The sequence below is a fragment of the Varroa jacobsoni genome, unplaced genomic scaffold (assembly GCF_002532875.2).
Source record: "Varroa jacobsoni isolate VJ856 unplaced genomic scaffold, vjacob_1.0 scaffold_338, whole genome shotgun sequence".
In the NCBI taxonomy this organism is placed as follows: domain Eukaryota; kingdom Metazoa; phylum Arthropoda; class Arachnida; order Mesostigmata; family Varroidae; genus Varroa; species Varroa jacobsoni.
In genome coordinates, this window is record NW_019213240.1 from 256,255 (window position 1) to 400,433 (window position 144,179).

The 144,179-nt window shown below is 42.5% G+C and overlaps 2 protein-coding genes and 1 long non-coding RNA gene across 10 annotated transcripts in view; 1 reads left to right on the plus strand and 2 right to left on the minus strand.

The window, feature by feature from the left end:
• Positions 1-24,633: 24,633 nt before the first annotated feature.
• LOC111259475 (uncharacterized) lies at positions 24,634-97,659 on the minus strand. 6 transcript variants are annotated; one of them, XM_086967924.1, is made up of 13 exons: positions 97,036-97,659; positions 96,425-96,931; positions 84,476-84,837; positions 40,545-40,787; positions 38,001-38,139; positions 33,740-33,875; positions 30,096-30,219; positions 29,535-29,659; positions 29,068-29,362; positions 28,534-28,646; positions 27,780-27,945; positions 27,156-27,341; positions 24,634-26,646 (listed from the first exon to the last, which is right to left on the minus strand). In XM_086967924.1, exons 3-13 carry the CDS (start codon positions 84,585-84,587, stop codon positions 26,477-26,479), a joined length of 1,809 nt encoding a protein of 602 aa, XP_086824050.1. In that variant the 5' UTR covers positions 84,588-84,837; positions 96,425-96,931; positions 97,036-97,659; the 3' UTR covers positions 24,634-26,476. The 6 variants fall into 6 exon arrangements, with proteins under 6 accessions (XP_086824050.1, XP_086824049.1, XP_022687260.1 ...); XM_086967923.1 differs by having other exon boundaries at positions 97,032-97,659; XM_022831525.2 differs by having other exon boundaries at positions 96,425-97,659.
• Positions 48,076-53,267, plus strand: LOC147753629 (uncharacterized). 2 transcript variants are annotated; one of them, XR_015310619.1, is made up of 2 exons: positions 48,076-48,398; positions 51,713-53,267. It is a non-coding gene; the product is annotated as an uncharacterized LOC147753629 (long non-coding RNA). The 2 variants fall into 2 exon arrangements; XR_015310618.1 differs by lacking the exon at positions 48,076-48,398 and adding an exon at positions 51,023-51,396.
• An 11,134-nt stretch (positions 97,660-108,793) lies between the features above and the next one.
• The window catches only part of rhea (Talin_middle and talin-RS domain-containing protein rhea), a 49,837-nt gene continuing 14,451 nt past the window's right edge, over positions 108,794-144,179 (minus strand). For both annotated transcript variants that reach the window (XM_086967925.1, XM_022831523.2), the window contains exons 2-24: positions 143,682-143,766; positions 143,129-143,296; positions 138,119-138,248; positions 135,273-135,436; positions 133,557-133,691; positions 133,185-133,376; positions 125,304-125,507; positions 124,608-125,027; positions 124,059-124,342; positions 123,450-123,873; positions 122,678-123,274; positions 120,389-122,295; positions 119,753-120,086; positions 119,062-119,484; positions 118,558-118,872; positions 117,388-117,888; positions 116,432-116,557; positions 115,552-115,857; positions 115,031-115,375; positions 112,717-113,008; positions 112,316-112,493; positions 111,883-112,115; positions 108,794-111,632 (exon numbers count right to left, since the gene is read on the minus strand). In XM_086967925.1, the coding sequence (XP_086824051.1) occupies positions 111,559-111,632; positions 111,883-112,115; positions 112,316-112,493; positions 112,717-113,008; positions 115,031-115,375; positions 115,552-115,857; positions 116,432-116,557; positions 117,388-117,888; positions 118,558-118,872; positions 119,062-119,484; positions 119,753-120,086; positions 120,389-122,295; positions 122,678-123,274; positions 123,450-123,873; positions 124,059-124,342; positions 124,608-125,027; positions 125,304-125,507; positions 133,185-133,376; positions 133,557-133,691; positions 135,273-135,436; positions 138,119-138,248; positions 143,129-143,296; positions 143,682-143,759 (7,830 nt within the window). In that variant the 5' untranslated portion in view covers positions 143,760-143,766 and the 3' untranslated portion in view covers positions 108,794-111,558. The remainder of the gene's footprint in view (positions 111,633-111,882; positions 112,116-112,315; positions 112,494-112,716; positions 113,009-115,030; positions 115,376-115,551; positions 115,858-116,431; positions 116,558-117,387; positions 117,889-118,557; positions 118,873-119,061; positions 119,485-119,752; positions 120,087-120,388; positions 122,296-122,677; positions 123,275-123,449; positions 123,874-124,058; positions 124,343-124,607; positions 125,028-125,303; positions 125,508-133,184; positions 133,377-133,556; positions 133,692-135,272; positions 135,437-138,118; positions 138,249-143,128; positions 143,297-143,681; positions 143,767-144,179) is intronic.

Consider the following 144,179-nt stretch of genomic DNA (forward strand, 5'->3'; position numbering starts at 1 on the left):
AATGAGCTGGAAACTTCGAATCCTCCGAGCAAAGGTTTTATACAGCCAAGGTCCGATGCACAAGTTAAGATCTGCTCACATTGTCTTGAAAGCTTTTACATGTTCCAGTAATAAATGAAGCTAGACCCACTTAGTAAAATCGCTTCATCGTATTGTTTCTCATTATTTTTATCCGTTTCGCGGGATTAGAATTGATAGCATTTCGCTTATTGTTTGCTCCTGGCCGTCTTAAAGCACCTTACTGAAATACTGAAAAAAAATACTCGTATGAATGATCGACCTTGATTATAAGTTATCCACCACGTCAGGCTACGGCGTTTCTGTGATTTTTACGACCTCAACGCACTGCTTCAAGGTCGCTTGACCGTGCCTCTTTTGCTGAGCTTTTGACCGAATAGGTAGATTCAGGCGATGTCGGCTGCCAGACGATGAACCCAGTCAGGCAGTTGGCGTTCGCAGGAGCACATGTAGCGATTCGGTGATGACCTTCAACTCTGAAGCGTTTCGAGAGCTTGCCACCCTTGCTTTTATAATTGGCAGTCTTTTGATACTATCTAGGCCAATGACATATTCTGTTGGCGTCCATTTTAAAGTGGCTGGAAACAATAGCGAGCTTTATACTTCGCCTTGAACAAAAATGCCCAGTTGGATGTGTGACTGTAGTTAAGGTCTGTATATGATTCGCAAATCTAGATTCCATCACATCTCCTATCTGTTCCAAGTGCATCTTTCGTCCTCCACTAAACCCACATCTAATTCGGGTCTATTAATATCAGATGTCTGCGGTTCAGCGCATCAGCACCGTGGCCATGTTGCTGGTGGCCTGACGTGGCTTATTTGCCTCTTATATGGCCTGTGTGTGCTTAAAGCTATCATCGTATTTATTCCTCCATTTGTTTTTCTGTCTTAGCATCCGTCTGGTGGCCACACCGTGTGTATTATTATTTTCACTGTTAGCATCATGTACACAACGTATATGTGCAATGGTTTACGGGTTAGGCTGTGTGATAATAGTTCTATGTTACTAAGGTATCCTCTCCTTATCCTTCCAGTTTCACCTGTGCAGAGTTGAATCTTAAGGCAAACTCTTCCGTTAATTGTCCTGCTCATCTTTTAACTTCAAGAACCGCTCGTGTGCCTGAATCACCTGATAGTGGACTGATGGCAGCAACATTTGAGCTTTAGCAGTCTGGAAAAACCAAAGTCTATCCTTATTCTAGGAAGACATCTGCGATCTCCTTCACCGCTTACAGACCACAAAAAATCTTTGCATGTCTGTGCTTCGGAAGCATCTTCTAGAGCAGGACTAAACTAAGCATGAATTAACTTACAGGTCACTGGCAAAAACGCTACTTTATCCAACTTTTTTGGTGTCTCAGATATCTGGGTATCTCTGTCCTGGCTCTGTGTGCTATCGATCTGCATGCTTGTTCCGCTGTGGTTGTCGTAATTTACAATAATAGCATCTTTTGTTTTGAAATAAAATTAAGTTTCTCCCGAATCGATTTTATGCGGGTGCGTAAAAACAATAGGTGTTAATAATTAGAGACAGGCTGGGTTAAAGGCTAACGATCACAATAGAAACTGAGAAAAAAACAAAGCTAATTACTGATAGAGTCATGGCTGCTGGCGACCACGGCCAGCGGTAAAAACCTACAGCGTATGTACGTTAACTACAGTAGACGGAACAATAAGAACACGGATACGATGTCTCCTTCCTAGGGGGTACAGTGAACAACTTTAAACGAGCTCTGAGGAGCAGAAGCTTCGTGAGTGACCTGTCATGTGCAGAATTTATAAATTTGCCATAGATCAGTATTCAATAATGTGTAAACATCTAGTAGTTAGAGGTAACAAACCTGTTACCGGTGCCGCTCTGGTTCTGATTGGGGTAACAACGCGAATTTGACGTAAGACCCCAGCGGTCGTCTGCTACGGTAACGGACCGGGCGACAGGTTAGGAAATTCAATTTGCGTGTGGCCTGCTTTAAGATAATTATCGATTTGGCAGGACCGATAATCCCAGTAGCCTGACAGATTTTTATTTTTATTAAGCAATTACACCTTGTATGACTGAAAAAAGCAGTATAATTCGCTATAATACGACGAACCCCTTACACGATCTTGTGAAGTGAGTCAATATCGAATATCGAACAAAGAAGAAGCTGAACGTCCAAATAAGCAAACGTCAGCCTTATTCCGATTGTGCTTTAGAGCAACAAACGTACCGCACCCATGTCTCTCGATATCTTTAGGCGCTAGTTATACAGATACATACAACAAGATGTCCGTCTACCTTATGTTCAGTCGTTCATTTCTATAACAATTCACAGTGTGGTATTTAGTCTCGTTCGTGATCTCCTAGCTTATCCGAAGCCTTCAGCTGGAGCGGGGCTCCCCGGGGTACACTTCGAAACCGCACAACGGACCGCGGAACTTCCCAGGATCATCAACAGAAATAGCTCAGCAGCTAGAGGCCGCGCTGTTTTAAAATCTGATTCTTTCTAAATAACCGATTAAGTCTCTGGTCGGGCAAAACATTATAAACGCATCACACAAGACACCGAGAAGCTGGGAAATTTCCATGGCGGATTCTTCAATTTATGTAAAGCTAACAGGAAGCCGATCTAATGCAAATTAATCTCTCACAAGGTCTAGTAGAGGCTTCACATTTTGCGCATATAGATTTTTATAGCTAAAGCTATGGTAGACCGTATGGGAACGTACCTGAAGTAATTAATTTAATTAGTGAGCTGTGTGATCTTAATATATTACGTGATAATAGCCAAATCGAGAGAAGTATAAACACACCTCAGACGAAGATTCAATGACCGTTCCAAAGTTCTTTTACTTGATATAAGTAGATAACAATATAGAGTTATTTCATTAACCAGCTGCAATTCATTTTTACGGAGTTTTGACATTAAACTAAGTGTATTGAGTCATGACAGAGAAAAAGGTTGGCATTACTGCTACGTAACGACGTGTTTCTAATGCTTTGCGTCTCATGGAATGAGCGAAAATAGGACGTGACAAGACAAAACCATGTCACCTTTCAAAGAATATACATATTAGCTGACATCAACGCGTATGATAAGTAAAAAGTACAATTAAGTTTGCCGACGTAATCATCCACTATGCGAGCAAATAGGTAAGCACCCACATAAGCTTGCGTCATTTAAGCGTGCTCTTCGACTGTGTCTCTGTGTTTAGCGATATGTACATTCCCTGCTATGAAGCACCGCGCGTGCTCACATGGCCAAGCACACGACTCATCGGAACAGAGTTAGTGTCTACATAGCGACAGTGTTGCTGCGGCGCTTTCCCTCGGCCCGCCTATCTTTCTCGCCTCCGCAATTCTTAACCGCTCAGAAGCTGCCAGTGTTCCCCGCGCTCCTTCCGCCCAGTCTTAGTCAAGTTCGAAGGGATCCGACGTCGCTCGGGCCATGCTGGCGATAGATAGCGAGCCAGCAGCGGTTAGCGTCGGTCTGTTCGGTCGCAAGTTCTCCTTTCTTGTCTCGCTGATTTTCGCTGTCACTCTCTCCTTATGACTCCTTGTCGGTAGCAACGAACGTGCGCCGTTTGGCCAGGCGAGCGGAACGCCGGAGCACTGCGCAGAAGTTAGGACACTTGATCGCTGCTGCTCCAATCGGCTCAGCTCGTGCGTAGGCGCTGGCAAGTCAAGGCGATCTGGTGACGACGGGCGGATTGGAGCTGCTGCTGTGACGCGGCTCGTATTGTCTCCTCCCGAGTTATTTTTGAGTGTCTGCGGGCGACAGCCACGCCGTTGGCAGTAGCAGCTGGCGACGACGATGACTACTACTCTGCTAGTATTCCGCCATGCCTGCCACCCTGGATGTTATTGGGTGCTTGAGTTTCCCACACAACTACATGATCGGGGGTCTTGCAGCCGGTTGCAAACTGGGAACCACCAATCACTACGAGCGGTGTAGCCAAGCAAGTAAGGCACACAAAATTCTGCGGCACAGGCTCACCGCGACCACTGCTGCCGTCATTACCAATCCACAAAGAGTGTATACGAGTGAGAATGAGGGCTGTGGAACATGTTATAGCTGTAGGCAGCCGAGCGCTCTATGCAAAAGCGGCCGGAAAAATAGAATCAAGATTAAAAAAATCAAGTGCAGTATTGCTAGCAGTACGGGTTCGTTGTCTTCGCTACTACCACTACGACAACTAGTTCTACTTTTAGCCAAGTATAAACAGATACTGACGAAGAGGTATATAGCCAACGACGCATAATCATCCATATGCACAGACGATGCGGAGAGCTTGATGGCGAACGGTCCAGCTCAAAAAAACTGCCGAATCTCCATGCACGCCACGGGTAGGGTAGAGAACAATTGGTTACCGAACGAGTCCAGGCAAGCACATGTTCAATTCTTACGACGGTACCGCGCGAACTAAAATCAGGCGACGCAAATCCATTGCATAATCGTTGTCCGACGACCAGCCATGAGTCAGTTGCGATCTGCGGCTGGTCGCCAGCCTGGCGAAGGATGACAACGATTACGGCAACAGCGCTGCTTTTACACATCTATCAATGTTCCTTAAAGGAGTGGTGACGTATTGAAGAATAAGAGGAATTGATTGCGAAAAGGATACAATCGAACGTGCAGCTAAAGGCTGAGCGCACGGACGTCCACTTACGAAAATACATTTAGCGACAACAAGGATCAGCCAATTTGCCAACGTTTTCATTACGACAAATGATAATAGCGAAAAAATGATCTATGAAAAGACAGGAATCGACTTAAGGAGGCCGATCCAGAAGCAGCTGAAGCGAAGTGGAAAAGAACATGCTGGGCTGAGGAAAAGAGGAGGTATCAGAAGGAAAAGTGGAAAAAAGCTTTTTGAAAGAATGGTTGATCTATATGTGCAATTGGAAATGGACTGGATGAAAATGTCTAATAACAAATTAAATCGAAAAGCATTACTTGAATCTTGCGGATGAGGTAAAGGGTCCGTATCGAGATTAAAATCAGCAGGGGTGCTAGAGGGCAACATACAGGTGGACATTTTCCTACCGCTGAACAGGGCGTAATGCACCGTGAAGTGGCCAAACGGTATGATTCTCTTTGTCACACAAGAGACGACCAAATCAATAGTTGAAGTACAGAGAACGTTTGAAATTCTAGTACTGCTCGTCGATCAGTACTCAGAAGCACACGTTCTGCTTAGGTATTCACACGCCACACGTAGTGCCGCTTAGGAGCATAATGATACCCTCTATAGGAAAAGTTAAGAGTCTGTAACTGACTTGCCGAAGTAGCGATCAACGGGCGCTCTCTGTAGGGGTGGCAAAACTTGCGAGATAATCACTGCTAGCCAATTTGCGTAAAGCCGCTACACCAGGACAAAATAAATTAGGGCGATGGGCGGTCGGGAAGGGGTATCATCGAATGTTGACCCAACCCTTTTTCCTGCTTACCTTTCCACTCTTTGTTCACTATATCCAAACCCAATATTGTCTAGTGAACCGCAGCGTCGATGCATTGTTGCGCTAAAGTGGACTTTCTGCTGTCAAGCGTAAGTGTGCCATCGTTCATCATAATACTCTACCTGTCCATTTAACTGGCTTGATAGATCCGCAGCCGCGAAAACATATGAATGTGTATATCTCACATTAAATATTTGTGTGTATACATATTTGTGTATCCGTGTTTATAGCCCCATTGGCCGTGTGTACTTGAGTACTTACCGCGTGCTTGTACACGATTATAATGAGATACGATGGTGAGTATTTAAGTGATATGTTGACGGGAGGTTAGGTAGCGAAGTTAGGTATCCGGCGGAAAGTTTGTTGGGGTGACACGATTCGGGCTAATAAGCTGTGGCTGTGGTTCTGTGTGTGTGCGTGTACTAGCCACCAATTGTGTCGGTTGTGCGCAAGCAAGGGAACGAACGAACGTACGCGTGCATGCGTACAGATCTATCGCCCTACCTGCCTGCGGTCTCTATGATTGTATGGCGCATGTAGCACATAATATGAGTGTCGCCAAATCGAGTCCAGACAAGTATCTGTGAATTAGTGTTTTCTCTCTAGCTTTCTTTGAGTCACAAACATTGCAAGCAGAAGTGTGCGAGTGGTTGTGGGACCCGGAGTGGTTCTAGCGAGCCGGCGTCGAGCGTCGCACAGAGGTGAAAGGGCCGATTAGGCAGCGACAGAATATTGGTGGCGGAAGCGTAGGTTTGGGAAAGAGGAGCCTAGGAGAAGAGGATCGGCAAGGCACAAGCAGGCCAGAGTACGAAGCAAATTGCGCGCAAAAGGGGGAAGGGAATAAGGCTAGTTTTAGCCTTGTTCTGTTCTCCCCTAGGGGCAGAGAACGGGACTATGGTAGAAACGGTGCACGGCAAACAGCTGGGCAGACAAGGTGCTTGGTACTGGGTTCGCGAATGCGTCTAGCCACAATAACGACAGGGACAGCAGGAACAAGCAATTGTGTTCTGAGCCATATGATGCCATGGTGGCGCGCGGTGACGGGAACAACATGTCGTCGAAGAGATTTCAGGCAGCTCGGGAGAAGCTGAGAAGTTGGAGGGGATGTTAACGAGACTAAGAGCGAATGGAGCCTGAGACAGGAGCGGCGGCAATCAGGCGCGCAGAAATCTCCTGGTCGTCGGTGGTTTTGGCAAAATGTGAACCGCGTCAAATTGAATTCAGCTCGATGGGGAGAACGAGCCATCCAGTGAGTTTCCGTTAAAGATTAATTTGCGAAATCTGAGACTAAAGAGACGAAGGATAAGGAAGGCGCAAGCAAAATGCTTGAACTGAATGAAGGTTATTGTCCTTTACAGCAGACTTTCAAAAACGGACCCAGGCAGAATACTCTAGGATATTAATGTATTATATGTTTAAACTGATTTATCTGAAATTCGCAAAGATTTACGCAGGAACTATAAATAGTCGTTCGCAATTCGAACTAGGCAGCCCGCATGATAAATTAAGCATGATAAAAAAAGTAACTACGCCCCGCTTACGGATAGCAAATCCGTTAAATCGACTAGCCTTAACGCTTCTCTCATTTGCGCACGTTATGTACTAAAATTAATTTTAGTTTCATACAAAGTGCGAAATTTATGCAAATTCAATACGTTTCATGATTCCCTATGCAATAGTGCAACGTTTGCAGAACAGGATATCCCTTTTAATTTAAACTTAACTAAATGAACTGTAGAACACAATGTGTACGTAAAACTGCCACTGTCCACTGAAGCACAGGACGAGAACGCATCGAACAGCTACTGCTCTATGAATATATCGGACTGCAATGCCAGCAGTTGCTATGGAAAAACTGTAATCTTCTGATGAAGTTGTGTGCTTGACGTTTAGATGTGTAAACTTTTATTCTGACAGTTTATGTTCTATTGTATGTAGTTCTTACGAGGTCAACACGACCAGTTCTTTGATATATCTGCTACAGAGCATTGGTTTTGGTCACTCAATCGATCAGAAACCCTGTAAGTGCTACGTGCCGTTTCGGATTCGACGTATCAACTATTCTTCTAACCATCCGAGGCATGTTAAATGCCCAAATTGTCATTCTGTTAGACCTTGGGGACATCTTGCACGCCAGTCCTATCCCGGTGCTCATGTTAGCTTTAAAACTCGACAAATTTGTAGGAGACCTAACTCTCCAAGGTGGGTTTAGACAAGAGATTGACTTACTCATACGGTATGCCAGGTTATTGTTAAACAGCCAGTAGAAACCTGATGTTAATTTGTGCGTGTCCAAAGTAGCTCACAGGCATATACCTCTGAATATAAATCGGCGATTCTATTGCTGATATATTTTTTCTGTCGGTGTCTGTTAGGAACGATAAAAAATAAGCAAAATGATGAATTGATTTTGGAAGCCGCAAAAAAACCTGATTTTGCTTTTTACAAGGTGCCCTGAATTTGTTTGTTTCGATAATCGCCATGGACGATGTGGCCTAATGAGATCTACGTTTTAAATGAAAATAACTGTTTACAGAACAGGATGTTGTTTTACTTGCTACGTTTGAATTTTACGATTTGTTTGTATCTTCGAGAGCCCTATAGAAACAAAGTACCTAGCAAACACATTTACTCATACTAGCCGGTGACTTCGACCGCGATCTTTCGACTCTCGTATAATCGCTTTAAAGCTGATCGTGCTTTAGAATCAGCGTTCCAGACGAAGGGGCTGCAGCCGCGGTTATCTTATTTTGAGCTAACTGTTTTAGATGGACTCGTCCGTCGACCAAACCGCGCAGGCCATGCCTCCAACGCGACAGATACGCAATCATATGCGGGTGTTGTGTCCTTAAACGTTTTCTCCGCCTCTTTCGGCGAACAGATTGGGCGAAATGAAGACTGGAACAAAATCAGAGAAAAAGACTCAGCGCTAGAAGGGGGCCGACGGAGGCGGCCACTATACAAATCGTCGGTAGGCAACAAGTCTACCTACTACTACTGCTGCGAGGACATTTATTTTCTGTAGACCTGAGCTCTCTAAAGGTACACTTCTCGATTTGCACTATACATCCATAAATATACGTATGTAGTAATTAACATGAAAATATTCCCTCAACATCTTCTTTTAGCTTGCACGCAATAAGCTCACTGTGACCACTCTCCTCAGCTACTACAGCTATCGCGTGTCGCAACTGTACCTCACTTGTGCCGCTAGTCGGAAAAGTTTTGCGGGCATTGGACAATCTGCTTAGCACTGACTGTTTCTAGCGCCGACCGTTTGTTGCGGGTTCCCTAGGAGGTGCCTTTTGGAAGTCTGCTCGTGCGAAACCTGGACCAGAACCCATTCGAAACGATAGAGAAAACGCAAGTCAGCCAGGCCCAGGTCAGCTTAGCTCGGTTTCTCTCGATAAAGGAACAGGACCAAATCGAGGGGTATAGGGTGACACTGCCGCATCCAGTGAGTCAAAACGAGTCTACGAAGGAGCCTTGACAACGGCAGCACAGACTGAATGTCTGTGTAAACTCAGGCCACTGTGCGATGCAGGACTGACTAGCTAGTCGGCAGGGTGAATTAGTAATTATACGTGTTGTTACAATTTATGCGCCGTCTAGGCTGTGAACACGCCGAAGTGGCCAGTACGAAGTGAGTGTGAAAGCAGAAAACCAGCGGGGTGAGTGCTTTCTTTAGGGAAGTGCCTATCCGAAGCGATTAGCACGGAAAAAACACGGAGTGCGAACCTACGCCCAGCAGAAGCAGATTTTAATATGCCCTTCTATATGTTTTCAAGATGTCGATCTGTCTGCGATTCCACCGGACGTATGGCAGCAGCAACGACATATGGGGCAAGTAAGGGATATATTTGTAAATTATTACAAATTCTCTAATTAAGCATCCCATCGTAGTGTAGCGTAAACGCTGTTTAGTGCGGTTGCGTTCGTGACGTCATACTGTGACGCACTTCTAAGAAGAACTTAGAACGTCGTTAAATCGCTTTCTGAACTACATCTACCGCAATTGATCACGATTTATGCATTTTCTTCTGTGCTATCGCGATCATCATGGACAACCTATTTTATGGTATGTTATCATTATGAAAGAACTATGTATCACGTCGACACTAATCAACTTAAATAGGGCCGGAAGTGTAATCATTGTATCTGAAGTACGTGCTTCCGTATCCTTTTAAGCGTGGGTGTAACAGGTAGAAATATACATAGAGTGTGATCAGCCACGTACATTCAACTGAGACATGCCAGTACGTAGCTGTATGTAGCAGGTAATTCTATTAAAAACCACCCTTGAAGGAGTGGTCCAAGAATTAGCAAAGTGATAGAAGAATGCTAGGGCGCACGAAGTAAGGCGAAGCGATGCAGCCAGATCCCGAGGGGCGTTTCCCAACTCTAGGAGTGCTGAAAACCTTCTGTGCCACTTTGGCCATCTGATCGGCTAACCAGCTATTTCCAAGCGTTCTCGTCAATTTGACTTGGTAAAGCGTTTAAGTTTCTAATTTAATCATCGTTTCAACTGGAATAGTAGGCCAGCCAGAGCATCTCGAGCTCTGTACTTAACAATTTCGATTGTGGAACTAACTAGCGCAAGTTCCACAATACTTAACTTTTTTAACTGAAACCCACCAAACATGTAATTGTATGCTAAGGCTCAGGTGAATACGGCTCGTTGTCTATAACGTGTGCTGATAATAAAATCGCGCTCTTCGTCTGGCTTCTTTCGTCGATACTTCGATATCGCCGATCATCGCACAAACACTCGAAAAGAGTCTCGAGCAATGGTCATAGATTTCAACAGAACTATTATTTACTACATATTTATGTGAGTATTCCTATGGAAGGAAGATTTAAGGAAAAAATTAAAAATTAGTAGGAAAGATGTGCCGAAGTATTCATATGGCATACTCATATGACGATTTGTACCGTAGTAAATAGTGCGTTCTCTAAAGGGCTGCAACCCGCACAGCGTCCCTATGTACATCGGACATCTATTAAAACCGCGTTTATCCAGCTTTTTTGACCAGCTAATTGTTTCCGGTGGCTAGGTAGATGAGTCCGAGAAAGATAGAGACGGCACAACGCAGAGAGATGTCACTACATTCTTTCGATAAACTCTGGCAGAGTTCAATCACTGCGCTCTAACCAGAGTAGTTTAAAATGAGCGCCTTTTCCAGGATCTGGAAGAAAAAGAAGTTGTTAAGAGCCTATACGCTAAGTGTGATACCTACCTGAAATAAACAATAGACATTTAGAAGACGCACTTGAAGGCCTTGCAACTACACTCACTCTATAGACAGGCGAAGCCAATACGACCCCGTCCTATGTCACGAAAAAAACACGAAACCGATTTTCATCTGCTAATGAACACTCAGTGTTCCTTCTCAGCACGGAAAAAAACACGGAGGAAACCTTCTCAGCACAATACTTTATGGATTAGCATATAAAAAAATCTGATAACTTTTAATTTGGCTTGCATTGCTTGAAATATATGTTCAACATTTATGCCATCTAATGCCAGGAGACGAAGCTTCATTAGCTATAATAAGTTTCATGTTAATCATCAAGATATCCCAACTTGGACGACAATAATTCCGCTGTATGGATAAGAAACTGCGTACTTTTTACATAGACGTATCATATCATTGCTTATTGATTGAGCCTGTCATCGCCCTAGCCAGTTTTACGTAGTTGGAATACCTTTTGAAGGCTTCGTGTCAGGTACAGTGAGAAAGTTTATTCAAGTTCCATATTCCCAGCACTAAACTGGCGGCCCAGATACGAATAGCTTCCGCTTTCCTTCTCGCCCTCGTTCATTTTCTCTCTGATCTTGGGTAGCTCTGAGCCACCGGAGCACGCACGACTTCACGCGAGCTCACGCCATCGTATTACTACTGCCGGACTGAGCATGGCTGGAGGATCGGCTTGCGATAGCCCACGGCAGATTCTTCGCATTCCCTGTAGACGGGAGCAGCAGGTGCCGCGATCAAGCCTTTCGCTGGCTGGCTGGCTGATTGTCGGGCGGGCGACAAGAGTATCGTGTCTGTCTGCGGAGCAGACAGACACGATTCTTGGCGCTACAGCAGTTCGAAGGCATCGGGAAACGAAGGGACGAACTAGTGTAGGGAGAATGTAGGTTCACCGTACTAGCTACATAGCAGCAGCTAGACTCAGAAGCGCCCCGCTCGAAGCTCTCCCGACTATACGTACCTGCACTTGACGCAACGGACTACCCTCGTAGAAGGCCGACTCCCCTCTTTGAGCTGCAGCCGCACTCTACACGAAGCGTTCACATTACTGCCTATGGAGATATGAAGACACCTTTGAAGTCATCTCGCGACTATGGGTATGGATACGCAAATCGCTTTGTTCGGTGTGAACTGTGGTTGGTCTGGTATGATGCGCATGGCCGAGGACCGTGCTGTGTGTATGAAGTGCAGATGGATTAGGGAGCAGGCATACATTAACGTGTTGATCTAGGTTTGAATTAGGACGTAACAGGTTGCCAATAATATCGGTCGAAGGTAATTGGACCCGATTCAGTCGAAGCGGCTAGTGGAAATTATATGACTGTGAATGCTCTGTGAAGACATATGATGATATTGAAACATGTGATCATAACTGGGCTAACAACTGATTGCTTAATATCTGAGTTGTAGATGAGAATGATTAGAGGTATGCCTTTGAAGGGGCTGTGGTCCACTGCATTGCAATGACTTGGGCTAATCGGGTCTACTTAGAAAGCGATTCAGCCCATAGATTCCCGAAGACACCGTACAATTGTGTAAGTAGCACAATTAAAGATTATGCTATTAGTATATATATATATATACATATATATACTAATTTTTTAGGATTCGCGCAATAAAAAGGTCAAAATTATTTCGTATACGAGAACAGACCAATTGACATTGACTTTAAACACAATTGTTCTTGCCTATAATCGCTTAACCTAATTCCGCTCGATAATGGCATGCTTTAAAAGGATAACAGTGACTGAATGGCGACATTTATCAGCCAGATGATAGAGAAATTTTTGAAACCCATTACGCCCGATGGCGGTAGGCGATCATGTAACGTATCAAACCCAAATAACGAAAATTTGCGTTGGCAAGCGGGTAGACTATAACACTGTAAAAGTGGACCATCGCTAAGGTTCATATATATGATCAAATGGACTCTCGCGCCTTTAACACGGGGCTGGCTCGGTTTAGTCACTCTTTTTTGCCGAAATATTCTGGCAACAATAGCTCTGCATGACTAAATTGCACATACATTTTTCTGTAAACTTAAACTGTAGAAAAATCGCTGGCAGTAGAAAAACAATAACGAGGCTAAATGATGTCTTCAGGCCCAGAATGACTTCCTATTTTACGAAAAGGTCTTACGAATCGAGGTGGTTTCGCAAGACCTATTGATCAAGAGTTTGGCGACATCTAGCGTTATTGCAATAGATGCGGGTGGTATCCGCAAGGAAAACGTCGATTTTACATGAATGCAAATAACAGTACCTCTTGGGAACAGATGTGTCCGTAATGGAAATGGCTGTTACTATAATGGGTTAAGGAGTTGTGCAGAAGCGGACTTTTAACGGGCACAGCCGTCGGTTGCACCTCGAGAACATCCGACACAGCAAGTACGTTCTACGATAGAGTATGTAGCAAATGTCTCAGTTTCTCTATGTTAAGCAACTTCGTCGGCAAACGATGTGGCGGACTTTATCCCAGCTATTTCTATAGTCAACTCATTGAGCGGTCCGTTAGTGAGTCAATACGTTAAACAATAGTGGGCATTCAGCACTTTTTGTCATCTGGAGGTATCTCCGTTGTATAATAGAAAGCACGAATCGCAGGTCTATGACCTGCATCGCTATTGCCTGGGCGACAACAATGTCTGCGAACGGTTCCGCACTTTTGGAGGCCCGAAAAACCGTTCCCATTAGAATCGTCAATGCTTTCTTTGATATGAGAGCTGTGCCTTCTGCAAGGGATTTGAACATCTCAATGAAATTCCAATGTGCGCCCTTTGCCGCGGTCCCGTAATTGCCCCCAATTCATAGCAAGACTGAGGTCAACTGTCATCAGTCTAGTAGAATAATTCGACTTAGCCTTCACACTCATGTTGGAACAGTGAGCAAGCCGACCGATACGCTTGACTTACTTAATATGATTTTTAAATCGGCAAGTACAGCATCTACATGTGATTGCTCAGTGGGAAAACACATTTCATCTTTTTCGATCAGAGAAATATTTTTCACTCTAACAAAGATTCGCTGGAGATAGATGGTTGACTGGTAGAGTTTTCCATATCCGTACACAATTGCACCATACGCTTCTGTTTAGCTTAAGTGAGCCTAGTGCGCGAAAAGTGACTCTTATGGCCGCAAAAAGCGATCAGAGCCTCATCGCGGTCTAAGAGCTAGCTGACGACACCTGTAATTCGGTGTAATTTCAATCTAAGTCCGCGCAGTTTTCTCGCAACATAATATTATCTCTCTCATGTTCAGTCTGTCGCGTTCTCCAGAGCGCAGAATGTATGGTTGGCTCCAGGTGGCTGAAAGTCCGCGAAGCGGACCAACCTCGCTATAATATTTCTATATCCAAATGGCAGTTTCATCAGCGGCTCTTTTTAAAACCACCTGCGGTGGAGGAAGCGAGAGAGAGTGCTTTGAGCTGACTGCGTCCAGGGTATGCAGTGCTGCCCGTCGGAATGTCAGCCTCGACACATAAAATATGTCTCCACATTAAGTTGGCTTAAGATTCGGCTTTAATATACAACCCGGATTAGCACGGAGGAAGATACCCCCTACCGAGGACCGCTACAGTAGAAGGAAGTAGAAACTAGCTCTCGTCGGGATTACCCCATTGCCGCAACGGGCGGTAGCGGGGCTGACGGCCGCTGCTCCACAACGGCACAGCTACGACCAGTGATCTGCTGGCGCTAAGAGTCTCTTCCCTTGCCGACTAACTACAGATACTACATACTCGTATAGGCTGAGCATTAATCATCATCCACTTTTCCACGATTTATTCCAAAGATCCCTCCGGAGCTGCCCGTATCCATTTAGTCAACCCTCCTTGCTAATGTCCCGTCAACTGGGAAAGGCCATCTTAGCTTAAGGCACAGCAAGGTAATCGAGGTTAGAGGTTCAAGAAAGAGGTTTGGGTTAGCGACCTAATGGACTTTCACCCCAGCGACGGCAGCGCTGAGCGAGCTTCGGTTCGCTCAGCCAAGCGTCTGACAGTCATCGCGCTTTCTTGCGATTGCAGGAATCTGGCAGGCATCTATGCGGTGTCTATATGACGCTAACTGCATTCATGGCTGTCGTCGATGTTGTCGAGATTGCTAACATCTACTCAGCAACTTTGTAAGGGTAACAGGCAGGGATCGCATAGAGGATTGAATAGTATCTATTAACTGTATCTACAGATACTCAGAAAATAAAAACTGTCTGAAAAGATCAAATAGTGCACGGACGTCACCAGTATCAGCGATGGTGGTGGTAAAACTTAAATGTTTGGCTATTTTTATGAAGCGCGCTAAAGACTCTAGAGGCAGTAATTGAAGGTAAAGATAAGTAAGAAAGAGAGAACGTATCAGGGAGATTAATGAGTACTAAGGTTGACCGCAACAATCAATGCAGATTTGGATGAAAGATTAATTGAGCGTAACAAACGATACACCCATGCCTGTGTGAAGAGTATAAAAAACGTGCAAATACCCCATACGCCCCTTAATACTAAATGATGGGTTTATTTACTATATATATTTATTGTAACCCAAAAGGCTTCTAATCTCGATAGTTCTACCCATGGGTTCGATACCAGCCAGCTCATGTTGTAGAAATTATACTTCCGAAAGTTATGTATTTCTTTCACAATTAGTCTCTTAGAGGACAGACTGAGATCATGTCAATATTTCCTCTGAGAGTACAAGGTTGCTGGTTACCTGCTCTGGTTTTCTGCTCTGACTAGACGTTGTTCAGGGCGTACGGTTCCTAATAGCCTATTTGCGCAGTCAAGAGAATTCCATTTCCGCCTGTAAAACGTGTCTACTAGCTAGAAGATTTTTATCTATCGTATGCTTGCTGGTGTTTTAATATTTTCACAGTGATCGGTCGTCTTCGAAAATGTAAAATGCACTTTTTACTTCGTTTCCACCTTCGGAGCGTATGTTCAAGATTTGAAAAGGGAGTGAATGGGTTTAAGGCGGCTTAAATTTAGTTAAATTTTTTAGTTAAATATCTATTGGTGTATATAGCCGCACTTGTTTGGCATTGGGTCTTATTGAAGTTCGTTTATTCCGCCGAAAACTTATAGTGAAGTACCTTAACACATAACTTTGTTCTATTCGAAAGTCAATGCACCTACAGCCTAGCTATTCTAAAACTAGGTCATAGTTTATTCTAGTGTTACGTTCCATAGTGTTTTTATGTTGGTTTGCTGAATTTATTTACAGCTGTTAGCACCAACGAGCAGTACTATGTTGATCGAATCCGCTTCTTACAACAACAACTCAAACAAAAACATGCGTTACAGATTTTCAGTTCAGATTGATGTGCGCAACAACGTAAACGTTCCTGATATCAATTGAATGCAGCCAACGTCACACGGCGAGAGCGATATTTTAGCCCGAAAGTCTGAGTTTAGGTACAACACGAATATGGGTGGCAGCAGGTTCAGAGGCGGTGACCTCTTCTGCCAGAGGCTCAACAATACTACATAGGTCCTTCTCTTTAAACACCTATAAAGTGCTAGATCGTCGGTCGTAGGCTTCCGACGGTGACAGAATGTTGTAGGCTTTCGATGCTGAGAGATCGATTCAACGTTAGGGCGAAAGCCAACTTCAATGCGTCCCTAGAGCCCACCGGCCAATGCTTTGGCCGTACGACCGTTTGGTCGGTGAAAGCATCTGACGCCAGGCACAACTACACTCCCGTTAAAGTATCAGTGCACCGCTACCATCGTCTTCGAAGCGTGGCGCACGCTAACCCAGAGGCAACTATGCTCTGGGTAACGTGCAGTGGTCGATGCGTCCAAATGAATGCATTGACCGACTGCGGGCAATCGGGCGAGCGAACCAACGTTGACGCTGTGAGGTGGGCGAACAGAACAGATGTTGAAGCAGGTCGGTCGGTCGGTCGACCGTTGTTGCTACAACAGTTCTATAATATGATGTGGCCAAGCCAGCCAATAGTGCGGGCGGTCGAGGGTGGTTCCCCACGATAGTGGTGACGAACGACGACCCGAGGGACGATATTTTTTAAAATGAGCATTACACAGACACGGGGGCATAATATTGACAGGAAGCTAAATTCGTTTCACAGAAGTCGCACGTCTGCCGACGAAATCCATGGAACAAATAACAAAATAGAGGGCTCAAAATAGCATCCCCGCTATACGAGATCTATGAGGGTGGACCGGAAGGAAAGGTTAAAAAGATGAGGTATTGTTTAGTCGTTTATTTCAAGCAGCATTTGAAACACGCCGCAAACATGCAGATGGAAAGCACCCAAACGGGCTAAGAAGCGCGCACCTCTACCAACAAAAGAGTATTTAGCCAAACCGATACTGGGTGATCCTAGCTATTGCTGAAGTGCTCCAGGTTCAAGCTTGGGTGTTTATGTCGATAACGAGTGAATGTCCCCCGTAGCAATCTAAGCAGGTGTTTCGATTTATGGGTCATTTAGATTTTTAGGAATAAGGAGTTACAACGCCTATGCCCGGATAAAGGACACATTGCAAGTTGCGCGATGAGGACTGATTTTGTATGAATTAGAGTTTGCAGTAGTGGATGTCCAGATGGGTCAAACCCGGTTGTGCGATGGGCAGGTGTCAATAATTGAGTTATCTTGCGTAAACAGAGGAAGTTCCTTAAAGGCTACTATTTAAAGGCTCAACTCAGTCTCGACAAAAGATCGATTCGACCATCGTTTGCTTATGTGTCCAGATTATATGGACACACTCCATCAAAAGCGCAACGATCATTAACGAAATAGAAGCAACACTTCCCATATGCCGGTTTCAGCCGTGCTCGGTTGAAATGAAAGACACCTAGAGAAGTCCTTTATAATTCATCGTAAACTTTCGATGGAATGAAGTTCGATGGCAATATGGCAATGTTTAAAATTGCAAGCGAACAAATAGTGGTAGATTTGGTGTTACCTCCCAGCGTTTAACTCAGGTACAACATCAAATGGTAGCTTCAAAATCCGGGGTAGTTAGTTTTGTGCTAGGACCAGCAGTTTGAGGCGATGCCTAACTACAGCAGTAACAAACGCAAAAACTCCGAACATCGAAAAAGAGAAAAGGTTAAATTTACCATTTGAAAAGTCTATTATTCGTTGTGCTCTAATGCTATTGCAGTTGCTTGCTTTTAGTAAGTTAAAAATATGCCGTTCGGCACACTTGTGTAGGTATAATTTTGTAGCTTGCGGATTTCTAAGAACTTTGCGCATAAAGCTTCAACACGATCTTTCGTTACCAGTTAAACAAAGTTATGAAGTTGATTGCAGCTGGCGGCTTTCATTGAAAAAACCTTTGTTGCCTCGGTTTGTCCGAAACCCTGGTTGAGATGGCAGGGTATTAAAAAAAAAACTCACGACAAATCAGTATATTATACGGCGATATTAAGCCTTTCAGTTTAAAGTGAAAATGCTTCTGTTGTGCTTCCTTTTAACATCAATTAACGATTCTCTAAGTTTACTTGATTGCAAGTTAGGCTCTTTTCAAATATGATTTTTGTAATCATGGAAACGCTTTCTCCATAACGCGCGTGAGCGGGTCCCCGTTGTCATGTCGAGGTTTGCTGGACTTTCGTTCAATATAACCCCGTACATAGTAAGCTACTGGTGTAAATCATTCATGAACATGCTTGTTTTCTCAGGCAGTCTACCCTGCGCTAATCGGCGCTAGTCCAGCCGAAATGGCTTTTACTCACAAGGGGGTACACCTTTTAGATCGGATGCAAGCCAATTAATTCTGCGTTTCGTTTCTGTATGGAAGATAAAAAAAAAACAACTCTTGCCAGATACAAATGCAAAACGATCTGCTGTTTCATTCCTGAAGAAAAAACAACCGAATAGCAAATGACACCGGTCAGATTTCATAAATAGTTTTATAAGCGTCAGAGAACATCTGTCTGATTTTTATAGCATACGGTGTGTGTCTGAGATCTTCATGGCAAACACTTTTTCACATCAAGTTTCTTCAACGACTTCGCTCAACTTTCGAACTGGCACTGGTTTTTTTTTGTGCCGTAAGTTTTTCGTTATGTTGTGTTAAAGTGAGATGTTTTTTTCTGCGGCCATATGCGCACCTGTGAAGTCGTAGACTGATGATTTGAGTTAACTAATAAGCTTCTAGTTTTGGTAGAGATTCGTTCATCGGCGTTGAGTTCACGCGTAAAGATTAAAGCTTCGGGAAACAAGCGCATTTTCACCGTCTGATCTATCTCGTCCTTGACCAAAGTTAAAAATCTGCCGCTGTATGGGACCTGAACTCCATACCTGAGAGGACTGCTTAAGGACCGTTTTTAAAATTCAATAAAGGCATTTTATAATGCCTGGAGAATGCGTTTCATAGCGATTCATTATCTGAGATCGATAAGGGCCGCATGAGAGCACTTTTTTAGGAAGATGGCAACAAAAAAACCCAGAAAACAAAAGAAGACTATTAATCGATATCTTCTAGTTTAGGAGGTATACTCACAAATTAAGGGCCAGGAAACAGCATGTGATAGGTTTTAAGACAGAATTGTCACCAGAAACGAAAGGTGGCGTCACCGATATGAAATAGAAGAAGTAATGCGTAGTTCTAAGAGATACGTCTAAATCTCAAAAAGACCATAGTTTGCGCTCGGTAGGGACCTAGGAATGTTTTAGGAAGAACCTAAAACATAGGAACGTCTTTGAAGAAACAGGATGCTTAATAAGGGTCGGTGTGTAGGCCAGTTATGTCGACTGGACGAGGCTGTCCAACAGAAACGGCCAAGCAGACGACGTAGACTCTTCACAATAGTGCAAGATAACATGTGGTTAAAGTTACCTCGGAAGGGTTCGAGTGGTATATATACTTGCACTCACGTCTAATTTGTGTTTGAGGGTTATCACCGTTTCGGATCACTGGAAAATGTTATTGCTATCTATATGACGGTGACAAGAGCCTTAAAGGCCGGCTAGACAAGTTTTTCAATTCCAGATTTGAAAATTTCCGAAAAAGGGAAACAATGAATAATAGGTTGTTATAGTTCAAGTGAAACACTGCTCTATTTGTTCGACTTTAACCTATCCCCTAACGTAATATAGGTTGCATAGAATAAAACAAATAACGTAAACCCAAAATGTTCGTGTGCAGCTAGCAGCAGAAATTCTAGCGTCTTTCATAAATAAACGGCACGACGAAAACTCTAAGCAACCGTTATTAATCAGTTTTAGAGGGTAGATTATTATACCATATATATCTATTGATTGAAAAGTTCATCACTTACAAGATGATAGTTGCGTGAGTATGAAAAAAACTTGGCTTCGTCGCACTTCGCTATTATTAAGAGTATAAGATCAACGTAGTCCTGAGGAACTGGAAGACGGCATGGCGCATCCATTTGTAGAACTTTTCATTGCTTTAATAACCGAACGCTTATCAAGTTATTCGATGAGCAAACTTTGGCACTGCGAGATTGTGTACGCAATGCGACAGTAATACTCTGTAGTGCCGCTCCAATATATCAATCTAAACTCGATCAGATTGCTCCGATGATTCGGTGATGGAGCTAGTTAAAATCGAAAGTTCGTCGACAGTAACTTCATTGCTATCGAGTTCCTTACTTGAAGCGCTAGCTGACAACCGCTGTACCAATCTCGTGTTGCCTGAGCGGAAAAAGTCAATTAGCTGATTTAGCATATCTTATTAAGGAGGAGAATCGATTAGGCCAGCATCAACCGGTCTCAGGTGAACGATATTTCTACAAAAGTCATGGTGCTACCCAAATTAATAAAAGGAGCTGTAAAAGCAGCGTGTCAGATGGAGACGCCGCTCACAAAGCTGGGACTAGTTTAAAGCTATGCAAGATTAAACACCAGATTAGGAATTCACCATACGTTAGTTATCCAAAAGAAACGACCCGAGGCTTGTACGATACCCTTGCCACAATAATAAATACCCGCATATACGGTAAAAATCGCCTACACCGCCATATTCTTTCATTTATTCTACCAGTCTTCGCACATAATTTTACCTGCATGATCAAGAAGTAGGTATTAGTAGACTTTGCATTAGGCCATAAATTATATTATAACCTCTCTAGTCGTTTGTCCGACTTAAACTGCAGCCTGCAAAAATAAGGATTAAAAATTGCAGGAGTCACCTATTGTATCGGCTAGCTTGATTCAAGCCGCCAAACAAATTTTTTCGTGTAAACGGTGCTCTTGGATACCTAGCTTAACGTAATGTATTAGCACTTAAACTTATCGAAGTAGCGTTTTACCGTGACTATACTACGTCTATAAGCTACCCTCTACAGGAAGTGCGCCCGTAGTTTACCTAATCCTAAAACCAAAATGTTTCGTTTGTTAAGGTGCCTGAATAAACCCGTAAACCTCTCAACGTGTTTCGGGGGGGAGGGGGAGGGGGTGCAACTTCACAGCGTCAAAGGCATGTGCCGATAAATATCATGCTATTATGAAGTACAATAGAGAAAGGAGCCATAGGTCGAATTGGGGGCATCGCAACTGCGTGTCTTCCGTCACAATGATACAGAGAACGCAATGGACAGATTCGCGTCAGTTATGTCTGTGTTACTGCTTAAAACATAGGTGTTTAAATATTTTGAGATAAAAAATCAGAGAGAATTATTCTACGTGTTTGCGTTGTATATCTATGCGGCATAGGCTCGTCTTTGTATGGGAGAAATTAACGGCATATTTTTCCTAGAACCATGTCGTTTAACATACAATATAACTTTTTTTATATTTATATATATATATATACACACGCTCTTTGTATAAACTGCGAGAAGCTGTGTTATGTAGTCCTTTATAAGTTGTTTGGGACCAGGCCTACGTCCTTTAGGATGATTTTATTTGAATTAGGCGTTCTTGTTTCTACGCGCTGAGACAAGTTCGCACTACAAATATAAGCCAACTGATCTTTTTCGTTTTAGATGAACTTAATTTGTTTAAACAACTTAGTGCAAAAACCGTTTCTACTTCAAAGGACAGTTCTCAGTAACCTTATATCGTTGCCCACTCAATCTAAAGCTTCTGCTTGTAAAAAGCAAATCCAATGAAGGGCATTTTCTTGTTTATGAATTATAACTGACTTGTGGTGGTTCTGTGACAGTCTGTGTTTTCTATGCGAAACAAGCTCGTCATTTATCTACAATTCTAGAAGTTCTACAAAATGGATAGAGTGGAACAGCATTTCTTTCAAACAGAACGTGAATGTTTAATAGTCACGAACACTGCGTTCGAGGCTGGTCTTATGTGTAACGATGATAATGATAGACAAAAAGATTGCCTAAGAGAACCATCGTTATGGGATCTCTGACTACTTAGATAGCAAAGCTTAGCGAGAAATAAATCCACTTCTTGTTATACAAATCAAGTCCTGTCAAGTGTTATTCTATCGTCATTTTGTGTGATTTTCCAAATAATAGTTTTAGCTCTCCCAACGATCCTGGTTCCTAATACTTTTAGTGCACCCTCAGGACCTTAATGACTTGTGCTCAGTCTTCAAGAAAAGTCCGTCCTCCACCTAAACAAGAATAAGCGAAGTCAGCGCTTTTTCCGGTGTTGATTCCTGGAAGGAGGCTGGAATTAAAGCCGAGAAGAACCTGCAGATTTGCCTCTCGTAGCCCTCCTTATAAAAGTATGTGTTAAGGTGTGTTTTTGGAGTTAACGACTCACGCTACTGGAAACTTAGCAGGTACTGTCAGTGGAAAATCTCTGAATGTTTCCGTACACCCTGTAACCTTGTCGCTCACAACGTAAAAATACTGCCTTGGTAAGGCTCGCGGCAGGCCTGCGATAAGCATTCTGTACATATAATGCGGATACAAAAGGTTTCCTCAGGTGCGGGCTACTTCGGTGTTGGAACAGCCACGCATTTCATGCTATTGAATGTTAGTGGCATAGGAGATACAGCTTGTCATACAAATTTTTATTCGGAAGATTAAGTATAAGTTGAAGATAGAATTGAAGAGCGCCTAAAAGAGTACAGCGGAGGAGCAATCTATGGATCTGAATTCGATAGTTTCTCCGACGAAATTTCTAGTACAAAGCATATTTGAAAGGTTTGCTTCGAAAAGATGCCATCTCTAAAAAATTCTCTTTCCATTAAAAAACGACTCGCTTAGAAATAGGTACAGTTTTTATATCCACTTGTGTTTACCTGTGTTGGCAGACTCATTTAATACAAAACGCGCTAAGTATCTTACGTTAATGGGGAATCTTTATGGTTAAGGAAGTGTCGGTACTACGTTTAATGAATTCCGTTACACAAGCAACTAATAGGTATACACATGAGCCACAAGCAGTCTGGTGGATAGGTAAACCTAGGATTTTTTTTTGTTCTTTTCTGCGTGGTATACTAATTATAATTATTCCTATGCCTTTATTCGTGCATTACATTCTTGTAGGAAAAGTATATAAATATGGTAACCATTGTAAAATAGATCATCGTACGTTGTGCGGAATGTAAGTTGAAGCTGTTAGGGATTGGTAATTCAAATGAGAGCGTACCTATTTGTGAATAGGAAGCGTATATTTACTGTCTTTCAGTCCGCGTATGTTCTAGCATTTTATAGGTTTTATTATTTCAATCAATTTAATACGATAATAACAAAATTTTTTAAATAGAACGACGAAAATAGGTCTGTAGTTTTTTTTCTATGAAGTTTAATACAACATCAGTATAACGATAAGGGCCCCATATAACAGGAAACACAAAATGTTAAACGAGAGAGAGACCGATTGGTGCTCTAAAAAAATACGAATCATTCTAAGGGTGTCTAGTAAATAGTACAGGAACAGCAGATAAAAGGCGTTGACCGGTCAAGCGCCGACGTCATGAATCACTATCACTAATGACTTATATTCAGATTGCTTGTTACATATAAAATAATAACATAGATACTAGACAGCCTATTAAATAGCAAGCACAGGATGTTACAGTTGTAAAACAGCGTATTTAGCATGCCATAAAAACTATTCTATATAGGTATTCAATGAAAACTCCTTCTTCTGAAAAACACCATACTAAATTATGGATGTATGAGACCATCTGAGAAAGGGTGCTAGCTCGGTAACAGCAGGGACACCTTGCCTTACCAACAAATAGCAATTTTTTGCTGAACAAGTTGATCAGTCGCTCTCTTATTCATTGTAAAGTTCTCCCATATTGGCGTCAGCCCATATGACGTACAACGTGCTTCCTTAGGATCGATAGAAATGAGAACTCACGTGCTTCCTCAGCTTCGGTTATAATTTTCACTACGGCATCACCCTTCGTCGCATTAGATTATCATCTCTCTGAGCTTAAAAATCTATAGACGTAGCGGACCTTCCCACTGAATTTCATCGTTCCAAGCCTTAGCACGGTCGCAAGTTCATCATCCAAAATAACGTAGTTTACTTTATTCCTAACAAACTTCTATGTGTCAAGTTACCGAAAGCTATAGTACAGTTAATGTAACTTACATTTCTCTCAATATACTCGAGTTGAATTGGAATGTAATTCTGGTAATTTCAGAATACCATTCAAGTTATAAACTTATTATTTGCGAGGCCACGTTTTGCCTTCCTTAACTTAACCATTTAATCCATATGCCTGCCATGTGTAACTCATATAAATAAGTTGCGCACATTTAAATCACAAAAAACCGAACTTAAATAGATAACTAAGACGCTAACACAAGTGTTCCAGGATAGAGTCCTGGCTTGTATTCGGTATAAAGACGAAGTGTAACCCTGTTAGAGCTCGAAACAAAAATAATTCTGTAAAAAAACAGTTCTATAGTGGGCAGTCCCAACATGACCAAAAATTAGGTTCCTGGGTAACACATCTGATTATGGTATAGCATTCAGATATAGCGATCAGAAAGACTATGCGACTAATCAATGTTCATATCACAGTTATAGAAAGTGATACTTATTTCAAACAAGACCGTAATGATTATGGAGCAATTAACTTGACTTTATTAACATGTGTATCTAACATTAACATACTTATGTGACAGGACAGAATTGTATTCCCGTATTTAAGCGTCGGGGTCCCCCTTCAGAACACAATTCTTTTGTGTCTCTGCTTTTTTTTTTACTAGGCAGTCGATAATAATATTGCGTAAGAATACATACTTCAGTCTTACGTAAAAGAAAAGAAAAGAAAACACTCCCTCGTCTGCAAAAGGCATTAGTCAAATTCGCTGTTACAAACTCCTGAATGCGTGTTTGTATATACCTCGATAAACATATGGCTGTGTTTTTTCGAAAATCGTTTGGTTAGCCAGAGTGCGTTTGATGCCCTTAGCTCCGTAACGATAACAGTGACACAGACAACGGTGTTTATCCATTGGCACTGCTTATTTAGCATATGCTACATTATTCTAATAGAGTTACATTCTGCTTCAAAATAGAATATTCTGAACATATCGTTACAACGTTGCGGCCAGCCCGTGCGCTATAGGTGACTGTTAGCGTCTTGCAGGCTTATCAGGCCCGTACTTATACTCTGATTGCACAGTAACGCAACGCTATTTCTATTGAGGCAACTGTCTGAAGTATGACCTTGAGGTATAGTCATGTATCGGCATAATAACTTGATCACGTAAGTTAGTGTTCGTGCTTGTAGATTACATGCCGCTATTTACAATACTGGACGCTGACAAGGGATCTATTTGAACGGGGATGCGCACTTCGTCATTCGAACGTTTGCATTTCTATATACTCCTTTAATTATGTACAAGAGGTTACAATTGGCGTACGTTTTTTCCAATAGCTGCAACCTTCTCCTCTTTTAGTATTAATCGTCCTACGTAGATACATTAAGCCCTTTTAGGTAATTTTAGCTCATGAAGGAAAAAGCCCGCACCTGCCTTTATTATATTCACCAGCTCGGCGGCTATCATCTTGAGAAATATTCTAAAATGTTCAACCTGAACCATGGATGGATGGATGGGTGTGTTTGTGCGACCAATTCTGCTTTACGTTTGCCCTGGCAGCATCATAAAAGGCCCATGGCTTCTACCAGTACTACACTTGGCACACGCTCGTCCCTGTAAACCTGACCCTAGAAGCGTCCCATAGTGTGATATCATGATTCGCGCCCTTTCAAACGATGTCCTTTCCTATCCGACGATAAATTTCACTAGCTCGGCAGTAGGTAAGTTTGTCGATTTATTCATTCTGCGTATTTGCACGAACTTAACAATTGCATTGTGTACAGTAAATCCGGTACGATTTGTCCTACACAGAGCGGTTTCCTTCATCTTCGGTCATCAGAGGAAGCGGAGAGTAATCGGGGGAAGGCTAAAAACTTTCTTTTTAAAATAATCAAGGCTTCCTCGTATTTCTCAAAAAGACTCACGTATTCCTCAAAAAGACATCCTCAAGAACTATCGTGTTACGTATAATCTGAAATGTCCACTGACTGTCACTTCGATTACGAGATTGCAGAACGGTATCCATATTAGCTGATAAGGTCGTTATTTCTACGTCCATAAATGACGAGATACGATCGGCTTGAAACTGTGAACATCACACTGCCAGGAATTTGTTTTCCTCCATAACGAAGGAGCGGTAATTGCCTTCCTTGGTGTTTATTTACGATTTCTCTTTTCTTAATCGCAGTCTCGTTGCTGTAACAGACGAGCAGTGTCAAGAATTGAGTCCAGCGGAGGGGGCGGTGGTGGAACGGGACTCGAGGGCGTCGCGAAGGGCGTAAGGCCGCCCATTGAAGCGATACCAGCGCCCACGCGATCTGCCTCGTCATCCCAGGGGTCCACCCCCTCCGGACAAAATCAGGCAAGCGTATGATCTGGAATTGCTGTGTACCGGACGGATGGCGGGTCACGAAGAGGAAGCAGAGCTTCTTTTGGAAACGGCGCGCAGTGACGTACGCACCATAGCGCCGATACGAGGCATAATGCTACCGCTGAAGTAGCGCAGAAAACAACTGAATCGAATACACCTATACGACAAACAGATACACGCATCATACAAGAAAAACAGATGAAGAAATCATGTTGGGAAAAATCATGTTGGGAAAAATCATTTTGCCACTGTCGATGTTCATATGGTCGAAACAAGGATTCTTGGCGTCTCACTGGGGAAGCAAAAAGAATTAGGTCCAATGATGTAGGTCAAAGCATATATAGCAGCTACTTTTGCCGTATCATTAAGCAGGCTCGCCGATATATTTGAGAATCTTCGTATCAATTCCTATATCAATGATACGGTTTCTTCAAGTGCATTTCGATGCAGTGCACCAATAGGTAGTAACTGTTAATTAATCCAATCTGCCACTTGAGGGGCGCACACGTTTAGTATGAACCATATCGTCTATACATACTGTTATATAAAATCTAATCCATCATTTCTGAAGCAAATGACAATAAATAGGGTTTCCATCTGGAATAACAACAGAAACGGATATGTGTATTAAGGCCGGTAGCTTGATGACAATAAGAGCGCACCTACCTGATTCCGAATCGTGCCACGGCGAACCAAGCTCAAGATCGAGCTCGTCCCCATCAACCTCCTCGTCAGCAAGATCCTCAGTGGTGACAGCTATCACTGAATTTTCGGTGTCCACAGCAGCTGCTTCGTCCGACCACAAAGCCACTGATCCTGCTGACGAGCTCGTACTGAACGGTGTAGTATGATCTATTTACGAAACCGCACGAGACACGTAATATATTGAAAAAAGACAGCTTTCATAAGAGATTAGTGTGCATATCCGGTTTTATTATCCGGCCACCCATTTGTGGCGGATTACTTCGATAATATGGGGCTTCAGCTAACAGCCGCAGAACCCTCTAAATACGTTCCGGCTTCGACCCATTGTCGTGAGTGGAATTTGTTTTAACATTATTCCGACTCAAAACAAGGACATTGGTCTATATTATATTCTAGGCTTATTGTGCTTTAGTCTGTTTCATTTGCTTAAAAAATATCAGGCTGATTTTGACATTACTTTTCTCCCATTGGTCGCTTGTCGTTGTTCTCCCTTGTTTTCTGTCTGTCTTGAAAAATAATTGCAGGAATGTATCGTAAAAGTTATAAAGGGTACACAAATTTTCCTGAATGTTTTACTAATTCTACCTGTGATTGTTCGCGGTGGGGTAACATTGCTCGGGTGCGTGGGCGGAGGCCGCATCGTAGATAAAAGTTGAACCCGTGGTGGTCGTTTCGAAGGACGCGTTTTTGCACCTTTTGCCACACCCTTATTATTACCGGGCCGGCGAACTGGGTTTGTTAAACCAGCCACCTGCAGACAGACAGACGAATTCGCTGAATTAACTTTAACCACCTTAACTTAAAACCATCGTTAGGTATGATCCTAAAGTGTGGATGGCCTGGTTTCAAATCAGTTGAAGTAAGTCTATACAAGTAATAACAGTGGATGATGAATTATAAAATAGTACACAAGCATGTTTGTTTTTTAGTTCTATAATAAGCTATTATCTTGTGTACCATATATGAATACAGTACTGTATTCGATTTCGATCTATGTAAATATGCGGCCCTTTATAGGCTACCCAGATCAAGTGGCCGGTAAAGGCAGCATTTATAATACTAGATATCTAGTTCATGATTTTTCGTAGCATGGGAACAATGTTTACCGTTATGGCCTTTAGAAACCAGGTTAAAGACGTCGCAAACAACAGGGTCCATTGTTTACGAAAATATATAGATATTTTTGAATTTCGCTTGATACTGGACAAGCACTCAAGGAATGGACTAATGCCGTAAGATAAATAATTCAGTAATAGTCGCCCATTACGAACATTAATGTTGTCGATAAAACGTTTGACGATTACATTTGAGCAGGTTTTTTTTAATTGCAGGTTCTTACTTGTAAACACACAGGCCGTACAAGGCTGAAGGGCTCTCGGCACTCGCCCAGATTGAATAGACCGCATGTTCTGGAGCCGTCTGTCCAGCCCATAAGTGGAGCACCACTTTCTCCTAACGTATCGAAGAAACGAGAAAGGTCGAAATTATTGCTACCATATTACTTCCACTAAGAACTTATTAGTCGCTGTGGGTACAGAAAAATATTAATCGATAAGATTAATATGCTTTGCATAAACCCACACAACCTAACTTTGCCATTGTCTCATTTTGCTATATATGACCTAACTATGAATCAATAGTTGAACTTTATTTTTTTTTTTACAATATAGTAAAGGTATATAGTTTTCTGTAAAAAAAAAAAACAAAAAAAACACAAATTAGGCCTAACGTATATACTTCTGACATTGAAAAGACGGGACAATAGCAAGGTTGGGTCGTATTGGTTAATGCAAACTTTGGTCTAACCTATAGATAAACCTGACCATAAACATATAGAAAGTTGTCTATCCAGAGCTTTCCATAATGAACTCGCCTGTATTTGGTTTTTGCGAGGAGTTGACGCGCCGATGTAACATGCTGGCTGAGTATTGGTTGTTTTCGTAAGTGTTACTACCCTTTAAATTAGAAATGTAATTATGATGAATATTGTTATTACTATTATCATGAGCGTCGAGTGATCGTTTCCGCCAAATGCGGCTCTCGAGTTCGAACTGCCACAGTTCAGAGCCCTGTTGGGGCCTTGGAGTAGTTGTATTAATATGAATATGGTCGCGCATCGTTCCAGGCCATAACCAGAGAGACTGCGTTCCGTCGCTCCACGTCAGCGCCTATAATTGATTCATGCAAGGAACGAAAGGCCACGCAATAAAACCACTGTCTGGGTAATTCTCAATGTACCTGTTGATACCACGAAGCGAAGCGCGATCTGTTCTCTCTACTTGACCTGACAATTGTTTTGAATCTGATTTTATTCAAAAATAGAAATTCTAGTTAGCAAACCTCATCGCTGGGGCTGGGTTTCGTAGTTTGCGTTGTATGGCTCCATTGATCGACGATGCTCCAACTGAGCTCAGACTGCTCCGTTGAACTTTGCATAAGAAGCGAGCAGTTGCACACTGAAGATGCTGAACCGAAACGCAAGATAAATGTAAGCTTGAGACAAGGACTGTTCGTGACGACAAAGCAGGACAATTAGAAAATCTAAATTTCTTTTCAGGACAATTATCACAAAGTGTGTACACAACGAAAAGGGCTGGCATTAGGATAACAGTGGATTATAGCACCGTCATCTGACTATGTTCAGTTTGAAAGGTATCTTGTATGAGCTCGATTTTCATATATCTTTAAGTTGGTTAACTTGTGTTTTTCAGTTTATACTGTTATTTGTATAATTTGATTACGGAAGATGAAACCGTGAATGCGTGTAGGACTCTTCTCAATCATCTACATCAGTAAGATAGTTATTGATATGCATATCGTGTAGACTTTCTGTCGCCTGATAATTTATATCTTGTCCAATTCATACATCAAAAAATTTTGAACAACAGAGCAAGTTGTTACCATTTCTAGGTCGTTCAATGAGTGCGTACAGCCGTGACCCATTGGACAAGAACCAAGAGTACAGTCGTGTCTCTGGACTGATCGAGTAGTTCAACGGCAGTGAGTTCGTGGTGGAGACGATCACCTAGAGACCACAAACATCAAAAATACGCCAATGATTGCGGCAAAACATACATGTACCAGAGAAAATAGCGTAGCTATTCCTTACTCCTTCGCCCATCGCCAGTTAGCGTTGTTATAAAGTGTTGATAAGAGCATTAGATCCACGTACCATACAGTATTTGGCTCGAACATTCATTATACGAGCTTATACAGGACCGCCATAACGCAAGCTGTTTGATGAACGCAATAGCTGCTACCAAAAAAAAAACGACATTTTATGGAGACCAGACAAAACGTATGCACAAACTGAAGGGAGAGAACTTCCTGAGGTACTAAAGGCGTCGTTAGATTAACATCTGTCTCGGCGGCTCCGCCATAGACAAACGCATAAGTGTTTGCCTAGCAACTTAGAAGGTAACCGCTATCTTGCCAGGGGTGAGCTCAGTTGTGCTTTCGGCTCATCGCAGAGAGGTCGTCTAAGCGCGTCCATTGCAGATGTAGTTGCTAAGGATCACGGGAGCATAGCAAAGAACCCGAACGACAATGCAAAACCCTTACAAATAATTTAAAGTTGTCTATGTAGGCTGCCATGTCTAGCAGTTCGTGGCAAGGTAAGGAAGCAGTTCGCGATGTTCCTTTGCCTTATTTGCGTACAGATGGACACACTTTTATTTCAAACGAACCTTAGCTTATTATTGAAGAGGACAAAAAATATGAAAAGGCTAAAAAGGACGCATTGCAATTATAGACAATCGCGTGACCTCTTCAGTACAAATTGACTCATAGCGAAAGTGCTCGTAAATTTGTGTGCTATATGTAACAGCTTTGACAATGTCTGGATTTTACGTAGCTAAAAGCAAATAGTAACGGTATATTATATGGTCATGCGAAAAAATATTTTTTATAAAAATAATTTGTCATGTCGTCGGGCATATCGGAAAAAAGACAGTTGGATATAATGATTGGGTCTAGCTGACCCGCCCAATTAAGCGCACGTCTATGCTCAGTCACGATACGAAGTTATAAACAAATATTTGACTAGAAATGATTTGATACGATGACTGCCTATGTAACTAGCGCTTGAGTAGAAACTACCGACATTATGTTGCATGCTTTTGGTAGATGTGTTGAATACTCTATAGAAAAAAAAAAAAAAAAAACCCTGTTTCCCATTGTTGAGAAACAATAGCATGCGTTACATATAAGTCATTGATCTTCTTTTCAGCTTCTTTACGCTTCTGTTTTGGCAAACGGTTTCAGTGGACACACAGCCGATGTCCACTGGCGTACGTTGCGTACGTGCATATCTGTATGCTTACAGGTACAGAGTTTCATTAGAATAGGCCTAATTTCGCTGCTTTCAAATAGTTTCATTATTAAGGTTTAGAGGTTTTTGTGAAATCACCTTAATCTCACGTCAATACGCAAATACTCCATATCTGACAAGGATTGCTAACAGTAACCTGGCTTTGCATGCTTCCGCCATATTACACCACCAAAATTACGATACGTTGTTAGTGGGTTTCAGGTGTAGCACAGAACGGTCAGGATGCTGTGAGGTTATGAAATTTCATCATGGTTTAGGCCTAATCATTAGGTGTCGAAGAGAACTAATTTGAAATGGTCGATGTAGAGGAAATTACCAACGCTGTACAACACGAATTATCTCATAGCCCATTTTTTATTATTAAGAGTGCTTTTTAATAATCCGCAAACGCTATATAATTGTTACTTCATCTGACGCTTATCCGTACGCTTGACTTCCTTCCACATAGCCGGGCTATATAAATGTGCACTGTGATAACGATACGTCGATCGACAGCGGCTGAGAACACGGATGGCTCCGGTGGAGTAGATCTGTCGATAGGCGAGCCATCAAAGGATTTAAAATTTCAGCATCGTTGAAACATGTTTTTATGGTTCTTTTCAAGAAGAAACTACCTATAGTAGTATAATCCCTTATAGCTATTGCAAACCCTGCCTTTTTAGCCACTACGGCCAGTTCCAATTCATAGTGAGTTCCGGTGAAGCATCGACTAGTACAGTTCGTTAATGAAGCTCTAAGGCAATACTTATTGGAACCTTAACGGTATCTTTGTTCTATGAAAACCTTAGCCTTTTGCCTGATTCAGAGTTTTTGTCACGTGCTCGCTTAGCAGATGTCTGTATAGGAGGATATCAGCCAACAGGTTTCAGCTTAATCCTAACGAACAACCAGCGGTAGCGTATGCTACTATTGTTCCATTAATTTTCCGAGAGGACAATGGGAAAAATGATCAACATAAATTTTTATCCATTGAGCGGTGATGAGGCAAAGGTCCCTCAGCTCATGAAGGCTAAGATACAAGAGACGCTTCCATGATTCATTAGATGGTTGATTAATTGAATGGCATCAAACTCGTTGGAGGAAATCAAACTGTTACGTATCCCTCAGCTTGCAAAAACACTTATTACAGTATGTAACTAGTAGGAAAACTACTTCTATGCTTTTAAACAGCTTGTTCGCAGATAGATGCAAACACATGTGTATATCTGTTCAAACTATAAATACTTCCTATTACATATTTTGTGATGTTTTTGGTTGGCGAGTTTGACGAGAGCAGATTATATTATGAGGGAAACGACATGGCTGGGAAGACCGTTTCTGTGGTAAACGATGCCAACATTTTTTCATCAACTCTACGTAAACTGAAGAACGAAACGACGTTTCGGGCAGTAATCTCGAAACCGTTGAGCACTTGTGAAGCGTTTAGAGGCAAAGGTCGCTTACTTTTTTAAGCTCTACGCAATGGGCACAAGCTTAAATATCCGAAGGTAATTATTTTTACTTATAGTTAGTACTCACATGGAATATGAAAGTTGATAATAATTTTAGCTAAAGACTGCGTGGTGGTAGTAGATGGAAACAATTTCAACAGTATAACAGAGTAAGTATCGTAAAAGGGTGATTTATACATATTGGGCGATATAACTCTAACAGTAATAGGATGCGTTAATTTGAATTGGATAATGAGAGAACCGAGGCTTTTTTTTTTTTTTTTTTTTATCGATATTTATTAGAATTAAAGCATTTAAATGCTTAACAGTCAGCGTTTGTAGAAGAGTCGCCAGACTTCATTTCCAGCTGAACAAGTTCGCCTTTAAACTCGTTCCCGCTTGAAGCCACTGGGGCAGAATCATGTTAGATTTCATCCAGTGCCTTTTTTTACAAAATTTATGGATAAAGATTTGAGCCTTGATAATCATAGTCGACCGACGTATAGGGGTGCTTCTTTACTAGACAGACCGATCGATTGGCGACAACTAACAATTAGATCGGTGTTTTGAATCGGGTGTCGTCTTTGTTCCGAAAAGAGGTGACTAATGGCGTAAAACCATAGAACGAATTTGGAGAAGACTCGCTTCCTGTGTGCCCTGTAATATATTGTTAGTATTAATGGTAATTCAGAGTAAAAACTAGATTAAATTAACATGCCCATTTAATTTGAAAAAATTACTCATGAATTTTTGTTCCATTAAAAAGTTTAATGAAGTTTACTAACCTTCAACGAGCGGGTATCATGTCGTAAAAGATGTCTTTTGATTGCCGAATACACGTGCACGGCCCCTTTGTAACACCAGACGAGTTTAGCATCTTCAGGTCGAGACTCCGCTTCCGTTCCACTCAGGTTCCACCATCTATAGAAGATAGACCATATACGGACATAATAATTATAGAAGTATTAAAGCATGCCCCCCAGATTATAGCGTACTTATCCCAATTCTCACTCCATCAACGTTTGCAGCTTACTCTCTATGTATCTATCTCGTAAAAGCTCTAGGGGGGAGGGATTTGCTCTGAACGGTCGCTAGTCGGAGCAATTATCCAGTATCGGAACCAGGAAGAAAGGTCACAAGGGAGCTGAGGCTTCGACCTTCCTGATACGGATATGTTTCAAGTAAGCCTAATGTAACTGGACAATTACTCAACGTGGACCTTAAGCGAATCATATTGCTCGCATATCTCTTTATGCAGCTAGGTACCCCAGACCCACCGCTTCGTCTGCATCTTTGTAAACTTGTTGGGTACCTAACGTGTTAACTAATTCCTGCGTCATTACTCTCGATAGTTACGCGATTTTCTCTACGCATTTTTAGGTAAATTTTAAGGAGTTTCATCACACATATAGTGAGCCCAAGCAGCATACTTTAACAACGAGTTCTGCCGAACGAATAGGCAAAACAGGTATGAAAACTGCCAAATCAGCGTTAGGAGACACCAATATCGCTTGGTCACTAACCAAGCTGACTCAATTACGCAGTATCTCACAACGTTGAGCTCGGTAAACTGTCGAAGACTTTTCTATCGTGTACACTTCTCTTTCAGGTCTCATTCTCTCCAACTACGAAGACCAGTAATTTCTTCACCTAGCATCATATTTTTGCCCATGTGGGAAATTCATTTAAGTTCACAGTCAAAATTCGACGATACACATAAACCATTTGGCACGAAACAACGACAATTAGGGAAGTGTCAATAACGCGATTTAGACTTGTGGACTTGCCCATTAGGTCAACTGTGTATTGTCTCATTTTGTCATTATCATCTTCTTGTAGGCGATAGTATAAAAAGTCAAAATGACCCATTTTCGAGAAAGTCATATTTGCTTTTTTTTTTTTTCGAGATTCTTTTCTACATCATAAACCTTACTCAGACTATGGTCACGAGCATTTTTTTGTGAACGCCTTTAGGAAGCGCTGTTTATGCAAAGATTGATCCGGTTTAGTGTGCAGTCTGCTTCCGTGGGTAATCTACGTTTTCGACTACTAACACTCTGGGGGAAACAATTCTACCAGACACAAATATCACAGTCCACACAATCATAGTAACTTAAATAGTATACGAACACCCTCTGCAATTCTAAACTATACAATAGAATGTCAGTGTACGTTTTCTTCGTGCCTATTTGCACGATACATGGACTCTACTAGTAGTAACAGGTACATTAGATTGTGTCATGCATCCACTGCTGCATAGTATCCCAGCCATCGATTTCTACTTCTGTGCCGGTCTTTGCTAACTCCGAGGAGCAGCGCGACTAGCCTACTTTTATCCATCACATTCGACGAACTAGTACCGGTAGAACCCAGAGACCCGTGCCGTGCGAGTGATCTAAAGTGAGTCGGCCTAGGGACGTTGCGCGAACGGAGTTGAGGCTTGTGGGTAAGTCTGGAGCTTTTGCCCCTAGCTATCTGGTTTGCAATTGAAATACCTAGGCTGTCCTAAGCTCTTCTGAGCTACGTCAACTTTTACCGTGGGGCTATCAAAATCGAGACTGGCAGAGTTCAAACCGACACATGCATGAATAATGCTTTCCATTGTGCTCTGATAATCTTTGCCATCTCGATTAACTTCTTTCCAAATCCCATCTCCAATCTTTTCTCAGTCACACGTAAGATGATTCTCTAATATAACGGTAGCGAGAAGCAACGAATCTGATTTCTGGGCTGCTCGAGACTCCAAGCAAATGAAGCTAGGGTCAAAATCAACGGCGCTAATAGGCGTGACTGAGGCAGACGAAGTTTGCCATTAGGCTGAACTAACTTTCAGAGATCTTGCAAAATGCTTGCGATTCGAAACGTGATGTTTTAAGGCCAGAAGCTGATCGTTGTCCCATAGGGATAATACTTACCAGATAAATCTTGCGCGAGATATAAGGTTCTTTCCACCATTCGTAATATTAGCACGTATTTTTTCTATACACGGATAGTTTTCCTCGATGTATGCCGAACTAACTTTCAATAAGTAGATAACCTGGATATGAACAACTCACATGTAATTATTTAGGTCAATATACATATTGAGCTAAATAATTGCTATAAAATTTTAGATAACGAAGATAGTAATTTTACGCGGATCAGCTCATGCGATTTATCCGAAATTATTCCTACATAATTACTTCCGTAGATAGAAACTCTGCTGTCCTTAAACTTTTCGCCACACTCCTAGCATAAAGTTGCTAGCATTTTTTTTTTTATAATACCGTACTACTTCTACTGCTAGTGTGTATAGCAGTGGTAGTAATCAAAGTAATCAGTGACTTCGTCAAGGGGTGTAATTTGGCTGTTTCTGATCCATGGCACTGAGTTGTTACGCACCACCCTGTTACGAGAAGCCGGCCTTACCGCCGCGGATGGGTTTGGGCGTGCCAGGTGTCATTTCCCTCATTGCCATTGAATCGCGTAGCAAGACGGCCACATCAACGACCGCCGCGCTGCCTTAGCCTGTGCCAGCCAACGTGGTTACAATTATCGCTGGCGAAATTATGGATCCAACTCAGAAAAGCACTAGCTACCCGTCCTGTGCTTGAGAAGGAAGTGGATAAAGTACCCAACGAGTGGAGTGGTTTTCTCTCAACCTCACGACATAAAGTCCCAGTCGAGCGAGGAAATACGGAAACACGATGAAGAAAGAAGGAGGGGTCTCGAGAACCAGAATTGTTGTTGTCGCCGTCAGCATTGTTTTTGACAGCTCTCGTTTCGAGAAAGAAAGGGGTATCATTAGCGGTTGGGGTACTTCCTAGCTTTCCCAGCTATTTTCCTTCAAGAGAAAGGGAACCTTTGAAGGCCTAACTATTAATGTATATAATATATGTGCGGTCACATGATATTGATCTAACCAACTGCTGGCGCATCCATCCACTGTCGCCATACTAGCTATTCCTTGCTGTTCCGACCTTCTCGTTTGGTAGTATGCCCTACAGTGAAGCGTTTTCGCAGTACGGGCAAACGGGATACCAAAGCAAACTATTATATTCTATCGCACATCATTTGCCTCCTCACTCGGCTTTCCAAGCAGTAGCCACTTTTCCATCATGAACTTTGCAAGCACTACACACTCGAAAGAATGCCCTTGTCCTTCAGCCTCCCCCATATCGCTCCCTGCGTTTGCCCTCGAACCATAAAGATGGCCCACTTGCCACCCCAGCGCCGCGCAATTTGGCCCGTCCACCAAATTCCCGTATTCCTTGCTTCGTTCGCCCTCAGCTAGCAGCCTTGTTTCCCAGCTGCCTTCTCGGCCAATCGGATCTAACGTCTTCTTGAATATGCCCGTGGGACAGATTCTGCGTCCGCGTCTTTGAACCGGGCGAGCTGTCCGAAAGCCTTGGCCCGAACGAAGGAACAAACGAAGGCAAGTGCGAAGTGGAGGAAAAGTTTGGTTTAAGCAGAAGAAAACGGCGACGCAGCTGCAAACTTTCGGTAGAAAGTCCAAACGCCTGCAGGAGTCGCACAGGCAGCGGTGAAAGTCGCCTTTCAGCTAAAACGGTAAGGGACTTTACTTAAGGACAAGGGAGACAACACCTTTACAAGAAAGGCGGTGAGATGCGAAAATGAGCCTTAGCTATGATGCCGTTAACCCTGCTGATAATATTTTACCGACGATGAAAAATCGACAGGGAGGAAACGGTAATTAAAACAAAAGTGCATTTGTGACGATTTCAAAAGTACGGTCTGGGAGTGCTGCTCGCTTAAAACAAATCAAAGGTCTAAAATGCAGACAGCAAACATAATGTAATATGTAGCTGCTTTTCCATCCCATCGGGGGGTCGGGTTTTCAGACTCTGCCACCCACACCTTTGATAAAAATGTCTTCCTCTCAAGAGATTGTTCGGTGCCGAGTTTCCGAAAAGGTAGTTGGCCTATTGTTTAAAAGTTCCCCTTACACTGGGACATATATTAATTCTGCTTTTTACAAACAGGGGCTACCTTTTGGTGGGCCGCAAACTAAGTGGCGTTTACTTAACGTTTTCAAATTAAACCTACTTTGCTGAGGCGCGATGGTAGACCAGAACGGACGAAGCATTGGCTACTGCAATGACTTGATCTGTAGGAAGTTCGCAGCGGACCTTCCATCCATCAACAAACGATGATACTAACGTTGAGCGGAGTTCAGTCCAGCCACCTAAGCAGAATTAGAAGAACCAAACAGAACAAATGCTTAGAATTAGGGTCAGGACATTTTCGCGTCAGTGATAAAACCAGGCTATCAGGTATTTCAAACTATATATATATATATATATATACTTCAGTTATCCTTGTTTTCAGGCGACAGATATATAGGTAAAGTTGCAGTATTCTGATTGCCAAATTCGAGGCTGTCAACCTGTCTGAAAAGCAAAGGGCCCTAGGGGAATATACGTTTTGTTGCCTGTTAAATGATTTCGTGTGAGAGGAAATAGGATATGTTTGCGCTCGTATGTCGATATAGCGGAGCTTTCGTGTAGGTAAGGTTGAGAGGAGCTAGAACGTAGCAGCATGACCGTTATAAAATAAATTCTTCCATTGCAATACATTTCGACAATGAATCTATTTGAATGATAATCTATCTGGTTGGCGTAAAATGGAAGATCTGACAATTTTAACCTTCGCACGTTCTAGCTACGATTGTAAGCATCACACAACAACAACACTGAACAATCGGCGGGTTGATAATAAGAATGTCATATGCGTCGCTTTAACTGCCCCTATCGGAACTTTTTTGCATTACTCCAGTGTTTTATTTTCAATTATCTTAAACTGCGTCTCTCCGCTCTTAAACGCGAACCAGCCCCGTATTCACAATCCCTACTTATATTTCCTACAGGTATAGCAAAAATAACAAGTACGACAGTGATAAACGTAATTCAGCGCGGAGTTATTCTCTTAAATGTACGGTCCTTATATTTGGATGGAGGGTACATAGCAAAAAGATCAGAATTGCTACCTAATTTCGGCTTAACCCATAATAGCCTCAATAGATGCCAATACATCTGCATCGAAATTATGCCCCAGTACAGAAAGGCCGCTCGAAGTACGAGAAGCGATCATTGCATATTTCGATCGTGGTGCACGTGGGGGTCAGACCCCAGAGGGCACCGACACCGACATCCGGTTTCTTGACGGGCAGTGGAAAGTAGGAAAGAATATAATCAGCGGAATCATAAGTGTCTAGACCTTAATTAAAATTGCATAAAGCAAATGCCGTCTTCAGTCGTGCCGTATTTCTCTGCCAACACGCTAGCTCCTCCTAGGAATTTGGATGTTAAGTGGCTATTCATTTTCCAGGTATTAGCAGGATGGTAAAAGGGGCGAAATCAACGAATATTCATTGTGGCTACAATTGATTTAATATATATTCTTTTCGGAGCAGGTGTCACAACCGAAGGCAGTAGTATTTGCTCGGCTTAGATCGCCTCAGATCTCAGATCTGAGGCAAAGTTACTCTATGCTACGAACTTCGTCGACAGTTCGAAAAAGTTATGAATGAATCCAATGAAAATGCAAATAACTGCAACACACGAAAAATGTAAAGCGTTTCCTTCAATCTAAAAAATGTCGCGTACATTACACGAATAGCATACTAACTTTGCCATTGCACGCGACGGCTGATGTCGGATAAATCAATTTTTCGCATCGACATCTTCCGCTTTGTACGTGCAGCCTGAGTCACTGTCGTCCCTGAAACTTACGACGCCCGCACAAAATGCTGTCTCCGGAACGAGCGAACTACGAAAATTCGACGACACACATAGCTCCCCCTCTTCCTCCCCGAGGCTGCTTCCTGTACTCAGCAATGTTGGATAGAACATAGTCACTTATCGCCAACGCTCGATAGTGAGCTACAATGAATAGGATAAAGGAACGTCCGGTCGATAGAGAAAAAGTTGGTTTACAAAGACCACTGTCAAAAAGGTCTCTCATAAGATGACTAATTTCAAGGGAGGCTGCGGGGCTGATTATAGAGGCGTTCGGCATACTTACCGTTAAATGCAAAACTACCTATACACTTACGACAACATTGATTATATTGAGCGTGCCGAATACGATTGCCTATTCGTACGGGATGAAAATTCTAAACTTCAAATGTTAAAAAACCTTAATGGTAAACAGAATATAGTTCAACGGGCGACCAACTTCAGCAAAAACTTAGGTTAGAATTAAGTTATCAGCGTTCAATAAAATAGGTTTTTCTCACTTAGTGATTGACGCGTGAACGAAAATATAACAAATTTATTGCAAATAAAAAAGATCGCGTGCTTCAAATAAGCATGTAATTTTTCGGCTTTCCTTGTTTTACCTATTGGTCTTTTTTTGATTTATCAGAAACCAAATATCATTAGTATAGATCATGAAATTATAATTTTTTATTCTTTCTATCGTATGTGGCTAAATGTTTTAAGCTAGAGAAGTCATTCCATCGACTGTAGACTCAAAAAAAACGTCGACAAAAAAATAGCTGCTGCTGCTCTTTACGGCGCAAGCGGATAATAACCCTACATGTCTATGCTAGGTAAAAAAGGATGAGCTAGTCAGTTACTATACCATTACCTGAGTCAGCTTGGTGTACCCAGACAGAGCTGTTGCTAAGCGCGTAATACGTCCGTGAGGTTTCGGCACGGTAACCGCTCCAAGGCAACAGGCGACAAGGTAAGGCCACGTCTTTGCCGGGTCGAACATGAGAAGCCCCCTGCCTATTCGAAACTTGCCCTGCTCCACCTTGTCGACTATGATGGCCTGTAGTCGTAGGTAACGTTACAGCTACCGCCTTGGTGATGCCTGTTGAGCTTGTCACTGGAAAGGGAGCGAAGTGCTGTTGTAGTATAGGGTTGGAGCTAGAAGCAACTCTGCATGGCGAATTGCACAAGGATTTTTATTATCATTTTTGTGCAACTGAACCTATTTTCAGTAGTCCATTGGATATTTGAAGGATTAAATAGGACCATCTATATATAGTCTATACTGATTATCTTCTGTTCAAAAAATTGCCGTCGACACAGGTAATGTTAGTCGTAAAATAGTAAATAATAATAATAATAATAAAAAAATAAATCTATCGAAAAACTATATTAATGATAATATGCCCTAACAATAAAAATTTTTTTTTCTCTTATGCTGGCGACCTTCTTTGTCACCACTAATCGATTAACAATAAGTGCTTGAAATTTATAGGCATTAGTCTTCTTAGTATGTCAATGGCAGTTACATCACTCCGCGTATTATAGAGCATGATACTATAGAAATCGAGCGATGACTTGCGGAAACTTGTCAAACTTTCGAAGGTCTAACAATATCCAGATTATTAACTGCTTGCTTCCAAATGAATTAGATTATTGATAAATTGATTTACACTAGAAGACGTAGCATAGCGTTTCTAGTTATTTTCTTTTTTTATTAGGTTCGTTTTGTCGCCTTCGGGCCGTAATCTGAGGAACTGAGCTTTTGCACCTTAAGCGCTCCGCGCGACCACCATCCTTAAATTGATTCCACGATCCTTAGCCTAAACCAGTATGATAACAGTGGAAGACAACACGCAAGCATGATCGCTATCGAGGCAAAACAACGAGCTCGATCTATATCTACCAAAATATCATAGTCTGCATCCGTACTACTGGCTTGGTTTTTATCTGTTGTTGCGAGTTGACACAAACGCGTTGCAGGTTCGCCTTCCTCTCCCCAAAACGCTAAAAAAAACTGGCTGGGTAGCTGGCTGGCTGGCTGGCCAGTCAGTTATTTTATATCGCCCGTCTTTGTGTTATTAAATCAACCAGTCTACAGCTTGTTTGTTTTTTTTTTTTTAGTAACCTATTATATTCAACGAATATGTATGTATCTGTGCATTTCAAGAAGGACATGCTTTCTCTAGGTTTACATCGAGTAAACAAAACTGCTTTCAAGATTGATTTTTCCCTAACTTTTCTATAATTAGATATGAAATTTTATTAGTTAGCAGAATATATATATATAGTATTGTCAATGAGGGAATACGCTCCTTTACTAGGTATCAGTCTAGCTCATCATTGAGTCTTATGCTTTAGGCTTCAAATGATTATGTGTTTCAAATCTCACAATAGCTAAACGGTCATTTGCTTGACATTTACGAGAGTCTCATTTTACCTGGCAAGATTAGGTTGTTATTTAACTTTTCCATACTCTTCCATTCCATCGTAGATTACCGTGCCGAGCTCAGTGGTAGCTTCATTCAGTTTCCAACCGGTCACTGACGTTTAACCATGAAAACTAGATATAGCAGACATAACCAGTCACGGCTGCGTGTGCTGTCGCTGCTGATCATTACAATCATGCATTTAACACTGATAAGCGTGCTAAGAAACCAATCATCATCATCATCTGAACTGCCTGCTGCCATATCCCGCGTTGTTCATCTAGGGACATGTGTGAGCGGCCGACGGGAACGCATTCACACCGATAAGGGACTCTACTCTGTGAGCTCAGGATTTTGTTGGGTTCTTGCGGGAGTGACGATATGGTGACAGCGGCTAGAAGCAAAATATTTAGCACGAGGAGAAACTACTCATACGAGAGAGAGAGAGAGAGAGAGAGAGAGAGAGAGAGGCATTGGGATCGAACGACCCAGCGCCTCCGCTGTGCATATACATGTAATGGAGGATATTGTGCGATGACCATTGCCTGAGCTTTCTCACTGCCGTGCGTAGCATGGAGCCTAACAGCGGCACCAGCTGCTGCCCCATTTAATACCTTAGTCTGCTGGACGTTAGCGTTGTCCCATTAAGCCTTTAATCTACACCTTTTGCCTTCTCTATAAAATATCCGTGATTTGTCAGCAGCGTCAACTAGCCAATGATGTTGCCTAGGCTAGCAGCACTGCCCGCCGGCAAACTGCACCAGTTGGGCACGATAACTCTAGCATTGCCGCTGCCCTTGAATGACTGCTGAAACCCTGTGCTCCGAAAGAGGACTCAGGGGATCGCAAACACATACGCCCTTAAGAGGTAAAGCAAGTAGAAACGAATTTCCTTAAGTTAAGGGATCGCAGAGACAATAAACATTGCGCCTAGCACATAATATGGGGCGAAGAAGTCGGTTGTGTTGAAGCAGTGTGCGGAGATGCTTAAAATGCTTAATATTGGAGCTTATATATGCGGGATAATCGGCTGTGGTTGAGAAGACAACTAACCTCAGTGGGTCTTGTTAGGCTCAGAAGGAGAATTTGAAGGGACAGCGAAAGGAAAAATAAGGTTTAGCACTTAAACAATGCTACAATGTATAGCAATAAATCTGATCATTAAACGAGTAATGTAAATGTTTGCTCGAACTCAAATTAGCATATTGCTACATAAGCGGGCTGGCCCAGGTTGTTCTGACAATATATAGGGCTTGTCTCTGAAGACTTTTTACTTTTTTCGTTTTTCTTTTCCTACCTGCTAATCGGACAACATGAGAACTGCTACTGGCAGTAAAAACGATGTAGAGATTTCGAATAGTGATCTACACACGTCTGTACGACCGATACACACTGGCTTTTCTGCATGGTCATCATTAAAAAGGCAACCGTGTCATATGTACGTCGTACGACAGAGACGTCTTGTTTGTCTGGTATCGGTTGCCAAACAGTTCCGTTTGTCTCAGACTTGCACAGTCACGTTACTAGCGTCTAATTCTGAACTCTTTCTATTGATAGGTTGTCCAACACGTCACGGTGGAATACGCAGCGCTTGAGAGTCAAGTTAGCAAATTTCAGCGTCTGTCATTGCATCGTACGTGTGGATGCGTCTGCCCGCCCAGCTCGTCTCTTTCCTTCTATACAGCTGCGTGCCATTGCGTGCCAATGTGTTAGTTGGACACTTGTCCGTCCTGTGGGAAGGATCACAAATCATTTTATGCCTTCTGGACGAACCCTCCCGGGCCACTCTGGCACAACCTGGCAGCTAAAGCGGAATATGCGCTCACTTGCAGCAGGAACAGAGCTCTGCCACCAAGCGCCGCGGAAACATTTCTAAGTACCTAGATTTGATTTATCTTTTTGTATCTTTACCGAAAAAATCTATAACGACCCGCTATAAATGTAACGTTATAAATGTTTTAGTTCATTTATATATTCATTGCACTGACAGCGGTCTTACCGGACTGAATCCGAGTTGCTTGCATACACAACAACTCTCGGCGGCGGTTTGGCGTCATTGCGCACCATATTGGCCACAGACCATAGTTCACTATAGTGCGGTCATGTAGATACCGAACAAACTGAACAACTACCTGACTATCTCCGACTCGGATCCGTGTTATTGTCAGACCACGCTGAAAAACCATTGATTATGGACGGAGGAACCCCATGTGTTGAACGCCAATCCAGTCACCAGATGATTCCGGGCAAACAGAACCTTGTCCTGATATGGTTTTATTATTTTCAGCCTTTACGAAGATTTTTCTGAAGCAAATAATTAGCGGTGCGTTTATTTGAAGTTGGATCCTCTTGGAAATGGGATTCTGAGATTACTGCTACGAAGTTCTGCCACAAAACGCCTATTCTACCTTATTGAAATCAGCATTTGATACGATTAACTCTCGGTGACTCTTATTGGCTTTCCAATAGAGCCACAAAGCGTACAGCTTCTCCAATGCGTCTGATCTTAGTAACGTTGGAAGGACTAGAATCATTACGTTTGATTCACGGGCAACTGCTTAAGTTGTGAATGTTTATGTCAGTGTAAAATTGTCGCCTCTACGATTGGTAACGACTATTCGCACATCAAAAACACTTATGCAGAAACCAACGATGCCCACACGCATTAGGAACCCGGCCTGATTTTTATACTTTGTGCATGCGTTTACAAATTACGTTACATGATTTACAGAACGGCTTAACACGTATATTAGGGAAAGTGGCCGGCCGAGGTGGCCGAGTAGAGCTCTCAGTACGCAAAGCTGTGTTAGTCGCCCACATTTTGCATGTGTAAACGCAACTTTTTTAATCGTACCGTGTGTAAGTTTACATATTTTTATATGGCCAGATTTGTAAGGTAGGAACAAGTTCCTGAGAAAAATTTAAATCGGAAAAGAAGCACTGCCTAGCTAAAAATAGACGGCCATATAAAGTGATATATATGCGTTCACGAAACTAATCCGACTACTGGTACGATTGCAATGTACTACAAATGACAGTTGCCCACCATGCTTGGATTACCGGCAAACCTTATTAGTTGAGCTTGGCGCCCTTGCCTCAAACGCTTTATATGTGTACGATATGATTATGGTTGTATTTGGCCAATCTAAGCTATATATTGAACGCAGAACGCACTCTGCCGTTCTTTATATCCGTTAGTATCATGGCCACGATTAGTCTTGATTTCAGATGTTTACGTATAAGCGCTCTGCAGAACTTGACCCACTGTAGAATCCTGGCGCGGGCAGACTGCAGGCGAAAAAAGGGTCATAGTATTCGGCGGGACGCTATCGTTTGTTTGCTAAAGGAGCCGTAAGGCGGCTCGCGCCTGGTTGTCTGGTTTCCGATTCGATTCATTGAAAGCTTTGCTTCAACTGGCGTTCTCCTATAGTGGCAGCTTTTTCTTGCCAAAATCTCCTTCTCTGGCAGAATTCAGAGATCCAACGTTTCGTGTCTACTCGTGGTGGTAGGTCCCCTCGCCTTTCATGGCAGGGTCCCTTATCCCCCGACACCTGCCCAATCTCATCCGCCACCTATTCTGTCTTATCTAACCTTCACCCTCGAAGGGCGCTCTTTGGCCTAGTCATCGTTAGGGATCTAGCTTACTTGAATCTTCTCGGGAAAATTTAATTAGTACGCATGAATCCATTAGGCTGTGTCTTCGTAACGATACTACAGTATAATGGGAGAAGAAACCTGTTATGAGGATACTAGCTAACAATTTCTAGACAAACAATGCGTTACGCCTTGGTTATGGGGAATTCGAGGATTGGGTTGCAGTCATATCTAATAATTACCCGAATTTCCATATCGAGTTATTATTCTATTTTTGTTTCAGTAATTAACTTTTTGATTCGACCTGGGTAGCAGAAACGCGACGTGAGATGTATTCTCGAAGGACGCAATAGACACCTTAGTTAGGGCCGATTTTACCTGTGGCATGTGAGCGAATCATTTAAACAAGTTGGCAAATTTACCCCGAGATGTAGCGCTATATCGTTGACCAGTGCTGAAGTCCACTTTTAAACATCCGCCATGTTTGACTTGAAGTTGTCGTGACTTGTGACCCTTGTGCCGAGTAAATGATATAAGCCACATGTCTGACGTCGTGCTAGAGGGGATGACTGTTGTGAATATGGATTAAACGTTGCCATAATTGTTCAGTATGCTGCTACTAATTAAATAACTCATATCGGGTGGTCCTGAGAAAAATTTCCTTTTCTACTCTGGTTGTTTTTTTATTTAGGGTGGCAATGTATGCTTTTCCGCGGAACTGTTTATACCAAATTTTCCGATTAATTTCCTATAGCATAACATGCTTCGACATACAACTTGAACACTATGCAAAACCCGCCTGTTAGTGCTTATACGTTTTGTGTTTCCCGGCATCATACTAGGAGAAGTCCGATGCTCAACTTCTGTTATTTTTTACCGGATTTTTTTTATATAGTGAGGTATTTGCAAAAACAAGCTATGCTTGATTAGTCTTGTTCTCAGTAAATTGTTCCCATTGCAAGCGTATGATGCGTTGTCACAAAGTGTATAAAAAAAAAACTGTAATCTATGGACTCGAGTTGCTTCTTTAAAGCCATTTTAGCAAGAGTAAATATCAGGGTTTTTCAACGACCCGAATCACGTTGCGGCATACCTTTGAAATTTTCTGAATTTCTTCTTCTTTTTTATTCTAAGAGCCTTAAAAAAATGTCAAGAGTCCACGCGGAAGGACATTCAAACGTTTTTGAGTCGTGCTTACGATCATTCGCTTGGTTCATTCCGAAAGTACAATGTACTCACTGTATGTATAGTAGAGCTGTTTCATCTGGCAAATGCTAGAAAATATGGCTCGATGAGCAATAATTATTAGCATTGTTATTATTCCCTTTTTTGATTCGTCTGATACTGCTGATGATATTTTACGGAACAACCTCGAACGGCTTTCAGTCAAGGCGATATATGAGCAGAGCTACACAGAACTCAGGCTTTCAGCTTACCTCCTCGAAAGAAGGTTCGGGAGTAAATTCTGTCTCAGCTTTTCCACATAATGTTGAGTTTTCTAGTTCGCCTTCAGTAGATCATGTGGGTTTTACTCCGCCACCTGCCCGTTCGATGCCACCTGCCCATCTAACATCCTTTATGAAACAGCTGCTTTCCTGGACCCAATTTACTTGGCTACCAAAGCACCTTTTCTGTCGTAGTAGTGCTGAATTTGTCTTTTTCAGCTTGCAAAGTGCAACACCACAGAACTTCCGTTCGATGGCTAGCGTGTACAGAGGAATGTATGCTTTTTAATTTTAATCTCTTGCCCAATCGGCGATCGCCTATCGCACAGGAAGGATCTAATGAAGACTCAGACACTCTTCAGATATTGACAATTATTTTAGATATATATGAAGTACGAATTAAAGTTAAATGTGTATCTGTTTTTCGCTTCGGATCGCTCAGATCTCACAGCGAATTATCTAAAAATGAATAAAGTTATAAATTATCTGAAATAACAATATTTAGATGGCCATTTTTTATAAAAGTATGGTATGAACTACTTGACTGACGGGCGCTACATGGAGTTAACTGGACTAACTTACGCGCTTAGGGAAACATCCCTTAACGTTTCAACGCCAGTTTCAAACCGGCAACGTACGATCAATAGTACTGTTCTCTTTAGTAGTTTGTTTCGTTTAAATGTTGTCGAACAAAAGATAAGTGGCTCAAAATTCGATTACTTGGTAGCTAGAAGCACATGATCCGAGTGACGATCTAATCGAGGGAAAAGGGGTCAATTTGATTCTGCTCATCATTGAATCTGTATCAGGTAATAGAAATACCTGAAATTCCGCTTAATTTCTCCTTCAGACCATATTGGGCAATGAATTCTCGCCTCACCGCGAACTCTTCTCGTTCCCCCGATAAATACAATACAAATGACTATAAGACAACGAAGGTAATGAGAATACTGAGGTATCTGAAATTTCTGGCGATTTTTTTACTTGCGTTTAGCAATGACAGATGATGTTGGCTAAGGATTGTTCCTTCCTACTAATCGAAAGTTCCCTTTGATTGTTGAAAGATTTGTGTATGCCCCAGCGGGAGAAAACATTGACCCTGACTGAAGTTTCAAACGTATAATATTCAGCACCGTCATGCTAAGCTCGAGCAACGGAAGCGTCTTACTGAGACCCCAGTTAATCCGACCCCTAAACTTTACTATTACCCTGTGGCGCTATCGCGTAATCTCGTTATCTATTTCACCGTTTTAATACGAGGTAAGATTTAATTTTTGCCAAACTCTATCCAAGCTATCACTTAGAAAAGAAAGCAACGTTTCGATATAAATCTTTGAAACATTTTGATGTTCGCCCAAAGAGGTCGAACTTCAACCAGTCACCTACCTTCTATGACAAGAAAGCTATGGCCAAGCAAATACTTAACCGATCGCTAAAATTAATGTATAGCTTACTTCAGGTTAAGATTCTACTTTCACCTTCGTTCGTCTGCCATATTCGAGCGTTTGAATGGAGCAGAAGACGAACGAGCTGAAGGAATCCTTCGTGCTTCAAACTTTTCCTGTTTAGCTAAGGCTTAACGTATAAAAACCAAGTGCACAAATAACCAGCTGCGGTCGTCACAGTCAATAGCATCCCATATGTAGACGGGGTTGTATGTACAAGATGCCATTGTTAAGGAAAACCGCTGCTGTAATTATTTGCTGGTATATTTGCCGATAACTTTTCGATCTCATGGATCAAATGGGAGACAACTGCTAGTTTTGCAACGATCGTTTATTAGAGATCCTTATGTCGTTGGCCCGCATATCCCCATCAGGTACGACTATAATGGGCCACCCATGATTCTATACAGAGAAGCCAATTAAAGCTGCCAGGGACCGCTGTTGTAACCCGAGTTGAAGACTTCCAAAATTCCTTCAATGGTATTGTAACAAACATCGATATACAAATGAGCAGCAGACAATATAGTTGAAGGTAATTGAGTTTGCTGGAAAGCTGAAGCAAGTAAGCCAAATATTTTCAAACACAGAAGCACTGATATTGTTTCGTGCGAATACCGGATTATTTACGGGCACTGTTTTCTGCTTTTTTTCTGATAGGACGATAATCGGTTATGGGGCTGCCTGCAACGGGGCCTATTTAAATGGGTGTTCTGGTAGGACGGCACTTCGTGTTGGGCTGAGTGTACCCAGTTTGTGTCACTCAAGGAAAGAGAAACACTTTCTGTGAATACGTACCTGTCTTCTGGAACACTAACGATATGTTTAACGATTCGTCGTACAAACAGTTTGCCGACTCGATCATGCTTTAGATTGTGACCTTCCTAGTAGCAAAGCTCTGTTGAGCTTTAGACGTCGCAAAGGCTGCATGGGTTGAGGAGAAGGTGTAGCTGGTTTGATCAGTATGGGGAAGTCGTAACGATGTAAACATCGTCCATTTGTCCAGAGCTCACTTGGACACATTTAAACGTACGTGAGTCTTGTGATTGTACATAATTAGCAGACGTGACTTCTTAAGGGAACAGTGAAGTGCTTACGACAGTCTTCAAACCTATTCCTACCGATATGCCCAGACCGGTCTGCCAAAGCTCGGTTATATACACGCATTAGCATAGTTTTCTTGAAATACTGCGCATCAATTGTGGATATACTGATACATTTCGAGATGGTATACGTTTCCTGGCGATATTTTTTCATCTTCGACAATTCTATTCTTTGACTCTGCCGCCAAATAAGTTTGCCCAACGAAAAAGAAGCAAGCACGCCTGTAGAGGCTTAAAGGGCATGAAGTTTGAGCTCTTCGCGAATTGAGAATGTTTAGGTACAATCTGACTCGGATGTAGTATCAACGTCTGAGTCAAATCGCCGATAGTACTGTCGTTCGGCCCTGCTTTATGAGAATACAGATGTTACAGCTGTTATCAAGAGAAACTTAATAAGGGTGGCCTATAAACATTTAGTGTGACAAGCTACACCTAGATGCCATTTAATTTTATTGATATCTTTGTATAGTGAACAGTAGACGGCGTTTTATATAAATAATAGTGTATAATATAGCTAGAATTAGTGGCTTTTAGATGAACGAAACCATGATAGAACATTGAGGTGATTATTCTGCTTCTTCATTGTGTAGCAATGCGAAAAAGATACTTCTGCTATCCGAATAGCCCTACCTTCCAAGATTTGGATCAACGTTTTCTGGTTGAACGTAATGATTTGATTTAGAATTAGGATCTAAACATTCTAAATACAAAATGTATAATCGTGTTTTACGTTATACACACGCTGGATGTTACGCTGGAAGCTATTCAGGCGTACTCACTCCAGCAGTTACTCGATACCCTCACATTCTACCTAAATTCACGACAAGGAAGAGATATTGTGTCACAACTACCCAGAAAGAGCTAAGCGGAATCACGGAAATGACTCATAGGTGATATGCTACAAGCGAAAGTCTCTGTGCCCCGCGTTCAGTCTAATGAGGCTCACTATTCTACTTCCATTTGAACTAAAAATGGCGGCGTCCGTTACCGTTGCTGGCGTTATTCGTTTTGCGTTTTTTCCATGGTTCACACACAATACAGACGTACGTACGTTCCTTTTTCATCGTCTGCCTTATCGCCGCTGTTTTTCCTCCTGCCATTAAATAAGAGCAAAGCCCTTGAGCGACGTTTACTGAGCTACTGCTTTAAGCGTATACTGTGCTTCTTTAGGTATGCTTCTCTCTCTTTAGGTATGCCTTGTTCGTTGGGTCGGGGAGCTAGGATTTGCTACGTAGGCCGTCAGCTGTAGTACTACTGGCGCTGCTTCTTCTAGCGACCAAGTGGGACCAAGCGGTCGCCAAGTCTGGAGTCTGCTGTAGTTGCCCGTTGTCATCTTCGTTGTTCTGCTCTCAATGAATGGCACTCCGAGAGTTGGACTACAGCGAACTCAGTTTGGCTGATATAACAGCGACAGGGATACCGAAGAGAGGCTTTCTCCTGCTTTGTTATACACGACGTTTATTCTGTCGATCGGTCGGTGGCCGGGTCCAAGGGTCCTCCAGGCTTTCAGCCAAATCAACTGCCCGCTGTTCGTTCAAGGCCAGTCTTGCACCAGTGGAACGTTGTCTGCCAACAATGCACTAACTCTGCCAGCCACGCGAAGGGATTCAGGACTATTTGCTCGGAATCCCAGCATAAGTACTGCCATCTCCTCATTTCCGTAGCTGAATCTCAACTGAGTCTCTAACCATGCTTCACCGTGGCTCTGTGGAGGTACAACAATGAATAGCTGCAGGCCGACTATGTCATATATTTTACACTTGGCATGACTGTATCTTCTTGTTCGTAAATGTGGAAGTGCATGTGTGTATAATTCGAGAAGTGCGTACTCTGTGCTTTATGCGTTCATGCCTCTGTACTTGCATGACTGTGTATGTATGTGTGTGGATATGTGTTTCCCCGTATCTATTTTTTTTTGTATCATCTTTTCTCGTATTTGAGAAGGAGAAATAGCGCCACAAAGTTAAAGAAAAATGCTATAAAATGTCTCTCGCTCTCTGTTGATTTGTTTTTTTCGTGGGGTGTATAGTATACGTTGGAGAGTACTGGACGCTGAGAGTGTGCACGGCAGCCGCCCGCTGTAGTAGATATGAAAACGGAAAAAGGACGAGGCCAACCTTTGCAGGGCCGTTCTTTCTTCAAGACTGCCTCGTGCACTCGTAGAGCGCCTTGACCCGTGGCCTGCATTGGCGTCTATACTGGACCTCTACTCATATCGTATGTTGGGTAGCTGCAAGGAAAAAACACGCTGACCCACTTTCACCTACTTTGCTGCATTAGAAAACGCAGTGCTGGCAGAGAGCGTACGTTTCACCTTATGCCTGTCTATATGTTGCGTTCTCCGAAGCCGACACGGCCCCAAAAAGCACTAAAAGACTCGACAGGCCAGCAGCATCTTCAGCGCGCGCGGCATCTCCCTTGTGACCCTTAGTGGCATTCGGCGGAGTTTCCCGTACTTCCCTTAGGCCGCTGGGAGGTTAGCCTCAACGTGGCTAAGAAGATAGAAGGGCAGGATCTCCCACAACGCCCTTTTCTCCCTCTCTATATTTCGCGCCTCAGCACTACCATACATTGGTAATGCAAGGGAAGGCATCGGTGGTCGGAACGACTAACCGGCCTTTTTCGCAGGCCCAAAACAACGGAGAAACGATCACAATCATCGCTTTAGTTGGCTACTTTCCATTTCGGTACCTCATCTCCCATAGTTATACTCAGAGAAGTCATACCCCGTTCTAAAGGGCAAAACGGAAAGCAGTTGACTCTTAGAATCAATGATAATGTTTGGATAGTAAGAACAGTTGTGTTCAATAAAAACTCTTAGATAAGATTTTTTTCAACGCCTTCGGCTATTCCTACTGTGTAAACAAATATCAGATTTGAATCACTCTTTCGATGTAGGATCAAGAGCTTTCTTCCACTAGAATGCGTGACCATGGTAGGTCATACAGAGCCTACCCAGGGTTCCTCCAACGGATTTATAAAACGGCGTAATGACCATATGCCACGGTAGGCAATTGCCAACGATGAAACTTAACGATCGCCGCACGTACACTAGATATACTGATTACTTAATTGTAATTATTTTTCTACCGTTACTTGGCAGAACATTACTAAAAAAATGAATATGGAAGTTATTAAGCGGTGCTTCCAGACCTTCGGCGCACGCGTCGTTAGTATCCCTTTTCGGCACAACCCTGAAATAATCGGTTTGTTTATTTGAACTATGTACTCTTTTGATGTAGGCGGATGACTCTTACAAAGAAGGGTTAGGTTGACCGTATACACTTATAATGCATCGATTTGGATTGTAAAGCACACATAAAAAATGAATGTACCTAGAACTAAGCACCTCGTTATTATGAGCACGTACGAAGCACTACTACGAAATTGAGCCAAGAAATTGGAGTAGTTTTTAGTTACTACTCTATATGATTTCAGTATGCCTTGGTTATGTAGGTAGGTTTGTATTAATCCAAGAGCACGAATAGGCTACCTCATTATGAAAAATTGTTTTCGCTCTATTATTGCTTCAAATTAATTAAATTTAAATAAAGTACGCTTAGTCGGATTAACAGTAGCAGCTTTATGTACTAGATGTTCCTTTAATTAGTTAAGACTGCCTTTAGAGGCTACGATGGTCGCCTGAAATGTCAAGCGAAGTTCAAATTCCTTGCCTTGCAACTTGCTAAAGGAGGCGATAGCCACAAATCATACGTGAGCTCTGACAAGTACCACAATTCCTATAAAAAAAAGCTAGTTTTACGAACACATTCCTCCGTTAGCTTTACTTGAGTTCCAAACTGTATGCTCCAGAATACAAAGCAAGGCTGTATCAATCTATTCATACAAGGGAGGATTGTCGGATCACAGGGTGACTACAACTATAAAGCTTTCCATCTAAGGGCGTGCACGATAAAGAAAGCCTAACGTAAAAACGACATCATCAGGCGTCATCTTTGGTGACTAAGCTGTATCACCGCCTCAGGCATCATTTTCATTATGAAGGAGAAGCGACATTGCGCTCTTGACCAGAAGACATCATAGTCGAGCCACAATTTTGCTGATACACGTTAGGCCAACATTTGGTCTTATTTTAGTTGTAACTAAAGCTGTAATGACAAGACCTCTCTACCTGTTGTTTTTGGGTGATCTGTTCACATTGTAAACTCACCTCAAAGCTGTCATCCTTTCTTTGGCTGGACTTTCGAAAATGCACCTTAAATGCTTTCGGCTCTTAAATTGTTTTATTTTCGTCTGCCGCATGTCCGATCTAGAGTCTAGAATCTCTCTGGACCCTACCAGAATCGGACGAAGGAAACAGCGCTGCTCTGGTTTTTGGCGTATGCCTCGTTAGTTGAATGTGCCAGAACGAGGGGGCAATTCCGGCAATTGGTTGCCTCACGGAGCCAAGTCCGCCCCTGTCAGGGCAAGCCCGCTTAGTTTCGTTAGTCAACCAGCCACTCCTGCTGTTCCATATGTTAGCTCGTTAACGTAATGAAACACATGCGCAAGGACAGCCGAGACAACCAAGACGGGTCCGTACCCTTCGCGTTACAGTAAGCCACGGAGCTTGTGTGATACCCACTTGCGTGGATGGACGTAGAGTACGATGTCGTAGAGACACAAAAACATTGGCACGGCATGAAACGATGGCTGCGTTTTACGAAAGGTAAACTAACATAGGGGGGACTGAGGGCCGGAGGGCCGGAGAAGGGCTGAGGTTTGGACTAGTCTAATGGTTGTGGTAGAAGGAAAAGCTAAAAAATTGCCAGGAAGATTTGAGAAAACTGCGCAGAATCAAGCTACATGAATGTATTTACAAATATATAAAGATATTCACTTGTAGCAGCTTATAATAAATAAGCTGCCATACAAGTGCATAACAAATATTTCGATATGGGGAATGCTACATGCTATCGCAATTCATTATGATACGTTGTAGTTTTAACGAGATGACCCAGATGTTTGTTTTTGTATCAGAAAGGTGGTGGGTCAAGTGATTTGAACACAAATTAAAAAAAAAACAAGGCCTAATTTTCTTGCATGAATTGTGTGTCCGATATGTGTCAGATAAGGCTTTATTTTGAAGCACGTTAAAACAAAATATAGTAATAATAGTAATATAATAGTAATATTAGGGCATATGGAATCAGTCAAGCTAAGCCAAATAGGGAAAAGGGGTGACGATGTTACTAGTCGCTGCAAATAAATATATCAACACTTCAATTTTAGAAGAATTATTCATTTCATTTAGTAAGTGGTAAGAGTAGGTATCTTTCTAGCTGAAGAGCTGCAGAAGTCGATTTTTGGTTGTAGAATTTTGGCTGGTTTTTCGCTCTAGCGGCCTTTACATCAGTAGAGGACGCTAGAGCGAAAAACCTGCGCCGATCAACGGATCTGGGTGATCACGGGATATTTCCCTTGGGATACTTAGAACCGAGTTAGATCTTCTCTGACAGCGGTCTGAAATACGAGAATGCTCTGTTTACCGTCATCCCAGCCCTACTCCAGTGGAGCAGACGCAGTTTTCCCTCCGGCAACGGCCCACAACTTACTGGCTAATCCCGTTGGAACGCTAGATTTGCAAACCTAGTATCTGGCGTCGCTAAGGCCAGGTACATTTAACCGATGTCCTACTGCATCGCATCAACACTAGTCTTGTTATTGCATATATATAAAAGAGCTTTCACATGTTTTTGCATGGAATTTGAAGCCCAAATCTAACTGATAGTAGTGACGTACTACCGTCGTTCAAGCCTCGTAACGGTTTACATGGGCATACTTCCGTTCTGTTAAAATCCAGTAATAATACGGTTAATGTAAGAATGTATCGGCCGACAAAATACATGTAATTACCGATGCTTTCGTCTGGTTCGTCAGAAGCTCTTCGTTGAAACATTGTCCACAGTTCTCAGTAACCCAAATAATAAGTAGTTGGCGTGCAAACACAGATGATCAAGATCAATTTTTTAACTGGGCCCAAAATTGCTAAGCGGCGCAGACATCGATAGGCAATGAGGATTTACTTCTTCAGCATCGGCAGCTTTCCATCTCGCCGGCGTCTGGTTAGGAAAAACAGCATTCTACATACTGAGCATAAGATTTGGGCCTGTCAAAACACTTTCAGTCCTCGAAACTTGCAGTTCTCTCAGCCAAAAGTCACCCACTGCCGCCCGTTTTTTTCTTCATAGTTTGTTGCCTGTCGTTTTCTTGTCAGGCGCTTACCCGACGGCGTACACCACGCTCTACTCCCCAGATACTACTACGATTACGCCAAAACGGCAGCCGCAGTACTTCGTATCTACAATGCTGTCTCTTATACGCTATGCTCTTTTTGTCCGTCGATAATTGTCAATAACAGAGACCAACAGTCTTTGAACATTCGACTTACGTTACGAAACCCCTTCATAGTAACCGGTACCCAGAGCTGTTATGAGTCGTGGTCTTAAGCGGACCACTGAAGGGTACCGATTCAAGTTTGGTCGCAGCAGGAGGCAATGCGATACGAAGAAAAAGTCGGTTACCACTGATTCGAGCGATCGCTTGGCTGCTGGAGTTAGGTAGCTGCGTACAGCTGCTGGGAAAAAGATGTCCGGTGAGGGGGGTAAGGTGGTTGCTTAGAGATATGGAGTGAGAACGTATAGTCGAGAGAGGTGAACTTGGCCGTCCTACCGCAACCTGGCGGAAGACTCTGCGAGAGACGCCGCTAGTCTTAAAGCTACGATAAAGGGTCAAAGCTGTGGGAGCTTGATGTCAAAGCGATATTTGTTAGGTTTTTTTCTATTTTGACTTTTTTTTTTGCAGACAGTCGATATTTTTTTCTCTTTTCTGTTCCTGCTGTCGTCGTTGCTGTTTCCCTTCAAGCTTTCCTCTCTGCATGTGCACCTTCATTTGTTCGGTCGTCGTTCCCGCGCCCCTACCTGCTTACCGCCACTTCTAAAACAGAGCAATGGTAGCACTGATCGTAGTGGTGACGACGTGAAATGGGGAAAGCAATTTGACAATGTCGGTAGCATCAATGGCGGTAGCAAAGGAAATAAGTTTTCGCACGACGAGTGAACTTTCCCTATCCTTCTCGTTTTTTTTGCGGTAGCTGGGGATACTGCCACGCGCCAGGTTGCTGACGTCTGCGCCGTTGCGTTGTTTAAGACTGTCATAAGTTGCCAATTGTGGTAAAAGGCCAAACAGCAGCAAACAAACCTAGTAGAAGCAGTGCCTCCTATAGGAATAGCAGCATGGAATAAAACGACAGCAAATGCCCTCTGGGTGAGTCTGAACCAAACCGGACCATCGTTTCGCTTTTGGGTTCTGGTAGCGGTGTCCATGGTCATAGCAGGAAAAAGAAAAAGAAACTTCGTTTTCCAGCCTGTCCTGCCAACTTGTGTTTCTTCTGCAGACTGTCTTGACTACCACTCTCTCTCCATCAATTCATTCCATCAACTCCATCCGTTCATCCGTCTATTATGGAAGCTTTGCCATGACAGGAGGACTACGGCAGCGTAAGTCTTCTACTTTTCCGCTTCGCCCCTTTTCCTCCTGGATAAGGACTGGCCTCGTCGAAATGAGGTAGACAAAAAGACTATCGTTCATTATTCCCACCCGCCCCTTTTCCATGTCCTTTACCTCTCCCCAATCCTCGTCCGTTTTCTACTCCGTCCGAAAAAAGCAAGTCCGGGTTCGAGAAAACTGTTGACGCCCTGCAAATTCAGCGCACTCCCGACCCGTCATACCGAAGACAGGAAATGCCATTCGAGAACGCTCTGCTATCGACAGGAGTCAAGGGTAAGGGTCTATCCGAGGGAGACCACGACGGGAATTGAGTGGTCCGAGGAAAAGGACAACAAGCCATAAGCTGATCTAGCGTTCTGATTGCGGCTGATCTGTCTTCTGTTTTGGCCAGCGTCGGCTTGATTCTACGTCGGTGTGAGTGCTGACTAATATGGACCACGTGAGGTGTCGAAGCGAAGTGATGCGAATTGTATTTCGGCGAAGTGCCAAATCGGTATCATCAATTGCTAGCTATTGCTCAGCATACAAACAAACAGACACCCACATAAAAATATAGCTAGACACAGCTCACACGAGATACGAGTAGCCACTCAGAGCAGACTGGTCTATTCTACACCGCTGGCAGGCGATTGGTAACGTCTTTCACGGACGGAAACAGCCCCTTTGATAGTCGTCTGCTATAATTGCTGCTGATAGCTGATAACACAGCATGGGGGCTAATCCAGCAGCAGAGAAACAGAAAACAGAACAAATATGAGAGCGCTGGAAACAACTAAACTGAATGGCAACAGCGAATTTTCGGTTAAGTATATTTATGTATTTCTTTCAATATACGAGTAACTATAGATAATTCGCATATGGTACCATTATATGAGTCACAAAACAACACAATGCTATAAGGTCCATGATTCCATTAAACATAATGTATTTCTGGTACGGTGGGAATTCGAACTGAGCTATAGAAACTGCGAAAATCTTCGCGCTAGTGGCTAAGATCGCCTGAAAGTTTCTGTTCATCACTCTGGGGCGCTTGGCCGCGTTGATATTTACTAATATCAACTACGAAAACGAAAGCGGTCAGCTGAATCTTGATGTCGTTTTGTTACTTAAAATCCTACCTATTACTTGATTAAAAGGGAAATTTTTTGTGAGTTGTCCGCGGTAAACGTTTAGACGAAACATATTCACGTAATTCCCTAACTTGGTTACGTAAACGGTTACCTTTAAAAAAGCGAAAATTACTATTGCAAGCCACAACTAGCCAGAAGGCGAGAAGTTCGCTTATATAATGTACTTACCGATGTACATTAGCATTACGGAACCGATTTTTCAAAACTTCTCCTACTTAGCGCAAGACTTCTTCTGCAGGGTTATTCAATTTATTTTTCCGTAAATACGGCTCAGACAAGCAAACGTATGCGTAAAAATAAACTAGGAAAAAGCTTCGTGCTAATAGCAGGTGCTGACAGAACTAACGAAGACTTCGAAGATTAAAATGTCATTTACTGGTAAAGTATTTTAGAAGGTATTTGACGGAGATTCTATTTGTTACCTCCTAAAAAAATAGATCCTATACAATAGTGTCAATGAGGTATTGTGACAAGTTAGATGATCGGCTTGCGTCGCCTCGAGGCATGAGGCCTTTAACCTTACAAGACATTGTTGTGGTTGATGTTTCCATACTTACAAACAAACAAACTGTAGTCAGAGAAAGAAGCTAAGAGGGATCGACTTGTCTGGTCACATTTAGCGAGTTTTATAGAGCGCGAACGCGTTTAATTTAAACCGTCAGCTTCTTATCCTTTTCAATCAGGTCATTAACAGATCACTTCGGCACGCTCAAAGAGTATATTTTTTCGTTCAATGAAGGGCTGATTTCTGCAGACATGTGAAACTGCTCGTCGTCTTACAAGGTAGCAAAACCTAAATGGCCATTCTACAGCAAATACTCAGATCAACTGTCTATTTGTCACGTAGCACCTGGATAGTCCTAACATTCTCACTTCGTTTACCTACAAGCTGAGTTTAACGGGTAATTTTTCTTAAAGGGTCTTTTTCGTGACTCAAGCCATGTGTAGTTACCAACCAGTTTTTACTGCATTAACTTCCTACAGCTCTTGTATACGCGCGCGAGAGGTATTGTCGAACAGTAGAAGCGGTAGCTCGACCCGTGTCTATCCTTAACAATTCTCCTCTATCTATCATACGTCATTCGTTCGGCAGTATCCCTTTAGTATTCTCTTTTTTCCTGTAAACGTCAGTTTTCGCTTTGTTCATGCCTCTTCTCGCCTCCCCTTACTCATCTTTTTTTTTTTACATGTCTCTCCTGAACTTATTTCTCCCCAGCTGCCTGCCTTCTCACCTATTGCCTTCGACGCTGGTTATACATTTGCCGCATTCATTCTTGTTCTTTCCCGTTTTGACCGGCAGTCCTGTCAGGTCATCGTTAGTCGGCCTCTTGAGCGTCAAAACATTCTGTCCGTTTCCTTAACTCTGTCTCTCTCTATTTTCTCTAGCGTGTGCCTCGTTTCACCAACACTTCAAATGCTGCTTTTTTTCTTTTCTTGTCTTCACCTCCCCTTCCCGCCTCTCTCTCGTTCAGACGCTCACGATCTCGCTCACTTGCTTCGTTTTTCTCATCGCCTTAACTCCGCTTTTTCTTTTAGTAGCCTTCAGGTTCCCTCACTAGAATCCTTTGTAGCGCACTTGCGTACGCGAAAAGCGCTCTTCACTGCAACCCCGTAGCCTTCGTTTTTGACTTTTTTTCGCCCGCCATTTCTTGGTTATCGGAGCGCGTACTTCCTTCTCTTCGAACTGCTCGCCGGGCACTCCAGCTTCTAGCTTCGGCGAAGTCGGAGTGAAAGAAGAAAAAATGACATAACGGACGTCTGCGGGGGAAAAGCGAGCTGGGAACTTTAAGGGGACACTTGGCGCTGTACTAACGCAGGACTGGCCCAACAAAGGGGAGCGAGAAAGAGAGAGAGAGAGAGAGAGAGAGCGAAGGAAAGCCGTGAAAAAGGACGCGAACGAGTTCTGCTCCCAGAAATGAACACCAAGCACAAATAGTAGTAAATGACAAATAACAACGACGACGATGACGACAATGGCGAACAAACGTTGGGCCGTCTGAGCAGAGCGGCCCGGTACGGCGTCGAGTCGTACGGCCGCATCCGTTCATCCTCTGCCAGCAGCTGCCATCGGCTTGAGACTCTCAGCTCTTTTGAGGCCTTCTTCTCCATTTACAGACAGGGTAGGTGTACCGATTTCTCGCTACGGCCGCCGCTGTGCGGGCCGCCAGAGAAGCAGAAACGCAGTGTGGAAACGCCTAGAATGGGCACCACAGCAAATTTCTGCTTGCACTCAACACAGAAAAGTGTGCAGATTTAGGCGTGCTTGGATGGGAGAAATCGATGGGGGGGGGGGGGGGTAGAATTATCAATTCTAATCTTTCATCGGTTTCAATAGACGATGTAGATATCGTAGTGACGAGACAGATCTAGCAGACACGTCGGGAAGAGCATAGCTGAGGCGCTTGTATAGTACTGAGAACCACAGCAGGCGGGATTCGCGAAAGATAGACGAAGCACAGTAATTACGAACGCGATCACCCACTATGGAAGGAAAAACAGCTATTGTCTTTGTATGGTGCAATGTCAATTAGTAGTCGTATGTGGTCGACGTATCTGAATGAAGCAAGTATATACGTTTTGAATAAAACCCATTTATCGGAGCAAACACTCTCGGTATTAAAAAATTATCGCTATCGTAAATTCGCCATTTGGATTTGACGTGCTACCCATATTGGGTAGCACCTCAAATTCATATATGGTGGTAAGATCTGTCTTTATGGAAACATTTATGTCTTTATGTGTTTATAGAAACAAACACGGTTTGTCAACAAATATTTGTAAGAAACAACTGTTTTTTATTTTATTTTTCATGCTTATTAAATTAAGATTAAATTATTTTAATTAACAAATAACTTAATGAAATTTTTTGTCACATTTTTTTAGGGTCGTCATTGTTCCATTAATCTTAATGAACCTAATTAGCCCTCCGAAGGCCGAAATCGTATGAATTGCAAGGCACCTCTGTCAATTATTTGCATGAACTTTAACACTAATACAAGATCTTAAATAACCAATTAATATCTCTAATTTTGGATCTTTGGACTGTGACGTGGGCATTAACTGCATGCAAATTAAATTGCTCACCATTAGTACAAAAACAGGTACTAGAACTATGGTGACGTATTCTCTCAATAGAATATTATTGGAGTTGCCCTCAGATAATCAACAAATTGGACCATATTTTTTTTACTAAATATCTTTCGAAGCCAGCCAGATCACTAGATCTTCAATAAAACCGTTGCGTAAACGCTTCTTCCTCCCTAGTAAATTCCTCCGCCGCATGCACTACGATGATGTAGATACTTCAGGTCTGTAGTGCATATTTTATTCATACTTAAAAATGTACCGTAAAAGTAAAGTTAATTGTGCACTACTGCGTTTGTAACGGAGCGCAAATCTCCCACGGGATAGATGTCGGCGCTCGACGAAAATTTAGTATCTAGTTCTACTCATAAGTTTTCCAGTTTCCCCGTCACACTAGCTACAAAAAGATCTCTTAAAAACTAGACGCATTTGGCCAAGTCATGCAGGCTGGTGTTCGGGCATTTCCTTGCTTTTTTTGTTAATAGCCCTAAGGTTCTTCTCTATCAACCCCGCTCCATATACTCATGAGCATCTATTGCAATGGACAGTTGAAGTCTTCCGGATCTCATCTTCTCGGATGCTAAGAGAGGCTGTTCCAAAGGCGCGGTCCTCGTTGGGTCGGACGTTCAACCAGATGGCTGCCAATTACTACTGAATAAAAAAAAACTACGAACACTGTTGCTCGTAGACCATCGTCTCGCTTTGGCTGTGCCTCGGACTCATCCTGGATACGAGAGTGGCACCTGGCGCAGAAGACCTTAATATTCCATGACGCTCTTTTCTCAGATATGGCCCTCATTCGGCCACTTACAGAACGTAGCGTACCTAACAGCGGCCAAGTCCATTCATAAACGCCAGCCTACCGCTTACGCAGTAGCAGCCAATGAAGGAGGCCATAGCACACCACTTTATCCGTAGAGGCATCTCCGACATCTAATGACAGCTTTCCACTTATACTGCCCAATAGTTTGGCCCTTATGCATCATCAGTTCTCCGTTGGCTGTCCTTTTCAGTATCACTGGGGCAAAAAGGAACTGCCTCATATATATAGGAGGCATAATGACTTTTACTGATTATAATTTATACGTACTTGTCGCAGTGTTTTCGTGGCTTTTGTAGCTGTTTATACATTCTTTTGTAATATTTACCTCTCAAAGTGTAGGGCTAGGCAGATAAAGCGAGTTAAAAAAGTCTTTTGCTGTACAACACAGTACATACAAATGCGACTTCATGAGGATGCACTATCCTGCTAACTGGCGAAGCGCCCGTTATGAAAATATGTTGTTGAATCGCACCGAGCTTTGCTGTGTCCAGTGGCCTCACTGTGAAACCCCTTCGAAGGATTAAATAGGTTTTTCTGTAAGAATTGATGTCCTGCCAACGAGGTCCTTTAATGCGTTTCAGCAAACAGCTAATTTACGTATAGGTTCGATCTGTGCCCTTGTCAGTCAGTTGAGTGAATTCTCTCAAAGGCGACAGCCGACCCTGAGAACAATAACAGCTTCGGTTCTACTAATAAATAACAAAAATGAATAGCAAGATATTTAGTTGACTGAGTGAGTGAGCTGCTTGGGTAATGCGGTCATGAAAATCAATCTTAGGAACAACAATTATACTCTGATCCTTACTTGGTGTTCCAGTAGAACGGTGGCACCATTCAAGAAGAACGAGAAGGTACACCTACCAAGGCACCACGCCAAGGCTTTCAGGTCACGCTCATTCACAAAAAGTCTATGTATGGCAGTATATTAGATGATTTGCTTCGTGTTTAACTAACCAGCATAACTTTTTATGGTTTCTAGATTCAACCGTTTTCCGCGTCTGCGTAGACATTTCTTCTTCACCAAATATAATTCGTATACCATATACAAGCACTGCTGCAGGTACATCCCGTTCATAACAGATTGTTCTGTGAATATAGCTCGTACTAGCGTTGGCGAGTTTTTTTGATCACATACAAATTTCGAACTGCGACGCTTCCCCTAACCATATGAGCATTTTTCTCAGCAATTATTCCTATCAGACCAATGAAGACCGTTCTACGCCGATCCTATTTAATCAAATAATTCAATAACGTCCTACCGCTATTCAGTTCAGCCTCTTCTATTTTTTTGGTTCGCTATCGCCGCCACTTCCACCATGGACATCTGCGGTTTCAGCAATTTGAAGGGCCCTTCTGATCATCACAGTCATTACCATTACTATCGTCGCAATCATCATTGCCTTAGTATTTAAACTTTGATATTGTATTGTGCCGGTGACAATGTTGTACTGGTAAAGCTCGACTAATGCTAGCATTATCATGCATCACATCCGGCCAAATCTCATTTGCAGAGACAGGAAACACTCATGTATCAATATACTCGTTTTTTCCTGGTCTCGATTAGCCCCTTTACCACTGCGTTGGGACTAATACCGCTAGCACGACAACGGCACAATACTGCCATAACCAGTCTGACGCCTGCAGTGGAGAAACAAACCAAGGACCCCCCCTCCCCCAGATTTCACATCAATTTGGCGTAATGAAATCATTGGTGGTGGCTGCCTGCTACCAAAAGGCCCGTAGGACACGGTTCAGGCCATGGGCACCTTTTACAGGGTAGCCAATACTTTCACAGGGTGTGCGTTCTGATGGATGACGGCTGATTGAATCGGCTGGTATCCATCGACAGGAATCGCTTCCTCGCGCCACTGTTATTTTCCCTGCATTGATGGAGAAGTACAGAAACACAACGAAATTGACGTTCGCAGCAAGCTCGGCGACAACGATCGTTTTAATGACGTGTCGAAGGGCGTGATTAGATATTTCCCCAACAAAGCGACAATCTCGAGAACGAACCCAGTAGTCAACCCCACACAGATTTCCCTTCAACCACTTCGACCCCTACCGCCTCTGCAGGTTCGGTTATCAAGGCAAGGAAGAATAAGAAGCATACGGCCGGGGACGTAATTTACGAAAGATTGTTTGAGCCGGTCGCCATGGCATATGTGTAGCTGTAGTAGTAACGGTAATAGTAATTATGGGCCGCATCGATGGTCTATCTGGCCACCAAAACGGGCTAAGACTAATCCCGTCCTCGGGTGTTGCGTTCGATACCGTGCGTCTGCCTGTCGATCCATCTGCTTCTTTATTCGGCGGGGCGGACTGAAAGCTGTGAATTCGAGTCTCGCCTAAATCGTACCCCAGATGCCTGCATCGTGCTGAGCGAGTCATTCGTTCAGCGGAGTCTAAGAGGAAAAGCGGGTTCGATTGGGGATAGTATAGAAGGCACGGGCCGTTGAAGGACTGGGCCCATTGGGAGATTGGAGAAAAGAGGCTAATTAAATGTCAAATGAGACCGAACAAGAGAAAAACCGGTGAACCAGGACTGTCGCGACGGCGGCGGCAGCGCCGTAGCTGATTGCGTAGAAATGGACCGGTTCCGTTCTTGGACATCTCGCTTGTTGTGCGCATGTCGTTCACTTCGGAGCTCACTGAGCTACCAGCTTCGATCTCGGTCGAAGCCGACTGATGTGGCTGCTGCCGCCGCCGCTAGTTCAGTGGTAGGTCTCAGTGGGACGCGATTTGATTACAAATGGCTCTCTTGAGGAGGAACTTCTTCGCGAAGGGAGCTCTATTGAGGAGTAACGGTTGATACGAACAAGTGGCTGGTGGAAGTTGGGTTATGAAAAGGAAAGGGAAGAGGAAAGAACTTCGCAAAAAATAAGAGGAAAAAGTTGGGGATAACGAACCGGGAACAACTGGCAATTTGAAATAGCAGGCCTTCCGCAACAGCAGCAAGAGTTTGAAGGGTCGGAAACCACTGAGATGGCAGGCGTCCCGCAACAGCAACAAGAGTCTGAAGGGTCGAAAGTCACGGGGACGGCGTGGGGGAAGGCGATCTTCTAGGTTTTCCTTTTTCTTTCATTTTCTCTTAGTAATGACGTCGACGCCGAACCAATCAGCTTGCTCAGCCGATGTACCTACTGCATCGAACGCCCGCGTAACGAAGCATCGATACTGTAGTCACGTGCTATTCAGCGTACGCTGTAGCTGAAGATGTATTAGACTTAATCCACGGCGTTAGTTATTGATTTACATCGTTTAGATACCTAATTGCTCATGATCGTGATGTTAGGAAAAAAAGAGATGGCATATAACGCATATACTAGCGTTGCTTGAAAGTCGAAATCGCAACTTCTATAATTAATCGATGATATGATTATTATTATTATTCTCAGTTAATGATATATAATTAAACCGACTCAAATGGTAAATTTTATTGCAAAGCTACTCGGAACTTCATATCAGAGTAGGTCAGTACACCGAGCCTCAGGAATAGCACTTAGCTGGACGCTTGTGCTTCACCGTATGCAACACTTATTTAGCTTTTGTCCAATCATAACGTTTCATAATTAGACGTGAAGGTGCAGCTTAAGGTGTAATTCGTCATCATTTACTGTGTTATTTGTTGCGTCTTGCCACATCTGTGCTTACACTATAAGCATACGTTATTTGTGACTATCGGCACTCCATCCTATGGAATGTACTAGCGAAAATTTACATAGTTAATCAGATCACATCGTAGTCGGTTTTGTCCGCTCTAATAAATGGCACTTAAACGGAAGCGTTCCTTCTTCTTAGAGTTTCCACTGCTTTTGGGGCAGGTCTGTCGTGTGCGTACGTGACGGCTCGTTGTTCTACTTTGTCTTCTGCTCAAGGCTCAGTCCCTGTGCCTCTAAGCAATGTCCGGGGTGATGTTGGGCGTGTCCTTTTTAATAAGGATCCAGAGCGGCAGCGCCAAGTTAAACTAAATAAACGAAACCTAGTATCCGCTACGCTAATAGTAACTGTCGTTATCTGTTTCTTAATTAAAGCAATGCCACTCGTAGTTTGGTTCTTACTCAAAACGAAGACGTTTCAAACAGACTAGACCCTGCCTGAGCAGGATTCGTCGCCTGCCTTGGTGTCCCACTTCAACAGTCCTGAAGCCAATGGAACGACTACCGGATGCCTCTGTATGGGTTTCCCTCTTCTCAGCTTGAATGGGGTTTGTTCAAGTACTCGAATAAAAAACAACGTACCACTAAGGCTCTAAGAAAAAGCGCCTTCTGCATTCTGAGCCAGTAGCTCTTGGCTGCAGGCTATTAACAAGCTTTCTTTCTATAAGCCTCTAAAGAGAAGTGGTCCTGGAGTTACAGTCTACTGCTTTTCCCGACGCAGAGGTTTTTTTGACATCTCTAAGACCCTTGTTCATCTTCTACTTAAGCTGTGGTGCCAGTGTATTATACATTATAAAGCGCAAGAAATTACTGACCTTCTATACATTCTGGCTGACAAATGATATATTTCCACTTTAATGTTACTTCGTAGTCGGCCTTTCTATAATCAGCCTGAAAACTAAAACGCTTTGCTTCTTTGTTGAAAAGTTCAAAAAAGATAATGTTTTGCTTCTTTGAATAGAAGGTCTCGTGCGAACAAGTCTATTATATGCAACCGATTCCACCTAATGAGAGTGCAATTCGTATGATTACTATCTCTTCTTTTCTTCTTTACAACGTCAACAGGTCGTTCTGGACAGTAAGTAAACTCTATTCATTGTTGATAGTGGTGTTGCAGTGGGTTTCACAGTGGCGCTATTAAGTCCTTACTTACACGCATGTGATCAGATATCGTCAGCAGCATCTATATTCTGTCGTTGCAACCACGAATAAAGGAAGATCTTTAAAGTTATGCACCGACACTAATTAGCCCTAGACGATGCCTTTTAACATCTCGACACCGCATTGTCCTATTTGAAGTCTCTAGGCTATGCGTTGACAGCCAATGTCGTCTCTTTCTTACGTCCTTCGTAAGATTCACCAGCCGCTAACCCAGAGTTTGCACGCGAGCTAGGACGAGCTGAGGACAGCTAGTCCTTCATCTTTTTCGCGAAACGAATCTTTCTTGAAAGTTCTCTGAACGACTTGAAAGGCGGGCGTCTTTTTCCTCTTAATGCTTAGTTTCCTCTTCACTGTTCTTCTGATTTAGCCCCATCTTTTTTTCTGCCTCCTTTATGTCCTGTCCTCGTAGTTGGCGTGCTTTTTCCCGCGCACGCGCACATCCATCCAGTCAGAACATAAGGAAAAGAAAGGGGAATGCTTTTTATTCCTGCAGCACAGATACCCAAAGTCCCAGTTCCGCGATTGGCCACAAGATGAGTCGTCGTCCAGCGCGCGATTGCCCAAAAGAGGATATCCTTTCTGCGGCTCTTCCCGCTTATCAGCCGCCCACCGACTTCATCCCACTTCAGGCGCCGATCCGCTCGTCGCTGACGAGGATTTTCGTCGTTTAATAGTTCGAAGCCTCACTTATTCACAATGGCCCAGAGGCGCGGTAGGGCAGTGGCAACGACAACAACAGCCTTACTAGTTTGTGGTTCTTACCCGCCGCCTACGTCGGTAGCCCCACAGACCCATCTGAGGAACCCGTTGGCGCTTAGCACACTTGAGCAGACGACTGAACCGCTCGGACGACAACCAAGAGGAAAAAGGAAAATAGAGAAGAGGCGGAAAAGGATCAAAATGACCGCATCACCGACACTGGATGGGCTGCCAACTGAACTTGATTGGACTGAGAACAAAGGAAACATCGGGACGACCGAAAAAAGAAGCCAGTGAAAACGGTACGCCCGTTTATGCAGCCTGCGGTTAAGACACCAGGAGCATTAACTGCACGCTCGCCGGACATTGTTGCTGCAAAGATAATAAAGCAAATCATTTGATTAGGATCTTGTGTACGTGCGTGCGTCCCTGAACATCAATTATGTGTTAGCCTTGAAAGGGTTCGGGTCAACTGTATGTACGTTATTTTAGATTTAGCTAGGCATAAAATGCCATTTGTTGCTTAGGAACATTTTTCTTAAATGTTTTTTAAGCAACATAGGGTAAGATAAAATTCTTTAGATTGAAATACACTTAGACGATTTCTTTTATATAATAGTGCGTCAAATAATCTGTGTAGGTAGCAGGTTGAAACGTCTCTATGAAAGTTTTCAGGTAATCGAACAAATCCGTTACTGTCCTCATTTTGTACTGCTGGCTTGGCCTGTTAACCGGCAGAAGTGCTGTTTCAAGTCACGGGTTGTGTTTTTTTTGTGTACGCATGTGTAAAGTTTATATTGATTACATTGGTTGTGTATCGCATGGGCCCGTTGCCGGTTACTATTAACGACGAAAGATATGCCTTTTTTCAAGCGAAAACGCATTTATGTGCGTACGTGTGTGTGTGTGTGTGTGTGTGTGTGTGTGTATGTATGTGTATGTATGTATGTACGTATGTACACGTATCTCGTGGTATTCGTAGTAGCATTTCGAAATTACAACGCTATCTCTTTTTTTTACAATCATCCATTTCGAGCCATAAGTAGAAGAGTAAAATGGTCTTATGTATTTTATAGAGCGGCAACGTTGTTAATTATATTCGTCACGAAAATGCAAAGTTGTCTATGGCGGCAGCAGTAGCGGCGCCAGCCTTCGTCACGCTGCAGACAATTTGCCCCGCTTCGCTCCAGTGGGCTCTTATGCATCGTGACAAATGGCCACGGCAGTGCCCGACGATAGTAAGTGACGTAAAAACGTACGTTGGGATGGTCGTTAACATGCCACACCAATATCGGTCAGGTTACAACAGCGATACGCTAAAGATCAATTTCAAACTGTTGACTGCCTGGCGGCTTTATGCCGTCCTTTAATCATCGGGACAATTAAAAGAGTGAACTAGTTCTGCATACGTAGAGCAGAGCCTTCCGTTTCATGTATGAAAATAGGGCTCTAGTCAATCTTACTCTCGATAATGAGAGAAAATAGATAATCGGCCAAACACACACACACACACAATGAACACCTCTTAGATAAAATAGTATATAGAAAAATAGGTGAAAATAAAGAGTGGCTGCTACAGCGCTTTTTTTAATTTACCCGAAATACTTGGATCATGATATAAAGTGGTACGAGATTCTTCTGTTAACGAGAGAGTTCGATACTGCCGTCAGCTGACTTGTTTTACGTTGCTAGTTAGACCTATACCTGGCCCTGAGATCAGGCCACGATAGCTTTTGTGCCAGGAAGTATATATAGAGTGAATTCGATTAAGTGGCGTCCGTATTAAACGCAATGTTGCGGTTTAATATAAACAGCTTCTTTTTTTTTTTTTTTTTTTTTTATATCTGCTCGATAGGCTTGATGAAAGACTGCGTTAGAAAGCGACTATTAGAATTAGTCCTCATTAAGAAAGATAAGGTATTATTACTAAGGTTAATAGCTACTTTTCTGATAACTGTACTATTTCATAGATAAATTGGAGAAAACCCCCCGGGAAAATTGAGCAAGATCTACTACGGTTAAATTCTTGACATGGCTAAGCCTTTGATGCTATACCCAGAAATAGATGAGTTCGAGGCTTTGTTCATATAATACAAATAGGTATAAATGTCAATAACTAAATGCTTATAAATAGAAAAAACGTCGGCCTAAATTGAACCACTTAATTGTAAACCTCTGCAGACGATACTGCTGGAATTGGCAAAGTGAAGACTCGATAACATAAGTTGTCGTGAAAATAGTACACTATTATAGAACTGTGATAGGTGTATTTATAGATTTTGGAGTAGTTTGAATTATGTGTCGACCAGAATGAAAGAGCGCTTCAATCCTGCGCAAATCGTTCAGACTACGTACCTGGAACGCGGTTGGGAACCGCAATCCCTGTTGTTGCGTCTAAAACGTTCATGATAATGAGTCATTACAATTACTTTTAGTTTGAAATTATACTAGTAATTCTACTTGATTTCAATAAGTTTTTACAACACGTATTATTCATGGTGACTCGCGCATATAATAGAATTACGTAGACGGTTTTTTTTATCATGAAAATTAAAGTGTTAAAAAAAAGCGGGTGAATACGTCAGACCGACACCGAGCAAAGGTGTTAGTATCTTAACTTTGACTATATTCTGAAATAGTTATTAAGTTAGTCCGCTTGTCACACTATTAATAAGAACACCAAATTGTAACGATCTCCTATGCCATGTCTGTCTATATGCTATATTTACGAGCGTGATTTAAACAATTTCAAAATATACGTCCAGTATCTCCAGTTTTGCAACGTAGCTAGGTAATATCAAGCGTATGTTGGCAACGAACGAAGTGAATATTGTCGTTCTAATCAGTACGTTTTCCCTCCCATTAGGATTTCTTAAAAAGTCAATCATGAAGTATAATTGGTAAAGGATGCCAGAAAAAAGCTTAACGTATGCCCGAGAAGCTTCGTAAATATCTCCGAAAATCGTAACCATGCAATCGATACGGACGTACCCTTTATTTGTAAAAACGTTGCTGTCAAAGACGTTTATTTAATTAGTAAACTATGATTTTCTATTAGGAATTACGTGCCAACTGTAATGATTGCTATGTTCCACCGCTAAGTACACGGCTGATTTTTTTTTTTTTTTTTTTTACTAGGATAAAGACAGCCGTTCATTGGTGAAAATTAGTTTGAGTACATGGCTGGGGAAACAGAGGGGAGTATGATATGCAGAACTCAATTCATTTTGAGCAAATCAATGCAGGCCCCATGATTGAATATACTATGTCGTGCCCAGGGGAAAACCGATATTTTGGGGCGCTAACTGCTGTTCTCATAGCTGTATTCTTATAAGCAGTACGTATATCCAAAGAACAGATAGGTGAAGCAAACGCAGTTGAATCTCGTAAGACAAACGCAAGTCACAAAAGTGGATAAAAACGAAGCAGTGTGAAGTGCAAGCTTGCTCTCTGCAATTTGTTTCAATGTTTCCGTAGTGCTTGCGGTTGATGGATGTTTCCGCAACTACTATTCACCCATCCATATAGCTTGACACTGGAATGAATGACCTTGTTTCCCTTTCGATACTAAGGCTGCGTATCATAAGTCTGCGGAAACCGAGAATCATCAAAGCAGCCTTTGTTCCTTTGCCCCTACATTGCCTTTATACACCTTATCTATGGCCTTTGTTTGTTACACGTCATAGAAACAAACCATCTAGCGGTGACGTTTGCACTCGAAAATCACACAAATCACGGTGTTCAACGGCCGTCGAGGCGTCGCTACTACTGTCAGTTGTTGCTTGACGTAGACGGCCCAGGCTCGGTTTGTCTTTCTAAATATGACTTAATCGTAGATCAGCTTGCGTTTTCCCTCTAGATTCTTGTTACACCCCCCTTCCGCCTCCCCCTAGATTCGGATCATTTGCCTCGTCGTGCGTCGGTCCGCTTCTTTCCTTTGTGACTTTATCGCACCCTATGTATCTCAATACACATTATCCAATATAAGTGGAACCATGTTAGATCCACTCGTTTCTTCAACATCCTTCGCTTTCACCGATCTGCGGCTTGTTCCGCCATGTTTCTCCCTTCGGTGTAGCCATCAACGTCATAAAAATAAGGCACAAAGCCGGCCCCTTCGGCTGCCGTTCGTCACTAATTCCAGGCTCCTGCAAGGCCTGAAAAGCCTTCCGTTGCTCAACGCTTTTATCCGAGTCGGCCTGGTATCTATCGGTCGTCACCACCACAGCCTACGTAGAGGCCTGAGAGTCGAGCCTATCTTTACTGCGCGCTGTTTCTGTCGACAGCAAAACAAAAAACTGGTTCAAGTACTCGTCGACAACAGTGACATAGCTAGCAACGACACCATTGGTATTGAGACTGGCGGTACAGCGAGCAGTAGGATCGAAACAAGGCTGCTGTCTAAAAAAAAAGCCGTGTTGAAAATTGCTGACAAATCTCAAGTTGCTGTTAACAATGGAATCGTGCAAAGGTTATGTCGTGCTACGTTTTTGGGGTTATATTTAGGTGAGCCGTGATCGGCACACATAATTCAGAGCCCCCCGACCTTAACGTCCGGTTGGCTTTATTCTCGTCCGGTTTCATTTGAATTGTACGTGAGCGTCTCGACCAGTCAACCAACCGTATGCGGAACAAAGAGTAGCCTGTAAGAGGTCTGAACAAAGATGTCGTGCTCGAGTCCAGCACAAAAAGCGTCGTCCTGTCAAGCTGTGCCAAGGTTTTTTGTTAGTGCGCTACTTGGAATAGGTTTCACTGCCTGCCGTGTGTGTAGAAACTCTTTTAGTTGACTAGGCAGACAAGCCATAGCAGACAACCAACGAGTACTTCGGACAGATGTAGTAATGTGCATGTTGCACTAGAGCTAATGGGCAACAGCTGTTTGCCCTCAACGGTTGATGCCATCACACGGTGTCGGCGCTACCTCTGCTCGCCAACTCTGATAAATGTATCGAAGCGCTTTGTTTCTGTTTTTGTGCCAATGTAAGCGCTGGCTGGCGAACAAATTTTGATATTTATGACATAGTTAGATGGCGCCGTTTGTTGACGGTATCGATGGGACGAGAACTAATAAACCGAACGTGTACGTACGAACGCAGCGGAAGGCATGACTTTTTCAGTAACTACATCTTGCAGGACATAATGAGTACGAAGCGTTCAATACAATAATATACAAAAAGATGTTTCGTGATGGAAGGACTAACGCTCTAAATAACTTCTGGCTATTATTCGATGCTATGGGAACTTCTTGTAGGTCGTGTTCTATATCGAAGAATGAAGTATTGCCTACAAGAGTACGCGGAACGCATCTACATAAGTTAAAAAATAACTAAGCCTTAGAGAAACCTATGTACATATAAGAGCTGGTGATAATTAGCTGGTGTCTTCTAGCACAAGTGAACTTTGGCCGGCAGCACTGGCGTTTTATAGGCAAAAGGAAGCAATGAATGATGTTTTCTTCCGATGGCGCTCCTATCGTTTACGAAATTGCTTTCCTCACCCGACAGAGACGGTCCTTCATACGACAGGCAATCATGAACCCTTGATGCCGATGAAACTATTCCTCCATTATTGACAGGGGGCAACGGCAACGTCCGCGGATTTCCGGCTTTGGAAATTCGGGCGCGCTTTGGATTTGGCATAAACGCCATATCTATTTTCAAAAATACTGTGATTGGGTAGAGCCGCTAGTTAACTCTAAAATGAGCGACTTTTGTTCACTCTGATAATTTTGACAAAATTTCCTGTTATATATAAGGTTATCCTGTGGATCACTGTTACTGTTTAGCTGCTTAAACGCTATCCCGTTATGGGTCGCCAACTAGGAACTACAACGATACAGATAACTAACTACAGCTCTAGCTTTATTATTGTGCTGCTTAAGGGAAACCTATAAGGACGGCTGTTTTATGAGGTTCAGACAGGTGTTTTCTTGCTATTCGCCTAGGTCATTCAACAATTGAACAACTCCTTCTTACAGGTTTTTCGTCTTTGGTAACGTCTCTTGGTCTAGAACTGGATCCGGTGGAGCGGTAAGCAGCCATGTTTCCGCTTTTTTTGTCTAGGCTTTTGATGGGCGTTGTTGGTAAGTGTGCAGAGTTAGCATGGAATTGGTAACAGCAACCTGGTGTGGGCTTTTGAAAGGTGTAGGTTTTGGACAGTACAGGGCTTTTGAAAACTGAAAAACCCATGTTCGCCACCGAGTGCGAACCTAATTTGCTACTTAAGCCAAACAAATAGTTCAAGTATATAAGCAGACGCAGGCAGACATGCGCGGAAAAGAGGAAAAAACTTCAAATCATTTCTAAAACGTTCGCGCTAGCTAGCTAGCTAGCTAGCTAGCTAGCCGGTAGAGCGAAAGGCGAAAAGACGACGCATCTACCGGCTGTTAAGACAGCTGTTGAAAAATGGTAAAAATCGTTAAAATTAAACAATTTTCGCACCCACCATGCGCGAGTACTACTTAGTTGGCAAATGACTTAGCCGTCATACGTAATCACTAAAAGATAACTTCACTTTATTTGTTTGAGAAAAAAAATTAGCTAGATTTGTCATCATTACAATTATTGATATTGTCTTTGTCGATATCATCGACCGTTCGTTCGACCGCCGGTGTGGTACGACCTCAGAGACCTTACGTAAACGTTCGAGATTCGATTGTGGAAACGGGTTCGTTCGCACTGATAACAAATGCTGATTGGATCATTTGGATTGTTACATAACAACGCGTCATCTGTTCAGAATGATCAGAGAAGTCAGACCAAGAATTTTGTCTATCGCGGACTTATACACCACAAAATGCCATATCGCGTTAGGCATGACTTGTCGCGTGCTTTATTTCCGAGGGTAGACAAGCTTTAATATTTCCTCTAATAGTATTTAGCGTTTTCCTTTTTCCTAAATAACCAGAAGAAGAAGAAGAAGAAGAAACCAGGTTTTCAAGAATAACCAGAAAAGCCGAAGCTGATTGTTGTTTTATTAGCCAGTGCGCTTCTATCCCCAGAGGTTTTTGTGTCTGTTTCTGGTCAGTAAATAAATGGGGATAAATAAAAAAATAATAAAATAAATCGGTTATTCGCTTTATTTATATAATATCCTCTGTTTTCAGGCCGAACACGTTAATTCTAGTGGAATTAGCAATATACAGGTTCGCAAAAGACGTTTGTGCTGATAATGCAGTGTGGTTCAGAGCGGAAATGACTGGCCAGTTGGTCATCAGATGGGCACCTATTGACAACAGTTAGATAGTTTAATACAGACAGGATGAATCCGTCCAGTTTTGCACGTAACACGAATGCTCCTGCATCTATGGGAATACCTGTTTCTACGTTTTGCTGTACATGCAGGGCTGAGTAGTCCGCTTCTTTCTAGAATACTCAGTTTCACAAACAGGGTCCGCAATGGCATTATCCTGCAGGCGTCTGTTCAGACGAAAGAAAATTATAATTTCCTCCCGTGCGTATGAATCTTCTTTCTATCGTCTGCGCCGCGTTCAGTGCTTCCTGTGATCAGAATGCTGCGTCGGCTTAGAAGTACTCATTCGCGGGACTTGTATTCGGTACTTCTACTCTCGAAGGTGTTAAAGAAAGTAAGACAGATTGCGGATGATAGCGCAGGTTTCGGTGAGCCAACCAGACAAGTAGTACTGTGTCCTTTTGTTGGGATTCGTCCTATCCCTATAGAAAAATGGCAAGACTCGGCAGCCCCAGCCAGGGGCTGCAACCCCTGATTTGCTAACGGGTTTTATATGCTCTTTATACAGCTAGACAATACCTACTCGCGATCATGAGTAGATGCTGTTTAGCTATTTAGCTTTTCATATTTAAGTCAATGTTTTATCTATTTAACTTATCCTGCTGCGAGAGTTCATAAAGAGCTTTGGACATATTTCCAGTAAATCACAGTAGTTGATTATAATAGCGATTTTAAAACAAGTCAACTTGTTTCATTAAAGATAACAACACAGGGATGGACTGACCGATTTAACTCAATTTTAAACCTGCCAGCATACTCAACTCCGTTCTTCAAAATCCATATTCCAAAAAAAAAAAAACAAATCTCAGAAATAATTTGTAAAAGAAAATTATTCGGTACGCTGTCGAAATACCACTACTCTAATTGTAGGCCTTAGTTCGCCTGCTGGGAAATCCTCTTCAGCATTCTTCAACGCTGACCTTTCAGTCAGTTTATAAAATAAATTTTCCAGAAGCTCCTTAGGGTGTATAGTTCCCACAGCCTTTGTAGACGATGGTGGGTTCGCAATGATTTATCTTCCGTCGCGGTTTCCGCAATCGGCGTGACGCGGCCCCGATTCGTGAATCATATTTCTATAAGAAACTTTTAATCAATTTAAATTTAACATTGTTCACAATGTATTTGAAATATCCAACGTTAATTTGGTCTAAGAAGAACCCAAGGATAATGACGATCTCCAACGTTTGGTTACGGGCCTTCATTTTTGCAGTTAAAACGTCGCCTAACCTTATTTTGTTAATCATATAAGGATAAGTATTTGGTCAACTAATTCACCTTTACAATGTAACCGCACTTCAGTATGCTTTTTTTTTTTAGTATTTTTTTTATCTAGTTTAATACAATAGAAAAGGTAGAATTATATCCAGTGAGGCTAGTTATGAAGGTTTTGGCCAGTTTCGGCAAAGCATCGAATTCTTACATTTTGCGAAATGTTTTGTTTTTGTTAAAAGTTCCTGCAAATGATTGAATAAAACGAAAATTTCCTAAGCGGTGTTTATTTTATGCTCGTTTTTCCTGTCCGGTACAACTCTTCCAACTTTACCAGATGCGTAATACTTAATCGTTGGAAAGGCGTAAGTTATACCTACAGCTCATTCTCTATATAACACTATTTGAGTAAGTTGTAACAGGTGTAATTATTTCGAGCATAGCGTGTCAACGGAATCGACTGAAAAACAGTGCTTCATAATGTACGACTCACTTATCCTAATGCACCGTCACATTTGACCAATGTAAAGACAACGGCTTCAACTTCTAGGATATATCTGCTACTATTCAAGGGAATGTTAAAAAAAAACACATTCAGGATATACTTTGAAGTTATACCTACGGAAGCTATTCATCTCCAAATAGGTCATGCTGTTTGTCAAGAACCAAGGCTATCTCACTGCTTTGATGCCATCGCTATATTCGATAAGGTACATAAGTCCTTTCCTTCGGGTAGTTCATAGTCTAGCCCTTTATTCCAATTTATGTTGGGATGCTATCCGCATCCTAATCCTACAGGATCTGTCAGATCGAGTTGATATAAAAAAGGCACAGGCCCTGAGCTCAAAAGCAGCGTTTTTTTTACCTGTCAGATATTATTGCCTGCAAGAAACTTGCTTAGAGGATTGCCTGAGCAGCGGTTTCTGTCAGGAGCGATTTTTTTCTTTTCAAAACATCCCTTTTGGTCAACGTGGTCCCTGCTACTAACTCTGAGGCTTATGAAAAGCGAAAAATGGGGCTACAAAAACGAAGCAAGCGAGTATTTTCTTCGCTAGCTCAAAAGAGAGGTAGCGGAGGATAGAGAAAGTAAAACATCTGAAGATAGAGACAAGGTTAGAAGCAGTCACCATGCGACCTAGGAGTTGGTCTAGGAACCATCTGAAGACCTCAACACAAACAAACGAAATAACACTGAAAAGAAAGAGCCGTTGACAGCAATCATGACAGCAACGCCAGCGCTACCCGTTTCCATACCGGTCTGCTTACTTTTGCTCCCGCTGTAACGGCCAAAAGGCCCCATTGTAACTTTCGGCAAACCAACTAGCCTAGGAACGACTGAACGCTCCTATTGCGCTTGAACCTCCAATTTCAGTTCCTACTACTCCACTCGGGGTGCTTGTTTCCCCCGTTGGCAAGGAGACCTTCTTTTCGTTTGATCGCCCACTAGAGCCCCCATAATGGCGCTAGAGTGTCCCCTTCAATAACCCGTCGAGTACAATTGCCGCGATCTGTACGCACCGTCGGAGGCCGTCCTATAGCAAATAGAGCTCGGCTCGTCTACGAACAATGAAAAAGGGCAGAGAGGCGAGTTTACCTAGAAAAAAAAGAATAACCCACAAAGGAGTTCCTCAGAAAGATTGAACATCTGCTGCCACTACTATCCCGAGGACGCTCTAGTAACCAACAACCAAGAAAAAGTGGAAGCCTCATAGATGATTGCGTAAAAGAAAATAAAGTAGAAAGCATGTCAAGGAGAGAACAAAGCTTGCCGTCGTCAAGTCGAATGTGCCACCGGAACCACTTTTTTTCTCAGTTCGCCCCTCCCTGCCAAAGGAAACGACCAAAGTCTCCAGACTCAAAGCTCCTCCGCCCTCATCCGGCTTTGCTTAATAACCCCTATTTTACACCAGTTTTTTTGCCCGACCCGCAGCGGACATGTGGGTACGTCTACGCTGCGCTGTCAAAGCCAGCAACGCACGATAGACGCGCGAGCAAACCGACAGTTTAAACGGTTTACCTGCACTAACAAAGTTCTACTGTAACTCTTATTAAAGCACTACTCCGCAGAATAGTTGTCTCGTGATGGTCGAAAAATCACTGCCAATAGTTTGCCACTGACTTGGTTCTGGCACAAGTGTGACTCTGACAACCACGACTACTAGAGAATACCATTGCTCATTTCGGTACAAACGCGGCCAGCGGTATGGATACAGGAAGTGGCGACAGTAGCGGCGGGGGCCACAGCGGGCGCAATGGCGACGACATAACAAGCAGCAATAACATCAATAGCAAAAGAAAAACGACCAGTCAAAGCAGTTTCTGAAAATACCGCAGTACGTATTTACCGAGTAATCTACTTGTTCTCGTCCCTTGCCAACATCCGATGGACAATTTTGCAATCCAGCACTATCTATCTCTGCCGCATATATAGGTCTAGAGTGCCGCAGACGCTGACTATTGAAGCATGGCTACCGCTACTCTACTTCGATGGGCATGTTACAACGGAAGCAGACATTGGCTGCACGGAAGAGACAGATACATCTTTGTCGCCAAATTACTTGTCCGTATGTGCGTGAAGATCATAGAGACATAGTACAAGATAGTTCCGTCCCTTTGAATTGTTAAGATAGTCAGAAAAAGTACAAAATGCTAGACAGTGAATGAAGTAGGGACCGGAGCCGCCGGTGGTAGCTGATGTCCCGCAGAAACGGTACAAGCAGAGGAAGGTCAGACCCCCATTAGCCTCGTTCTCACTTCTGTTGTATCCTTTGTCTGCTAAACCGACTGGATGAGTCGATGTACGCCTGCAGTGCCAACATGTGTCTATGCTGTGTCGACAGAATTCACTATACGCAATCTCAGATAGAGACCAGGTTATAATCGTTCATCATCGAAGTGCCGCTTGCGATAACGAAGAGGGCGAAAATGACAGGTTTATCTATCTATAGCTCTGCTAACGGCAGCCACTGAGTAGTCTAGGATATTAGGACAGCTGGGTGTAGTGTCCCAAGTGGACGAGCGCTGACTTTATATGAATAATGATGGAATCGTTTCAGGGGAACCAGGGAGAGAAATTTATAGCTTTTGTAATAGGAAAATAAGGGAGTTCGTTGCACAGCATCGAAGCCAAGAGCCACAAAGCTTTCCGAAAAAACAGTGTTATTCCTTTTCGCCGGTAGTTTTGCTTCACTCGCTTGCAGTGGTGATAGTAACAACTGCCCTTGGATCGATGGATTTCGTAGATAAGTCTGTAACGTAGCCAACTTGTGGGGCATCGCTTTGCGCATTATTTTGCCGCTGGTTTCATATGTGGGTCGCACGATACCCACCATTCCACCAGCGCGCACTGTCCCCTTATAGTTGGCATTCGTACAACTACCCTTTGCGCAGTGCGAGGTGTGAAATATTCTTTGAATTTTACGACAGCAATCAGAAGGCCCCCAATTGAACGACTTTAAAGTTAACGAGGGAAACAGTTGATCAGTAAAGCTCCGTTTCTGTGTTAATGGTTATCCTTAAGGAGGACAGAACTTATTATTTAGCTATAATAAATTTTGTTACAGTACGGTCCATTATGACAGGGGTTCAGAAAAGAAGCTCCATTCTGTGTATATGTTTGTAATGACACACGCAGTGTTCGAGGAGGGATCGGAACATGAAGCGGGTGGTCAATAGATGCTCAGCTAAATCTATGGAAAGCATGCTACACATAACGAACGTATCAATAGGTAACTGCGTAACGAATCTGTCTACGGTTGCTTATGGTGAGTACTGAATGCCTGAAGGACATTAGTAGCTGTGGAACCTCCATGTTGTTTATATGTGAGCACAAGTCTACAGCAGGCTAAGGACGAAGCCGAATGAGGTAGAAGTCTTACCATTAGGGCAGTTTTGATTTGTGTGTACAGCAGTCTCAATAAGCTGTTTTTTCCGGTTTCTGCGAAATAGTCCCGCGCAGACCCTTTACCCTGTACACAAGCCGGATCCATTGGAAGGATCCGGCACGTAACGTTACATACACGAGTGTCTATATACGAAAGGGTTCTTTTACTTTTGATTGAGCTTATAGCATTTGACCAGCGGTTCTTGATAAGTCGACCATGTTGGCCATTGCCAAGTCTTAGTTCCATTTGTTCTCTTTATAACTCTAGCAATACGACCACTACTAGACGCTGCTGTTAAAAAAAAACAGATGGGCCTTTATAATCTGAGCCTCGGCCATACTCCCGCCTCGATATCCATTCCGTCAGAGGAGGCGTGCAGGAAACGGAGACCAGCTGTTGACCCCTGATCCCTCCTGCTCACTGACCCTGAACAGGCGGCGGTGAAACTCTTCAGCAGACTCCTGAGGTCTTAGCTTTTCCGTATGGCATATAGACTGGCCAAAAGTGCTTGCCTCGGACTCCGCTACAGAGTAGAAACCTTTGAAATCTCGAAACATACAGAGGGGCAACTATAATTCGTAGGAGTTGCTCCGCCTAGGAGTTCCCGCCTAGATCCAGCGCTAGTTGCAATGAGTTTTTTGGACAAAATTTTTTACGATAAGAAAGCAAGTTAGTATCTGCCAACAGATTCTGCCGAGAGCAATGTATGTTTCACGCTGTGATGGCTGTAGAACGCATATTTTGTGCTGAGCGACCGTAGAAAAAGATAATATTTAATTATCATCGCGTGTTGTTTAGTCGAAAATTACGTAGGGACATGAGTCTTCCTTTCTAGATACGCAGTGTAGAATGGCTTGATGGAAATACACTGATAAAGTTTCAAACTGGCGTACGCTGCGTGATACGTCAAAGGCGTTTGGTTACTCAGAGCAAACTCGAGGAATCCTGGAGAACTGAGGATATTTTTTTGGTAAAGTCAAAGTTATTTTACGTCGTAAGAGAAGCGTTCACTTTCTATATAATGAACGAAAGTCCTATTAAAGACAGCACGATGTTCCAGTTGGTGCTGCACTTGAAAATCTCTTGAGTTATATAGAATTTTGCCTCTAATAAAGGCTATATTTCCTTGACAAAATCAACGATCCATGGAATTTAATTCCTGTTACTCCATGCGGCCGTAATAACGTTTAACTGCTACAGCAGTATTGTCTAGGAGTTTCCGCCTAAATCCAGCGCTAATTGCAATGAGTTTTAGACAAAATGCTTTACCATAAGGAGGCAAGTCAATATCTATAAACAAATTCTGCCGAGAGCGGTGGATTGTTTCATGGTGGCGCAGAATGATAGCTGACCGCAGTTATGTTAAACTACGTTTATCTAATATTCTTTCTATATTAAACACAATCGTTTCTCGTATATACTGTAATATAGAACTCAAACCTGTGTCAATATCAATCGACACTACCATCGTAGCATATATTCCCTTTAGAAATCTTCACTGGTACAGCGCTACAACAACCATTGAACCTGGTCAGGTGGACTCTGGGTCTGCAAACAACACTAAAGACAACTCAAGCTTTGAAAGAATAGTTGGCGACAATAGGTTGGGCTAGCCATTGCTTTAGATAGCTAGATAACTGCCCAGGGTATTTATCCTATTCATCTAAGAAGCTACAAGAACACTTTTACAGTCTTTCGGAATACTGATGGTTGAAACACAGGTCAGCCACTTTGTCATAGAAAGAATGCAATACTACTGATAGCTATCCTTTGTTTTAGCACCTAGTACTCGCCTTGGAACCTCAGTATCATGTCCTTCATTACGCCCATAGGAATGCTTCAAAAAGCTTATCTATGGGTTTTTATGGTTACGGATATATTATGTATATTCCGTAAGTCCGTTTAGTGATCTAAGTAACGCAGGTCTTACGACAAACGACCGATGGCTATTTTTAGCTGAGTTCCATTTATTGAAACTCAACGATCTGCAGCAATGAAAAACGAAGAGAATGAGACAGATGATAAAAAAAATGTATCTTTTGTCATGGAAGGCGAAAACAGCTAGCAGGAGGCTTGTGTGAGAGATAAATTTGTTAAGCGACAACGAAAACTCTGTCACTCACTGCAAAGCTATTACTGTTGTTATTGTTACTGACAGCCCCATTGTCACTGAGCCTTTCCACCGTCTCCTGTATGACCAGCCGCACGGGCCTTTACTTTATAGGCAATAATAAAGCAGTTAAACTCTACTTTTTGCATGAAGTACTGGAGGTTCTGCGATGGCGGTTCCCCCCTATGAATGCACCCAGGCGCTCCCTTCCATGTCACTACATATCATCAAATATTTGCAAAATATTCGTGACAGCTTAACCTATTTATATACAATTATCTAATCAAAAAGGAGACAACAGACCTTAGGGATTTTTCTCTTTCCTGCCCTACATCAATGGAAGGCCTACAATGGCAGCCATAACGTGAAAGTGCGACTTCAGCTTTGTTCGTCATAAAATCTCACACCTCTCGTGGAACAGGTTAGAGCGTTGAAGCCCAGACCGCGTCCCTGAGCTACATAGTGGTTCTCCTCGATATCTTCTACCCGCAAACAGGTGTAGACCGACAGGAGAAAACAACAAAAGTAGCACATTATTCAATGTGGGAAGTCCTGTATCGCGACCTCTAGTAACATCGAGTCTTCGTCGTAAGTAACGAATGCGGACGTTGTAAATAATGCGTTAGATTGGCCCTTGACGACCGTCGTTGCTACTGGCAGGACCAGGGCGAGCGAAATATGACGAAAAAGTTTATTCCCTTGTCTCAGAAATCTTGAAGTTACCATGCCAGGCAACGACAAAGCCGGCCAGATCCGCTCACATTCACAAAAGAAGTATCTAGGTTCTGAGTAACAGGACATTTCATGGTGAATACTATAGGAGTTTGCGGATGCATAGGCTGGGCTAAAATGTAGCCTGATAGGTAGCTGGGTGGCGAGCCTATTTTATGGTATCTCGGATCGGCGTATTCAATGCACTGACGACGATTTAGTCTCGGATAGTAAACCAAGATTCGAATAAAGCAGGTTGAAATTGTGTTGAGATAGTATAACAAACATCTTATTTGGAAATCGAGTGCACAGTTAACAAGTGGCAAGTGACTTCACTTCTTGACACAGAAGGCCAGTTAATCAAGTTAAAGGAAAATCAAACTGAAAACAAAATGTCGTTACAGCTGATTTAATAGTAAAAAACTAAAAAAAAAAATCTATACTTAACTGGCTCAAGTGTAACCTAATGTAGATTGCTTTCAGAATATTGAATCGCATTGAAAACCACAGAAACCATAGTGTGTTCTTCATAGCAACGTACTAAAATGCCAAACATGGCTATAAACATCTCACTTTTATATGGCCGTAAATCAACTCACTCTTCAAAAAATTGTCAGAAACGTGCTTCTACTGAGCAAGCCTTTTGTCAGAGCCAAAACAAGGATAAAAGAAACCCTTTATAAAAGTTTTTTTTAGCACTGCGATGCCTATCACATAATTCACCACCTAACCGGCCTACACTGCAGAGGATCGAGTTAAATAATAGAACAAAGAACCACCCCTAGTTCTTGGAAACGTAGAGTTTCTATGGAAATTTCGTGGTAGTCAAGGATGGGTTGCGGCATGTATCAAGCAGGCCAGCAGTACTTCCTCGCGGGCTTTATTCGTTCGCCCGGCCGTGTAACTGACATTCTGAGCTATGTTCCGCCGTCTCTCGCCGTTTCAGTTGCCTATCTCTGTAATCTACTGTTACAAAGTTCCGAGAGTGGCGGGCCAACCAATTCGACTGTCGAGTATGCTGCTCATCAGCATGGAACCGCCTGACACGCAGCCGGTCCTGCTATGAGCTTGCTGAGCCGGGTAAAGCCACCACGTCCTTGCATTGTTTGTCCTATTTTTCGCTTTTCCTCCTCGGCTTGTTGAGGGTAGATTATTTTCTCCACCTCACACACTATACTCGTTTTTCTTTCACACGTCTATAGATTCAAGATACGATGGTGATATCGGAACTCGCGCCGCAACGGGGAACCACGAGCCCATCCGTCCAAGATATACTTCCTATATAGTCTTCCTTAATTCATACATATGCCCATGACTCATTTGCACCATATGGCGATAATTATTGTAATGAATACAAGCTCACACTATTACGTAATTATCAATAACACCTACTATAGGTACTTCGCAAAGAAATGTCGTGTCTCTATCGTATAAAACCAAAATATGTAATTTACTGTGCTCTAATCATTCGGTTGTTTATCTTATTATAACAATCTGTAGAACTGGCCCTATTTAATACCTTCGGAAGGTAACCGGAAATCATTTTCAGGAACGCTACTTACTATTGTCGTTCCCACTAAGTGGCGTACGCGTGACAGGAATCTCGGGAGCGGAAACGCATCCTGTAGATAGGGGCAGCGACGCGAGCGTCAATAGCATTACGACTTGTGGCATCCTGTAGGTTGACGTTGGTCGATCGGATGGTTAAAGCGAATGCGTCAAGGCAAGGCTGTCTAATCCAAAAGCCTTTAGTGGCTTTCAGTGGCCCGTAATAATGACGAGGTGCAGCTGTGCTGCTGCCTAAAAGGCTTAGAGGTTTTGCATGAGGCACGAACTGGGGCCGACTGAGTGCCGGGGCATCCTATGTGGCGATGTTTCATAGATGAAAGACACAACTGAACGAGACAGGTCGCCAGTGATACACCTGAAAATAAGAGCCCTGTTATTTATTACATTAAAGTTTGCATGTCTAGATAGCTGGCCACTGCATACTTTATATAGGCGATCTGTCAAGGATTCGTTACCAACCATAAATAGTTAAAAAAAATGAGACAATATTTATGATGATAATGATTAGAAAAATCGATGCACTGTGTATGTAGAGTCTACGAATTGCCACTCTCCATAATGTGACTGATAATGTTTTTGATCGATTTTTAGAGCCATTCCCTTGGCAAAGTAATTATCCCGCGTTAACCAATTTGAACATCTATAGGAAAAAATAATTTATATTTTAATAGGACATTTTATGCTAATAGCTGATTTATCTATTTCAGCCCTAGGCGACCTTAATAAAGCATATGTCGGCATTTTCAGTGTTGCCACATATATATATATATATATATGTGTGTGTCACCACATTATATTCCATGTAATTCGCCATTTTTAAATATTTATTTTTATGTTAGGCCACTCTGAGGGTGTTTTCCTAAGATTCTCTGCCTTCTACTTCTTAATTAAAACATTAAACTAGGGTATAAGAAAGCGCGTTTAGATCTTGCTCTTGCTTTACCAGCCCCTAGCTCTCGCCTTACATTTATTCCAATTTATTATTACTGCTATTTTTATTGTTACTATTATTATTGTTATTATATATATAGTTATGATCTTCATCAGAATCCATTTCATCGGAACACAGCATACTGTCACTTGTATTTGACATATAGGCCGGCTATATTTATACCATCTACCTTTTAAGCAAAAAGATTTATTATTACACTAATGGTAGTATTAGCAGAAAACCATTGTAACTTGAATTGATGATTATCGAAGTTAACAGAACATCTAGCGTGCAACAAGAATCTTATCTCTGCTCACGATGACTCTTTTGCGAGCCAAATAACTGTCTTGGAACCACATTATGTTTAATATCGAGCATTAGTGCACAGGGTTATCCGGACAAAAGTTTTTCTTACGTGGCCGTTCTTCACTCACATTCGTTTCGTCCCTCGAGGTCGAGCAGCAGCTTAATTCCGCGGTTGGTAGACTTATGCAAGACATGTAAAACTCCGCGTGTCCCGCTCTACGTGGCGCCGTCATCGTTGTCCTTCAGAGAGTAGTGAGCATAAGTCAGCCTCACTGCCGGAGCGGAGACAGCAAGTACCCTCCGGCCAACTGAAGCATGGCCCCTGGCCGCTTCACGAAGGACTGTGGCTGTAGCCAAGCCTAAAAACCAGGGTAAGCCCGTTTACTAAAAGTTCCTTAGACCTTGCCAGTAGCGCCATAGCTAACTGAGCCGTCGACGTTGATGGATGTGCCAATAGAATTCCTCTGGAGACCACTTTCCAGCCAGCTCTCGTTGTGACCCATGGTATGCCTCCACAACGCATTCCATACCCCTCAAACATAAAGGATCTCACTGTTCCCCCCATTCATTCCCCGCTTCTACCTTCGAGTTCGCTTCCGTTGTCTGCTCCATCCAGCCGAGTCGACCGCGATACAAAAACTCTCTGTCCGGCTATCGTAATCTAAACGCATCATTAGATGAAACATGGAACAAACTTCGCACAGACGTCCTCCGTTAACCACTGGACGGCAATAAGCGGTAGAAGCCGATGTGAGAGTCAACGTGCGCTCGTTTTGGCGGCTTGAAGTAGTTTTTGATTATGTGTAACTACTTCAAGCATCATCGGGAAGAACTAATCGCATTCATGATAAAATTGACCCGGAGTGTACTTTCTCATATGTGACAGCGTAGAACCGGCGTTCACAAGCCTAGTATTGATGAATATTTACTCAAACAGGAAGTTTTCGTGATACTAAGCTATTTTGAGACTCAGACTACCAGCATACGGTCTCGAGTTCCCAATGCCAGCTACGGATACCTGTCCAATTTATATTGTATATATACTATAGATAGTAGAAAAAGAAGGCTGATGTTCTGTACCACCCTATCGCTGGAATATACCATCTTCATTTTAAAAAAATATCTAGATAGCTAGAACATTTAAAATGAAACAGTCTATTGCACTTTGTTGGATGACAACGAACAAACGTCGTCACGTTCGGCAGGCAGTGAGGTAAATAGATGCTCCAATTTAGAGCGGAACAGAAGTACAAAACGTGATACACTCATTGACTGTCAAAAAGGAAACTACTAGACCGTCAAGGTCAGAACAGAGGATATATCAAAACATCGATTGCAGTGATTTGTAAAAAGCAAGTAGGCGTATTTAGATGTTTTTTTTTTTTTTTTTTTAATTCTAAAATAGCGTAACAAAATGGATATAGTTTATTATTTTAGATCAATATTTGTCACGATTGTCAAACTGACGAGCAACAACGTTACGTACCAACGAGCCGATTATAGAATGCTGCGGTCACTTTCAGGCTTTCATTTGTCGTTTAATCTTTGGCGGACTTAGAGTTTATTAAACAACAAGTTTTTGAGCGTGCTGGTCAACCAAAAAACGTGGTAGCGAAATTGTGACTCCTGACGTTGATCCTCCCCTGATCTCACGCTTTCTACTTGATGCCAATATACACACCTTTGCCTGCGCTTCTTCACAAGAACTTATGTGTAGGCGTGACAATTAGAACTAGATTCGCTCAAATAGCTCATATCGCGCGGCTGGTCAATCTGTTTTTCGACGGTCCTAACCGGTTTTAAGGCCACCCCGCCTTTAATTAAATAACAGTACCATATTCTCAATTTTTGATATGTTGACATTTTCGAAATAGTTCTATGACACATTTTTGTTATTAACCAGTGCAGAGTCATAGACGAGTGCACCGTGTTGTACATATTTATCAACGAAAAATCGAGCTCAAAACTCTCGTAGTGGTACATAGTGTTAAAACATTTATTCCGACCCATCGTAGTCAATGGCTGGCCATTACTCCACAGCGGCATGGCCTGAGAAGTAAGGACCAGCCGATAATCGAGTAGAACCCATCTCGTTACTACTCTACATCTTCTGTGTTAACTTTACGTGAATCAATAGTGGCGCTTGACAGAAGCATTCAGTGACGAGCAACTAGACACTTCCTTATGTTGACTTGCCACCTCACGCTCGATGTGCAGACAGGATAACGACAAAAGTCAGTTGTTGTCGGGTAAGCGAGTTTGGCTGGGAAGGAAAAGAAGTTATTGGCAGAGTATATGGGTGTTCTGCGGTGGGGTAACCACTGATGCATCGAGCTGCTAGTGGTACGGGCGGCTCTGATAGCAACAGCACTACTGCTATTACTACATTGTTGTCTGGGCCTTTTGCGTTGCCCCAAGGTTTGTTGGTCTTCAGAGCCCTGCTCGACGCGTGTAGCTTGCGTATCTTTGCGTCGAATGCCCCGCTGAGGCTACGAGCAGGGTGAGTGGCTACGTTGCGTTGCCGCGTCACGTAGCAAGCCGAATAGACTGAGAGGACCAGAGCAGGCTGGCATAAACGGTGACAATGGGCAACGAAATGGCCGAAGCAATGATTTTGCAACGGCAGCATTGTAAACCTCGGCGTTCATTTGTCGACGGCAAAGCGGGCCGACATTTCGAGGCCACTTCTTGAGTGACGACAGTAACATATTCCCATATCCTGAGGTCTGACACTTCGAGGTATTTTTACCAAGGGTTATGTTATCTTTCTCTACGTTGCTGTTGCTAAAGGGGTACAACACAGCATATTGAACTTTACTTAATGCACGAGCGTAACGATGTTCTTGTTAAGAACGAATGATCAGGTCTGTTTGACAGAAACGAATCGTCCTACTAAAATCAAAAACAGACAAACACCAAAAAGGAGAATGATTGTTGCCAGTTGCTTACCTACGTCTGCAGTAGTTAAACGGGAAATCGAAATAATACTAGCTACACTTTTAGTCATAGTGCAGTGTCTATACTTGTTATTATATCACTACACAACGTATTCGATGCCGTAGAAATCCATTTGTTATTTTTGACCTCGTCGCTATCTATGCAACTTACTAATTCACGCAGTATCACGCAAGTTACCGTACATCTGGTTATGACAATCTCACGCAGTGTGCTCAGCTGTCTTTCTATCAAAAGTATACTTCTACAGCGTATTGTTGATACAGTCACTAGAAAAATTAGCCCAACAACCCGGATATATATACGCTTAAACGGGCTTTAGCATGCGTCAATTATATCCCTAGACATAAGCTGACACCTCGTTATCTAGTCTTCGAAAATCTTCGGCAGTCTTCTTGTAACATTCGAACAGACAGTACACTAATGTATATCGGGAAGATTTGCTCGTCGGTGACACGTTCCAAATGCTATTAATTTTTCGAAAAAAAACCGACCAGCGTTCTTACCCATGCGTCACTCGTACGCCAACGACGAGATAGATCAGCGGGTGGGGATCGGTTCAAACGAATATATTACGGGTGGAGTGTAGTGACGCTATCGCACTCACGCGCATCCGTTTCAATGCCAAATGTGTGATGACTGCCAAAGCAATAAGCTGATTACAAATACCACCGGAAAAGACTTCAATGCCAGCTGTGTACACAAATACGACGGTACATACATACATACATACATATATATATATATATATATAGGTTCTAGCGACATCTGGATAGGATGGGCTGGCCGGCAGGCCTAGCATCTAATATCTCTTGAGAATATTCGAAATAAATGACAGCTCCTCCGGACGGTGATCATGATAATTTTCATGCCATCACGCTTGGTCGTACGGTCACTTGTGTGTTTGCTTTGAAATCATGAATGAGTACCGTTATGCTATACGTCGTGGCCAGGGTTCGTATTGCGTGCATATGTCTTGTAGGAGTCTGAAACCAGTCGTGTTTTCTACAGCCGAGAAACACCAATAGAAATAGCTGTTCTACCCGCGATAGGGAATAGTGTATTGAAGTTTAGCTGCGTTGCCCTAAACCATAAATCGTGCACATATCGTCTAGCCAAGGCATGTACAATCGTGAACAATGAGTGCATGTTTATGCACCTAAGAAATTGTTTGAATGATGTATGTTTTTAATAAATTATCAAGCCAGCATTTGGGAGCATGCTGACATCGATTATGGCGTGCAGAGGGAGCTTTTTTTTTTTTGGGAACATTTCTAAAATAGTCTGTTTATCAAAGTAACAGCCAAGTAAAAGCCTTCGTCGGACTGCAGTTACCCTTCTTCTCAATCTATTATCGCCTGCGGACGTGCCTCGAAGCCTGAGACATTTCTGTTGATAGAGGACCGTCAGAGCATCAATTTTTACGTTTTCAAATGCGGGAAAGCGCACTTGAAGATTCACTTGAAAATCAACGATGTTTTAAAAGAAGAAGTCATCGCAGTACGAAAGGTATACGTCGGAGAGATTTGATTTGCCGCATACTGACGCAAGAGACAAGTTCCACTTAATTCAATCCAAGTCCACGCCGTCTTTGCAAAAGTATAGACGAACGTACGTACGTACGTACGTATCTACCACTTCCTTAACGAGTAACTGAAACGTCACGAAATTTCGAATATGGTATTCGTTTTGCCCTATGGTATTCAGGCCCTATGATTGTACAGTCGTGTTCGTATAGTGTCATGAACGTCCTCATACAAGAAATAAATGATACGGTTATGCTTCAACTATATCTATTGAACATCTACGCATACGCGTCCTGAATAGGCTAAATATAGTACAGTGTGTTAGAACGCTGTCACCGAACAGCTGGACTCATCGACTAGCCTTGACGATGTCCAGAACGACGGATTAGGACAAATATGTTATTGCTAATTTCCAAAAATAATTGACATTTTCGTTTATTGCATTTCTTTTCTAGATCTGATCTCCTTGAGGGTCAAGATTTATTGAGTTACTCTACAAGATTGTCGGCAAGCTTAATCGGAAGACCTTGCTTTAAGTTAGTATTCCAAAAGCCGGTATGAATATAGTAAGCTCAAGGCACCGACCAATTGCTGATGTCCAAAATTTACGAAATCAACTCAGCTCATCTCTTCCGCGTACGATGAGGATTCTAAACAGGGGCAGACTTTTTAGTTTCGTCGCGCTTCTTGCTATATGGATATACCGGCCCATTTTTGAGGCACCAACTCGGGACCAAACGATATAGTCTCAACAAACGTCCGCCTCACAGAGCCTGCTAAGATCTTTCGAGCTGTTCGTAATACTTGACCACTAGCAAACGAAAAGCATTAGAAAGTAAGAGAGCGACAAACAATACAGAGATTGCTTAGTTAACTACCTAATAAATACGCCTAAAATTTCATTCGTTCAACTGCCAGTTCTGTATGATCAGTCCTTCTTTGTTGACTAATAGCATGATGGTATATAACAGAACGATGATATGTGGGAGCTTGCTTTTAACATATCCACATGACTTTATCAAGCATATATGATACCGAACCCTAGTCAGTACATTTCTGAATAGCGCATCGATGAGGACTAATAGCTACTACCACAATTTCACACGTACATTTTATGAATTTCATCATTTTTGCAAATGGTAATAGGACGAAGTCATTTTGGAAACACGGTCATATTTACAAGCTTTGCTGTTGCTGCTATTTTGACTGTTTTGCTGGGCATAATGCTTTATCTCCGAATCTTCCAAATCCTCTTAGGAAATTGGCGGAGTCAAAAATCTAATGTAAATCACTTTCGTCTCGGACAGACCCTAAAGCGGGCCGTTACAGGGCCTAAGCCAAAGGCTTCGACCGAGAGTCCGCAAAGCGCACCACAACTGACCCGGGAACTATTTGAGCGTTTCGTTTTTCGTTAGGACAACTAGGACTGTGTCATGCCTACATCATAGAATTATAGTGGCTGTTAGTTTGTTACTGCAAGCAAAATCTTTACTTTTTCAAAAAGCGAATTTCACTAATCTGGAAATCCAGCAAAAATCACAAGCTTCATGGAGTCACTAGTAATTCTACGTTCACCTAATTATTATGCAAGTTCTATAGATAGCTTGAGTTTTCTTCAACAATCTTCCCTATAGACTGGCGTACAACTGATGCAGATCAATCGGCGGCCCCAGACAGAATCCGGCAAATTATTCAGAAAATCCCGCAAACAATTGGTGTTCAATAAATTGATGTATTCCGTTGTAGAGACACCCCGTCAGTCGTTACTTATTCGTATTCAAAAAATCTTTATACAGCGTTTGAAACGAAACGCAATCGTACGTCTCATAAATTTTCAAATATAGTGTTTATAAAGAAACGGTTTTAAAATAATTTGTGGTGTTTTAGATACAATTTAACTAAATTCTATGATTATCCAGCTTGACTTCAGCTGTTGCATAGTTGCAATTGAACAGCTTTGATCGGGGACTCCACGGCGGTGAAGACTATAATTTTATTAATCGAATTAGATCCTCTGAAACTTTTAAATCATCTCTGATATGCCTACCGTGTGTGCCTACTCCAATTGCATTCGTACTCTGCTCAGCGTATGGTTCGTTCAAATAGCTCATCGTGTTATTAAGATTTGTTCGGACACCTTCAGTCTAGCAAGGCAAGCACCCGATAGAAATAATCAATGCAATAAATGTCTTCATCACATTAATCGCGTATTTAGGACATACGAAACGCGTCCAAGGATCAGGCAAATATTTTTTACATTTAAAAGCAATATTTTAAACTAAATATGGGCGACTTCGACTTCTCTGATAACGTCAGATTCTTCGCTTCTGCTATTCTTCTACTAACACCAGAATCTCATCACTGTAGAATTTTTCTGATTCAAGTGACTTTGACATTGTCCTTCCATTAAATGCAAATAACCGTCATTAGGGTAATTCTGCAGAAATCAAAACAGATAATGGTCTGAACATGCAAGATCCGAACCATACGGCGGGCGCATTAAAAGTTTCCCGCTTTAACTTAGCCATCTCTATTTTCTCACGGTGACTAAGGATGTGTGTGATCTGGCTTTGCCGTGGCACAAGACGGTGCCTCAATCTGTAATTTAGTTCGGGCTGGTTGTTTCAATGGCGTGTTACAATCTCTTGACGGTGAAGGGCTGAATATATCGTTATGTCAGAAAGCGGCAGCCTATAAGACACGATTCTTTTCCACCAGGCACTTAGCATCACCTTTTTCGGCGTCAAGTCGGAGCCTGCCACCGATTGTGGAGCTTCTCTTGCTTTGACGATAACCTTTTTCATCTACTAGTGTTGTACGAGATCGGCTATTCATCATCCATGATCAACCGTTTAAGAGATGGCCCAATTTCATTACGTTTCTATAGAGTTTCGCAGATGTAAACACGATCGAGTAAATTACTTTGCGTCAATCCGTATAGCACCCAAACATCATCGAGCTTCTCTTCATAGCCATCTTTTTTAAGTGGCCTAAAGCTCTTTTGTCGTAGCTGTTTATATTTTTGACAATGTCATGGCCACTCAGGTCAGTCCTGTTCAGCTTTCGCAATAAATTGTTCCTGAATGGTCGACACTACGGAGGGCACCTTTCACATCGAAATTTCGAGAACAAATGACGGGATCACATTTAGGCCGTTTCTTTCGAGAACGCCTCCTAATTGTAAACAGAGACTTCTTCACAAGGCTCGGTAGCATTCGTATGTTGGTCGTAAAGTAACACTGCAGAACATAGAGAATTTTTGCCGACATTTCACCCGTACGCGAGGCGCTCTATCTCACATCTGAATAAAGATGTTTTAACAGCTTTAATATATTTACTGTTGTCAAATACCAGCTTCAGAATGGCGCCAACGTCAATTCCCCTGAGAGATGTGGCATTAAAGCCATGTGTCTAGAAATGCGTCAATACGTCCTCTACAGTTCAATATATACTGCAATCGCCATAAGATACATAGGATCTCCGAAACATGGTACAATAATGGCTATAAATGTGGCGGCATTCGCGACTCAATACACCGGCTCGGTAACTCCATTAGAATCCCTGTCGTTTCTTTAGCAACGCTTTGTCCATGGCTACCTGACATGGCGTGTCATGTCAGGTAGGCATAGACAGGTAGGCGGTCCTTCGCCCGCCCGAATCAATCCGGGCTCGTTTTCGCCACGATGTGAACCCAATGCCTATCCTCTTTTTAGTGTCAGGTGACGGCGATATTCGTCGTGCTTGAGGTCGACGACCTGCAAGGTCACGCCGCCGACCCCCTTAAAAGGCACCGGAACCCACTCTTGTAACCAATAATAATGCATGCCTGTCCCGACCGGCCGGTTTTCTATGAACGGTCGAGCTAATATGGGTGGCACGGGTGCGCACTGAATCTAACGGGCTATTTAGATATACATTACGTGCGTGTCAATGTCTTTTAGGGACCTTGGGGCAATACTCCAAAAACGTGCTGTTTGTTTCGGAGCACTAATTGTGATAGTTATAATTGTATTTGGCCCACTCTGTGGTAGGATCGGTGATGTTAGATCGAGCGGATACGAAAAAACAAAATTTTTGAAATGCCTTCCAATAGGAAAACACAGGCACGCTAGGATCCTTTGCAACGAGTTGAGGCACTGAAAGCCCCATTCAGGTCGGTGTTGAGCAAAACATTGCCACTTGCTGTTTGATACTGAGCCAAAGATAAAATATGCCGATTATCTCTGAAGAAAGTAGATGTGTTGCTGGTCGATGCGATTAGTAAACATGGAGATGTTCTTTTTCTTACCAGGACATCATATCCAACGTTTATCTTATTGGAGGTTCCAAAAAAATTCCTGTCAATACTCGACGTTAGCTGTTTGAAATGAACAGAATGGCGTAAGGATTGTTCGTTCCATACGAGTGGATATCTATTACAGGCAACGGCATAGGTTATTAGATACGAGGAACTACGACCTGTATTGAATGGAAAAGAGATCCCGTCTGCCAGTCGAAATGATAGGACAAAAAAACTTAATCTATTTGATAATCACTAGAGCTTGCGCTCGTAAATATAAATTCCTTATTTTCATATGTAATACCGAGATTGGTCACGATCCAGTCAAACAGTATGAACGCAACGACAGGAAATGATCTCTAACGGAAGAGAAAAACAGCTGCTATTTACGCCTGAGGCAATTTTCGGCTACTGTTTTTGACTGTAGTATTACTTTGCCATCTATATTGCACTAATCTAATGGTTTACTATTCTATTATTGGCGCTGATGACGCACGAATCGAAAACACCTTAAAGGTCGTCATTTACAAGCGCCATAGGTCGTCGGCACACATACATAAAATCGTATTGTGCGCTATTCTAGTGTAGGAAAAATAGAAAAGAATGCTCTATTGTAAGGCCTTTTATTACTATATGATGTATGTGACATTAAAAAATAGACGCGTAGATAATGAGCAATGGGATAGGTATTAGAGCTCATTGAACATCTAGCAGAAGCGTAGTTACAATACAAACGAAACGTATGCTAAAACGATGGGGAGTGCCTGCGTGCATGAGACTCTGCTGTGTCGCCTTTTCGGCTTAGGAAAAATGATGATTCGCAGCAACAGAAGAGGATATAAACATAGATCGAAGATTATTGAACAAAATAAACAAGCTAGGTTAAGTAGGTACGCTTAGCTGCTTTTCTGAGAAGATCGTACTTCAGATAGCTACAACTGAATTTACCACTAACTGGTACACGTTATATTCTGGCCGTGAAGACAGAAAACTATACCTATAACGTGCGAAAAAAATTGCAATAACTTCAGAAGAACCGAAGGGCAGTCTTTAGACGATTACTGGCATTGCATTTTCCCTGTCATATTTTCCGTTTAATATCTACTGTTGCCATAGCTGCCCGGATCGACGAACGTGTTGGGAAAAAAATACATAACCTCTAATTACATTTCGTTTTCTTATTGTGGGTCTTTCTATACTACTGAAACAACCGATGTTGCGTATGTTGTCAGTATGCTACTACTATCAACGTGAGCTGTAGCATTTCGCTAAAGCTCTGCAGCAGCTGACCCATAAGATTTTTTCTCATGACTTTAAAGTGGGATAGGAATACGGGAAACACAGAATTCGATTATGATTGTATATGTTATGAACCGTTATAACGGTAGTAACATATCGCTTGGGTTAATATAGAGTCACCTGAACTAACAGCGGTAGCAATTTTACAAATTGAACCACCCCGGAGTCTCCACTACCTCATCGATTAAATTTTCAGCATAGCACATCATAAATTGCCATGAAAACATAAATTCCGTATACCCCTCTTGGTCTGGACTGATCTACGCTGATTAAGTGACGCTCTACAAGTACGTGGATGCATTGCACTTCAGTCAATTACATTGTTCCTTACTAATAGTTCAACTGATCAGGAAGCGATAAAACAAACTGATCCGGTGTCTACCCCCTTTGGACCTCGCAAAACCTATAATATCAGAGCGTAACATCTATATGATTAGACCCTTATTGGAATCAATATATATATATATATATGTAGAAGCTCTAATATAGAGCCCTTATTAAAATTTTGTCTTATACGACGAAACACATTTTATATGTTGCAGTTATGTACATTATGTCATTCTGTTATTCAGACTATAGATTTACCAGCATTTGTCAATTAAAACAAGCGGAGGTGAGTCGTTTTTATTTGCCTTTTCTTTCTTACGATTTGAAGATGGATGTGAGGCTCGAGACCGTTCTCTTCTTAAAAGCTGATCCTTCAGCGGGTTCATTCATCCGTCCGTTCTCTGCGGCGTCGTTGCTCGTTATTAAAGTGACCGTTCTTATTTTGTCATGTACTGCTAGTATGTTTGTCGTTGCCCTCGTACACTGATGGTATCGTACAAGCGTGTGCTCGAAATCCGGCTAGTGTTTTTGGCCACCAAATTTCTATATGTTAGCCTTCCTATAACGGTTGTAGTCCGTACCGTTTTTCTGAAAATACCTCTATACTCCTTTGCATCATCAAGGGCTAAACAAAACAATAAAAACTTGAAAGCTCCGTAAACCTGACCAGCAGATCGCTTCGTACACAATTATTACCCGCCATCGTCTACTACCGCCAGACGTTTTTCTCTTCAAGCTGTTCCTTTTTGAGTTGTTCCTTAAGACCGTAGTGGCCTCGTCGATACGTTGGCCCGTTTGACGTGGGCAAACCTACAAGCGGCAGTACCTGCATCCAACATAACACACGCCAGCACCATTCACTTATGCACACGATTTAGACGTCTACATACATAGAGGCGAAAAACATGAGCTAATGGAGAACTTACTTACGAAGTTACACATGAGGCAACAATGTCCACATAAAAAGGTGAGCCTGCAGAAAGGCTCCAGGTGCAACTGCGGCGGCGGCGGTGGCGGTGGCGCCGACAAGCGAAGAATTCAACCGGAGTTAACACAATCATTGAGCAGTGCCAGCCACAATAGTAATAACAGTAGGTTAACAGCAGCAACAACCTCGAAGGCAACGGCAGTGGGAGGAGCAAACGCGATCTGTTGTAGACGCGAGACGAGAGCGCAGCCTCTCAGATGTAGATTTCGGAGGAAGGGAGATCCCCGCTGGATGTTGTGTACTTCTCCGTGTTATATCAAGTATGAGGGAAATGGCTGCGCAGGAGACCTCACTGTTGTGTTCCTATCTCTCACTGCCTTCTGTTATTGTCTCGTTGCTCTGCAGCCTGCTGCTTATTGATATGTCATTATTGTTATGGGCTAATATTGCTGAATGACGGACCGGCCTACGATCTGCAGGTGGACTGTGGCTGTCTCTAAGAGTGAACCGCGTAGTACAGCGCGCTCTCGTTGAAAAAAGGACAGACGTCTGAAACAACGAACACTGCAGCCACTGTAAGCAGGAGGACACCGTTTGCTTCCTCCGTGCCTACTGCCCCCTGATGGTTTGGCTTTAGTTTGTCGTTAGCTCGATCGGCCCGTTCGGCCCCTCCTCTTCTATAAAATGCTCATTTGACGTAGGAAGGAGGGAAGTTGAGCGAGCGCAACTCTGAACGTGGCGAGTCCGAACTAGAATTAGAGGAGAAGGGACTTCAGGTACATGGGCATGAAACCTCTCGCAGCAAGCAAGGTAGAGGGGCACGCGCAAGATGCGGCCTAAGCAGACCATCCAAACAGAGAGCATCGTTGGATGGACCGCGGGGTGAGTGCGCAGGAACGGAAGTTAAAGAGTCAGGCACCTAGCCTCAGGATTCTGGACACACGATGGCGCCTAGCGCTTAGGGAACCCCAGACAGACGCCCCTTTTTGGTCATACACCGCACACATGCCTTGTTCGGAGGAGAGGGCAATCCTAGTACTACCTCCACTAAGAACACGAATATCTACAGTGTTTCGGGGGAAGAGAATTGAACGAAGCTGATTCAAGGAACATCCGTTGGACGGCGCCACCCGTCACTTCGTAGAAAATAAGTTCAATTCCCGAGGTTTCAAGGCGCCTACGAGCTTTTACCCAGCAAGTACATATTAAGCTTCATCAAGTCGAGCTGTTGATCGCTCTAACTGTGCGGCCATGAGCGCGACTTTTCGGGACTCATCGAGTTTGTCGACTGGCTGATGACTGGCGGCTAGAGGCTGCGTGAGCCAAACGAACCAACGAGCGAACGGGATCGGTATCAGAAACTCGGAAAACGAAAAGATGCGAAATTCGCGTAGGGGATGATTGCAAGACGGGATAAAGGCGGTCGAGTTCACTGCCGAAGAAGAAGACGCCGAAACATAAGGGCCGGCCTCCTGCATTCCCGCATTCCTTCCGTTTCTCTGGAAAATCGCCAGGCTGCAAATGTCTGCAGATGCAAGCTAAAGTAGTCTGCGAAACGAACAGGGCCGGAATAAATTCTGAAGACGACGCTGGGGTCTGTCGTAGCGAGCGTAAGCGATTGGGTAGATGGGTGTTTTAGCAAAGTTGAGGAAACACCCGCAAACAGGAAGCTAGGGGCTCCGATACGGAATATTGATCGAAAAGGGGTACCAAGCGGATAAGAATTTGGAGTCGAAGATTGTATGAATCTAGTAGGCCTCATGGAATCTAAGGAAAAGGCTTTTATGCGGCTGATTGGCACTTGAGAACCGCCTTGCCTCAGACGATGTAGGATCCTGTGCCTGCAGCCGGATTCGGTAGCGATACCCATTCAGTGGGACAGTGCACAAGCAATTTAGTTTAAGCTAACGCATGTAGGGGCAACTACTTCCTAAAATGCGCGCAATGAGGACAGATCGAGAGAAAGAAGGAGGAGTGAGAAGGGAGAAAACGAGCTCGCAAAGAACGACAGCGACATTTTATGGTCTCGGAGAAAAGATCGAAGCGATGCTCCGCCATTGTGATTGCGCCTGCTACGATAAGCCAGTAGGAGGTACGATAAAAGGGCATCAGATGCTGGCTCCCTTAGCTCGGGATTGTTCCCAACGATACTCCCAGTGCTTCAGCATTAAATCAACGCGCGACACAGAGAGACATAGAAGAACGAAGCACTTAGCGGGAAAATTTTTATATAGGTTATACCCGTCTTCTGTGTGGCGCTTTGTGAAATCGTTGTTGACGCAACTCAAAAATAAATGTAGACATTCTATCGGTGTACCTACACTAGCAGTACACAAAAAGGAAAAAGTAAATTAAGAAAGCAGTAAATTATGAAGCAATGGACATTTTTTAATAAAGTTTAGTCATAATGCAAGAGTGTACGTCAGATGAGTAATTAAACCCTATGACTTTTATTATTTACATCTATGAAGATACTCACTAACATTATCTATACGACTAAGTCCACGTAAATTTTTGCTTGAAGTGCTAATAATTTAGTTGCCCAATCATTTGCTTGGAAGAAGCACTTGTGGTTAGACTATTTAAATATTTTTAATTTCATATCCGGTACCGTTATTGGACCCTCCATCAGATCGCTGGTTTCTATCAGCACAAATCGAGGTCTGTCCACGCCGGGTTTGAACGTAGACGATCACGTCCCCCCACGTGGATAAACTGACGGCGACTAAAAACACAATAGATATCCATAAGACATCTTCAATTTCGGCAGCGTGCAACAAAAACTCTTGTTCCGTTGTTATTAGCATGGGAGATATTTAAAGTATAAATTCTTGCATGAAAAATAGTGAAGGCCAACATACAGTTATTATATCCTTTATCGGTATAGTATTCAATGGATACTAGTACTACTAAGTACTACATAAATGATTAAATGTGGAACGTACTATACGTAGTTAGTTTGATCCGTATTAAATAGTTGAATCTGTTTTTTCAGCCTAAACAGTAGACGAACTCACGTGTCCTCACCGACATTGCGTATCTGACTGGATAAGCACCACGACTTGGGTCGTGGATTGAAGCATCTGACAGGATCAATGACATGATGCAGGCGTAATCAGGTAACCGCGTAACTTTTTAGCTAAATATTTTACTATCTGGCATATGACTGTACATATATATTGCTTATGCTGTTCTGATACTGAGACGACATCCTAAAACCGTTGCTTGTACTATATCTATGGCGTTCATCGATACGCGATGATTGGATGTCGAATCGCTGCTACCGTACAGGAACGTGTTTTTTTTTTTAAATTTTAACCTTACCTCAGGCTCGGAGGACGGATGCATCGGATGGAAAAATGGCCTCCTTGACATCTGGTTTATTTTACTTTTTGCTTACTTTAGCAGATTTCTGATCTGGATAAAGTATCGAAAATGCTGTTTTTTTTTTCTTCACCCGAATTGCTCATTTTTAAAACTTACAGCCCGGGTTGTATTAAGGAGACAATAGTAAAGGAGCGATTTACAACGATGTATACAAATTGGCTATGAGTCGACAAAACAAAATAGAAAAGAAAGGCCGTACACGCTAACCTGATACTTACCGCTAAAGTAGTCAGTTAAGGTATTTAAGGCATTATAGAGGCTATTTTGTAAAGTGACCTTCTCGACACAACACACTGATAATATGCCTCGTTTTGAAATTTATTTTTTACTATGTCTAATAAAGAACATGAATAGGGACGAAATCGCTCAACGTGAACAGGTTTGCTACAATCCTGTAAAAACTGTAATCTTTGGACCGAACTTGAACAACTTACTTAAGGACAACGTGGTAACGAAAAGTAAATTATTTTGTGTGCTGGTGTTTTGGACCCATATAAGTTACGAAACCGCACTGAGTGTGGGCTGGGAGTAGAGTCAAAATCACAAATTTGTAAACTCGGCACTTTAATCACGTAGCTATTGCGGTACTTCTGCCCAACAGCTTCAGCAGTTGTAGTTTACCTTTAACTTCTCCTTAAGAGCAACCGCCCTGCTTGCCTATCAGTTAATGGATTTGCAACGCACGTTACAGGCTCTTCCGTTCGGGAAAAGTAAACACGATGAAATTTCACTACATATATATAGTGCCACGTTCCCTGTTAGCGTTTCCCAGAGATCTTACTCGCAAGCTGTCGATAGGCATCGCCGAAATTACGAGGTACGGACTTCTTTTACAAGCTGATTCCGTGATTTCGGGTTTGCGGTGGCTTAATCAAGTCGTACAAAACTCACCGGAAAGGCAACGTAAAGCATAGAAAAGAATTGTAAGTACTGCTTACACACGGTGCACGGTGAAATTTACAGGCTCTTTTCGAAAATATTATCCCGTTATTACATTTAAATCACCTAAAGGCTGCGTTCGAAATGATGGGAAAAACGCGAGGCGAACTAGGGAAATATTACAGCCGCAAAATTACAATAAAAAAAGGTATAGCAAAGTAGTTAAACGTCGTAGCTGTGGCTATATTTATTGTGGCATGTCCCGGAAGACTAATATATGCGCAGTTTTTTTTTTTATGTATGCCATTCAACGTTCCAGACGTTGATTAACTTATACATGTCCGAACCGTATTTTACAAACTTCAAGTCTACACGAATAGTGGTTAAGGGAATACTGTAGAGTACCAAATACAACCTTAAATGACGAAGGACTTAACATGGCTATGGCGATACAGCCAACATTCCTATTTTCAGCTTATACTCGACATGTAGGGGGAACACGTCTACTGGCTGCTTTGTGTACGCCTTCCGTTAGTTTAGAACTTAAAGAACTAGCTGCCGTTAACAGGTAGCTATAGAAGATCAATATTCCGGCAAGTTCGACCCGAGGTAGCTTCCGCGCATTGACTAGAAAACAGGGCAACGCCAAAGGAGTAACCCTCGTAAGTCCGTACTACCTTTCGCCGATCCTTTAATAGACAATTAAAAAAATCAACGATGGTTTAATAATTCTAAATTGTGTACTCGTCTGATTCACACTGAGCTGTTGTTGTATAACGCTTATTATTTGTTTCAATTATTGTTTAAACATAACTATCAATTTAAAAAAAGTGTAAGAGCTTAAAAGTTGCAAACTTCCTAAATGGTGGTTCTGCCTGGTCATCGATATTTTTCTATAAAATTCTAGAAGACATTGCGGAGTCGCCGAATGATTAAACGTCCAGTAAATGGGGGCAGTTTTTTAAAGCTTTCAAGCAAGACAGAGATGCTAATTCGACAAGCCAAGGAACTTTTCGGCCTTAGATCTCCATCGTAGCACTGCATATCATTCCAGCAGACAAAACATTCAAAACTAGCAAACAAAGAGACATGGGGCATGCCGAAGAATTCTGTATCGGCCTAGAGAACACGTTACTGTAAGAGTTTTTTGCAGCCACGGAAAAGCTCAAGGTGACCGAAGTGAACTTTGCCGTACGGCCTACGAACTAATGCTAGGACAACGATATGAAACGGCAGTTACTCAGGATATCACTCTCCCATAGCAAGCATCGTTAAATAGTGACACACGATCGCGTACCAATGGTACCACTTGCTGTGAGAGAAGTCGAGGTATTACGTAATTCTTTATCAAAGACCCGATTATGGTGCTTTCTCAATTGATGTTCCCTGACGCTTATGTAAAACTATAAAAATGTATTGAATAATCGAACATAGAAAACCTTGTCGATTGTTCGAGCGGCTAATTTAACAATCATTTAGGTATTTGTTGGTGAAGCGTGCTCATTTACGAAGGCTCTCATTCGGCTAACCCGACTTCAAGGAAAGACAAATGGTAGTATGTCTCTTCGATTCAAAATTACGTTTACTTGACTTAGAACGCAGTATGATTGCATTGGGTTTCAAAGGAAAGCGCTAATTTCTAAACGGATGTATGTTTATTTGCACGCAATTAGGTATTCAACAAGATTTTTTTGTACTCAACAGACTAGTTTTTCCATGTAGATGTTTCTCTATTAATTTTTTACCCGTTGTTTATGTGATTTTTTTTTTTTCGAAATAACTTAAGGGTATTGTGAAAATGTGATTAAACAAGATATTTCGATCAAACCAGTGATTGTGCATGTTTTCAACAAAGAGTGTGGCGGTTTTCAAATAGTAGTTGTAGTGGGCGCGGTCACCGCCCACAGCAACGACATATCGGAAGGAGTTAAGCTGTTTAGTACAGCTGTTATAGCTAGATTCAATGGTAATACTCTAAAATACACGAGTGGTTTCTCTCGTGCCCATAACGGCACCTTTTTTAGGCGAAATAATGCGCTAATTTAACAGAACTTGATGGCATCCGGAGAAATAGGCACCCTGCCGTGCCAAAAGCGTGTTTTTGCGCTTGCGTCCGTGATCTAGCAATACATCTTATCGGTACTCGTTGCCTTGACGCGGTCATCTAGGATATTTCTGGTGAGCATTTACTGAGATTTATCTTAAACAGTGATAAATTAAACGTAATGATCTTCGGCTACGTTTGCACATTTGGCTTTTTGCTCGAAGCCAACCGTCTGAAACAATATTTGATTTAATTTAAAACACTTATTATTTATTATCAAGAAGCGATTACATGAAAATGCAATTGTTACTAATCCAGGCGGACTTACATTATGTATTTACAAACCACTTCTATGTCCTACATAAAGTTACATCAACGGATACCGAATTATGTCGGATTCTCAAAAACACCACTGTTTCTCACATCGGCTGATTTTCCCTGGAAGAAGGGCTTTCAACCAATAAGGAATAGAGGCAATCTCATAAAGGATCTTCTGATGGACATTGCTGAATCCTCTGTCCGATACGATCCAGTTTTTTTCTTAGTGTTATATGGCAGTTCATGGGCTACTTCATGAGACCATCACATTATACAGAAAATTTAATTACCAAAAAGGCGGTACATTTCAGAGATCTTATTGCGGAAAGGTACATACAGTATACAAATAAATCTTCGGGGACGGTTTGTTACTGCTCAAAATCAGGCCGAAGAGTGCCACTGAAGCGTCAGCGTAAATGACGTCGCCAAAGAGATCTTGGAAGCCACTGATGACGCCAAGGAGCTCGACAAGGTTTGAAAAAAAGTTTTTGATTACCTATGCCATGTAGCGTAAGTTAGTGGCGTTCATAAATTCGAGCAGTAATCGTTGTCATAGGCTTTATCGTGAGTGTGGCAGCTGAGGAAAGCACCGACCTCGAGTTTTAGTAATTTCCAACCGTTTTAGTATTGAACGGGTATCTTACAAAGTCGAACACTTTACAAGGAGAAAATCTGTGATATGCCCTGCAAACGGCAAATATACCTAGTTAATCGTTAACTTTAAATCATATAGTATATATGAAAGGAAATACCGAAATAAGGTCCGTGGCAGTGATCTAAATTCTCATGGTTTCATTATTTAGATAGATACAAGGTTAATCAAATTGCTTGACAGGCCCTCGATTATAAATGTAACGGCTCAGTGATTCAAACTCTACAACATATGAATCGACTAGTCAGATATTACGTTCTCATAATTCATCATTTCAGTTCTGCCCCCCTATGCTACACTCCGTGATGAGCTCAAATTGCCCCTTGTGATTCAATTGGGTTCAATTTGTAAAGAATTTATACTGATATAGTAAGAAAGTCATAGATGATACATTCTTGTAACATAAAAGGAGAGTGTGTAGCCACCAGTTACTCACGTGGCTGAAATGATGAGCAGATCTTTGTATTCCGTCTGCTTCTTTAAAAGTAGATATTTACCGTTGACGTCATAGGTGATTCCACCAAGACGCGTTGCCAGTGCTTTTTCTGAGGGAAACGTGCGACTGCTTTGTACGGTATAATCGCTTAACAGAGAAACCACTGAGCTTGGACGATTTATATGCGCAGACTGTTTTCCCTGGCGAGTTCAAGAAGTAGGAACAAACTAAAAAATGTCTTCGGAGGTTCTGAAGTCCATCACATCATCTCGATGCACCATCGTAGACTACGCAACCAACTTCACTAGGGTAGGTGCATGGAACGGATGCGCACTATTTGATTAGATTTAGCCTCGATAAGAAAACGATGAAATATTTTACATGAGTTTTGCCACATTCTAAAGTATCATATAATTAGTAAATTTCTCCCGAACCTCATTCATCACCCGCGCAGTTTCGCCAGTGACGAAAAACAACTTTTTGGGGATCTTTTTTTTTTTTTTTTAAATAGATGCTCCTCTGCGTGGGCCATAAGATAAGTAAAAAATCAACATTTTTTTTTTCCTTTATTTGCAGCATTAAACTTTCGGCATTGAAGATCAGTCTTAGGATGTACTCCATCAAATGTTCTAACTAGCATAAGTTCGGACGAGACTGAACAAAACGCTTTGCACCGTTTTAATATTTTAGCAGAGACTGGTTTCGTTACCTGGCTATGTTTTCCATAAATAAAAATGTTCCTACGTTAAGACGACCAGCGCTCGCGTCCATCGGCTGAAGACTTGTTTACGAGGCACCAACGGAACGCTTGACACGAGTCTGTGTGAACTGCTAACTAATACAGGGTCGTTTTCTAACAATTATACGTTTGCTGTCGCCCAATATCCATTTGGATACTATTCGCCAACCTACTTAGCAATGAGAGAGCTCGTCGTGCAATATTGTGTACCTACTAAACTTTTTACCTTTGTTTGTACAATTCGATTGTATTTAGTTGAATGTTTCGAAGAAAAAAGCTGTCATTTATTTATTTTGTTTGACTCCGCACGCTTCCCGGTAGTAGGCAGTCCGGACACGATTTTTTATAAATTTACGACATCGTCCATGTGGTGCTCGTTGCTTTATATCTTTGATTCTGCGGAGAGCGATACGAAGAAGAACGGCCTATAAAAGCTGCTCGATGTATAAAACAACGGAAAAAAGACATATTTAGTCTTTTTTTGTTGTTTTATTTAATGTAAAGTAAAATAAATAAGCTTATATTTGAAGTACAGTTAATTGCTTCCTGCACCGGCCGTAATGCAAACGCATCGTTTTTAGGTTGCGGAATATTTATGTGTTATATATTTTCTCCTGGAGGATGCTTTCTCTAAAGGATGAAGACTACAATTTCTGCGTATCTCATATTGCTAGGTATAAACCTTTCGACTATCTCTGCTATAAAATTTTCAACATTAACTTTGTAAAAATATGGAGTGCATATAAGTTGGCAACTAAATTCATCGTAAATGTCTTGTTAGCTAAACACATGGGTACAAACCAATTTCGACGACGCTTTTTTCCATAGGCTTTATGGCGTTGACGACGTTCTTTCGACTAGAAACACTCGCTTTAGGGTTCTTAAGTTTAATGTTGGAAATGAAACAGGTAAAGTGCAGATAACAAGAAAGGAACCCGATTCGTAGAAGACCTTACTGGGAATGAAGAGAATTGGATTCCTATGACCAGTATCTTCCATAGACTACTCGATATGCACATACGGAACAAAGAAAAGGCTCAAAAGGCCAAAGGGGCCTAAGAGGCTCCTGAGAAACCGACACGCGTAATAAAAAGGTAAAACAAGATAGGTGATATCCTTTTACAAGTAGGGCGATTTACTTGAACAGTAGAACTTTGTTCACATGCAGTAAGTGCAATCTCTGGATTATGTAAAATGGGCTGTAGCTTGCCCTGGAAAAAGCAAGGGCATTCTGCTTATAAAATACACATTCGGGAAATCAGTGTCCACCTGCTGTACACACAGATTAGGATATATATAAATGTTAGTGTACAAGAAACTTTGTGGGTTTTTCCATGTTAGAACGGCAAACGCTACAGTAAGCATCCTGCCTGATGTACATGGGACGAGGGAGGGCGGATGGACGAAGGATTTTGATGTTACTTGCACAGTCAATAGAGCTATTCGATTCTTTCGCTTGGTACCTAACCTCCACAGACTTCGAAACAAGAAAAAAGCAATTATACAAAGGAAGGATCTGCTGCAGACTTCGCAAGCACCTGGAACAATCAGTATATCAGAGCGCCTTGCATTAGCCGAAACACTCCCGTTGAGAGTAAAAGAGAGGAAGCGACTATGGAGTAGTGGTTCTGGAAGCTCTTAAGAAACTGAGCATAAAGCTACTATCGAAGCGTAGCTGGCAGGCTAAATGGGCAGTTATGCGAACCGGAAGCCCAGGAACCGGAGTTCATGATCTAATTCCAAATATGGAGAAATGGTTCGAGCACCCCAAAAGGAGGTTGGCTTTTCCGTAACATAGATTGTTATGGGCCATGGGGATTTCTAATTTAGCCCACACAAGATCGCGAAACCCGACCTTACATGTCTCCCTCACGATAAAGAGACAGAGAATGACTCTGCCCACACATTGATAACCTGCCCCAGTTTCAAAGCTAAGAGGACAACAGAGAGGATATCTTTTCCTGCTCAAAATACCTTCTTAAGTTGGCTAAAATGAGATTAGCGGAGCCTGTGGATCTCATATACGCTACCATTAGGTACTTATAGCGCCCATAGTCAAAGAGGTCCTGAAGGAATAGTGTGCCTTTGACGGCAGCGAAACATGTGCTTCCCGAGGCTGCAGATGAAGCTGAATTTCGCGTTCACAGCCAATAGAACGTAACAAATCTGGTAAGGCGGAAAACCCAGAGGTACTCACGACATATTGATTCGTAGGCACTTCACACTTGCTTTGGCAATTCGTAGTACTATTCAATGATTCCGGGATGACAGAGAGTGAAATGCAAAAAAGAAGATGTGTTAATTTCGTATTGATACTAATTTCGCAGGAAGCAGGTCCAACCATTGGGGATAGGTCCGACACTACATCTGGTGTCCTTGTATCGTTCGGCCCCAGATGTTTTTATTAATGCATTTATTCCGCTTCTTTAAAAAACAACTTGTGGTGACTCTTTATTGCTAATTTTCTGTACAAACTAAACCAAGTGGTTTAGATATAATTCACTAAGCCATACAAATATCAATATTTATCTAAAAAAATGATACATTTATGTTAGGTCTGTTTCCTTTAGATCAGTGAAGCAATTAACTACAAATTATCGGCAAAATAGTAGCGGAATCCTAACAGCTGAGACGGCTTCTTCTTAAAAGAAATATATATATATATATATGTATATACATTTAAAAAAAAATTTTTTTCCCCACGACCGCCAGGTACTTAATCATCAATTTCTTGCATGTGATTAATAATGCAGTATACAATGCAGACCACGAGTCGTTCTATCTTAGAATAGAAAATGACGTCGTCCACAATAACTTACCGCCAATCAACAATGGACAGCGTTAGAACGCATATGCTAAGCTATCTCTAAGTTCAACCCCCAAAATAAAGGAAATTTGGTATCATCTAAATTCGTATTCACACTCCGAAAATTCATTGGGCTCGAGGTCCGTATCGCAATTTATAATAAAATTCGAAATTAATCCGAGACCTGTAACGCTGCTGTTGGACTGTTGGTACGTTATTTCTTAAATGTATCGTATTCATGAAGCGGTATTTCCAACAAAGAAAAAAGCTTTCAAATTTCTCATATAAGAAACAATGGCTCACCAAGTGTATCATCGTCAACCCAACATTTTCCAAAAGAAAGAAAAAGAAGGTCAACGAGGCTAACCAGAGCTTGGATTCAGCTAAGAAATCATAGTGCATCGCTGACTAGATATCATAATTTCACCTTCTAAAAATCACTATTAGAGTATCTAATTTGGGATTCTGAAATGGTCATAGAAGAACTACACCGACAGACTTGTTTGTAATGATTTTAGTTTATTAAACACGGTACCCACATTGTTCAACTTGACCATTTGTAATAAAGTTCCTTGGAAATCTCTCATCGTTCATCGCCAGCTATTGTCTTCCGGTTTGACTCTCGGACGCTGGTTAGGTACAATCGATTGATACGACAATTACCTAAATAACATTACGTTTTTCGTACTAGTAACGTATTCAGCGTTTTTTCGCGCAGCATTCTGCCCACTGTGGTATACTGCCCACAGAGGCATTTATCAATAGTGACTTTCGTTACAACCGTTTTTGGATGACAACTGATACAAATTAACAGTTGCTATTTTGAGGCCTGACCACAGTTTCGCATTGGCCTCAAGTTGAAGTTATCGACACGCTAAGCTTTATAGTAACAGTGCTTTAGCGTATCTATCCGTCTCTTTCTACGAATGCATTTTTTGTACGCTGACAATAAGTTGCCATTTTGGAAAGGTGTTACGTTTCGTACAAACGAACGTTAGCTCCGTTGCAGCTGTCGTGCATTTCTGTTGTGTGTATGAATAGGTGATCCGTGTCCTAATTTGGAATCTCGATTTTTTTTGTGCCTGTAGGAAACAGGCGAAGCATTGACATATAGCAAAGTTGTGCTTGGATGGTCCTGCAGGATAACTAGAGTTCTCCATTGAGCGAGTCGGCCGCCCACGCGTCAAGCCGATGCCATTGGTGTTTCTATAACATGACGTATAATATGAAGCTAACTAGATTTTTTCTGTATCCCAAAGGTAAACCAGATCTTTGGAAGGATCGACTGAAGGTGGCTAAATCAATTATTTAGCGTATCACGCGCAATGCTGTCTCGTTGAGTTCTCTGCGCGGAAAACAGATGATCTTCGGACAAATGCCTAGGCACAATTCGGGTATACACAACGGGAAGAGGTCCACAATATCAAGTGTAGTTATTATTGTGTAATCATTGTTTTGTTTTTGTTGCTGTCGTGCTATTCAACTGCTATAGTAATAAGATGTGTCTTTGTCGGCGTTGTACAACGTCGTAATCACTGTACATGCAGTCGTATTTGCTTCATTGTTTTCAACGGTTGTCATAAACGGCCACCAATAGTCCTTATATTGTTATTTTCATCCTATCAAGCTCAATCATCATCATTATTATTCATGGCTGTGGTAAATAAATGTAGGGCATTTAATATTTTCACGTGCAGTATAGTTTCGCGGCATGCATAGAATGTTCTGGCTTATCAGCGCCAATATAATAATAATTATCCGTATTACTAATATTATAATTTATCGTATCATTGAGAAGCGTTTAATATTATTAGTGCTATTACGCTTTTATTGATCGTTACTATAATAATCTTATACTTACAACGCACCACATGTTCCATATATATGTGTATATAAACATTGAATAGCATTTAATATTCATTAATTGCAAATTGATGGATAGTTTGATCGCTTATGGCGCAAGGCTTTCTTAAGTGGCGGAGGCCATTTAGAGAATAGCGCTCGCGAAGGCTGATTTCCTAAATGCTGCTCGACCGATTAACGAAGGAAGCTAGGTAACAAAGGCATATATCTTCCCATTTCAGAATTTCGTCATACCTGTTTTTCGACAGACCGGGATTATAACCGTACTCTATTTTCTTCTTATACATACACACGTCTAGAAGTCAATTCTTTCTAAAAGACCCCGAGTTCGTCCCTCCTGAACCCTCCAACGAAGCTTTATGCTGCAACGGCTTAACGTTTCCGCGAGTATAGTGACAAAACACCGCAGGCGACGGGTGGAAACCGTTGGGAGCTTTAGAAGACGCTGCGTATTCCATTTTTTTTACCTTCTCTTTTTATTTTTCTAGCATATCGATCGTTTAATCTAAACTATAGATCCTTTATGTGGTAGCGGCGAAGCTGTATTGCCAAAAATGTGCCGCTAACGATGCGCACTCGATATTAAATTCGCCCACATGAACTTAAAATAAGTTCAGTCTCCATAAGGTTCATGAGCGTTTGATTTATGCCAGGTTTTGATTTTCAGCCCCTTTAAAGTCTGAGCCTACTGCGAGCCTTAATACACGAAAGGACGCAGAGGGGATGTTGTCTAACAATCATCGATACTCGCATAGCGAAAAAAACGACGAAATTTATCAACCGGTAGACGTATCATATCTTGCTCAAAGCGTACCCGAAGGGTTAATTCACCTTTTCCATCATCTTAGAAAATCCCAGCTTCAAGTCTTTACACAACTGTAGCTTACGTGCTTGATTTGGACATAAAACATTTTTTCAACTTTGTTTGTTATTGCGGTCCTTAGCTTGCCTAGCGGCACGTTCACACACACACATCTATATATATATATATATATATATATATATTGCCTCCATCTAAGCACGTTAAACAAAACATCGTAGCAAGCACTTATAAAGGGTCATTGTACACTATTATTACTAGGATCATCTTCGTTGACAATAACAACAATATTAGTATCCATCTATAAACGTATGTATATATCAGACAACCAAAGGCAAGTATTATTACCATTGTTATTAGTATCAACACTAGAACGGAGAACGCGTTTAGGTCAATCAACGAATAGCGTAATTATCTTAATATAGCAGCTCTCATATGTCAATAAATTGATATATATATCAATACAATATTTAGTAAAAAGTAACGTATATTATATCAACATGCAGTGATTTTCCTATTCTATCGTTTCACTGATGCTTCCGTTCATTCTTGCTATTGTAGAATTGCTGCCGGTAGAAAAACTACTGCTTGTGCGTCGTCGAGTGAGACGACTCGCTCGAGTGATATGTATACGCGCTATAAGTTTCCGAGCCGGCTGAAATACAAAGACAAAATGTATAACATTTCAATAGATAGAAACGTGCACGTGCATAAACAGGAAATGAAAAAATCACTTATTCGTTGTGACCATCCGTATGGACAATTATTAGGATCCTGCTAGTTTTACCCTTCATGCCTATCCACTTGCACAGCTTTGTGTGACAGAAAATCGAACAATTTCAATATGGCTTCAGCTGTTTGTATTGTGTATATATATATATATACGTATTTATTTTGCTACTCACCGTATACTAGTCCTTGTTGAACCTGTTGTACACTAGGACTCGGGCTACTCTGGATCACCTGATCGCCATCCAGCTGAGAGCTAGTTTCCGCGGTGGCCAATCGCTGAATGGTGTTATCATACTTGGCTTTACGCAACTGGGCCAACTTTTCACGGGCCTCTTCCAACTCTCGTTCCTTACGCAGGATTTCTTCCCTAGCGACAATCTCCTGCGCAATGCCGCCCACCATTCTTCTGCTCGAGAAAACACAAAAGACACATCAGCTACATTTAGTGCCTACACGTTGGCCATTGCACCGCCAACGATAAACCGAACAGCTAGGACATGGTTATCAGTACCCTACGGATAGCGGACTTCTAAAGCGTGGACATTCAAGTAACGTGAACGATTCTGGCTAAAGATAAAAGTACGATTACAGTAGCTCAACATTTACTTATTGATAACAAGCTGAAACTCCTGGGTTTGTTCGATGTGCTGTCGTGCGGCTCGAACTAAGCTTTCGGTGGCCTGCTTAACAGCATTACCGGCGGCCTGGAGGCGCTTCATCGTTGGAGAATCAGGTGACGACTTCACTTTGCATGCGACCAGAAGCTGCGCTGTTGAGCTTGCCACTGTAAATGCGTTCGAAGAAAAACATGAACATACTATATGGATCAAATAAGGCTCGGTAACAGTTTTTAAGTCGTCTTAAATTGCAGCGTGGAATTAGCTACCGTAGACAGAGTGGGGAGGATACGAATTCTTCCAAGAATCACATCCAGTCTTATTTGATATTGTTCTTTTTACGCTTTAAGCTAACATACCAATCGGCAGTGAAAAACCTGTATTGCTTACCCTGTTTAGCCGATGAAATCAGTTTTTCTTCGGAGGCCTCGCCGTGAACGAGACCATTAGCTGCCTCCACAAGTGAGTGAGTCGCAGCCGCCACGAGTCGTGCTGCTGACACAAGTCCTTCCGACCACTGACCATCCTCAGAATGATACCTTGGCTGACCGCTAACCATACCGGCCGCCACCAGATCGCATTGAGCCATCGCAGCGGCCTTAATTAGCGCTGCGGTAGCCGCGGTAATCGATTTGGCAGCTTCCAAGATCAGTGCATCGAAGTTGAGGTTCTCGTCGGCAACCTGTTGATTAGCAACGGCAATAAAAAAGTAGTACTACAGGCCAGCATCATCTGGCACAACCATTTTCTAACAGATAAATTCTTGAAGCAGTATGTTGCGGTGCAGATCAGCGCTATTTACACTTATACTGACAATGTCTATACATTTACACATATGTAAAAAAACTCTGTCTATTATATATATATATATATATAGGACTTCGTATTTTAATTTTAGTTTTCAAAAGTCTATACGACTAGACATAAAACTGTACGCCATATTAACAAAGCTTAGCATAATATTCGCATTGTTTCATTGTCAAAACAGTAACAAAACGCCAACGACTGCAAAAAAAATACTGAGTACCCGTAAAATGCTTTAGGCAAAAATACAAATACCCTGTTAGATTTTTATTATTATTATTATTATGCATAGAAATATTGCGCCACCTACTGGGCAGTTGTCGTGTTTAAATCATAATGAATCGTAATTTCAATGACTCTGTTCTATTCGACGGAATTGCATCGAACTCGATTTGTCATCAATACAGTAGTTCCGCAGTCGTCGAGTCAAAAACACTTCTTTTTCGATGTTGTTCGCGCGTACAGAGCCACCACCTTTTCGAAGTACGCTTGTGCGCCGCAAAGCCGCGTTTGCATCCCTGTCTTTGCCGATCTTACAAACTAAACACGCATTTATCGTATCCTAACAAAAACGTCGTTGTTCTATTAACGAGTAAATGTTGCCAACGGATTTGTTTCATTCAACGAGTACACGACGCATCGAATACACTAACAAGAGGCAAAGATTGCCCCTTTTAACGAACACAAGCTATAGCTTTAAATCACCACTACAAGCTTAACAATATAATATAGTACGTTTCTTAGTTTCCCGCATAACATCGACTTTCAAAGCTTATGTCGTTCAGTAGTATTTCATACGATCGTCTAACTGCCAGTGATGGTCACCTCGCTACCTATCTATCTATGGGCATTAGAACCGTACGAAACTCTGCCGGCCAGTTATTCCGACATTACCCAGCCATCCGTGACTATCAGGCGGACAAACGGCTCACGGTAGTTAATTAGTCGAAGCTTTCGCTTTCGTTCACATTGCCGCAGCTGTCGACGACATAGGCAATGGATGGTGGTACGGGTACGCAATGCTGCCCTGTGGCGCTACTGCCTTACCTATATCCATAGCGACTTCAGGAAAGTAACGCCTATTGGCTAACCGAAAGCGGTAATGCTTACGTGAATGTTAGCGCATTCAGAGCTGTGGCACAAGAAAGGAGAAAGGATTTAACAAAAAGGCTCGAACGTAAACAGATTCAAACATGCGCAAGTAGATTGTACACGCACAAGGCCGCACACACGAAATAGGGATATCTCGAGAAGATGGCCGCGTCATATCGTTCTGTCCTCTTTAATTCCAATTGTCTGTCCAATTTAATTATAACTGAACAATTTTCATTTGACTAACAAACATTTCTTGCTTCTTAGATCTTGGCAAAAATAAAAACACATCTAGAACAACGTAGCAATTGTTCGTTGGAGCAGCTTCGATATTAGGCAAACAATTAAGTGAACAAAAGGACTGGTAAGCCAATGAGCCTTCGATTTCGCAGGTGCCGACGCATATCAGGGAGTCATCTTCAAAGAAAAAGCGAAGACGGCCACGCGTCTGCAATAGACTGCCCACTTTATTTGTAGTTCGACTTCAGTGGACGGCAATATGTATTTGGACTTTTCGGTCGTGAAAACGTTTGACATTGGATCAGTCAGCCAGGAGGATCATTGAAAAGATGCAGATAAGTGTTTGCCTAAGGCAGGAAGTAGCGGTTTTGATTTTCTACGATGCATGGAACGTTTCAATGATGATATCGGCCTCGAAATGACATTAATATATATAATACGATCGTGATTACAATTTATATATAATCGTAGAGACTACAATTATATATTTATATAAATATTAGATAGCGTTTAAGTTAGACTATACAAAAGGTAATTTCACATTTTGTCCAGTCTAGTTCATCTGTACCTTAACAGTAATTTCCCTTGGTTTCAGGTTAGCAAGCTTCTTGGCAGCCGCGTCAATGCTAGCGGCAGCCCCGAGAAGTTCGGTTCCCGCAATGACAGTCGGGTCTTCGGGGTCCAGATCATGACCCTTGAGAGCTTCACTTGCAGACACCATCTCACCCACCGCCATAGCAATGGCCCTTGAGCCCTCCTCTAATCGTTGCCTGCCTTCACCAGACGCTCCAGACCGTGCCTCTACAACTCGGAGCACTTCCTGAAGAAGTTCACGATAGCGGACGGCGCAGTCGCGCCCAGATTTAATTACTCGCATCTTTAGCTCGGAGTTTTCGGCTAATAGCGAAGCAGACTGAAATAAACGATGAATTAACACATTAACGATCGAAGACGACTCGTTGAAAAACATTACGTAGCCTCTAAGCGGACGCATGTATCTTCGGTTGTTTCTCTTTTCGGATAGTACGTAGTAATCTACACATATTCGTACGTTGGCATAACATCTAAGCATAGTGACTTTTAACCCACCTTGCACATTTGAAGCATATCGGCAATTGCCTTACGGCCCATATTAGCTGTAACTATCGCATCCTCCTGCTTGCAAGAGGTCCCGGCAACTACTGCCTTAGCAGTAGCTTGGGTGACTGGCTTCGTGGAACGCACCAGTTCTTCCGGTGTGACCTGTCGAAGTCCTGTCGTGTCAGCGCTGTCAAAACCGCGTATTTCCTGGTAAATGGCCTCGATTGTAGCTTCAAGAGCACGAGTTCCACGTGAGTTTTCGTCTTCGACAGCTCGGACAGTTTTCAGTAAAGAGGCCACGTTTGTAACCATTGCCTAGTGAATAGATACGGATCATATACATATACACATACACACCACAGGAAAAAGCGCGCAGGACCGAATCGAACCGACGGTTAGTGTTCGATACCTCGCACTAGAGCTTCCGAATTAACAAAGTAAACAAATTGATGAATCTATAGCTATATGTAATAAGCAACGCGTCACCATTGAGCAAAAGGGCTGACAGGCAGAAAATGGTATCATAGCAAAGTGCATACAAACTTACGAAAGATCTAAACAACTACTGCAAGCGCTGCTATTCATGATCAGTAACTAATTGTGGTCAACACGAGTTGAAAACTCCATTCTACATTTCGTCGAAGGTGGCGACGGTGATAGATTGCAACATTTTATTTCGAAACAGAATTATCTAAGCATCTTAGGAGCAAAAAGAGCTCGGCATGTCAGTGACTTTGTCGTCGTAATAAGTCCTGCTTTCCAGTGACCGAGCTCTGTTCAAATGTTATCAATCATAATTCGATAGGGACGGTGCAACACAAAATGAGAATGGATCCTCCAGGGTGAAAGTGATCAAGTGTTGTTCAAAAGTAACAATAATTATTATTACCTGAGCAGAGTCCTTAAGATTAAGCATGGACGGGTCGTTAATGCTTTTGCCAGAGGCAACCTTTGTCGCCTGAATGAGGTCGCCCAGAGCCAAGGCTACGTCCTTCACTGCGTTGATGAGCATAACCTAAAAGAGATGCCATTTGATATTCGACATCAGAAACTGAGCTAGGCGCAGGACAAGTTCGCGGTATGCTAACGAAAAAAAAGCTCTTCATTTCAAACCATCCATTAAGTATCACTACCATTGCGGATGGAATGACAATGCTGTGCCACACAAAAGGACCGATGCGAAAATAAATGCCCCTTCGAAACTTTGGAACAGTAGGTGGTGCGTCACGGGCCGAATGAGCTCCACGGGCGGAAAATCGACGAAAGAGCATCACATAGTAAACCAAGCCGTAATCAAAACAGCGACAGATCTCAAGCTCATCTCTGAGGCGTTCTGTTGATTAACGTGTTCCTCATTGGGTTATTTGAGATAACACACCATCGTTAGTCTGGCAATCAAGCACACACGAAATGGGAAGGTATGAAGCCATAGAATTTACCGAAAAGTCACAACGCACAGCTGTTAGCTAAGGCAGTCTTTACTATTCATTCAAGATCATGAAGTAAATTTAAATGCTATGGCTCATTCTGCATCAGAGATAGCAAAGCCAACTACAGAAAACAGAAATGTGTACTTCTGTCTTCTGCGATTGGTCAACTTCTGTATTTCAAACGAGACCAATTACACCAAAATCGGTTAACCAAAAGTTTCAAATGATTATATTATGTATCCACAAAACTATCTGATATGATCCGAATAGCTAGCTATTGATATACGCTACAGCTAAACAAACCTTTCTAAATAAGAAATCACTTTCAACGAATATCATCTCGGATAGCTTTCTTCTGTAATATGTAAACCTGATAAGCATAGGCGTCATCGGGGGTTAAACAGCGTTTACCTACCTGCGCCTCCTGATTGTGAGGTCCTAGTGAAGCGGCACCCTGTTTTACGACATCTGCTAGCTGGACAATTGTCTGCACAGCGTCCTGGGCGGCTGTTGCCAATTGTTCCTGACTGGATGCGGCACCGGCCACCAAAGCCTTCGTATCATCAACCAGGGCTTTAGCCGTTTTGAGAATGCTCTCCCGATGATAGCCAAACTTATCATTGTCGCGTTCAGCGTTTAGCGATCCGGCTGTAGCGAACATAATTGTCGTATCAAGATCTCCGATAATGCCGCTCACGGTAGACGCAGCGTTGATACACGCCTGCGTACCTCTTGAGCCCGCCTTTAATGCTGCCAGAATGTGCGACACTCGTTCCACGGTCTGTTTCGAAGTCTCGGTCAGCTCACGGTGGCAGGCAGCGTCACCCTGATTGGCCTGTGCTGAACCACAGGCACGGCAAAGCTTCACGCAGGCCTTACCTAACTCGTGCACGCCCATACGAATGCGGTACGCCAACTGAAGGATTCGAGAAAAAGGTTTGAAGGAAGACCTACATCAATCAGTAGTTTTTTTGTAGCGTGGAATACGAGTGCAAGTTGCAAGTCCAAGCTGTGCGTCTATCTTCTACACTGAAGTAGTTTCTTAGTATAAAAAAAAAAAAAAAAAAAAAAAAAAAAGTATGAAATAGGAAACGCAGCTTCATGCACATACTACATACTGTAAAATCCGTTCGAGCTGCTGCACATTCTACTAGGGCACCTTGATTAGGGAATCTTCGATTGGAAGAGAGCAGAATGGTGTGATCATAAAAAACATATTGACGTGAATAATTAAGACTATAGTAATAGTAAAGTGTCAAGCCAATTGTGCAATAGTGATTATTCCGGACAATAAAAGTTTTCCATAAAAAGACATAATTACTCACTTGCTCCTGAAAAGCCCAGCAAACACAGAAGATCGCCATTAATGATGTAACTACAAGATGTTATAATAGTAGATCTTTATTCAACCATATATTAGCATATAGACAAACATTAGCCTCGCCCAAGCCCTTCGGCGTTGCGTATATTTCCATAGAGAAGGTTTCGTCTAAAAATGCTAGTTAAGGATGCGTACAAAACGTGTTTGATAATTGGCTATCCGACAATTGATTATAGAAAAAGTCAGCAGTATATGAATCCTTACCTCACTATTGGACGTTACAGAAATTGCAGTGCGGCTGGTAGCCACCAACGTAGCGTAGTGATGGCTGAGTTCCGTCGCCAGATAGGACAGCTGACGAAGATCGCTCAACGACTTATGAACCATATCGCCGGCAATTCGGGCTATCTCTTTGGCATTGCGATCCATTTCGGTCTGGACGTCAGCGAACGAGCTCTCCTGCTGTGTAATCACGACTGGTTGATCGAGTTGGGCAATAGCGTTGTTGATCGATTCCAATACCCCACTCACAAAGCCGGCCTCGGCCGCGGAACGTTGCAATGTTTGTACAAGGTCGTTCTACCACAGAAACAAGAGGTTCCACTTAGAAAACTGAGCACAGTGTTATTCGACATACGAAATAGTCATAGCTACGTCTGACGCTTCACTGTAACCTTTCCCCACGAGCGATCAGCGACACGAACACAACAATAATCAAAAGAGTAACTGTTGTTGCATCGCTACCTCATTCGGTAGTATTCAACTTACCACAGCGTCACGGGTAGCATCTGCTCCCTCATCGATGTCACGATGGAGCATGTCTGGAGCTTTAGGATTTCCTGCACCCTCCTTGGCAGTGTACAGAAACTGGATTGCAGCTTCACACACGGTTTTCGCTTGGTCAAGAAGCAGCATTTGTTGTTTGTGGCTCACGATACGGCCAGCAGCTTCAAGTGTATTCTGTACCAGTGAGTCAAAGTACGAGACGAGCTGCAGTACGCAGTGGCCAAGTTGTTCTGCCTGACACTTAGCTGCGACTCGCAGCGGTTCTAAGCTTTGCTGAATGGCCTGGCAAGCGTGCTCAATTTGTTCCTGGCTCGTACGCAAGTCAAGCTGTGGCGCGGGTAGCGAACCAGTTTGCCCGATTATGGCAATCGATGCCTGATCGAGCGTTCGGATGCTGGAATTCAGCTATTGAAAGTGACGAAATCAAGCTTAGAGGTTGGGTAAACTTTGTCAAGCAAATCTTGGTGGCCGCGCCCTGCTCTTTTCACCTTTATATATATATATATATAAGAGTGAAAGATACCCTACAGAATTTTCGTTTTTTTTTAATTTTCATTCCTATTACATTTCACCCTCCCTCCACTTTGACGCATATAAAATGAAGACTCAAACTATCAGAAAACTTCAGCTTCACCGCGTATATGCGAGTGCATTAAAAAGTAGGTCTACATACTCTGTCGATGGCGTAGACACACTCCTTCTGTCCAGGCGCGCTTTCTTTGATGAGGGTGACCAATTTCTTCATCGAATCCGATACCGTTGAGCTTTCCTTTGAGAATCCTTGCCACACTGGTGGGTTCATGGGGTTGACAGCTAAATCTCTCGCGTGGCTAAGGCAATTGCATGTGCCGAGGACGACGTTTCGGACAGCTTCCAGGATGGGCTGTTGAGCCTGAAGGGCCTTATCAGACAGTCGAGCAGGAACCGTAGCAAACTCAGGTGCCCCCGCAAACGCAGTCAGATTCTCGACCGCCGCAATCAGAGGCTTGGCAGCCTGGTGACAAACCCTATGACACAACAAAATCATTGCCAGAAGAAAAAGGTACTGATTTCACAGGTGAGACACTCACTGTAATTTCCGTAGTAAACACAACTGACTAGTAATTAATGATTTCCCTTCCGATACTTAAAGCATCTGATGCTTGAAGTCTACCGATATCAGATTAATTATTAAATATGGAATTCTTATCTTCGCTATATTACCATATTTTCTGTAATTAGTAATCATAATTGCTCAGTTATTAAAATACTTTGTTTGCGTCACTTTATTTATATTTTACGTCATTGCTTAAATCAATTTAAGACTCACTTTCTATTGGCTTCGCTGGGATCCTTGTCAAGCAGCTTGATTTCGCGAACAAGGTTCGCCGTGGCTCCAGCTACATCTTTTGCGCTTTGAATGAACTGTTTTGCCGCAACTGTGTTTTGTGTCTTGGATGCGGCCATCCGGCAAGCGTTGCAGAGCGAAGACGTATGTTTGGCTATAATTGTGGCCGCAGTAAGAACCTGCTGTTCATCGCTACGCTCGCTCGTTAGCTGGAAACATGCCTGCTCAATGGCCTGCGAAGCCCGCGAGAACTGTGCCGCATCGACGAGTCCAGGCCTGCCGGCTACCGAGCTTGGTTCCGAAGCGCCAATAAGGTAAGCGGCCTGCGCCGATGCCTCGATCATTTCGCAAACGGCACTACAGGTTCGTTTTACAGCGGCGCAGAACTCTTCGTGCTGACTATGTTTGGCTGTATCTCGAATTCCTGCTATACCATCCCCCAGCATCTTCGGCTTATCCATGAGCACGTCCACGCACTCAAAATAGCTAAGGTCAGATATCGGTTCGTTAGCCTGATCGAGGAGTGATTTTGCACTCTGAATAGAGCGAATAGCATTGTCACACTCCTTTTGGCCAGGTGCTGAGCACGAACAAACGTCGATCAGTTGATTGATTGAGTCAGCTACAGCGCGACCAGCTGCAATCAATTGATTTTTGGCGGTGGCAGAATGGTCAGCGGCAGTTGATGAGAGAACGAGAAGTTTCGACGACGAAATTGAGACGTTACGCAGGCTGGCAGTGATTAACGGATGCATTTCGCTGTTTTGGGTTTGCCCGGCCAATTGGAGACCGACATCGAAGAGGTTATGGAAATCGGAACCGAATTCCCGCACTGATTCCGTAAGCTTGGACGAGGATAGTCTCGCCAACTCAACGACATTATCAGTAGACTTGTGTAGGCGATGAGCTGCGCTTTGCAGTTCCTGCTGTAGATCGCCGTACGAGCGGGTGCTGCTCGGATACAGACCTTCGTTAAGAGTGTGTGTAGATTCCGAAATAGCAGCAATGGTGTCATCGACAGCCTTTTGGCCAGGCAGAATGCCAATGCAGCTAGTAAGTGACGTCGACACCTGTTTGCCGATTGTAGTTAGACGATGCGGGTTATCTGGGTGGTGGGGGTTGTTAGCCACTTCCTGAGAGGCCGTAATAAGGTCTCGAGCTCGCATAACAACAACGGCAGCGTTGTCAATGATAGCGAGTTGAGCGTCCTGCTCATCCGAACATGCAGCCACACCTCGGACAGCAGAAACAAAATCTTTAAGGGCATTAGCCGTGTCTCTAGCAGCAACCAGCAGATAATCCTTATCCCCCTGGGAAGCAGCTGTAAGGATTTGGGCAAGGGATGATCCTACGACCTTCGAGGTAGCGCTAAGTTTGAGCGAGCATACTTCTGTGTTTTCGCCTGGCAGCGGACGCAGATCATGCATCTCTGTCGCATGTCGATACTCACGGAGGTCTTTTTGCAGCCCGTCGATGGTGGTAAGTGGACCTGACAAGTCTTCTACCTTTTGACCACAAACAGTTTTGGCTTTAGTCACCCATGTTCGCATTTCGGTGAGAATTGATGTCATTTCCATGGCGCGGGTATGCAGCAATTGTGATGTTGTCGTTTCCGTAATAGTAGCAGCTAGCTGCTTCGAAGTAGACGCCATCGCTTCGCACGGTCGTGTCACGTCTTCGCAGGCGTAAATTAGCTCAAGCTGCGAGTCATAGCTGGGCGAAGTTTGCCTTGCCTTCACGCCCTGCATTAGGCGAGGTAGTACACCTTCGACTTCACGCACCTGTTCAGTAAGCTGCCGGCTAAGAGATTCATTTGCCGATTGTGGCACGGCGCAATGGGCTGCTGAAATGTTCTGTCTAGCGGCAGCGGCAGTCTGCTTGGCGGTGGTCTGCAAAGTAAAACATGTCCATTGATCCTATGATTAGAAGACACATTTAGCTTTCGTATAGTATCATAGCAAAATATTGGCATCATACTAGCGGAACAAATATATCCGCTTCTTCTAAATGCGACATCTTGGTAACATGTACTCGGTACAAAGCACTAATATCTATTTAGACGATTTGTTGCTCTTCTACGGTGTACCCTTATTGTTGACAGTTGACCCCGCACTCACACTGTTTATACTCAAGTTTCTTGAGCTGATGAAAAACATGTAAATGATACGTACAATCTCTAATAAAAATCTGGCGTATGTTTATATAAACGATATACTAATGCGAGTCTTTTTTTCACACACAACGCCTGAATAAACATCGTGGGCTTCTAACCTCTAGTCGCTGAATAACTTTTTTCTGTACGAAGTTTCCGCTGGCAGCATCGGTTGCAACTCTTATGTCTTCAGCAGCCTTACGCAAGATTGCCTGCGATTCGAAGTCGTTAGGCTTGCTTGAACATCCTTTTGCGGCTTCAATCATGCGAGCAGTGGCGTCGGCAAGTACCTTGGCAGCTTGAAGGAGGCGCTTTTGCTGGCCAGCATCTGTTTGCAGTTCCGCATCTCCTTTGATGCCCTGTATGAGTTGAGAGGTAGCTGTGGCAACAATCTTGGCCTGGCGCACCATTTCCTTAGTATCGGCGCCAGAGTCGAACAAACGATCGGTGGCGTCCATTATGGTAGCAACGTGGCCTTGGTGCGCTTCCGTACGGGTTCCTTTAGCCCGCACACTGATGTCCTTGACCTGACTAAGAAGTTCCTGAAGGGCATCCGCCACCTGACGAGCAGCGTCCTTTAGACTTTGCAGAAGAACAGGATCTTTGGTTGCGTCCTGACAGACAAGTACGATGTTATCCACCGTACGGGACACTTCGCGACCAGCATTTTCCAGCTCCGTTTGACAGGCGACATCCGCGATAGTAGGCGCGAGCACCTATAGAGATCAAATCTTATTGTTATTGGAATGTAAATAGGTATCAATACATCTAAAGTTCGTGCATTATATTGCTGAGATATATATTATCTTAATTGAAAACAAACAAAAATCTTCCCCCGTTATTATTTTCCATATTAATAATGGTTTACAAAACATCCATGTACTATAATACCTTGGCGGTGGATACGAGTTGAGACGTGGCAAAAGCTCCTTGAGCAGCTGCATTAATGATCTTGTTTTGTAGATCTTGATCACCAGTCTGGCTAGCAACGTCCTTAGCTTTCCGCACAAGAGCAGCTGCAGCGTTAGCGACACCCTTGGCCAGTGCTAGCAGCAAATCAGCTGTTTCATTGTCCCATTCCGGCTCTTCGGCAATCGAGGATAATACGGCCTTGGTCTTTTCTGCGACCTCGGCGGCAGCCACAACGAGTTTCTGGGGTTGAGGTGGTCCGATCGGCTCTGCGGCATTGAGGAGATCGCTGAACGCGTTACACATCTGACGAGTAGCTTCTATGAGGTCGCCGCGATTCCTGTCGTCCTCGATCAGAGTTGCCATGGTAGCGACGTGCTTGGTCATCTCAGGCAGGGTCGTCGTACTGCACCAACAAAAAGTCACATCACAATAACAACAGTGTTTGGTTTTTTAATGACGGATGTGTTTGAGCTCCTAGCATGTTCTTCATTATTTTGAGGACGTGTACACATGCATAATGAATCTTTATGGTGATAGTCAGTTCTGCCGATGTTACATTTAACTTGTTTTCTTTTTTTAAATACTCACATCACGTTAATGGCCTTAGACACAGCTGGGGCATCAACCTTGACCGCTGATGCAAGCGTGATCACGTGTGCCGTGGCGGCGTTCATAGCAGCAATATGAGTTTGAATGTTCTGCTTATGGGTGTCCAGCTGACACTCCTTCCACTTCTTCGAGCCTGAATCCTTGCCAAGGTCGACGTATACAATCGGCCTGTTCAGATGATCGAACGACTTCTTGATAGCCTCAGTGATGACTGCCCGTTGTGGGGATTCGATTAATGTAGCCACGTGAGCTTGTAATGGCGGCTGAGATTTCAAAAATGATAGTGATGGTTATAATTGCACTTCCCGGTAGAGTTTTAGTGGCTACACACTTTAAGAGGCCATTAGATAGATAGATAGATAGATAGAGGCCAAACACAGGAAATAGAAACAGGAACAAAAAGACGTGCAATGCGAGTGCCGACAAAGCGGCACGTCAAACGTCTGCTTATGTCATAATAGACATAATTAGTACAAAATAAGCGTTAATTAACTGTTGTTTCAGATCTACGTATGCGTGGTCACTCACATTTTGTACGCGTTGGCCTTGTGTAAGCGTGCCTGTCTCCGTTTTCTGCCTGGAGATGGGCACGTGTCCAGGTAAACCGATCTTTTCCGATTCGGGACTAGGACGAACCACAGAAGGTATCGCAATATTTTGCAGTTCAGGCTGTACAGGCTGAATGGCCGGTGTCAGCTGGATAGTGGAGGCCTTGGCAGGGGAAACAGACTCTTCAACCATCGTGGAGCCCTCATCTCCTTCAATACCAATATGATCCTTGGCTTTCTGTCTTTTTAGGATTATATCAATATAACCGGCAATTAGCTGGGCAATTTGTTCACCTTCGGGCGTTTTTACTGAGTAAAATTGGTCTGAGTAGTCGCCAAAGTCCAGTGTGAAGCTATTGGGCGAGGCAGCCCATCTCTTCACAGTTGTCAGAGGCCACACCTGAAAATGATTGTTCATTGTCGAAATGGAACAAAAACGACACGTAAGGTTTGACATCATTTTCCCCTATTAAAGTATGATCAAATACTATTACTAACTAATTATCAGCTTCATGTAAAAGATTAATTTCAGATTTGAATATAGTTTACTAAGTACGTTTATAATTACACTCGTTAGGCTGCGTCTTTCCACCAAACAAATAAAAACGAAGCAACATGTTAAAAGGAATGCACCATTAATTTATGATTATAGCTTAGTCTATGTTGATGATATTACCTTTATTATCTCTTTGGTGCGCTCATCCAGGCGCATCACCGACTCCTTCGTGATTCCGAGAAGTCGCGGTACAAGCTTATTTTTGCCCTTCATTTTCTCCTTGACCAGGAAAAATGTCACACCATACGTCTTGAGTGAGCGGGCCCTCTGAACGTATCTCACCTTGGAGTCTACCTCACTGAGACCCATGGACTTCCGATGCCACTGAAAAGTATGAAATAGATCACAAACTTTTGTATGTGGTCATATAAAAATTGGCTTCGTTTCTAATCCTATTTGGTACGGTAACAGCAGCGATCGTAGCTGTCTGCAAAATGTACCGACTCTAACGCACCAAAATATACTTACATAGGCGTCGCAGTAATCATAATCAAATACTACGTTTTGCATTGCCTTCGTCCACAACGAGCATGGATATTGTAGATCCAAAGTTCATGAATGAACCAGATCAGAACCATTAAGCAATAGAGAATATGGCATGTAGTAGTTGACACAAGGACAAATACCTCGCACCGTAAGCCTGCTTTTCGTAAGTTTCAAGAGAAACTGAAATAGGCCCAGTTAGAGTGAGGATGCTTCCTACTAGATGACTTGCGTAGTAATACGTCACGGCTTGGACCCAGGGTAGTTTAAAATACAGAGAGCAGAAGCTAAAAGGTAGCCGGGTTTAAAAAACCAGGCCAAACTAAGCCTTAAATCTTAAATGATGTAGGAGGGATTGGAAATAACAGTGGGGAGAAGGGACGAAGGTTTGCTTAGGTAGGATTTAAGGTAGAATTACTGAAGCAGAACTCTGGTGTACATCACGATATTAGGATAGATGCAAAATATAATTTACAGACACATACATTAAGGGTAACATACACTTTGGAATATATTCTAATTTTAATGGTAATGTATATAAGGCATCTTCCAAAATCCAAATGATACTTACTAGATTCACTTGTTTAACTATTACTTTCGAAAATATTTACTACAGAGCTATCCTCTGAATGCGCAACGTACTGACGCTTGGCTGCTGTATATGTTATTGAGAAATAATAACTATTTTATATGTGCTTTTATAAGAATTTCCCAAGAAGAAATGAAAACAAGATAATCTCGATTTATTCTATTTCTTTATGATATACTGCTGCCCGAATGGAAAAGAACCCAGGTCGGCCTATCTCCAAAGTACTGTGACATTTAGAGTCAAGAGCGTTAATCACTTGTCGCAGTGCTAGATACCTGACGCGCCCGCCGTCAGAAATGGTGACCGATAGCTAGACAACAGTTGAGAGATCTATTTATTATCTAGCCACGGGAAAATTGGTATTTGAGAGCAAAAACAGACAAGCTGCCGTATTGATAGCTTCTAGGCAATCGACTGGCCTTACAATAAGTAACCCATTAGAAAACGCTAGGCGGCAATACAGTTGACTGAAATGTCAGCATTAGCATGGTAGCATGTCTCATTACCTAAATCAAATAGGGTAAAAGTTGGCCTTGAGGCACGGAGAAATAAGCCTACACATAAAAGCTCATCACAGCATAAATCTTTTATCAAATAATTAATACTGTTATTTTCTGACAACCAAGATACTGCTTGGTGGACACACGCATACAATCATTTGTGGCCCAATTCCGATTTTGCCATAACCATAGGTACAAAGAACGGCCAGCGCGTGGTTAAATAAGCACAACTCCTTATACACCACGGATACCCAATGGGACAGCGGCACTGGCACTGCGCCAAGTAGCGCCCGCCAGTCTGGCGTCGGTCCACGACACCCCTGTTTGATATTCGGCCTTCGCAGCACTTTGAACCCCCGTATCATTTCCCTTACAACATTGCTGCACCTCCATATAACAGCGAGGCAAAAAGCCATGACAAAAACTTCGCTATTTTACCATTCACAAGGGACATGTAGGTAAAGCGGAGGGTAGCAAAAACAGCACAGCAAAGACACGCTCACAGAAACAAGCGTTTTATGGCGGGCACAGAAGAAACCCCACCTTGACACGGTGCGGAGAGAATATTTCTCGGGCTGTTTGACTGTCTTGACAGCCATAGGAACGATAAAATAGTGCGTAAGCTAAAACGATACACGTGACAACAAAGTAAGAAGGATGAAATTCTAATTGTCGGCTTCTGCTCGGTCCTGCACAATTTTCGCAGTTGTTTAATTGTTTTTTTCAACGTAACCGACCGAACACTACGAGCAGAATAATTCGCATCAAAATTGTCAAAAAGAAGCATCTTGAGGCAGTTTTATCCGACAATGCATCTTCATAATTTTTCTACGGAAATGTCACTCATATTGAGGGCGCTGTATTTTGTGTCCGAATGAATTCCAACTATTTTAGCAGATCTACTGCTGCCAAACCTTAGCTTTCAGATGACGCCGACGGCCTTTGACTTGAAGCCATTTAGGTAGAAAAACGGGTCATACGTGTTTTAACAATTTGCTGTGTATGTACGTTTACACAGGCGTGATTTGCGCCATATTTGTTACAAGCGTAGTACGTTTCCTTACGAACGCACTTTCAGTGGAAACGATCCGTTATTACACCCAGTAATGTTATTTCCACTTCTTTATGTATAGGAAGGTTCCAGCGCATTTAGCTATGTCGTTTTTGTTTTGTCGCGTTACGCTATCTATATTAATGTATATCAAGATGTGCTTTTTTGCAACCCATATTTATTCTCAGATTTTAATATATTGAACCATCCTAGGTCTAGACGATGAGATATTACTATAAAGGTCATCTAAAAGCGGGCCTACAGCTTGACTGGGCCTACCTTAGTTTACTGATCCTGTTACCAGGTGTCTCTCTCGATCGGCTGTCTGCTATCCGCTCTGGCTTATTTTCCAACAAATTTAACTAATGCCATGTTTAAAATCAGCGATGGCCACACGTTCATGGCTAGCATAGTAGCAACGCGCCCGAAGACACGCACATTGACAACCCAAACCGCGGCTCCCTCGTATAAATCTATCTATGTGTGAAAACATTAGCCGAGCTGACTATATATTTATAACCTTATGAAAGAAACTGTTTACATAATTATTAGGCAAGTTAGGTATCAGTCTTCTCAGACAAGGTGATAGAGGTTCATCGCTAGCCTGTAGAATTTTCCCAAAAAACCTAGGCTGCCGAGACAATAAATTAGCTTATAAAAGCAATACCTCGCCATTCGGCTGGTCACTGAGTTTTTTTTTACTGGGTGCTTTGCTGGCCACCTCACATATCATATATGTATGTATATGATGCATGAAAAAGCACGTTTAGGGCCCGTTGCTAAGCCTGAATAGCCCAAGCGATGGTAGCAATATGTTGCCATTTTCTTCATTATAATTAGGTATCAGAGAAAGAAAAGTTTGTGACTTAGTCAAAAGTAGCAATACGGTATGCTTCTATTTATACTAGCCAATATTTTTAAAAAGATAAGCCACTGGAAAGTTTGTACTGCGGTCTATCTCCGATTGAGACCACACGGCATTATCTGATACATTAGCTTTATAAAAACAGTAGGCTAGACTTTGGACTAGCGGCTGATCCTTCACTATCGGACGCTTCGACCACACTTGCCTCCGTGTTTCATCCTCGCCAACCCCTTTCTTGCTCTACACTATACCAATTTATTGATATGAATTAAATCCCGTTCGTAAACTGTTAACCAACTATACGCTTTCGAAGAGGTGCCGGCAATTCCCGTTCGTCACAATGTCACTGCGATTCTACGCCAAGAGATTTACGTGGCCCCAATGCAAAGCGCGTTCCTTCGTCGTGTGTAATTTACGGTGAAACATAGTTGTTTTTTTTTATCGTTTCGTCACGTCATGGCTCATTGCGCTAGGAACGAATTTAGACGGCGATCGTACTCGGTGCAGTATAGTGTATTGTGATAAAGCCATGAATGACACGCAAAGAGCCGGCGCCACCACCGAATCCATTGGCTGACACAGCTTGTCGATGATAGCAGAGGTGCTCAGAAACCTCCTCAGCCAATGACGAGAATTTGCCAAAACATTTGATTGGGTTAAATCAAAGTCCCCTATAGTGTCAAATATTCTACCGGTACGTGTTTGCTAATATATATATATATATATATTGTCTTGTGTGATGTGAGAGCTATCAGTCTGACTCTAAACCCCACTGGCAGACAATATATCATTAGAATATACATATATTCTAATCATTAAGGAGGAAGGGACACATTATCTGATACAGAAATGTACTCTAATCAGCTTTTTCAGATTGCACACATGATAATAATAATAATAAGGCACCAACAAATTTACGATGCGGTTGATCTTTACAGATAAAGTGTAAAGCTAGATAAAAACATCTCTGGCAGAACGGTATACATAGAATTAGCCACTCAAAGACTAGCACATACGCTGTTCTTCGCGGTTCAGTTTGTTTTCGCTCAAGATCATTAGTTGTGCGATAGACTTTTAAAAAGCTGAGTATTGATATTGAAACATGTTTTTGTCCCAGAACCTACTTTCTTTGAATAAAGTTGTCGACGTAAGCCGCTAAACCAGCGCCTCCAAGTGACCAAGCCTTCATTCGTTTTGTCAAAACAAACGTCTGAGAAACGCTAGCAGAAGATACAAAGGAAGGCTAGGATGTCTTCATATTTCGTCATTCTCGCTAACCTTTAGATATCTTCTATAATTTGCCTCGTATTTACTTGTTCTGATTAGTTTTTAATAAATTTACTCACAATTTAAGTTTACATCAAAAGAAAATATGCGCCCATATTGCTGGCCCAACGGGTCTTCTTTGTCGCTAGTTGATAACATTGTTCTAGACATCAGACTGTACTTTGCGACAGTTTCAAACCACGGGATAGTGGCCGATGCGAGAGCTATCAGTTTGACTCTAAAATTTGGGCATTAGCAGACGAAAAATGTAAAACGTCTTTGACACTTGGGAAGAGACAAATGATAAAGACTTAAGGGATCTTCCTAACTCTATGCGAAAGATGGAAGAAGTACATTTGTTAGAAAACAAATGAGCTTGTATAGCCAAGAGATACGAAACCCGTATTACAGAACAACAGTGGCACATTTTTAGGTGGCGAGGTTGGATATGCGGTAAATTACGATCCGCATATTTGGCCAATCGTGTTTGTAACGCCGGTTGGAAGTAAAGTTCCACAAGCAATTCCGTTGCAAATTATAGTTTGTGAGGTATTTGGCAAAAAAGAAAACTTCATTGACAGAACTTGTTGGCGCCGCTGAATCGGTTAGTAAGGTACGAAAACTTATTTCAGGGAATGCATATATGCGTTACAAAGGAATACCTATAAAGCGACAAAAACCTATTTTTATTTTCTAAAAGAAGTCCTACGCAGCCTGTTTGTTAGTGTATCATTTCCGCATCGTTTTGAACCTGGCTGTTGCATTTTGAGCCTTAGGTTTATATAAAAACCAGTGAATCGTCCAATTAATGCATGTAACTGACTTTTTTTTTTACCAATGTACGTATTCGATTACCGAGATACTATAGAATATCGGTGAGTTACCATAAGCAATAGTGGAACACTTTAAATTTATGCATGTCAGTAATCTGACGAGTCAAGACGTTTACGTCATTGGTTGAACCTAATCTCCATCTCTAGAAATAAAAGTACAGAAACAGCGCGGGCTTAGAAATGTTCATATGTAAAATACGTTTGTACAAAGAAAAATAACTTGACCTACTGCGTGCTCTTATCGTATTGATTTGTACTTAACCTAAACCACAAAATCCTGTGCAAACTTTAACCTATACCTGTAATGGCATGAACGTACAACGTTTGATATAATAGAATCTAGTGATTCGTTTTGGTGGGTTCTGTTAACCCGTCCCGCTAAAAAACGAATAATCTTATCTCAAGGTTGACTAGATCAGCCGGCTATAGCTCAGAAATCGTACTGAGATAGGCGATCAATTTGCACAGGAAGTAGCAGGTACATGTGGTCACTTTGGGCAACCACACGCCAGGTCTAGTTGACTCATCCTGTCCATTTTCCAATTCATTCAGACTACGGCCAGTTCCGAGATCAGGGAACAGTGCCGAAACCACTGCTAACTGACCACCAGCAGCGATCCCAATAACAGTTAACCGCTCACCGGCGCCCGTTAACCTACGGCCAAGCGAAGTAAAGCAACATTGCACGCCCCGCCGACTCTTTTTGTAAAGAACAGCCAGTCTGAAACCGTAACATCGTACATTTGTGACCCCATTTTGGCCGAATGAAACGACACCGTCATCCTCGAGCTTGCCCTAAGGCAGGCGTGGTAAGGTGGCAACTGACCAGCTCGAAGCGCTGCCACAGCCTTCGTGTCAGCGAAAATAGAGGGAGCACATAGACACACAGAGAGAGTGAAGACGAGACAGGGAGCGTACCGTGAACACACACCCCCAGCAGAGAAGCCTAGGTCGTTTTCGCCTAGGTTCACTGGTAGAGCAGACGACAGAAACATGGAAAAAAAGGATGACAAAGTAGGTAGGTAGAAGAGACTGCTACCACTCCGGTTGCTGCTGCTCAGAGGACAGATGATAAATCTCTCTGAGAACGATGCTGCTGATCATTGTGTACAACGGTGAGAAATACCCCTTCAGAGATCTCGGCAATGAGTAACAGTCTATAATGAGACACTAACAGTGTCAACTACAGCAGTCGTGACCACACGAGAGTTGGTGTTGTCGACGGCAAACCTTAACGGTCACAGCATTAGCGGACTGACCGAGGCCGCAGCAACACGAATGCGCTTAAGGCCAGCATTGTATACACATTAACGTAATTGAGCATAGACTATATCCTGGCGTCCGTATGTCGTTGGACGTGCGTGGCTGTGCACTGATACGTGATGTTGCAAGGACACGCTACCAAAGAAGAAAAACATCGACAAAGGACGAAAACGGATAGAAGAAACATAATGGCGAATCACAACTACAAGCAGCATCGGTCTAACAAAGGGCAATGAAAACATTAAAGTAGCCTGATAGTACTGCTTGAGTAGTATAGGCTTTGCTAGTGACAATGGGTAGGCGAACATCTGCGAGTGCGCTTTACAGCGGCCACTGGCCGCATCTGCCTTCCGCGAAGCAGACGATAGACGTAGAAAGAGATCGTACCCGACTATTACTAATACACTGACAACAAATGAAGGCGACGATGACGGCAGTACAACAACAACAATGGTCAGCGTAATAACGGAGCCTATCGCCTTCTTTTTTCCGTAGCTTGGCACCTCTACTATGTCAGTCAGTTGTAAAGGGGCGTTCCACGATGACTCATCCATTTGTCCATCAGATATATGCGAACGCGGTGAATGCGCGCGGAGGTCGCACGATCCTCATGAGCCGCCCAATATTTGCTAGTTTGCCCATATATGTATAATAGTGCAATAAAAAGGTCATCATCAACAGGAAAGTAACAAAAATTAGGCAATGTGCCAGAAATGGCCAAGGGTAGCTAAGGTAATATCTTCCTAGTGGTCATGTCATAGATTGAATGGTAGCTATAGGTTGCACAGAAACGAGCATTAGCACCCGTTTGGTACAAATAACCATTTGTCAATGGACAAAACTATTAGTTCAAGACCGTTCATGTTTCATACTGGTCTCTATCGCAGTCGTATGGTTCGGTGAGGAGAAATTCAGTAGAAATACCTTTTTGTTTGGACTCGGGCGATCTTTCCTCACATATTGAATATGCAACTACGGGTACACATATATAAGACAGTTAAGGGCATTTTTTGTTGGTACGTAGAACAGACGCGAGAGATAAAACCAGATAAATACGTACAGGCTCAAATTTACGGTTGTTGATTATGGTGAAATTGCGCTTAGCTCATTGATTGGGTGCAGAACTCGGATTCGGGATCAGATTCGCTTACCTCGAAAATCCGCTTATCAATGCCTTTGATCTTCGTATACCCTTTTGGTAAGAATTCCTTAAGCTCAAGGAAACCTGCTTTGTGTTTTCCCTCAACATGGTCTCCAAACTGGATCTGGCACTGCAAACCTGCAAATTCGCAAGCCTCTTCCACAGTTACTGGATGCGTCGTATTCAAGATTGCGTCTCTCGCCTGGAACAATTAGAAATATAGTAAAAAATGAATCTTCATTTTGAAGCAGGTAGTATTACTATTACGAAGGAGAATGTTGCTGAATGAGTTTTGGGTCTTGGCCAATTAACAACGAGCTGTCGCTTGTAGAAAAATAGAAAAAGAAGACGATAGGAAAAATCAAACTAACAGATGAAATACCTGAACGTAAACTAAATTAAGCTGAACGGGGTCTCGTGAGTCGACATTTGAATCGCTGAAAAAATATTTTCGACGAAGTGTCAACGTTTCATCCTCAACGATGCCTAGTTCACGGAGTGTCTTGCAGTGATCCACCTGAAATAACAAAAAGTATAGCCATGGCTCTACATCAATCGTATATGTATACACTGAATGAAGTATGAAATGGCATATTCAAACGTTTTCGAATAATAGAAGAATTTATCTAACAGTCTAGCTCGCAATGAGATGCCAATCTTCAGTGAACATTATCCTATTTAATCTGTCCATTGAGCTGAAACACACGTTTACTTTGGGGTCGGTTCTGTGCGTGCAGTTTGAGTAAAGGGTCGTTGAGGGCCTTCCATTAGATTTCAAATAATTTTATGTAAGTACTGTTATTCATTTTCCTACATTCAGCCTATATCAGGACAGGGCTTCGACATTTCTTGTCCACAACCGGAATTTTAATTAACGCCGCAAGCGAATTAAGAAGCTTTTTTACATAATATATCTCTACGTGTTTCTCGAATAGTAAAAACAATGTCCCCTCAGTCAAGTGGTTTCAAAGTTCGTCACTGGTTTACATAAAAATGTCCATTAAAATCGTAAGAAAGCCTCATAGTGTCTTTCTGGTGGGCGCATTACCAATGCTACGCTCAGCAAGCTGCTCTGACGTTCAGACATTCACGCAAAACGGCAGTGGCAGAACAAACATTGGACGGCAACTCCGAACAACTGTGAAAAGACGTACTTCAAAATGTACCAGTATTACCCACGCACTCAGTTGGTCCGTAAGACTCGTCCGACATTAGATAGTTTCGAGAACTGAACATAGAGATGCGCCATTATGATGTCAAAACAGTCGACACTCTAGAGACAGAAAAGCAACAAAGATTAATTACATAGCAGTAGCCGGATGGTACCGCTAACCGAGACAATAACAAAGCTAGTTTTGCCGTATAGCTTCAATGTAAGGTAGGCAGTCACAAAGTACAAACGGTCAGTACTGTGATCAGCTCTGCTGTTTGCATGAATATCTGCGATAGTCACGCTGTTGGAAATAAACACCAGCACGAGTTGTCTTACTCATAGATGAGACATGTTTAACAGCTAATATTATTGTTCTATGTAATAATATGTTCTTGTTTATAACTACCGACAACGAGTGTCATCTATTGCTTTAGCAACCTTCATAATCTGCATCAGCAGACAAACCTCTTCACACGCAAATGGGGTCTATCATTATGACGTTTGCCCAACGTTTTTACGACGATTAATCTGTTGAAATGCTCGGCGTCAACGTTACGCAATGACGAACGATTTCGAAATTCGCATTTGTTTTTACTGCAATTCCATGAACGTGCATAAATGGTTGAAGTCGCAAAAACAGTAACAATGCATGGTCAAACGCGACATCTAGGTTCGCTGCCAAAAAAAGTGAAGCAAAGTGCCACACCGTTTGTACCGCAATAACCTGTACAGAAATCCTCCTTTACCGTGCTTGATTTCTCACGTAGCGTCCTGCGCTTGCGAATGTGCTATTAAAGGCAGGCGCTGGCCTTGCCCTCATTCGACCTTACTTCATTTTACACGTTAAATTTCCCGTCAAGGGTAACTCAAACACTACAATGTTGCGTAGAGCGTTGCGGCTACAATGAGGTACCTGTGGACGCCAGAAGCTTTTGCCTAACTCACCCAGTTAAGGTCGTCATCGGTCTTGAGTTTTTTCTTGAGCGTTTGCATTTTATCTTTTCGTCGTAATGTAAGTGTGCTCGTTCTCTCTTTTTCGTTGAGGTCTTCCTCGCGAGGTTCCTTGGGAACGTCGCGTACCAATGAGAACTCCTCATGGTTTGTAATGCCTGCATATAAGGAACAACAGTTCGAATGGACAAAGATGTTAAAGGCGACAAAGTTGCTAAGATATCTAACATGCTTAAATTGATTCAGCTACATCAGGGGAGCTTCTTCCGGTCAGCAAGATCTACTAAGCCTCAATTTTACTGTCATGTTTATATTTATGTGGAGCATCTTCGCAACATGTTAGGCTTAAATAAGCTACGTGAACTTATTTGTGAATTTATTCAACCGTTCTTCTTGAAGCGACGCGAGAACAGCCAGCGCTGAACTCGTACTTCTTAATAGACATTAATTAAAGCCCAGATATCAAGCAGAAAAACGTTATATCAATTAGCGTTGAACGTACTAATTAAGCCGAATCGAATTTCCAGTAGTCGAAAGGATCCAAATTCGACTTCCTTCCTCTCCCGCCCATTTGAGATACCCCCTATACAACATAGGACTGTTTCCCAGTTCCTCGCTCAACCCGAAGCCATTTCAATCATTAACGCATACACATCTAGGCCAACACATCACAGACGCGTGTCGACTGTCGCGACCATAATAATACTAACAAGCTTCGGCTGGTCATCAATCACTCAAACTCAAGGGCGGAAACAGCGACAGGGCCACTGTCAGTCCTTCTCCGTTCAAGGAGTTAGTAGAACATAGCAGGAAAAGATACTGGGAACCCCTGTCACGACACCACGCCGCACCAATCGTACCAAACGATAGTCTGTCATAGGCAGCAGTCAGTGGCATTATTCGTTTGTTACAACTCACAGCCACGAACTCGCCGTGAGGCCCACCCGGCTGGTGTTGCATTTGTCATCAAAACCGCGTGACCAGAGGTAGAGCGGCCACAGCATATTCGTGGGCGCGTCATGACCGCCAAGCCATCGTTTCCTAGAAAAGACAGTCAAGCGTGGCAAATACTCTTGTAAGCTTGCCCAGTAAGGCAATAAACCCAGCGTCGTTTTTCTTATTCTATGTTCGTGGGCGCTATTTTTTCACTTGGAAAGATAAAACAAAACCAAGCGATAACCAGTTAGGCAATTTAAGCCAATAGAAGAGTTGGCTAGGTATCAAACAGGGACGTGCCGCGAAAGCAAATTGCGAGGCCAGGTCAGCGAGCAATTGACTGATTCGGACCTGGAACACAAGACTGCAACGTGTTGTTCGACAGGTGTTACAATCTGCTAATTAACGATGACGCATATATCTGCGCGATTCCTGATCCGTAAACTTAATCCGCTAACAAAGTTAACTTATCTTGCTGGCTTCACTACTTGAGGTATTTAAAATCCACATAAGGCGACACTATATTGGAGAAAAAACGATTACAAGGATATCTCAGAGAAACCCTTCTGTTTGAACGCTTCAACTGCTTATGGAAAAGATAGTGGCTTTTTGACAGCAAAAGGTTTTCCAGCTCGTGTGAACTCGACGGAATAATCTGTCTAGATCACAGACGGCCCGTGGTACCAAACACAACAGGCCATGGCCTATAAGAGTGATCGTGACAGCAGACACAAACAGGCCACATGCCCTGTTTCCGCCAGTTTAGTTCAGTCCACGATTGCTGATGGCGTGTAGGAAGGCCTCGCGGGTCGGGCAGCAGAAGAAGACTGCCAATGACAAAATGGCATAGAACAGCAAAGGACACACCACGATCGAAAAAGAACCGAAGATGTACTGCCTCACGCCTGTTATTCTAGTGCTAGCTAACTGCATCCTTCATCGGACGATGGCCAAAGCCAGGCGGAGAACCCTGTGGGCAGACCGTCATGCAAGAGAGCAGGACGCGAGCACGTTCTGTTTACAATTTCGCTAGCTCAGACCAATATATGCTGCAATAAGCGTTCAATTGGATGTGCCATAATACTTGTCTGGCATGGCTATATATATGATTGGTCATTGGGATAGCATGGAGTTAGCCATTTCAAAGATAACGTTTGACTTGAATGCTAAGTGTTTTAACATCAACACCGGCCTTCTAACAAACGAATGGTCCTCTCGCCGAAATTTCGTTTATATCTTTCAGCGTCTCTCACTAACTGGTTAAGGTTCGTAGGTATGGATCGTTCTCGGTATTCATTTATATGTTCGGTTTATATGGTGACTACGTCAACCATATTTTGAGGCTATGTTTTCACTGTAAATGAGAACATTAGCTGGTATATCCGTAGTATTCTTTCTATCAGGTATCACTATAACGCGTAATAAAACGAAAATGATCCCCTATAAGCTAGCACTCTGTAGGAAACTCTATAGGTCAACATATTAACATAATATACGACAAATAGTACCACAGCCTGTGAAGACAGCTCTCACTGCCGACAGATCTTACGATGCTAACAGCCATGAGACGTGAGATACTCGTTATTAAGCAATCAAAATTATAGCTAATTTATTATTTCGACGCAGGTAAACTCAAATGACGCTCCCTTCAATTTAGTCGTCCTATATTCATACTGGTCAGGATGAGCACGCTTTTTGACGACGTTTTTAGTTCAACAGTGGAACGCTATACTATATAAAATAATTAATAATTACGATATAGGGCAGAACGGAAAAAAAATTGCGAAGATTACGATATTCCTTTTACATAGAACTGCTCTTTCGTTGTAGATCAGATGATTGCTTTCGAAGCTGAGCGAATCTGTTATGTTTGTTTTGTTTTTTTCTGTGTATACAAAACTTACCTATTTTAGAGCAAATAACAACCATCATATTGGCCACAGGTTGCGAGTCGTCAACGAGGACTGTTTTGAGGGTACCATCAAGAAGCCGAATGCGAAGGTTTCGCATTTTCTTTCGGTATTCTAATAAGTCCTGAAAACGCAGAAGATGCTTAATTCATGTATCGAACGAGAAAACGTTTGCTTGACTATAGACCATTGACCAAATCTACTTCGCAAAGAAAGCACTCCTCGTTAGGGACCGAAGTTCACCGGACCAAAAGAGAGCTGAATAATAATAATAATAAGCGGTGTAATTTTTAACATATCCGAACTTCATAAGGTGTTTTTAGGAAAATTTAGGTGCGTGTGCAGGAAAATGCCTAGATCTCGGAGTTGTCCGTCACGAGTATATACACGAGTTACTTAAGCAATAGAGGCTAATGGACAGCCGTTCTTACTTAAAGAAACCAATTCCTAGCTATCAAACACTCAACAGTTATTAGTACACACTAAGAACAACTAAGGCGATAACGTACTTGACCCCCAAATAGCTCGAAAAGACTCCGCGGCTTCAACAAGCATCTAGTAACCTGGTAGTTCATCGAAAACGTTTTTGAATGATTTGACACAACGAGAGATTTAAACGCTATGATTAGTAGTCAATTTTAAAAATGAAGAAATTTTCGGTCAGAATCTGGTCTTGTGCATAATATAAAGTGCTTGCTATAGAGTAGACAACTGAAAACGATCGAATTTGCCCGAAAGCATCGAATCAGACGATACTTAGCCAAAAAAAAAGTTACCACATTCAATTTCTCCATGTACGTGTCCTATTACCTACAATTGTATGTACTTTAAATTGAATGGTGTTCATTTCTAGTGCAGTATAGAGGCTCTCCGCCTAGCGACAAAGTAGTCTTCGTTTCATTTAAGGTTCACTTCTCTCGCTGTCAGAACTAGACAGCCGACTATAGGAGGCGTTCAAATAACGACATATATCAATAATAGGGCAGAAGTGTTGCTTGCTCATAAACCTGAAGCGTTCAAGATGCCTCATAGTAGGCCAACGCAGATATTTTTTTTTTCGTTCTCCTGTCTCACGAGAGGGTGACACGGCAGGTTGCAGTCCATTCTCAGGAGGGCGTGGGTCGTCAACTCATCGCAAGATTCGCGAATGCGAAAATCATGCTTTTTACTAAATCACCCACTTAGCAAAGTTTCTACTCTACGCGCGATCGAGCTAGAACTAAACGAGCAGTAAGATGTTAAAATAATACATAGTGTACACGTTGGCATCCATTTAACGTAATCGCCTGTATTAAATGGCTTAAAAGGAGTGCCTGGCTATGCTATGTCCCTGATTGCACAAATATTGGGGCAGCCAAATGGCTAAAGCGAACATTCTAACGCATCCCTTATCATAAAACAACAAAAAAAAAAAAAAAACAACATATACATTATTGTACCCGAATTCATATGGAACAGGTTTCTCCCTGTAAATATCCGCTAATACAGTATTGAAATGGTTTGAATATAGCTGATGTGAGCAGATCACGTGAATTTTCACATGAAATCTTGAGATCTTAGCGTAAATTGGTTCGATTGAAAATGAATATACACTAATACGTAATAAATTGAATACTGCTAAGGATAAGTTGCGCAAGGTTTTCATGTTCATGCTGGCTGAATGTTCATTTATAGCTGTTAGGACATGAACTAAACTAACACGGGGATAAGGCCTCCAGATAGGTCGCGAAGGCGAGATGTTAGAAGTACGAAGTAAAGCTATCTATGGCAAATCGATATAGGAGCATGCACAATAACAGTGGACAGTAAACCGCATGTCTGGCTACACTGTCCATTGGGCAATTTAATTGACCCCTGCTGCGTATGAACCTACAAATGGGGCATGGTCAGATATGTCCTCGTAACATCTATACGGGGTTTTAATATGTGCTTAAGCATCTAAACGCACTCAAATGTCCAAGTAAAAGATGACGATGAAATAGAACAAACTGTTTTCATTCCCTTATAAGCTACTAGTAATTTAATTAAACATACGCTTTTTCATTAAGCAATGCATTATCATAAAATGTTCTCCGATCATAGGTTTATTGCTAGCTAAAGGGTGCACAGTTCGCAAATAGAGACTGAATATTACACTTGAGCAGATTTAAACTATCCTAAGGGTCCTTAATTCCACTCTGCTGGATCATTGAATTGAAACCTCGATCATGAACGGAAAACATCGAAGGCTCACACCTGACGGGATATCACTAACTAAAAAAAAAAAAAGCAAACAGGCTGTCATCCCAAATTTATCACTGCTTTCCGCTGTGCCACAGTCAAGCTAGTGTCAGCTTGAAATTGACTCTTGGAAGGAACAAAGCGAGTAGCAGAACGCAGCGGGATGAGAGAGACTAATTTTTTCAGGAGAGACTTGATCAAGTTCTATCCTAAGCAATTCGTGAACCTTTTTAAGAAGAAGGGATTCTGATACGCTATTTTATTTCGAGCAGCGACACCAGTTACTACTTTAACTACATATGTATTATTTAAACGAAAGCCATATTTGGTCTGAATTTGTTACAAAGGAACAGGCAGGCAATATCGACTAAATCATAAGGCATTGCTAGCCAACGAGCAAATATTTCCTAGCACAAAACAGATCCACTCAGCAATGGCCTATCAGGACATAAATACGAGACATCCATCTGGTTTTCAGTCATAGTTAGCTGCTGCGTCCTTCTCGTTTCTTCGTCGGACAGCATATCGCTGTTTCCAGACTCAAAGATGGCTGGTTCACGGCGCAGTGGCGTAAATACAAATTAAGTTCCTACTTTTAAGTGACTATATCACTATCATTTCACTGCGGGTAACAGGTCTTAATAGAAAAACACTTGATAACATTATCACGACTCATCAGCTGGTACGCGTAACAATGCCATCTAACGTGGACGCTGCAATGGCGAACAACTGCTATACACCTTCCGATACGGAACCCTTTCTGCTTTTAAATTCTTAACTTTGCTTATATACAAAATACGCAAGTCCTTTTTGTTAAATAGTGTATGGTATAACTAGGCTCAGGTATTCAGGTTCAAATGAAAATAACTATTACCAAAAACGTTAAACTATACACCTAAATTCGATTGTTGTAGGACGGTCGCTGTGTGCTAGCCTTCATTATCAACAGATACAGCCTATTGCAAATATCCGTTGCTTAATTCTAGTTGTCATCGTCAAAACGTTTCATTTTCTATATATATTTTAACAATGACACTAATATCAATACAAATAGGATTTATTTGCTTTACACCTCGGCCTCATATAGGAGCATGTTCTATTATATTAATCTATTATGTTATTGCCGCGCGCCCTAATACCTATACGTACGGTTTAGACCAGTCCGCGTCTGGTTAGTTCCTTGAAAACTTCTGAATATGGCCATAACACCCGCTTAAAAGCTGGTCAAGGTGTGCTACCGCGAAGTTCTTTAGTCATCTACGGCACTTTCCCTGGAACGTTGCAACACCTGTTCTGTTCGCTCAAATTGAATCTTTTTTTTTTCCGTTAAAACCAGCCCCGTTAAGCCTTTCCCGTGCGCGTCTCGCTATCTCTGCAATCGATCGCCCTTTCTAATTACAGCTTCCTTAAATGAGGACAGATGTTTGAATACACGCGTATAGCCTTCTAGGCTTCAGACTCAGGCGCAAGCTGTCATACTCCTTTCAACCTGTGGATACATGCTGACGCCAATATCGAAATACTTCAGTGGCCGCTATACAGTTTTTTGAATGCCTGCATTCACCCCCTTCTGGGGTGTCAAAACATGATCGTGGCTTCAGCGTGGGCTAGGGCAATCCGCAACAAAGCTGCGTTTCCGTTCATTCCATAAAAGAGCTTGTATCAAGTCTAACGATGACCTCAGATGTTTGGGGGTCCGTCTGCTGCGTTCTTTTCATATCTGTTATTTCAAGCCTACTCAACCCTGTGGCAAGCACCATCAGAAGCGGACCTTTCGTTTTGTGCCACGCTAATACATTGGACCTGGCTGACATCTACGCAGGCACGTGTGTTTGGAAACGAAGTCGGAAATACACCCGGTAAAAGCTTCGCCAGGGCGGTGAAGTTAGGCAGTTCACGAAGTTCACTATAGTAAGGTAAATCACGAAATCATTACACTAGCACGATTCCTTGACGTCTTTTAGGAACGCTTTAGTACTTATTCTATACTTCTATACTTCTTGCGCGCTTCTATACTTATTGCAGGTGAACGCGTATAGGTCTTTATCAACCCTTTGGACCCAAACATAATAGAAAAGTAATAGTTCTCGTGGACGCTACCCAAATATATGAAACCTGAACTCCTTGCAGGGGTCCGCGTTGTCTCCAACACATTTGAATCAGGATTGAGCTGTACCTGGCAAAGATCAATAGGCAAGCTTCTGTCGCCAACGTCCTAATATGTTTCACAGGCCTCAAGCAGGCAAGAAATTCGGCTTTGCAGCTTTACAGCTCATTCTTGGTATATTGTTGGCACGTGCCATAACAATATATACACATGTTTCAGTAGTTGATTGGCGTACATCCGGATTACATAGACATACGTCAAGCTTTGCTTTATCAAAGGTGTGCACGTTGCATTTCATAATTCCGTTGAGAAACGAACACACAAATGCCCTTTTTCTAACGTATCTACCATAAGTACAGTTTCATACTGAATCGTCGTACATCTATTACTATTTGTGGTATACAGATACCGTAACTACACGGTGTACGACGTCGATCTAAAAAACACCACAGTATGATTTCGTTGTGTTTTATTGTAGCTGACGAATCCTATTAAATGAACTCTAATGCTGCAAATTTCCGGCATAAGAGAATGCTTCATCTGCTATTGTTCCAGTGTCCAGTATTTGTTTAGCTTGTTGTTATATCTATCGATGGGGTTCGATATAAATGACAGAAAAAAATGTTATACGAGATGCAGCGTGACCATAAAGGGTGGAAACTGACTTAAAAACATACCCCAGTTTTCAGAAGATAGTATCCGAGCGTCTTCGAGCTCTCCAACCAAATGCCTCCTTTCTTTGGGTCTTCGTCAACAAGGAAGAGGCCATACTGACTAACTTCCTTAAGATCTTCTAGCTTGCTTTCGGGGATCTTTTCACGGACAATCCGGCAGGCATCAAACACCTATTATAAAATAAATAAAAAAACAACTTTTATTGGTTTTTGTTTGCAACTTCCTAGCAAACGTATTTCGTTCATCGTCGTCACCATCACGAAGCAAGGATAGCAAGTTCCAATAAGTTAATAAATCAACACCTGTAAACCTACTTTCGACCTAATTTGTAATTTTGACGGCTCGCTGGAGATGCAAGCATGCAATCCTACATTAATGCAAACCAAACTAAATGTAAACTAAAACAAGACACACAGTTTGGGATCTCAAGGTTCGACTATAGAAATTCCAACATGACGATATGATGTGTATACTTGCGCTTTTACATAGACTTACAACCGCGCGTTCGCTTACGGACGCTTATAGGGACAAAGGATAACACAAACAGACTATTACCTGTATGTTGGGGTCGAATTGTATCGTTTTTGTTGCCTTCCCACCGAAAACGGACACCTTTAGCGACAAAGTCGCCATGCTGAGGCTGCAAACGAAACAGTGGAATAGAGAGAAAAGCTTAGAAAAAACATCCCCTCCGATCGCATATACATTACTGGTACACAAACGTCTCGAACAGCAGAACTAGTTCTCTATAATCTATTGATTCGCTTCCGTCCGCTATCTGTTCAACCAGTCATATTTCCTATTTGTACATTTCTCTGCTTTGAAAACGGTATATTATCGCCACACAAAGTAGATATGTCTACGAGCTGCTCAGAGCTAGCGGCGCGTCACAAAAGCTAGACTCATATCCAACAGATTATCCGTCAGGCTTTCGTCGCAACCACTAGTACTTTTTTCTGTGTCTTTTGCTATCGTACTGTTTTTATTCATTATTATCATTCTCAACCTATAGTATTTAATACATGGCTATATTCTGCAACACTTCCCTCATTT

What these genes read in the sequence shown, in the direction of transcription:
- LOC111259475 (XM_086967924.1), bottom strand. Translation starts at nt 84,587, where the DNA reads ATGCCACAAGTCGTAATGCTATTGACGCTCGCGTCGCTGCCCCTATCT. An exon ending in ACTTAGTGGGAACGACAATA is followed by an intron (nt 40,788 to 84,475) that starts GTAAGTAGCGTT and finishes CTCCCTTTCCAG; the next exon opens with TGACAAGCTCAACAGGCATC. An exon ending in ATGATACCCGCTCGTTGAAG is followed by an intron (nt 30,220 to 33,739) that starts GTTAGTAAACTT and finishes TGTGGTCTCTAG; the next exon opens with GTGATCGTCTCCACCACGAA.